Source organism: Copidosoma floridanum, unplaced genomic scaffold, assembly GCF_036245765.1.
Source record: "Copidosoma floridanum isolate Cflo_tuat_1 unplaced genomic scaffold, Cflo_Japanese_pri ptg000012l, whole genome shotgun sequence".
NCBI classification, from domain to species: domain Eukaryota; kingdom Metazoa; phylum Arthropoda; class Insecta; order Hymenoptera; family Encyrtidae; genus Copidosoma; species Copidosoma floridanum.
Window position 1 is genome coordinate 4,310,492 of NW_028321889.1, and position 122,736 is coordinate 4,433,227.

General features: G+C 40.9%; 5 protein-coding genes across 6 annotated transcripts; 2 read left to right on the forward strand and 3 right to left on the reverse strand.

Annotated features, from left to right (window-relative positions):
• Positions 1-37,095: 37,095 nt before the first annotated feature.
• Positions 37,096-41,182, forward strand: LOC106637258 (uncharacterized). Its single transcript, XM_089590480.1, has 7 exons — positions 37,096-37,477; positions 37,699-38,003; positions 39,400-39,863; positions 40,001-40,020; positions 40,391-40,645; positions 40,718-40,872; positions 40,981-41,182. The coding sequence occupies exons 2-7, from the start codon at positions 37,773-37,775 to the stop codon at positions 41,146-41,148; spliced, it is 1,293 nt and encodes a 430-aa protein (XP_089446606.1). The 5' UTR covers positions 37,096-37,477; positions 37,699-37,772; the 3' UTR covers positions 41,149-41,182.
• Positions 41,183-43,189: 2,007 nt separating this feature from the next.
• LOC106637371 (uncharacterized) lies at positions 43,190-102,986 on the forward strand. The gene is given in 15 exon segments (XM_089590263.1): positions 43,190-43,540; positions 87,846-87,914; positions 92,020-92,268; positions 94,404-94,855; positions 94,887-95,730; positions 95,813-96,307; positions 96,382-96,634; positions 97,151-97,321; positions 100,579-100,850; positions 100,943-101,185; positions 101,270-101,407; positions 101,478-101,775; positions 101,863-102,115; positions 102,200-102,359; positions 102,464-102,986. Coding segments are annotated over 13 exon segments (3,990 nt in total). The 5' UTR covers positions 43,190-43,540; positions 87,846-87,914; positions 92,020-92,103; the 3' UTR covers positions 102,710-102,986.
• On the reverse strand, positions 90,034-90,994 carry LOC106637372 (uncharacterized). Its single transcript, XM_014350139.3, has 2 exons — positions 90,487-90,994; positions 90,034-90,231 (listed from the first exon to the last, which is right to left on the reverse strand). Exons 1-2 carry the CDS (start codon positions 90,947-90,949, stop codon positions 90,167-90,169), a joined length of 528 nt encoding a protein of 175 aa, XP_014205625.2. The 5' UTR covers positions 90,950-90,994; the 3' UTR covers positions 90,034-90,166.
• A 2,146-nt stretch (positions 102,987-105,132) lies between the features above and the next one.
• Positions 105,133-107,504, reverse strand: Ing3 (inhibitor of growth family, member 3). 2 transcript variants are annotated; one of them, XM_089590252.1, is made up of 7 exons: positions 107,371-107,504; positions 106,870-106,941; positions 106,429-106,788; positions 105,901-106,357; positions 105,762-105,820; positions 105,436-105,569; positions 105,133-105,345 (listed from the first exon to the last, which is right to left on the reverse strand). In XM_089590252.1, exons 1-7 carry the CDS (start codon positions 107,396-107,398, stop codon positions 105,229-105,231), a joined length of 1,227 nt encoding a protein of 408 aa, XP_089446378.1. In that variant the 5' UTR covers positions 107,399-107,504; the 3' UTR covers positions 105,133-105,228. The 2 variants fall into 2 exon arrangements, with proteins under 2 accessions (XP_089446378.1, XP_014205569.2); XM_014350083.2 differs by having other exon boundaries at positions 105,436-105,820.
• Positions 107,505-110,933: 3,429 nt separating this feature from the next.
• Positions 110,934-119,611, reverse strand: LOC106637289 (ABC transporter G family member 23). Its single transcript, XM_014350000.3, has 12 exons — positions 119,345-119,611; positions 115,049-115,271; positions 113,914-114,184; positions 113,099-113,521; positions 112,891-112,986; positions 112,674-112,786; positions 112,155-112,540; positions 111,943-112,058; positions 111,802-111,872; positions 111,639-111,727; positions 111,379-111,555; positions 110,934-111,277 (listed from the first exon to the last, which is right to left on the reverse strand). Exons 2-12 carry the CDS (start codon positions 115,267-115,269, stop codon positions 110,976-110,978), a joined length of 2,265 nt encoding a protein of 754 aa, XP_014205486.2. The 5' UTR covers positions 115,270-115,271; positions 119,345-119,611; the 3' UTR covers positions 110,934-110,975.
• Positions 119,612-122,736: the final 3,125 nt, after the last annotated feature.

Below are 122,736 nucleotides of genomic sequence, written 5' to 3' on the forward strand. Positions count from 1 at the left end.
TCGGTTTCCTCTTCCATATTCTCCTCTTTTTTTCCCTCCGCGCAAGGGATCTTCTCGAGTTTCAGGATGCGTTGATAGAGCGAGTTTTTTTGCCCCACAAGGGTGGAGGGGGGAGGGAGGATAAGTGCCCGCGAGCTTTCTCTTTTGGTTTATTTGCGCCGGGGACTTGTGGGAAATTTTCGTATCAAGTGCACCGCGACCCGTCGACGAAATTACACCGCTTCTCTCCGCGCGTGCGTATATCTTCTTTCTCCCCCCCCCTCGAGTTTCTTATCGCCCCCCCCCCCCAGGAAAGTTGGGCTCTTACGATATACACTTTTTTTCGTTTTTTTTTTCTCTTTCGCAGTCCTCTAATTGACGCGTCAAGCGCTCTTAAAACTCGAACGATCGGCATTCCTTGGGGAAGCAGTCGCGCGTCGCGGTAAAATTAAATTTCCAAACTGGAAGAGAGGAGAGGCTCGAAAACGGGGAAGCGGGCCGGCATGCTCACGTGGGCGGGGAGAGCCCCCTCGAGGTGAAACGCGAATCCGTCTCGCGTCGCGTAAGCGCGAGAATAAACGATCCTTTCTCGTACGGTCGGAGCTTAGAGTGGCTGATGGCTCCTCTCATGCATATTTCATATCGGAGCGAGTCCGGAATCGTTTTTTCGCCCTTCCACATTTATACACGCGTCGATTTATTTATTCCCCGTCCTGCTCCACGTGACTTGATTGATCGCGCATTATATGCTCGCCGTATGGGGAAATTATCATTGGGTGTGTTTGGTGTAAAGGAACAGACCTGTGTTTTGTTGCCTAGACGCCAAATTGTCATGGCAGGACGTATTTTTTTTCGGAATTTATTGATTTATAGCGCTCTGCTCCATACAAATTCACCACTTGTCCGAGCTTTCGTGATTACCACTTTTTCTTTGGATATAAGGCGACGAAAATATGCACTCGTGTACCATTTTTTTTTTTCTTTCCGCGAGGGAATATTATCAAAAAAGTTTTTTTTTCTCATGAAAATCGTGCAAACTTTATTATAAAAAATCGTTTTTTCCCCTTCATTGTTATAGATTATTGGAAGGAATCTAAAGTACACAAGTGGTGGACAAAAAAATTGGTTTTCACTTCCGTCCAACGCTCTTCGATGATTAATTTTTCAATAAATATAATTATTCTGATAAAACCAAAGTACAAGATGAAGAAATCGCCAGAAAAGTACCGTGAAATTATAATTGTGAAAATTGGGACATGTTGCGAGGCAAGCCAGATTAATATTTCATACTTTTCTTCTGCTTTTCTCTTAAGTTAAACCTATATTCTCAAGATTCTTTGTAAAAAAATACACAAAAACTATTTTAAATGTTTGAGGTTTATTTTCGAAGATATAGCCAATTTTGTGACCTTCGCTCTATAAGAGTATAGGTGATGTTAAACTGGTGAATTTTCAGTAGCGATTTGCGAAAAAATTAAGTCGTTGACCTTAGTATTTTTTCATCGCGAATGAATTTGGAATACTTTATTTACATAATTCCAGAATGTTAGAGGTTTCGATCAAGCCGATAAAAATCGCCCAAGCCACCTTATATCTCAAAACCGAGATCTTATGTAGACCCTTATTTCCAAGCGAGGCATCCAAACGCGGACAAAAAAAAAAAAAAAAAAAAGTCTTAACAATAAAATTAAGTACTTCCACGTGCTGTGCGGCGGATCGCTATCGGTGTGTTATTTGCAGATTGAGCGATCAAAACCAAGGCGAGAGCAGTAGGTGGGAGGGGCAAAGAAAAGAAAAAAAAAAACGAAAACAACAGAAACTCGTAACTTGCTCGTAAAAGCACTGTTACACCATTCGTATATACATGCACGCACGCGTTGCCATACGGTACATATGTATATACGTAAAGCCGCGCGTCTCTAATTACAGCACAGCCGAGAATCCGAAATGTGCGCACGAAAAAAAAAAAAAAAAAAAAAAGGCAAAGGAAAGAAGGATGTGCTCGGCGAAGCGGTGACCTTGCGGGCGTTTCGCTCGAGATGGTTTACGGTGCCGGTGTGCGCAGGGGCGCGTGTATACAACCCACGTATATATATACGGTCGTTATCGCGTTAACGCTCACGCACGGCATCACCTAATTATACATATACGTATATACGTATGTGTTTCATCAAGCCGATCCTTGCCCCTTCGCCAATCAGCTGACAAACAGCTTTTTTTATGTCCTATGGTTGTAGTTAAAGCGGGGACTTTTCGAAACGCTACAAGTAATCCCTCGAGATGCAGATAGTACAGCACCACATGCCAGAGATAAAACGAAGAAAGAGGCTATGCCTCTGCGATAACTCGCCCAAACGCAACGCGAGTCGAGAACAGTTCTCCTTGTGCAGCATATGTGCTTCGGCTCGTATAAATCGGCGATAAGATCGGTAAAAAAGTGTCGGCTCCCCCCCACCCACCCCGTGTGTGTCACTTGCACCGCGTTCCGATTGTTATGCGTGCGTATACGTATTGTAGAGCTTTCTCTCCTCGAGAGAACTGGTCGGGACTCTGGATGCTAATCAGCGAAAAAGTAATTGGACGAGTGGTGCATTTTACGCGCGCAACTGTACTCGCTGGTGGGCGTGAGTGTGTGGGAGTAGCTCAGGCATGCGTGTGTATGAAAAGGAAAGTGACAACGCCCGTAATAAACAATATAACATCCAAGGGAGAAAAGAGAGAAAAAAAAAAAAAAAAAACGACCCTGATGTGACACTTGTGGGTATACACTTAGCTGTGTAAACATGCGCCAAGTGGAATTGGAGAGACTTTGTGTACAGCCATCACTTACGGCGATGATATGATCGATGAAAGCTCTTACAGTTCAGTTATCGCTGATGGTGATTAATTGACCAGTATACTTTCTGTTTTTATTTTGTTTCGACGGAGAGCCGAGAAAACGTATGGAGACGGTGCACGTGGAGACGCGACATTATAATTATTATTATTACATCGGACGTGTGCCATTTGGATTAAAAAAATCATATGCTCTTCTTGGGTCTATATATATATATGCTGTCGTTTTTCCTGAGCACCCATGAACAATAAACTTTTGTTTTGACAGATCGGAAGATCAATTGCACGTGATGTGTATATTAAATCCCTGAAGCGCTTATCCGTGTTCAAGACCTTTGTGCCGGGAGTAATGAAAACGAAGTAGCCACGCGCGCACTTTTCTCGGGCCATTGCGCGTTATACTATTTCCCCCTTCGTAATTTTTCGACTCTTTCGATGATCATTCGACAACCCTAGGACGGCTATCATTGCTTTATTTTTTTTTTTTTTTTTTATCTGTCAAAAAGATAATGGAAGAATGAGAGGAACAATCAAAAGCATATACGCACGTGGCACGCCATTTGAATCTCCTCCTCCCCGTGTATACCTATTGTATACTCACGCATCACCCACAGAGAGTTTAAAAGGCGAACGAGAAAAATGAGAAAAAAAGGAGGAGGAGGAGGAGAGGTCGGCCTCGTCTTGCCTATATATGTATACATGGTGTACGCGCACACAAGCGCGTGGAAGCGACGAGAGCGTTCGGTTAGTGGGTCACTTTTACCCCCCCCCCCCGACTTTTATACATATATACAACGCTCGCGAGTCTCGCGACGGCCGATCGGGATCGCGACGTGCTGCGCGCACGTATAGGAACGTATATTTATGGGTGTGCGTAGGTATACCCGTGTACACACGCTTGTAGTCGTAGGTATAGAGTTTACGCGTGTATAGTACAGCGACGTGTTATCGGACGATCTTATCACGGTTCGCGAGTGCATTATACAAGGGTGTATATATCGACACTACGATATTGCACCGCGTATAGTGGGTATACTTACTACGTACTTTCGTGCACAGTATATATGCCCCATTACGATACTACGAGGTGACTCTGGTATACGCGTCTTGTTGTTGTCATTTTTTTTTTTTTCTTCTTTTTTCGCGCCCTGAGATCTGCGAGTTCTTTCCCTCTTAAGTGACGAGCTATCGAGCCTCGATATGGAACTTTCTCCCTCCCTCTCTTTGTTAATATCCTACGCGCGTGTGGTTATTTGTTTCCGTTTAATTTTAATTCCATGCGTTTTGCTCCCTCCGTAAGATTTTTCATCCTTGGAAATTAAAAAACAAACAAAAAATTCAACGCCACGTAATCATATACATTTTGCGCTTATAGTTACATTGGAAACGTATACTTGATAGTCTCAAATTACACATGTATAATTATAATTATGTAGATACTCTCCCGTATATACATAACATGCTTTTACGACAGTATAGGTATATATTATCCAGTTTGGTTTTGAGAAACGTTACATTTTGGAAATGATTTACACGCTCGAATGACAATCATCAAGTTTTCCGATCGCGCGGTCTGATTCATAGTTTGCGAGACGATGGAAGAAAAAAAAAAAAAATGGTGCTCACGCGTATGCGTACATATCTTTCTACGAAATAGAAATTCAACGTTACTCGTTCCCACCCATCAGTTGTATAGTATACACGGTAAGTAAGTAAATAACGTACAAAGAAAGTTGAATGTGCACATACGTGCATGCACGTATATTATATAGATTTTGATCTTTCACTGCACTTAACTTGTATACCCACACTCGAATATTTGCAATTCATCCCTATTAACATCCTTTCGCTCGAGTTGTCATGTGTCTCTCAACTCGAATCTCTAGAACTGTCGGAAGCGTTTGAAAAAATAACGTAAGAAATTCACGAAAAAGTGTGTGACACCTTTAACCCTACATTTTTGTGAATTTTTTTTTTTATCTTTACCTGTTTGTGGTGTACCAAGCAAAAAATATAACAAATCATCGTCCCTAAAGGGTGTGTACCTCGAAAAAAAAAAGATCATTCATTAAATTTTTTTTATTTTTTTTTTTATGTCTAATTCCTCGTAAGTACTTATATAAATGAGACACGCACCAAGTTAGAAATAAGCTTACGCACACGTGGACACACGTACACAGAAAAAGTAGGTACACCTACCAATATAGATACATCAAACGTGTAAAAGTCGTTGCAATTAAAATTAATAATCTAAAATGAAATCCGCACTAATGATAGTAATTCAGTACCTACTTCTCCCTCCCCCTCTTTACCCCCCTGCACAACTGTCACATTCGTAAACACACATATGTATGCGCGACAACGCGGTTACAATTCGAAACTACTACAATTCAGAGATGCAGAGAAATTAAACAGAGCATATACAGGTAAGTGTGCAATACAAATACGCGATGACTACAGTTGAGTAAAAAAGTTTTACAATGCACTAAGTAATGTGTAGGTGTGTATATCATGTATACACGGGCGTTTGATGGATTTTAGAAAGTTTATTAATATACTTACATGCAATGTCACGTTATTTGCAAGTACAACATACATATGTATGGGTTATACGTATATTTATATATGTACATATTATTTTCACGATTCACGTATTTATTAGGATGAGTACATGTAAGTATACGCACATTCAATTATATACATGAATATCTGACCGGTTGATTATTGAGCATCGAGAGTAAAGAGGACGATGTGTGTGTATATATATATACAAGTGCACGCAAATTTCCATACAATCAAAGGAGAGCCTATAATACAGTGCTTAATTGCTCTAACTGCCGTACATTTTATTGAGCACATAATACATGTATACACTGCGGGACAATAGAGAAAAGCGATTACGGAATTTCTTCACGAGGGGCAAGAAGAAGGGTCTTCTTTTTCAAGGCCGCGGTGGTGGACGAAATTTAGATCTTTCTCTCGCTCTTTGTATCTATTTATCTGTATACAACCGCGCGAGGAGAGATGCAAAGCTCCAGTTGCGTCGAGGGAGAAAGGTATAGCTGCCATCAGGGGAAAATATCATCGGTAGCACTCGCATGTCTCTGTGTGTGTATGTGTGTCGGTGGGAACCTCTCTCTTGCCGATTGATATTACGGATACATTCATTTTCCGTCAATCCGATTGTCGGCGGCTTGTATACGATTCATCAATTTCCCGAGGATTCGAGGTGCAATTCTTCCCCCATTTTTTTCACCTTCAAATGGAAGAAAAAGACAAAAAAAAACAAAAATCTTTGTGTTTGCTCGCGACGCGTACACACCGTCGAGGAATCGTTTGGAAAAAGAAAAAACAGCGAGTCAATCAGAGCGTGGTAAAAGGAAAAAAAAAAAAAAAAACAATGAAACGAAACCATCGAGCTCCTGCGATATGCGTGCGCGTGTACACAATAAAACAGCGCCAACAAACGATCGAGGAGCTACGAGGAAGCCTCACTTTTGTGGGAAACTCGCTCATCTCTGTATCGTTTTCCTACCGTGGACCATTCGATGAGCTGTTGTATATATCTTTAACAATATCGAGCGAATATTTCAATAATCTCTCGCTGCGTATACTGAAATACTTGAATGTGCGTGCGCGTGTAATGTCCGATGTTATCACCCTGGGGAGCGTTTCAATGGTGGTACTCATATATATATGGAGATATAGATAACGCGAGTATTTCAAAATACCTATACCCGGCAACGCGATATTATTAGGCGCGCGTGTACGTGTTATCTCGCGTCGAACGGAGACCGATGAAATTTTAATGCCCCGCTTGTGTGTGTGTGCCAAGTGAAATCGCGTCGGAGACTGTACGCGGTGTTGGAAAAATCGGCAGCCGAGCCCCTCTCGCTAACTTGGATGCGTGTATGTTTGTATATATGGTTTGCACGTTTCGTTGGTTGCATCGAGCGTACGCTAATTAAGTGGAGGGAATCGAGTCCGGGTCGCGCTGATGGGAAGGGGAGAACCCCATCGTTGATTTATTTGTAACGTGTTCAATATGCTACGATGCGTTCATATCCACCTGCTCATGTGTACAAAGAGAAGCGAAAATATACCCGTTTTCCTCTCTTTTCGTCTTACCAGGGAAATTTAATATTTTACCGTGAAACAATTTGTAAGGGTCGTCAATTTTGGTGTTTATTGAGTATATTGGCTATTAAAACCGAGGGTTTTTGAAACAATTTAATCACATTTGATAAATAAACAAAAAAAAAATGATTGTAGATGTGGGTGTTTCGAGGAAAAATTATTCATTGAGTCGGTGTGAGCTTTCACATGGAATTAAGTAATTTCGTTTTGGTGCCCACAATTTGTTGGTCGGCTCGAGTGGATGAAATAATAATCATCCCTCGTCCGATTTTGCCGGCCGGAATATCCACCCGAGCCGCGGATAATTAGCTCCCGATAAAAAACGTCACCCGTTTCTTCCGAAAAATAATTGCTTTTTCCCGTACGGCTAACCACAAAAGCCCGTGATTTTTCATCCTATGTGCCTCCCGTTTCTCCTCATTTTTCTTCGTTGCTCGACAACCTTTGTAAAACTACGTCGTGTGTATATATACATATATATTCTCACTCGTGGAATCGTACAAGGGATGATGCTACGGAATTTCCACGGCCTGTGTCTAATTAATTGTGATACGTGCTCATCCCATTGAACCATTTTTGCAACCTAACGCAACATAATTCGTTAATCGAGTTTGACGAGAAATCACTTTCACCTGATGACAGTCTCTTTTTCCTCCCAAACGCAAAGCTCCGATGAGCTTTTCTAAATTCTCAAGAGCGTAAATTTGCTTTCAAAGTACAAGGGAAAAAAAACAAAACCAAATGCCCCCACTTTCGTCTAGCAGATTCTACTTGATATTACTCTCTCTCTGTCCGAGTGACAGATCCGCACAAAACGTGGCTCTAACGAGGACGCGTGTCTTTCGAAAAGCTCGTCTACGATGCCTTGGGATGAAAAAAAAAAAACAACTACGTCACCGGTCCATCTCGCGCGAAAATAAATATTCTCACGCGCCGTGCGTCAACTGTATAATCCAACTCCCGTACCACGACGCGCGACAAAAAGTCCATGTATACCGAGCACTGCGTAAATTTTGCGGTGGCGCACTGGTTTCCATTTCGCGAGCGTACGTATAGTAATATGTACACACATGACCGGTGTTTTGAAAAAAAAAAACCCTTTCTATCTCTCGCATTATCTACCCCGGGCCGCTCCCTCTCGTGGGTATAATGCCCGCACGCACCTATTTTCCTCTTTTAACTCTCATTTCGTCGATTTCGCGAATTTTCGTGCTCGCGTGTGCCATTATCGCCGCTCATCGGATTCCGGTACGAATGGACTTTTTTTATTTTATTGTTTTTCGCTTCGCGTCCAGCGACACGTTTGAGAAAATGCAAACGGACTGCGGCAGCCGCGTGTGTAATACCCATTATACATGTAGCGCTCGATGAAAGTCGGGAGCCGCGAGAAATTAAAAGAGAAATCCAGAGAAACGTCACGGAGGAGGTGCAGTGGCGAACATGTGTTACATTCATACACAGGCTCGGCTCACCTGACGTAATTATCGTCGGGTCGAAGATCCTTCGTTTGGGAATTATTTTGTTTCCAAAAGCCCCGGCCGCGCGATTAAGCCCAAAATAAGCGAGCAGCTTACCGAGTAACGGGGCAAGCACGGACACGCAAACACATCGAAGCGAGTGTGGGGTATCTTATCAAGTGCAAAGAAAGAAAGAAAACCTCGGGCATCCCCTCGTTCCCACAGCCGAGAGATGTCCGACTCTCGGAAAACTCGCCAGTCGAATGATGATAAAAAGCTGGGTTACATACGCGCGCGTCGCAATTAATTTCTCCCCTCTGATTAATCCGATCGAGCTTATAAGCACTACCTATGGGTATACATAACGTGACTATATGGCTTTTCTCCTCCGCTCGAGCTGCTACTGGCGATTTTGCGTGTACTATCGGGCCTCGGCATCTCCACTCCAGCGAATTCCAGTCCATTCTCCGCGTGTGTATACACCAATTGCCCGTACACTGCGATTTATACACGCGGGCTTTTCGCACCTGCCGGCCATTGTACGGCCTTTAGCGCGCGCACCGAAAAAAAAAAAAAAAAAAAATCAAGCCCGAGGTGCGAAGATGGAAAAAAATGGCCCCTCTATCGATGCCTCCTTCTCTCGCTTTTACATCGTATACCCGGACTTTAGCTACTTTTTAACAGAGGCTTCTTTCCCCCGCACCTTTTTTTCTCTCCGTGAGCTTTCACGAGATGGAGTGTTAATGCACGCGCGCGGGCCATTATTTTATTGCGCATTGTCTCCTTGCCCGCTGCAAGAGAAACAAGCGCATGTGCGTATAGTATCAATTTCCACGATGGAATTTGCTCATCCTCTCACATTATGTGGGTCGATAGACAGGTATTTCGTTTACACGGCAGTATTTTTTATATTTTTTTGACATATTTTTTATCTCGTGTATGTACGTTTTGATTGTCAGTGGTACATCGTTGACGGATATAGAAACCCTGCAATTCTTCATTTCACCTTGACCCACTTTAATGGGCTGATGTAAATAACAATAATAATAATAATAATAATCACTACAGTCGATGATTCAGTTCAGTGTTTATCGGGTATAACATTCAAAAACAATCAAATGATGATGACTTACGGTGTATGTGCCAAAATTCCCGTTATTTCCTTGCGAATAATCAAAGTGACGAAGCTACGCGCGTGTGTGGATCTGAAATTTGAGGTCTGTTCCCAATCCCCAAAACTTTCCTGTATTGAGGAAATGTTCCCAAAAACGCTTAAGGGGGGAGGGGAGAACTCGTCGATCTATCTGATATACGTACACTCGCAACCTTACACACCTGACAGCTAATTACGTGCTTACTTGTTAGGGGCTTATTCAGCTAAAACATGGGATTTTTGGGTCGGAATAGTTGTAAAAAAAATCAGCTGAAACGAGACATAGATGCGAGACCGCATTATCGAGCTTTCCACGATAAAAAGGAAGTGAAGTACCCTTTGCGATTACTAAAAGCAAAAAAAAAAACAATCAACGAATAGTAGAGTGTGAACAATGCAAATCACTTTTTTTTATTCTCAAATATTAATCGTACAGCGACACTGCGGAAAAGAAATTGACTACAACGGAAATTCGAGATTAAAAAATGTATGGATCATTTCAAAAACACATCAACGACTATACAAAGGCAAGAATAACTACTAACAGATAACTACATGTATATACAGGATCCGATCAAAAAACACCATTACCTCAAAACCGCGCCACTCGAGAAACGATGAGCTCCGATATACTTGTAAGGGAGTAATATCACATCGGCTCACAGTTTCTATTGTGTTCATTCGCGCGTGTTACGCAATAACTATAACAACACCCAAGCGCTCTTCTCTCGTGCAAATTCCGCTCTACATGCACTATACGGATATTCAAACAGGTGATTTCGATACAAGTGCATTTATGCATAGCCCTGTAAAAAAGAATAGAGTATCCTTATTTTTATGTAGAAAAGTATTAGTAAAATAAAATAACCTGCCTCAAACGAATGATGATGGGTACAGGTAATTAATTGAAACTCCCTGGATGCCTAAATATATTACGCGCTCGAAATCTGGAAGTTATCGTATGCATCGGACATTGTTGAAGAAATTGTTGAAAAAAAATTACACAACGGACACTAAGCGTTATCCAATTGCCTTTCGGTGTCGAGAGTCAATCTGACTATTGTGCATTTCTCGCACACCGATGACTCTTTACCTATCCTTGTTTTTTTTTTTTTCATTTATGTATACACAAAGTATACAATATAATGTCGGGGCGTGGTGCAGGTGCTCAACCGTGTGAGCACTGCACAGATGATAAATAATACGTCAACAGCATACGAGTCGCCATTATATTGTTATTGTTGATACGCATTGCAGCGTATATATAAAGATTACTCCGCGACTAATCAGCGGGTCGGCCGCGTTGTTATGGAAGCTAAACCCACGGCGTGCTAATCAGTGAAAGTGGTAGCGCCGACCCATTTCCTAAGCCCTACGGTACATTACATTGGTATTGAAGATATTACGGTATAAGTGTATAGAGAGTGACTTGGTTTACGCGCTACGCGCGTCTGTACGCATTTTTTTTTTTTTTTCCTTCTCCTTCTGTTGATGTAAGAAAGTCTCTTGGCAATTCTTATTTAATTTTTCTTTTCTTCGCCAACAGAAAAGCTCCTTGCGTGTCGTAGGATACAACAAAAAGAGACAAAGCTTTTATCTGCTGGCAGATTTTTTCAATGGTTGTTTCGCAGTTGAGGTGGCCAGTACATTTTTATACCATCCATGGTTTACTCACTGCTAGCACTTTTTTTGTTTCAGCCGAACTCAATGCCAAGCTGAGTGTTGCAAAAATTATTATTTAACAATTGCACGGAGGAGGGGCATACAGGTGTATAATATATCATAAAAAAATCAGGATTGGATCTGAATGTATATAATATACAAGTCTGTACCCTACTCTGGATAAGTCGTCAATGTAAGTACATACTATATACACATAGAAAAGGATCAATTTCGATTGAGGGAGAAAAATGTGAAAAAAAAAAGAAAAAAAAGCGTTTTCGAAATTTACGACGCCGTAGTATAGGCATGTATGTGTACGTACGCGTGTTACCTATAACGTGTATGGACGATCGAGTATCTCCCGATGTGTGTCGGAAAAAGAAAGCGGAATAACACCAGCCAGGCAGCTCCTCTTCTTCCGAGAACTAATGAAGAAAAGAGGATTGCTCCCGACAAAGAAAACAATTTCACAGTAAATCGTCTTGTGTGTATGTGTGTGTGTGTGTAATATATATAAATATATACTTACATAGCGAGCTTTCCATCGCGAAGTACGTGTAAGTATACAGTTGCCTCTTTTTTTTTTTTCTTTTTTTTTTTTTTCTCTGCGTAATGAATTTTTCAAATACATCGCAATGACGAGGGAGAAAAGAGCACTGGGAAGAGAAAAAAAATTAACACGCGAAACGACAGGAGGATCTTGGAATTTTCAAAAGTGCGTTTGTATGTGGCAACGAGCTGAACGAAGAAAAAAAAAAAAAAAAACAGGTGAAGAGATTTTTCTTTCCAATTGTATACGCTAAAAAATCACAGGGGCGCTCGGGTCCACCGAACTTTTTCTCCCGGAAGTGGCACTTTGGCCATTACGTCCCTCCCACCACACACTGTTCCATCGAGCCGATGGGTAAATGCTCTAATTGCCGTAATCCCAATTACAGAACGCGCCGCTCTCCTCTATTTATACCGTCCTCTTGACTCAATTTCAACTTATCCGCGTGCGTTTACTATACCTGCTGTGTATCGCAGTAGCCGAACTTTACCGGTTTAATTCAAAGGACAGTTGACGGGATGGTTCCCCCGAAGCGACTCGCGTACAATAATTAAGCTCCGTTTTGGCCCGTACTGGGGACAATGAGTACTTGGTGCATTGGCTCGTTTGTATATATGCACACACTGTTTTTTTTTTTTTTTCTCGTGACGTTTTGTGACGTTAACGAGCTAACATGTTAAACGGACTTTGTAGAGAAGGTGCATTGAGCTCGAGGCAATTGCGCCGAGTTTCGAGTCGACGCAGGGAGATTCTCGCTGATTAATTAAATTTCTACTCGAGAATGTTTCTTTTTTTTTTTCCTCCTTCTTTTCGCCTCCTCTCGCGCGAAAGAGTTGGGCTCTCGACAAAGGCTTATTTTAACTCGATGATACGATTTTACATTTTCACTTTCAAAGTCGATTGGGTGCCCCTCTTTTATTCGCTAGAAAAGCGAGGGTGCGTCACTAGGTATAAACACCTATACTCTTGATGGAAAACCTTTCAGGATTTCCCATTTTATTGTGCACTCTCGGGAGTCGCTTTCAATTCAAAATCTCCTCGAGAAACTAATTTGCTATTTACTTAGGCCAAAAGGCTCAGATCCATTCATTTGTGCCCCAATGCGGACCGAGATGTACTTAATAAAAATGTTAAATTAGTGCGTCACGTGAGTTTTGAAACAAAGCTCGCCGAGTCGAGAAGTGTAACGTTGGGAGCAAAAAATAAAATTCACTGGTTTCCATAATTATCGACGAAAATTCATCAACTCGAAGACTCGGGTGTTGTTGGACAAAAAAGGTGAGTCACCTGGACTTTCCAAGCTGTCCACCGAAAAAAAAAAAAAAAAAAAAAAAATTCAATTCATCGTCCAAACCGCGAAACCAAAGACTTCTCGTGAAACGTCACCCACTCAACGCAATATTGCACACCCAACCAACTATGAAAAAAAAAAAAAAAAAAACCGCTTAAATCCCAAGAAAAGAAGAAAAGTCCATCGCGACTGTAGAGACCTCCCCCCCCCCAAACGCCGCCAGGCTGTCACCCAAATGCCCATCTCCCCAAGACAGAGTGAAAATCACCGATGCACTTGCTCCCGGCAACAACTAACAACTCTCCCGTTTAGGAAGGAGCGAGGAAGTGGGTTACGTTTTCTTTTGTCTCCTCCGCGCGGCAAAGTAAGTAAGCAACCGAGCCTGTACACACCAGTCACCCACTTCTCTTTCTCACTCCCTCTCTACACGTCCACACTTTTATCGGCCACCTCTCTCTCTCTCTCTCTCTCTGTACTCGACCGAGACGCACATACTTACATACGAATGTACAAGTGCGTCTTGCATTATATATATGTTTATGCAGTAAAGTTATACGTACAGACATGATTTACAACTCGGGTGAGCGTAATGTTGTATACACATATATATACAGTGTCAAACGATCGGTGTAATCGATGGATGTCGATTGATTTTATCGCGCGTCCCTCCGTACACCGATCCACAACCGATCGCTGACCACCGATCATAATATACAAGTGCCGTGTGTTGCGCCCGCGTGTGGAGGGGTTGCTCGTTTATTTCTTCGCTGTTGCAAGTGGAAGCTCTAATTAATGGAGCGCATAACCGCGGGGTGTATGAGCGCGCGTGATATCTCCTCGATGTATACACACGTTTGATCCGATTTCACCCCACGCCGTCGACTCCTTCGCGAGCTGCACCGCGAGATATTCATATTGATCGGCATCCGTCATGGGAGGTCCGTATAATATATATACACGGTGTGCGATTATCCTTTCGTCGTTCGGAGACATTGCCGTACGTCATTCGTGAAATGAAAAAAAAAAAAAAAAAAAACAATACAATAGCAAAGATCGATAACCCGCGTGCGTGTGTGTATACTAGCGTACCGATAACGCGTCGATGCGAAACCCATGTATGCTTTTCCGGGAAATAGGTTCCGTGATCCGTATAATATACGACAGCATCAATCGATCGTTGCGTCTCGTAAAAATTAGAAATTACCAAACGGCGCTGTGTGTACCGTATACACCTCGTCGCGGTTGTTTCGTAACAGCATACGTATATAATGTGTGCATACCGTATCTGGAGCACGAGAGATCGGCCGCCGATTCGGGACGTTTCCGCTTTCCAAACGCACCTGCATTTCACACACGGGGATAAAAATTTATCCCGAGATGACAATGAACGATATATTCGTCGTCCCCTCGATAAATAAATACGCGCATTATAAATATACGTTTACCGATGCAACAACGAGATACATGTGCTCAGCGGTGGTCTATAGTATTTTTTTTTAATCCCCCCCCCCCCCGCGGGTGAGCGCATAAACGGGGTTAATAAATCGGCATCTCTAATCTATTTAGGCTCGCTGGCCATCAATAACGGCCTCACAAAAATTCATCCCGTGTGCCTTTATAATGAGACTGTCAATTATAAAGCATACACAGGTACCTACGTACGCATTGTACCTGTACAGTGCAGTGGGATACATGCATTGGATCGAAAAAGAAAAAGAAAACAAAATTATATCGCGTGCATATACTTACAATGTATATACGTATGAATGGGTATAGAAGCGCTTTTAGAAAGTATATATATGGGCGCGCGGTGAAAAATCGGCAGGCTTCCTTTTTTTTTTCTCCTCCACGCGGGCACGTGTGATGATGGTGATAAGTGGTGCTTGTCGTTGTAGGTATACGTGCGCAGCTTCGAATTATGACGAGCAAATGGGGAGCGGTGGCTCGTAAATCATCGCAATCATCACCTACCGATCTCCGCCGATGACCGCCGTGGCTGGCCACAGAGAGTCTTGTCCCTCCACCCCCTCTGGACCGTCTCAGCCCCTTATCGTCATCGGAGCGGTGGTCGTGTCGTTGCGCAGCGCGAAAACAGGTGAAACTGTCGCGAAAAAAAAAAAAAAGCTCATCAGCAAACACTCGGTTCACCACGACCTAACCGATCTATATATTATTTCAGCGAGGAGGTCGCCAATGCGTTGCAAAGCGCGTGCTGTGTTCGCGGCCGAGGGTTTCGCACTGGCGTGCCGGAAACGCGCGCACATATTATATGGACCGGCCTCCACTCATCCCCTTCTCTCGGATCGCCGCTCGCGTTTCGGAGGTCCCCGAGTATACGATATATACATATACACACGCTTCTCGATGGCTCCCCGTGGATGTCGTTCGGCTCGACCTCTTATCCGAATCTCACCCGCACATCTATCATACATATAATATCTCCCTCCTTTATGCACACTCGCTCGTCTGATTTACTTACTTTGCTCTCGACTCTCTCCACCCCTTCTGAAACCAACGGCGTGCATTAATTGTACATCCTTTTAATGCGTGCATACATACATACGTATACATATAGGTATACGGGTGACATAAGGTGAGTCGACCAAATCCTTTCGACTCGAGAAACGACTGGATGATCGATGGCGCGCCGTGCGATATTATATTATACACGCGTACATCGCGTTGGGAGGATTTCTCTCCCTCTCTCTCGGCGATAAATCCCTCGATGTTTCAATGTGCGTGCAGTTTATCTACAACGTCACTCTTGTGTTTTTTTTTTTTTTTTTGTTTTTTTTTTTTTTTTGCCTCCTGCTCCTCAATTAATTTTGGTGCGCCGGGCGTTTTTTTTACCCTATACCTTTGTTGCATTTGTCTCTTGCAGCCCAACGACAATATGTTACGGGAAGGATAGGGCGGTTTTATCGGAGCCTTTTGATTGGCGGATACGGTCCTAGTATCTTCGTGTGGCTACACTGTATACGTATAATATGTAGACACCTCCCACGAAGCGTCGCGTCAAACTTTTTTGGTTTTTACGCCAAGGGTTGATGATAATTATATACCGTTCCGAGGGAATCGGTGGAGAAGCCTCGACGTTGAAAAAAGCTCTCATTGGTACTCGTCGTGCACGATTCGCTTGAAAATCGACAATACCCGTGTAGTCGATAACGATATTACACACTGCATGACTATATGTATACTGCGTTATAATCCCCCACGCATAAACATAATTGTTGCGAATGAATTTTCATACCACCGGCCCGGTAAATCAATGTTTCGAGGTGTCCGGGCGTGTATACTCCCGTATATACTTGCGCTGTATTAATCGCGGGGTTTCATGAATCATTCACATTCTCGCGCGTTAGCGTTAAAAAAAAAAAAAAAAAAAAGAAGAAGAAAAATGTATATTAGAGTTAATTACCCCCTAATGATAATAATTGCCCGTTACTTTGTGCGTGTGTGTGTGTGTGTGTAGGCAAGTTTCGTGCCCATTGCGGCGCGAACTTTTATACGTGTAGTCTCGCGTGTGCGCTAACGGGCGTAAATAATTATGATTATTTACTTGCGCGGGGGAAAAGGGTGCTCTCAACTGTATATAAATTCGTCTCAACGAGCATCGCCATTTTTATCCACCTACGCTGCGTAACTTGATTGCGATCAATTTATATATATATTTTTTTTTCTTCTTTCTCCTTTCCAAAAAAAAAAAAAAAACCCTTTCTGAAAATCCGGGAGTATACTCCGAAATATATTTTCTGACTCCAAAGACAGAGAAGGAAAGAAACAGAAAAAAAAAAAGAAAGTGTGCTGGGCGCAACCATTAATCCTCCGCGCTCCAGGGTATATATATTTATACGAGTGTATCTCGTTGGCTGCAAATGAATTATCATTTCGCACCTGATGCGCGGAGGAGGGCTCGGCGCGGACACCCTACAGACGCGGAAGGGGGGGGGGGATATAATGGAACAAATTATTCAAGGTCCAATCGCGTCGGGTGTGACAGAGGGTGGGTTATACTTTGTGTACTGTGAAGGGTAATCATATAATAACCACTGAAAACGAGATGTGGAAGGAAAAGGGTGAATGGCGCCAAAGTGGGCCTATACGTATATACATGCGTCTGATTGCGTCGGCATTTTGCAATAGCGTACATGGCTTTACGGGCCGGTGCGTCGTGTGGCGAGACACTTGCGCCGACAAGTTGGCTCGACGACGAGGATACGCGGGCGGATACGAGGTGGAGTGTACATTTTTTTTTTTTTTTTTTTTTTTTTATGGTACCAAAGAAAAATCTAGGGAATTCACGGTGCTTGGGTGAACTCGAGGTACACTATATGTACACTACACAGTTGGCGATTCGAGGCTACGGCACTATTTGGAGCGAAAATTTTTTACGGTGGGCCTCCGTCGTTTTATTTATTTATCCTTTTTTTTTTTTTTTTTTTCTTTACGATTGCTCGCTTTATCTGCACCGTGATTCCTCGATTTGGTAAATGGAGCAGTTTTTTTAATTACTCGGTCGTACATACACACCAACGAATGTTACCCGACTCTACGGCTTTAATGAATACAACCGCAATCATCGCGATATTCTGCAGGAGATTACATTAATCGTGTGATGTTTCATCAAATCGAATAAAATTGAGAGAAATTATTGTTCTTATTTTGTTTATGCCTTGCGTAAAATTATTTCATCTTTAAATCCAAACATTTTTAAAAATCCCCCCCCTTTTTGGTTTTTTATACACAAAACAGGGTGATAATCGATACGGCAATTAACGAACGTTGAATGATCAAAGTGTAGATTTTTGAAAAAAAAAAAAAAAAAAAAAAACATCGCGCGCGAGGTAACTTGAAAAAAAAAACGACGCACGCGTTAATGAGAACAGTGGCTGAACAATATCAAAATGAAAAACTGTGTGTGGGGGGATGATTGAAAAAAAAGCTATAACCAGTCGAGCGCTGAATGTTGATCAAAGACCATGTAGCCACAATTGAAAAAAAAAAAAAAAAAAAAGACAAGAGTTTCGACGAAAAAAGGAAAAAAAAAGCATTGGTGGGGCGTGAAAGTTCAAGGTTAATAATAAGAGGAGAAGGTACACGGATGATAAATGCGAGCGCTGACAATGCCTGGGTATCAAAGTGAATAAAAGCCCTCGCTGTGTATACACACCTGAGAAGGGGCTTTTGTGGGCACATTGCGTACACCTGGAAACAACACATTATTCATACATCAAAAAGTGCAATGGTACGGAGATCATCGCACCTCTGCACACGTACATACGTATATCTATACATATACTTAGTAACTAGAGTAGCTTTGAACGATGCACGCATCCATTGGGTTATTACATTTCATCTTTTTCTGTAAAAAAAAAAAAAAAAAAAAAAAAAAAAAAAAAAAAAAAAAAAAAAAAAAAAAAAAATACCATTTAGTTAGCCTCATTTTTATACAACCCGTGGGTGGATGGTACTCTCTGATTAAAAAACTTGGCTTTATTTCCACTGTAAACATAAATACCTGTACATGTGCCGTGGAGAAAACACGCGATCCGAATCATTCCACTCTTCGCCCGCTTGAGAACAGCTCATCTTGAAAAGCAAGTACACGTACGGGCACGTAGAGAGGGAGAGGTGTATCAAAAGAAGGAAGAAAAGTAAGCTCGTTAAATCTTGGGGATTATTGTGGAAATTCGCCTAGCCGCAGACCTCGTTACGCTTACGCCGCGGCCGTGGCGAGTCATAAAAGACACATCCAGCGCGCTAGTGTTTTTTTTTTTTTTTTTTTTTTTCATTATCCTTTGCCTTCGGAAAGGAGGATGGCTCGGTTTTTTGCGTTGCCTTGCTGTTCGTACACGAAACAAAAGTGACAGCAGTACCCAAGTTGGGAAAGAGAGAAAGTTTGGGTATTTATCCAAGTACAATTCATCATCAGTGATAAATTCACGACGTGAGTTAAAGTTCCGAAATGACTTAGAAATGAAGTTTTTCTTACAAATGACTGCACCTACCCCATTATTTACGGGTGGCTGGATGTAATATGCTTCATTCGTATTACACTGCGCGCAAATAAGCGACCGGGTATATTATTACGTATATTATACCATGCACACGTGGCAAGATAAATTGCACCGCCTCGTCCCAGCCTTGAGTCTCCGTAAATTATATGTATACATGATACATGCAAGTCCACGTGTGCGCGAGAATTTATTGTATATGCTCGCAAAGTGTTCGGAGGCTTATGCGCTTACACGACGACTAACACGTACGTAATAGTATATGGTTTGCTCTTGCATTAAGAGCACACTATAAGCAATTAAGTGTCGTACCTATACACGTGCACAAAGTGTTACTCGACAATCGCGCAAACTATGATGGGTTAATCCGTGCTATTAAGACTCGCCTTTGCCGCCCAAGCAAACAAAGGTCACACGAAAAAAGAAAAATGTTGATTCGCCCTGGGTCTCGCTTTGGATGAGCGAAAAGGGACCATCTGCTTCCTGAAAAACTCGCGGGGGTGGGATAATATATAAGCGTACGCAAAATCACCGGCATCCCACGCACCGTCCAATATATCTCCCTATATTATATAGTTGTATTGACGAAAGTGAGTCTCAGCCCCCCCCCCGATCCCCTTCCACCTCCCCCCCCCCAATAGAATACTTATTTACCTAATGTTTTACCATTATAAATGTTAAAAAATACACGCAATTTAGTACCTAAGTCATACCTCATTTTTAGGGTTTTTTAAGTCACTGATCATGGGTCTCCCTTTGTCTATTTGCTTCCCCTTACTCACTATGTGTCTCTGAAGTACCATTATTTGTTTAACTTGATTGAACTTTTACATTTCAAATCTCTTTCTGGTCCATGTCTACTTTACCCAAATATAAAATTCTTGATTACTTGAGGACTTTATTAAGTAAAAGACAGAATTCAGAAGGAGGTATAATTAAATAGACAAACACAATTAAGCTTTTAAAACAATAATTCATTCTGTTAGCTTAATGTTGTGACATTTTATGTGTCATTTTAACCCATCTGTTCTTTTAAAACCCTTTCCACATTTTTCACATATTTATTTTTCATGGTTTTTATGAATTAATAAGTCTTTTTAATTTCTGATTTATTCTCGGATGCAATTCGAATAAAAATTCTTTTTGGATTCTTACATCTTGATAAAGCAACGTATAATTGTCCGTAAGAGAATAAAGGTTTTTTAATACATGATCCTAAAGAATCAAAACTCTGTTCTTCTGATTTTTTAATAAATATAGAAAATGCTAATACAAAAGGAAACTGTTTTCTATAGAAGACAAAAGGTAATGATAATAAGGTGCCAGAATTTAATGTTGTTCTAGGAATATAAACTTTGCTTTTTTTTCTTCCATAATTATTTCTGCTTCTATATTATACTTAAATAATTTTGTTATTTTTAATCTTGTGCCACTACAGAGACCGTCTGATATACTTAAAGTTCTTATTAACACTACTTTAGCATTTATTTTCAATTTTAATTCGTGTAATGGAAGACCCTCTCTAATATTATTTTAAAATACTATTGGAAAATTAATATTTATGTTTATTTAATTATGTTAAGTTAATCATATATTTTATTAACTCCTTTGTGAGTCACTTATTCTGCTGTTGTGAACTAATTTTCAGCCTGCATTGATAAATACACGAGTAACGTCGTTATTTTGTCTACTCAATCTGTTAGTGGGGGGTTGGCGCGCGGAGCGCGCAGGGGGGCGTTAGCCCCACCATTATATATATGTACACAGACGGGCACGAGAGGACAACATCATATCCCAATCCAATTTCCAAGTTGATCCCAAGGAGCGGGAGTTCGCTCCCCGGGTTACGTGTATACATGTACACAATGTACAATAATCCCGCCGTGAAGTCAAAGCCGTGGGTTATTCGTGTGTACGCGTGACATGGCACACAATCTTCTTCTACAGGAGTTCTCGACTTTGAAGTTGAAGGTGGCGTGTGTATACGTGCAATCAATTGCCGCTCTGTTGCGCGCGTAAGTTGATTTTCGAGCAATGTGTGCACACGGAGAGTCGTTACGCGAGAGCTGGAGAGATTTTTTTTTTTTTGTTACAATGGGAAATTTAAGCCATGATTTTTTGTGATTAAGACGATTTGGCGCTGCTGGCAGCTCTTTTCATCAAAATCCAAGGTATCCCTGCAGTATACAGTTCCGACTGTGCATAATTTTGATTGTCAACATATCTTACCTTCTTTCAGTTCGTTAAGCCATTGATGTGTGTAAAATGTTTAAAAAATGACATTTACACACGAGTGATTAAACTTTTCATCGGTATATAACTGTACGTACCATGGGGATGGCTGAATCTATGGACCAAAAGGCCATTTTCTAGCCAGTCTTAGATGACTCGGATTTTTGTACAAAAACCTTAAATTTCAGCAAGAGTAAGGGTGACACAAAGTAGGGACAAAAAGCTACCCATATCCAAGGGAAACGAAAAAAGAAAAAAAAAAAAAAGGAAGAGGAAAGAAAGCAAGGACGTACGTGCCGTCGCATTGGGAAACAAAAAAAAAAAAAATCTGGTACCTCCGTCGCGTGGCCATTCGCGGGACTGTAAGTGCGCAGTAGTAAAAAAGCATCCGAAAAATCAATTACTCGTATGTGTGTGCAGCCAGCCAACCAAGAGACCATTCGGAGTCTGTATACTTACCTTTTCTTTGGCCGTTTCGAGGAGAAGGACCTCTTGGCTGGCAATCAAGGTTCGTGTGCCCAGTCAGCTCCTCCTTTCTCTTCATCGGCCCTTCTCCACCTCCCCTGTTACCCGCGCCCACTTTTTTACGTGTACGCGTGCAAATGAGTACACTCGGGCTTTTTTACCTCGTTTTTTTTTTTCCTCTCCTTCCAGTCGCGTACGAAATTTTTCGGAGCCACCCCAAAGGTCACGTGCGACGGAAAGAGAGAGGACAACAAATCGGGACCCTATGGCGCCTAAAACCCACGGTTATGCGCGTCGATGCCTTTGCACTTGGGGGGGATGAAGCCAAGGAGTATAAGGGTAAGAAACAGTGAACGAGACGAATTGAATAAGTTTGAAGATTGCTGGTGGAACTCGATCGGACAAACCGCACCCGCAAGCGGACGGGTATATTCGTCAAGTTGTGACATTGTATTTCACGCGATAAAAACAACAACAACCCGGTTGGAGTGGTGCTAACGGAGGTGTAAACTCGAATGGAGTACATAATACATGCTTCAATGATATTTCTCTTTGAATTATACTACAAGTTGTCCTGTGCTTTATACAGACAGAGATCGATCGTCGCCTTGACAAACGCAACATTATCAGTGGCATCGAACTTTCCACCAACCTGACTTTGGGCACTTTCGTACAATCCAATGCAATAATCCTTTCTGAAGCTAAATCGGATGTAGAGCAGAGATTCTGACGTAAGATGGTAGGTATATATGTGAAGCTACACGTTAAAACCACGAGTTTACCTTTGCACGACTGTTATACGTGTGAAATAATGTGTAGCGCAATTGATCATCGCGTTGTTGCGTCATGAAAATTTCACCCATCGCCAAGTGAATATTATTATTACAAGTACATTATAGTACAGACGCGCTCAAATACGAAGCTTCCTAATGGACGTCTCTGCAGAAAAAACTTGGAGTGTATATTTATACTCGCTGAAAGAAAAAGAAAAAAAAAAGAAAGATTTTCAACGACGAGCAGCACAAAAGTTTCACGCCACTTTACATCCTTCCTCCGTGAACAAAGGAACAATCGTGACATTTCGCAAACGAGTCATCGTTACAGGGGAAGGCTCTTGCATATTTATATATACGCCCCTCGTACGTCATGCACTCGAAAATAATCACTTCTGTAGCGAGGAGCCCGAAAAAATCAGATCCCTGGGTGGCGGTCCCATTATATTGTGTATTTTTATACGAAATGACGGTGGACTGACGAAACATCGAAATTCAAAGCTCACCGCTGATTTCGAGGGTAAGGAAGTTACGTAACTTTGGGAGATTTCAACGTCAGTCACGCACTTGCACTCTCACAGCCATAGTATGAGATTTTACCCTTCGAGCCTAGAGTTAAAAATATCGAGCTTTCGCTGAACGACGGAAATTTTCAAAAATCTTTACCCACGACACAAAACTAACAAAAAAAAAAAAAAATAATAATAACAATAATCTCGCAAACTCACAAAATGCGCCATGTGGGCTCGCGAATCCAAGACAAATACACGCAAGTACACACACCTATACGTACAGGTGTGCGCGTGGCAAGGTCGTGTGTAGCAGCGACGCCCACGCCATTCCATTAAATTATGCGACGACGTAGGTTGTATGCGCGTCTCTTACGAAAGGGTGTGAGTACACGTGTGTGTAGCGTGTGTGCCTGTATGCGCAAAGTTCGTTTATTGTGGCCGTAATGTACTTACTCGTGGGTTATTATCGAGACGTCGGAACAATGGCTTCGCGTGTTAAACGATTTGGGGCTAAAAATATATATATATGTATAAATGTGTGTGGTCCAACTATACGCGCCGATCAAGGAAGAATCGATCGATCGATATATTTACGTCGGGTGGAGGTACTTGATGTAAAGAAAAAAAAATCTTTAATTGTATGCAGTGACACTTGTTTTGAGTGTATCTCTATAGTTTGAGCTGGTAAATCGGATGAATCAGCGTAAAGAGGGATTGAACGGTTTTTTTTAACCCACCAACAGACTGATCCGGAAAAACTTGTGTAAAAAAGAAGACGAAGGTGAAAAAACGAAAAAGCTCAGTTCGCGCGCGCACTACTCCAAACGGAGACACCCTCGAATAGCCCCAAGCTCGGGAATCCCGGGCCACGGGAGCGATTTGGGCGGATAAACTCTCTGCCGGATGTGTGGGTACTAAATCTTCCCTCTCGCGCGCGAGGATTTCCACTCTACTGACAAAACGACTCGAGTGATTCGAGGATGTTTTTTTTTTTTTTTTTTTTCCAAACTCGGGATTTTTCGAGTTGTTCTGTACTTTGATTCGTACAAGTACGCGTTGGGTGGGCATTTTCTTAATTATGTTGAAAGCGACAGGATTAGCGGAGAAAAATGTGATTCACGGCAACGGTACATTATACGTAAGTCCATCTTTAAGTCGAGCCTTGGTGCTTCCCTCTATTTTTACGGCCCTTCTCTCTCTTTTAGATGGACTTTCACGAATAAACGTGACGCGCGCGAAATTGTGAAACCAAGTGGCACAGTTGGCGTTCAGTTGTACACGCGGTGGGATGAAAATACCCCGTATATCGATTTTTAATTCACGGGCTCGCTAAATAAGTCTGACCAAAACTCAACCGATTTTAGTCGTAAATATTAAAGCCAATGCGGGTGTAATTGTACGCGCACGATGTGCGGAGCACAAGCTCGTAATCACCTCGTTACGGGCCGGTGAAATTTCAAATGAATTGCCATGCCCGGGCTTTGCGAGTCGAATGTTACGAGTAACCCATAGAAAATCGTTAAAAAAAATACCTTGCGTTTCGTTACAATCTCAAGTGCTTCGTTAGCGAGTATTTGACAATTTGAAAAACAAAGACACCCAAAAAAATGAAATTTATTGCAGAAAGGCCACGCGGACGTGAAACTTATTGTCGCAAGTCTAACATCCTTGCAGGGGACTGCACTCTTTTTTTCTTTAAACTGTAATTATCAGATCACATGACAAAACTCCACACTTTTTAGCAATTTCTACCAGTGTAACTCTAATATTATAGAGAAACCAATTAACCCGTTGCGTGATTCACATACAGTTTGTAAAACTTGCACTATATATCGTTGATTTTGTTTTTTTTTTCTTCTTTTTTTATCACTGATAAACCAATAACGAAACTCTCAATTAAGCCTTTCATCCCTTCCCTCGTGCACCCAACAACGCCTTCACCATGTACACCTATACAACTCGTATAAAGTTTCACAACGCGGCTAGCCTTAACTCCGTCGCTTCGCTCCACGTCGTCGTCTTTGTGCCCTGTAATGCAACCTCGAGCTTAATTTTATCGGTACATCCGACGACCAAGACGGCGACGCAAGGGACCTTACACACGCACACACAGCCACGATCCCGAAAGCTCAAGAGCACATAGGCTCCTCGTGGAGTTAATTTCGCAGCGATTCGCCGACACGGGGCACTAGAGAGATGTTTATCAGTGCGAATTTCGCTCCATCGTTCCTCGGGAAAGTTGTTTCTATTGTTGACCCAAAGATTTCCTCCCCGTGCGTTTTAACTTTATCCCATAGAGTCGAAAGTACACTCGATGCGTGGGTGGGATTTTTTTTTAATTTTATAGATTTACTTATAAAGTGCGCTAACTCGTCAGCGATGCGTTGTCGTTTACGTGTTGGCACGGAGCGGCGTCCGAGGGTGGCGTGCGTTTACATCCGAGAGTGCAAACTTGGCGGGAAATTTTATCCGTGGAAGGGGGAGTACGTTGCACGTCTATTTGCTCTTTGACTCGGCGGTATTTACAAACGAAGTTATAATATAGGGTTTTTTTCGTTGAACCAAGGTTTTTTCGTTCCACGTTTGTCATATAGATATGTGCCTATTTGTATGCGCGATAATCCATTTAGATTTCACTGGTATAGGAAGGTAACGCGAGAGGACGACCTTTTTCACGTAACGAAATTCTTATCTAAAGTGACGCCGTACACCGTTTTATCGTCCCTTTTTTGCGCTGCTACCGTTAAACGTTGTACATAGCACTTTATCTTCTCGTAAATTTACCTTTTTTTTTAGATATGATAAATATTTAATTTTTATTACAATACATTATTTTGTTGTGTGTTGTGTACTTTTTCGGTATTCAATTTCATGGTAGTACGATTATTGGAGAGTTTCGTTTTTATTTAATCGTTTGACGAGTAAAGTTCAATAATATTTATGTAACGAGTAATATCGGTGACGTGTAAGAAACTTGACTCCCTCATCCTACGCGCGTCTGACCAATTTTGTCTGTTTCTACTTGACAAGTAGTCCATGTCTGTTACTCGTGAACAAAATTCAGAATTCGTCTTTGGACTAACTTTTCTTTTTTTTTTTTTTTTTACATCAAAATTTTGTGCAAAACTACTTTATGTGTTTGTATAAAATTTCTTACATTATTCAATAATGACGAACAGCAATAGTATCTCGGGACAGGTTAACTTGTCTCTCTTTCCGAGAGAAACTCGCGTTTCTATCATTTTTCACTCGAGTGTTTGACGTAAAAATTATGAGACTCGCCATTTTCACGTCTCTGTATGATATTTGGACAAATTGTTCCTCGTAAAAACCCCAATTTTTCGAATACAACGAAAAACCTTGTTCCCGATCTTCCGCTGCAAAACAACGTAAATCAACAACGCGGCCTAATGCAAAAAGCTGTAAAAAAAAGAAAAAATTCATCATCCGATAAAATATATAAATGAATCCCTCCGTAAACCCCATCACGTGCTGTAAGAGATGTCAAAGTATTTTTATGCATGTATACAAACGTCTAAGCTCGAACAAAGTCGCTCGGCATACCAGGCACACGTGTATACGTATACGTGCGTTATCGTACGGGGACTAAGAGTCAAGGACGCCAGGAAGGAAGTTTGGGGGTGGACGAGAAAGGAAAAAAAAAATATATATATATATACACACACGCAAGTAAGTAGTTCGACGCACAGTGATTACGTAATGATGCACGGCTTTCCACGTCACCCAATGGGGTACCGTGCCCGGCACGCGTTCCCGTTATTTTACATGGCGGGAATCCCCAGTAGGCCTACACCATGTCCCCGCACATTTGCACCCAACTTCTTGCCTCTCTTCGACTAAATCCCTGCCTACACCGATTTTTCTCTTCCCATTATGTTTTTTTTTTCTTTTTTCTTTCTTCTCCCCTTCTTTTTCTACATTTTTCTAACACCCCAAGAAGAGGGTCAAATGTGCGAAGAATTAATACTGCATACCCAATATTTTTTGCTCTTTTTACAATTTTTCAACTTTTGTCAATCGTATGATATACTAATTCTTTCTTTGTTCACTCGTTATGATTAGATCTCGTCAATAACCTCATGTGTAAACAGATTTCTTTCGTTATTTCATCGATACATAACGAATACGTTGTAATGATAATAATCCGTCACTTGGTTTAGTCGTTTTACAAGGATTTATTTCATTTTCTTTTTCTTTTGCGTAAGAGACACACGCATGTAAATTTCATACCTTTGGTTATATATGACGCACAAATAGACCTTTGCACTCGAGCTGACGGCAAGACTCGGCCAGACGAATGAATCGAGAAACGTCGATCTCGAGGAAGACTCGCGGAAACGTGTTTTTTTTTTGTTTTTTTTTTTTTTTTTTGCGGCTATTGCGTGCGACGGCGCAAACTTCCGCAACGTACCCATACGGCGGCTCCACTACGTGGATTAATCGAACGTTATGGGCTATACCGCCGAGCCGTTTATTTACGATTATTGGCACTATTGGTTCACTTCCGAAGGCTTTTACCCTACTTCCCGGGATATTGCATGAAACACGCCTCCAACTGCAAAAGAGTCGTCCTGTAAAACAGACAATTTGGACAAAGTAACGAACACCCGACCGAGGAAGAAACGATTTTTCAATTCTTTTTCATGCCATACCCAATTTATGTTTAACACCGATACTTTTGGGGAAACCAGTGCGACCTTCAGATGGGATTTGAATTTTTTTTTTTTTTTTTCTTTGCACTTTGCGAAAAAAGCTCGATCGTTACAACGAACAACGCAAAAATAAAAAGCCACCGTCCAGCAATCACGTATCGATCGTATAGGATAAATATTTCGACAAATGTACATCCCGGAGGGCACGTATACGGCGCGTGCAACAAGTTGCGCTTAAACCGATCGGGGGGGCCTCCCTTCCGTCGGCGCCTTGATCCCCGGCCACGCGAGCTACGCCAGTGCTCACCTCGCAGTCCTACGTCACGGGGCGCACAATGTTTCACTGGGGCTCCCTGCACTCTCGATACCACTACTGACCACGAATTCACAAGATACCGGCCACTGGTCCACTGCACCCGAGGTTACAATAAAATAAACACTCTTTGCTCGCGTCACCGTATTCCCCGAGGTCGCGTCTTCGATTTAATCGTCAACGAGTCGTACATACAAACCGCCGTGTCGAAGCGATCGTATACGTAGAGCAGTTGAGGATAGACTCTTTAATTATGTCCATTTACGAGGGGGACATGGGGGGGGGGAAATGTGTTTTGGGATAATTACCACCTCGCCGATATCTCTCGGCTATACTTCTCTGACGCCGGAGGGATGACGCTGCCGGTGTACCGATCGCCGTTGACGGTCCTTCTCGCCTGGCGCCGCGGCTCACCTCCCTGCAGATCACACCAATCGTGTTATTCGCGTGAATTTTTTTTTCCCCTCCCCTCGCGCACGATGTTTCTATACGGCAAAGGTACCTCTGTGCGAGTATGTATATATGTACACTTGATGGACACGTAATGGCAAAAAGAGGAAAAAAGACCCGGAGGGTGGACAACCGGTCGAAGTAGTTGCTGGCGCGCCTCTGCCGTCCGTTGTGCCGTGGCGGGTCCGCGGCGCCGGTCCTTTTATATCCCCCGGAAATTATTGATTGCGCCTGTATACACGCATACGATCGCGCGATTGAGCGCGCAAGTGTCCGCGGGGGTGGGGGGGGGGAGCTTTTTCGCGCCGCAACCACCACCGGCCGCTCGCGCAAGCGCCCCCTCGCACTTGCCGGTCGAGTGTGTATATACCACGAAATAAAGAGGGAGGGGTGGAGGGGGGGTTGGCCTCCCGTTTGGGTGTGGGTACGTGCACTTTTGGCCGACAATTTTACGCAGGAGCTTGCAGGATTTTTCTCTGCCGCGCCTGGCAGGTGTTGCGTGGAAATGGCCAAAGTGCACCTGGAGCTCGGAAAGTTTTCAGCAAGGGGACTCGTATGGGAGTCGTTACTTTTGCACGTTTGGTTCGTTATGCAAGACTTATTTTGGTGGCCGACTGATGGAGATGACGGGTGCTTTTGGTGCCGAGTGCGGAGGGAGTTTTTTTTGCCTCTCTTGTCTTTCAAACCGATTTACATTGCGAGGGAGGACCAACCACGGTGTTGACAAAGACGGACAAGTTATTGTTTTCTAAAGATAATATTCATTTTTTTTTTTTTTTTAAATACAGCAAATTTCACCGTCTCGGTGATCGCTGTCCAAGTATTTCTGATATGTAATATACATGCCTCTTTTATTCGTGCGGCCCGTGAAGACCATATTCATTTCTATACTTTCGAGTTAATTTGCAAGTCGTGAATCAAATGGCTGTAAAAAACGAGGCAAATCATTTTTACCATTCTCTATATAACTTTTGTTTTATTTACGTATTTTTTATCCAGACAAGCCATATGCGTTTCATATTTACGAGCATTTTTGTGTTAAAAAAAAAAAAAAAAAAAAAAAAAAAAAAAAACATTTGAAAAGCTCAGAAGGTATGTGTAGCAGACGAGGGGTCTTGTATTTCCAAGCTTGCGAATGTAGCTTTGAATCGTACATTGACAACGAGAAGAATGCGCGATTTTTTTCATACTCTTTCACAAAGAGACAAATTCTTTTGTGAATTGTGTGAGCGTTTTTTTTTCTCCTACGCAGGAAAAACTGTATACGGTTGGAAACTTGGAGTTTCAACAAAAAACGTTTGCTGCCGAAGATTGGCCAAGCCCATTGCAAGACTTTGAACACGGAAGCAGCAGTGAACGAATATGAGTTTGGAAAAAAAATGTTCTCGCAAATACACAGCTCATTTTAAACCAATGCAAAAGCGTCATCTGCAAAAGCTCCGCGGCTTGTGAGTAACGCATACGGCAGAGGTGTAAATCCCACCCGAATTTCGGCCTTTCATTTCATCCGTATACGTAATAAGTATATATCTCACCCAAGCGCGATCGCAATTAACAACCACAATTGCGACCACGAAATCTCATCGTCTTTTTTTTTGGTACAAAAAAAAAAAAAAAAAAGAAAAGAAAAGAAAAGAAAATAAAAGAGCTAACGACGAGCAAACACAAAGCTTATTTGTATTTTACTTAATTAAGACCTCCCCTGCCCTCGTATAGTAACGACGCCCAATTTAGATCCCCGAGCAGGCAACAGTAATTTTTCACGGCGTTAATTAAATATCACTCCGGGACTCCAAGGGGGTGGGGTGAACCCACAGGGGCTCCGTTCGCGTTATCGCGGTTTATTTATTCCCCGAGATTGCAAGGTCTTTTTGCCAAGTACACGCGAAGCTCGGCAACGCGGGTTACGTATATACACATTAATCACAACTAACAAAAAAATTCATACTATTTAACGTAATTGAATCGATCACATATTTTGTGGTTAAGGTTATTTGATAGAGATAGCATCGCATATCGAAAGGATGTCCAATCGGCGTATTTATCGGACAGCAACATTAGCGCACGAGAGTAGGGAGGGAAGGGGGCAATCGGTGAGAATGGCCCTGGAGAAGTTTTTACCCGAGGATGAGAAAAATACACAAGCACGAGAGCCAAACTCGAGATTTCGTCCGACCGATTGGCTTCCTCGCTCTGTTTTTCCAGCGTGTACGCCCTTATACGTACCGCTCACCCCCTTTGATTACACCTGCGCCCCCCCCCTCTCCTCCACTGCCCCGTTTTTTCTTTTTCTTTCCCGCTCCACCGGTTGATTTAATTCAACGCCCACGCGCCCTTTCTTCCTATACACGTGTATGATATTTATTTCAGTCCCCGTAGCCCGAGGCGTACAGTGCTGTTGTTTTTTCGGATTAGCAGATCGTAGATTCGGGAGCACGTGCGGGCTGTTTTTTTTTTTTTTTTTTTTTTTTTTTTTTTTTTTTTTTCCACGACCCGTTGATTGGCCAAACTCTTTGCTCCCACCTTACGGCTAAACTAGGATTGATCCAGGGGTGTGTTTGGGCTCGAGTAAAATCTTGCGGGTTTAAGTGTAGGGAGATCGATTACATAGGCTGTGTCGTACCAGTATAATATAATGCACGCTCCGGTTTTTTTGTCGCGAGAGATTCAATTATCGTGAAACGCCTTTTATACCGTTTTGTGTCTATACCTGGAAGTTTTTAATGTTGCAATTTTTCATGGATTACGGCGAAATCGACAATTTTTTTCAATCGTTACCGATTTTTGTTTCATCTGTTACTTTTTTTATTTTTTTACTCTTACCGATACTTTTGTCGTATCAAACAACAGGGCGTGTGCTTACCATGTACGCTTGAAACTAAATTAAAAAGTTTATACGTTATACATGAGCAATTTTGAATCAAATTTCATTACAAAAGGTACCTACACCGGGAATGCATTTTTCATTTCGCTAAACATCAAAAGCGTTGCTGCTCTACCTTTGTAAGCAGCACGTATATAGTTCCATTTTAATGTTAATTTCAACTAACATAAACGCCGAGGTATTTCAATTGGGAGTAAAATTTATTTATTTTTTTGTTACTTTACAAAACCGAGTGGATGAGCCTAAAAAAAAAGGTTCGTGGACGCACTGTACCACTCGAGCCTCAAAAACGCCACCCACGTCTTTGCGTGACACTCATCCACCTCGAGACTCTTGCCCCACCCACCCGTCCATGTTTACGTACATGCAAACCCTCTTAAATTCATAGAAAAAAAAAACACACCCGTCAAAAACGACAGTACAAAGGAAAAAAAAAAATGATGTCCCAAAGTGTTATTCATGCGTGGGCAATGATTGTGGCGTGTGTCGTTGCAATATTAAAACACGTTAGTGTTTCGTATAAATGTATGGATCAACACGTATGAATTTTCTATAGTGTACCCACATGGGATGCGAGTAAACAGGTGAACGGTAAAAATGGGGCATGACGCACGTCCACGAGCATAACATGTCACCGATGGACTCGTGTGTATGTGTACATGTTTACTTGGGCACGTAAGGGGATGCTTGATTAGAAGGACTTTGCGTCAGTGGACGGAGAGAAGAAGGAGCGGCAGAACAAGTGCATTCAAACGGGAAAGGGAGGAGGAGGAGGAGATAATAAGCGATGGGTGCTCGAGTGAACATGTACATAATATGTGCGCCGACCCTTGCGAGCAAGTATATTTATGGCTTTGGTCTTGCGTGGAAATATCGCGAGGCGTGTAAATTTTCGTTTTATTGAGTGACAATTTGTAAAGCTTCATTTTGATATCAATCACTAGTTTTTACCAAACACGTGGGGATGCATTGAAAATATTTAATAAAGTGTAAAATTGTTAGACATGCGTTAAATAAATTTCAAATCGGAATGTACGAGAATTAAACGAGTTTGCATTAAAATTTTCGAGTGTGGATTTAAGTGGAAAACGGTACAATACTTTTTCCTTATCTTTTACCAGAAATTCTTTTAATCATGAAAAACAACCATATAACTCATACAACTTCACCTCGAGAACTTGTATTAAGAGTTGATATTTTATCAATAGAAGATACATGGTTATATTGAATAATGTTGAAAAAATTTACACAATTTTTTGACTCTCTGAGGAGTAATTTATTGTTAAAAGTTACCCAGTTTTTTCTGCATATTAACAAAATCATTAAACCTCCTCAAATGTTGGTTGTAATTTTTTTTCTAATCAAAAATCAAAGAGTAGACAACATAATAATTTATGAAGTTCGAAGTTTTTTTTTTTTTCTGTCGTCAGAGTGCGGATGAAACTTTCAAGTATTACGTACGGATTTTTTATCTCATTCACAACAAACGGTATCGTGTACCATTTTATTTGAGAACAAACATTTTTTTAGAGAATTATGATTGCAACCAAAGTAGGTTAATTATCGTGGGTAATATATATTGAAGTACTAAACTATGTATCTTGGAGGCAATTTTAAGTTAAAAGCTCAAGTGATAAATTCTTTTACTTCGACATTCAAAATATAAAAATACAAGACTTTCTTTCACAGTAGATTCGATTGAGTCCAATTCTTTTGAAAAAAGCATCCCTTATTTAATTGATCGACTTCTGGTAAATACTTAAGGGGAAAAAAAAAATCGAGTATAGAGGAAACACCGAAAAACTATTCCTTCTCCAGTGTGCTTTCAAGAAAATTTTCTAAGGTGTCTGTTAAAGTAGCAAACGGAAAAGCTCATCGTCACCATGCAAGTCATTGCTTTTCTGTACATAACATTACCCGTGAGTGCTCCCTTCGTATTACCCCACACAAGATTAAACACAAAATTTCTTGAATAATTATGGCAGCACCTACCGATACGAATAAATCATTCATCGACGGAGATGAAAAATCCTTCCACAAATTTGTTGACTAACGATTTTCCATTTCAACGTCTTCAATCAGCCCATCTTTAAATCTTACTCTTTGCCCACGTTATTGTGACCTACATTATTTACAGATACGTATAAAATAATCAATTTGATTCCGTTAATGTTACAACAGTTCAAGCTTAACTGTAAATTCTCTCCAATGCTTTAACTTAAGATCGATATAGGTTATCTAATCATCAACATAGTTATTATTTGCCCTTAAATCACATTTTTGCATCTTTAAAATTTTATAAAAAACTTCCACATTCAATGTTTGATTTTTTTAAATTTGAATAATTACGCGGTTTCAAAAATTTCAAATAGTTCCAATCAAAATCATCGATTGGTTAATTTTTCAGAACTTAATTATTGTTTGATTTTTTTTCTCAATGTACAATCTACGATATAAATCAAAAATTGATATTTTTACCGCTTACATTTGCATTATCAAACATTGATTGGGTGTGAATTTCCTTTGGTAAACAAATTTAAATTTTCGCGGGCAGCACCACCATCAATATGGCGGCTAGCGGACGTTGTTGTTTTTATGTATAGAGGGTGCTCCTGCGCTCATTGTGGGTGTACTCCGCAAATGCTGCCAGCAGTTAAGTTACGTAGGTCGTGGTAACGCCGCATGGTCGGGTAGCGCTAGCGTCAACCTGTACTAACTGTCGGTGGGTTCCGCATGTCAACAAACTTTGATATTTTTTACTGTTTTCGCTCCCATGCCATCTGATATTTCGGAGTTTGTTCAATGACAGTAAACAATGACATAATTTCAAACTTTACTTTTAACTCTTCATTTCACACGTAATTTTACAATGCAATTGATAAATTATTATTCATACAAAAGTATTAATATTCTTATAGGAGGTCGATTTTCAGGCAAAAGATTATTTGTAAACTTGCCGTAAACAGCACAGCCAATGTCAACTTTTTATTTTCTATCTACACAACTAGTTGCGGCTGGTTTTAGCGTTTCCGATTTCTAAACTAAAAAGTGGCCCTAAAATTCTGAAGGAAAGCTTTAGATATTTTAGGCCCTAGAGCCATGTTGTCAATTATAAACCAGCCGCAACTTATTTGACAGATACAAAATGGAAATTCAACATTTTCTGTGCTGTTTGCGGCAAGTTTACAATTTATCTATTACTCGAAAGTATAAATATATAGGAGGTCAATATTCGTATAAAACATACACTGCAAACTTGCCGCAAGTAGCACAAACATCGTTAATTATTTATTTTGTATCTATTTCAAGAGTTGCGGCTGGTTTATAAGTGACTAAATGGCTCTAGGGCTAAGCTGCCTAAAGCTCTCCTTCAGAATTTCAGAAGCAATTTTTGGCCAAAAAAATCACGACCGCTAGATGGCGCTGATCCTAATGATTATAACTACTTATAGTAGAGCCATTTAATCAATTATAAACCAGCCGCAACTAATTTCGTAGATACAAAATGAATAGTTAAAGATAATTGTGCTTTTTGCGGCAAGTTTGCAGTATATGTTTTATACGAATATCAACCTCATATATATTTATACTTTTGGGTAATAGATAAATTGTAAACTTGACGCAAACAGTGCAAACAACGTTAACTTTTTATTTTGTATTTATGAAATTAGTTGCGGCTGGTTTATAAGTAATTAAATGGCTCTAGGGCTAAGCTGCCTAAAGCTCTCTTTCAGAATTTTAGAAGCAATTTTTGGCCAAAAAAATCACTACCGCTAGATGGCGCTGATCCAAATGATTATTACTATACTTATACTAGAGCCATTTAATCATTTATAAACCAGCCGCAACTAATTTAGTAAATACAAAATAAAAAGATTACATTGTTTGTGTTACTTGCGGCAAGTTTGCAGTGTATGTTTTACACCAATATCGACCTCCCTTATATTTACACTTTCGGGTAATAGATAAATTGTAAACTTGCCGCAAACAGCACAAACATCGTAAATTATTTATTTTGTATCTATTTCAAGAGTTGCGGCTGGTTTATAAGTGATTTAACGGCTCTAGGGCTAAGCTGCCTAAAGCTCTCCATCAGAATTTCAGAAGCAATTTTTGGCCAAAAAAATCACTACCGCTAGATGGCGCTGATCCAAATGATTATTACTACTTGTAGTAGATCCATTTGATTAATTATAAACCAGCCGCAACTAATTTAATAAATACAAAATAAAAAGATAACATTGTTTGTGCTACTTGCGGCAAGTTTGCAGTGTATGTTTTACACCAATATCGACCTCCCTTATATTTACACTTTCGGGTAATAGATAAATTGTAAACTTGCCGCCAATAGTGCGAACAATGTTCACTTTTTATTTTGTATTTATTAAATTAGTTGCGGCTGGTTTATAAATGATTAAATGGCTCTAGTATAAGTATAGTAATAATCATTTGGATCAGCGCCATCTAGCGGTAGTGATTTTTTTGGCCAAAAATTGCTTCTAAAATTCTGAAAGAGAGCTTTAGGCAGCTTAGCCCTAGAGCCATTTAATTACTTATAAACCAGCCGCAACTAATTTCATAAATACAAAATAAAAAGTTAACGTTGTTTGCACTGTTTGCGTCAAGTTTACAATTTATCTATTACCCAAAAGTATAAATATATATGAGGTTGATATTCGTATAAAACATATACTGCAAACTTGCCGCAAAAAGCACAATTATCTTTAACTATTCATTTTGTATCTACGAAATTAGTTGCGGCTGGTTTATAATTGATTAAATGGCTCTACTATAAGTAGTTATAATCATTAGGATCAGCGCCATCTAGCGGTCGTGATTTTTTTGGCCAAAAATTGCTTCTGAAATTCTGAAGGAGAGCTTTAGGCAGCTTAGCCCTAGAGCCATTTAGTCACTTATAAACCAGCCGCAACTCTTGAAATAGATACAAAATAAATAATTAACGATGTTTGTGCTACTTGCGGCAAGTTTGCAGTGTATGTTTTATACGAATATTGACCTCCTATATATTTATACTTTCGAGTAATAGATAAATTGTAAACTTGCCGCAAACAGCACAGAAAATGTTGAATTTCCATTTTGTATCTGTCAAATAAGTTGCGGCTGGTTTATAATTGACAACATGGCTCTAGGGCCTAAAATATCTAAAGCTTTCCTTCAGAATTTTAGGGCCACTTTTTAGTTTAGAAATCGGAAACGCTAAAACCAGCCGCAACTAGTTGTGTAGATAGAAAATAAAAAGTTGACATTGGCTGTGCTGTTTACGGCAAGTTTACAAATAATCTTTTGCCTGAAAATCGACCTCCTATAAGAATATTAATACTTTTGTATGAATAATAATTTATCAATTGCATTGTAAAATTACGTGTGAAATGAAGAGTTAAAAGTAAAGTTTGAAATTATGTCATTGTTTACTGTCATTGAACAAACTCCGAAATATCAGATGGCATGGGAGCGAAAACAGTAAAAAATATCAAAGTTTGTTGACATGCGGAACCCACCGACAGTTAGTACAGGTTGACGCTAGCGCTACCCGACCATGCGGCGTTACCACGACCTACGTAACTTAACTGCTGGCAGCATTTGCGGAATACACCCTGTGTGTATATGTATATCCCTACATCTATGAGTCAATGAGTGTGGGTGCATATGTTATACTTACTATATACTTGTATCTTGTATAGTGTGTCGCAACTGCGTGTTGTGGTCGTACAACTCGTACAGCGAAGCGTCAGTAGTGTTTAGTTGAGTTGGTAGTTTGCATGGCTGTTGGGTTGGTGATGGTCAAAGGTTCGTCCCATTCAGCTTTAACGACGCTTGGCGAGCTGGAAAACAAAATTATACACTTTTGATATACGCTCGTAAAAAAGTAGACAGAAGAAACCAATGAGCCCGAGCCAGCCCCACAAGCTCCAGATAATCAACAGTGTTCGTGTAGGATTGCAACTTCACAAGACAGACCAGACGCTCTCTCAGGGTCTACGTCTACTCCACGACACGTTTACCACGAGAAGGTTTACTCGCCACCCTGATACTCCTCGCCGTCGTCGCTGTATCGATTCGGTAAATATTACAGGTAGGTTGTAAGTGTGTACAGTGAGGGGTGATTGAAGAAAAAAAAAAAAAAAAAAAAAAAAAGGAGTCAACTCGCGTCATCGTTACGCATGTATGTTATACTTATGTATTACTCACTCTAATCAGCTGTGATACATAACCGAGTCGCCTGAATATATATTGTGCAGTGTAGGGAATACTAGCTTGAGCAGTAATTAATTTAATTTTTTTTGTTCATCGCAGGTTCAAGGGGAGGAAAAGGAGACAAGTGCCGTTGAAATAAAAGACTACTCGTAGAAAAAAAAAAAAAAAAAAAGATGGACGATGCAGGAGTCGGTGGTGGTGAAAAGTACAGCTGGAGGGAGAACGGCGAGAGTCCGAGCCAGGTGGAGGCTAGAAGGCTAACCAAAGCCTCGAGGAACAAGATATGCACGGCCGTGCGTACCAAGTACCCGAAGAAGAGTATGTGCACCAAGGCTATGGTCCTTAGCGACCTCATCAGTCATTTCGCCAAGAGAAATCCCAACTCCCACAGCGCCTGTCGCGAGGTACGTTTCTGTCCTGCACTCATTGATCAATAATCCTTGTTACGTTACTGTTTTTTTTTTTTGTTCTCATTTTTTTAAAATGTTTTTGGCTCAGAGGAGCCATTCAAACGTTTTTCAACCCGACTCATTATTACTATTTAATCGGGTGGCACTCCTTTGCGTAGGTACAGCTGTGTGCAACGCAATAACACATCCGAGTAGCGAAACCAATGTATTCCACACCTTTGCCCCCCCCCCCCTTCCGTTTACTTTGTGAAAGTTTATGGATTAAAGTATTATGGAACGAGTGTGGGTGGGTTGTAGCGTGTGGGTGGTGCGTAGTGCGTGCAAGGGACACGTTGATACGCAAGATTGGTTAATCCTTTTTTTTTTCCCCAGGTGTGGGAAGGTTTTTTCAGAGGCTTAAACATTAGTTTCTTATCAAATACTGTGTAAACTTTTATCACCCAAGGCTAAGTAATGGTGAAATCGGAGATAATGAGATTATTGTTAATGAAAGTCACGTAAAAGTAAAATTACTCATTTGTACAAAGTAATTCATACCTAATACTTTTTCCAGAAATATTATTCCTCAACAATTACGTTTGTAGTGCGCTGTCGTCATACAATTTCAAAATTTTTGTTTTTGAGACACTGTTAGTCGCTTTAAATACGTATTTATTGTTAATTGTGCATACCAAACATAAAACAAATTACAATCAGAAAAGCCTATCTTGTATCTTGGCTGTCAAGTCATTCCGAGCATCCTGGAGGAAGTGTTTGTAGATAAAGTTGTAGCGTGTGTTTTTATCTCCATAAATTATCGGAAACATTTAAATAATGAGACGAGAATAAGAGGCTTTCAAATTGAAGCAGAAAATTTATACTCTCTTTTCCCACTGTTTGTTCTGACAAAACGACACATCTTTATTTGTTTGGATGTACTCACTACAATAAACAAGAAAGTGTTGTTTTTCACGAAAAGTTACTTAAAATTGTACAAACAATTGGTGTTCTCAGAAAATAACAATTTGTCCATTCTTAATGACATCAGTTACACAGTCTACAGATCCTTAGCTTGTAAGTTTAAGTTTATTGAATTATAATCTGTTATATTAATAACTAATATAATAATACTGAAAATAACTTTCGTACCATATTGTTTGAAATTTCAGGAAAACAATTGTTTACCAAGGTATTACTTGAACACTTACTCTAAGCAAAATCAAAAAGTTATTTTATTTTAATTTTATTTCCATATGAATAAGAAAGAAAAAAACCATCAAGTATGGTACTGCATATATTATTAAAAGTTATATGCATCTAAACATGCCTCTTTCATACAAATTATGAAAAAAGATTTATTTGTTTTGAAATGTAAATAATCCTAAGTGATATTCTTTTTACCCCAATCTAGGCATTGCAGAACAAAAGTCTACACATAATAAAGAAACCAAAGCTTTCGGTCGTGCCGCTGCGAGGTGAGAGTATTAAAAAAGCGGCGGCTATGCTGCTAAACAGTGCCAGTGAGAATCAAGTCTCGGAACTCGTGACAGTCATGAAATCGTCGAAATTCAAAATCACGGACCAGCGTAACGCGGGTGACTTAAGTGCCGCGCAGCAGGGCATTTCCTCGCTCAGCTGTTACGACAAAACGCCGCGCGAATTGCGGCCCGAAATCGGTGACTGTGAGCCAGTGGACTGCTATCAACCCGAGGTCACGAGAAAATTGGAGGACATTAGTATCGAGTGTGATTTCTACGATGTGAGTGGAGCGAAAACCACGACGATTGACTGCGACGAAATATGTAAGAAGGTCGAAGGTTCGAGCTTGCATACCGAGGCTTTACAGATTTGTGATTATTCGAGCCGATTTAGACCGTAAGTCGAGAGAGAGAAATATAGAGACGAATAGAGAATTAATTGTATGTGAATGCACGCGAGAGAGGATGTGTCTGTATTTAATTTTTTTTTTTTTTTTATTTAGATGAAGCGATTAGAAAAATTTTTTGTCATAGAAATTTGTATATGAGAATACGTTGTTGTTGATAATTTAAATATGACGTCGCGAAAAACGGACTCGCATGTGTACATTCTTTTTAATTTGTTTAATAATTAACGTTCTATTTTTTTTTATTTTATTTTTTTTTTTTTATTTATCGCCATAAAATGCATCCATACTGATGCATATACATACGAATCATTGAGCAATTAATTTACACGACATTTCGTATTTAATACTTTTTGTAATAACGTTTTACAATAACTGAAATAATGAAATAAATGAACTGATACAACAATTTTAATCAACTGGCTTTGTTGTCTACTTAAATCCTCAATCATCATCGTATAACCACAAGAAGCAAATAATGCACGTATACATACAGTAGGACAAAATACCTTTTAAGTGGGAGCAATATTGCAAGGACTTACGTATTCCAGGTATTGCACGAATACGATAAATCCCGAATTGAACGCTAATCTAGAGGAATTCGTGTCTGAACTGTCGAGGCTGCAGAGAAACTTGTACAAACGGGACAAATCGAAGGGGAGGTTTCGACGGCGATATTACACCGGTTTTCGGGAAATTGAAAAGCGCTTGCAGTTGAAAAAAATCAAACTCGCCATTGTAGCGCCAGACATAGATACGAACAAAAACAATGGTAATTCACGCGAAGGTGCATGTATACATGGGTATGCAATTGTATACATACTGTATGTATGTTTCGTTACAGGTGAACTGGATAAATTGGTAGGTCGGTTTAAAGACGCTTGTGGGTTGCACGAGGTGCCCTGTGTCTTTGGGCTGTCACGCCGTAAATTGGGATATTTAACGCACGGCAAGGGCTTCGTCAGCAGCATCGGCGTCGCGAATTACGAGGCTCTCGAAGTATGCCTACATTATTATTACTTTTTTTTTTTTTTTTTTTTTTTTTTTTTTTTTTTTTTTCGGTGGATCATAAAATTTGTTGAGTTTGCTGAAATTCATTGTTTGTAGGATAAGTTGGGGGCTGCTTTGGTAAAGGTTGCCGATGCCAAGAACCAGCTTAGGATATTAAAAGGCGAGCCAGACAAACAGATTAATGTGGAGGCTATTTTAGAGAACGACCTTTTGCCCTCCGAACGTGTCAAAGTTTTGTTGAAAACTTTGGCAGTGCCTTTTTAGATGCTTTACATGCAAACAGAAGTACAGCTACTTGTCTCTTGTACATCGGTATGTGATGTTGAAATATGTACAAATTTGGATTTTACTAATGTGTAATACAACTTATTTTTATAGATATTTTATAATTTTGGTTTTACTTGGAGAAAACTTTTGTAAGTATTTTTTGTATTTACTGATTTTTATTTTTATTTTACTAATAATACAAAAAAACACATGTAATTTAAATAAAATGTTTTAACTAAAAATAAAAAGACTTTTAATCAAAATGCAATTTAAATTGAAAAAATGTAGTTTCATAAAAAAATGTGAAATCCCTGGTGTAACATCAAATGATAAGAAAGATACCTTCCTCAACAATCGACCATACAAAAGAAGTTTTGACTTATCTACATTCACATGTTTAATAGTTTATTTACTTATCTTAAAACTCAATAAGATCCACAAAAAATGTATGAATTAATTATTGTGTGCAAAGTAAAACGTGCAATTCAATAAATTCTAGCATTTTTTCCATCACGCAGAGAAATAAATCGCTGTGTCATTAAAAAGCGCACGTCCTAGAATTAAAATCATCTATTTTTTACCTACAGGGTATTCATTACTCTTAACAATTATTAAAACCCTGTGAACCACGAAACTCATCACTACCCAAGCATATGATCTACTTTAATTAAAAATTTTCGAAGCAATCTTTTCCACTGATGCTAGCTCGAGGATACAAAGAAGCATGGAAAGAAGGTGGGAAGGCGAAAAATCGGGCGCATTAAAAATCCCGTCGACCTTGATTCGCGAAAGCCGCAGCGTAGCCGGGAGATAATGGAAAAGAGGAGGGCCCTGTCGATCAGTCGAAGTATAAATATATGTTTTATACGTGCAGAGGATCGACACTTCCTTGAACCCCACTTCTCGAGTTCAATCATTTTTTTTTTTTTTTTTTTTGTTCTTATGAAATCCGTACACTGTAAGATTCGCAAAAAGATCTAAGTAAAACGATCTTTCACGTACGAACGACAATGATGAAAATGATTTTATTGTATTTTTGTACGAATACATCGCAAGGACGCGTAACGGAACGCAGTTTCAATGAAAACAAAACAAAAATCGGCAGCTCGATCGGTAGTGGATTAACTCAAGTGACGTGAAAAAAAATTCATAAATACAATGAAACGACAATCCGCCCTTCGAGGGGACATAAAATTTTCTGATCTTTTGTACCCGCACTAAGACGATTAACGCGAACTGGCGCACAATGATTCACGACAAATCTACGCCGAGCAGTGGTTGTTGTTTATCGATCGAGATAAGGTCTGAATTTTGAGTTCGGGAGTAGGGGACGGTTAAAAAATTTCGGTCGCTCGTTACTATAAGTATATTATGTACCGGTTCTCCTGCAGTTGCGAGTGAATATTCTGATATTACGTACAATTGCGAATTAAATTTTCTCGAGTTGAATTGAGCGCTGCGCTCAAACACCGCACGGAGTAAGTATTATAAATGAGTGCTCGATCACTTTCTCGTATTTTAGCCTACAGCTGGGAAATTTTAAACAGGTAGTTTCGTCATCTTGTACAGTAGAAACGGCTTTATTAACGTTATCATTGTATCAGATGTAAATGAAATTCGTGACGAATGTAAGGAAACGTGTCCGAGAACCCAACATCTTAGTACTTATGTACCGATCGCAAAGTGTTCCTCGAATTCCAAAAATTCCAAAAATCAGGGAGCCGAAAGTTATCAGGCAGAAAAAGCTCCGTGCAGCCTTTCTCTCTCCCTCAAGAACATCAGCGATCGTTTATAATATGTATATGTGAATGTGTACTTACACGAGACAGTATAAATATATGCATCGGATGGTGAAAAAGAACAAGCGAAGGGAAGCCCGTCTCTCATTCGCTCACGGACACGCGATATTTATATACGTGGGTATATATGTATATATAAATGTTTGAGCGCAGCGAGAGCCGCCGAGCGCGAGAGCGCTGCGTGGAATATAGCCGGTGTGTGCCGAGAGAGTCAGTCGATACGGTACCGGTGGCCTCGACGTGCCGCGTACTGCTGCTCGTGTTTATCTGTTGTACAGCTCTACATTTTTCCTTTGATACCGATCGCCTTGTTGGTCGTTCCGTTTGTTGTTGTTTTTCGCAGCACGTAAAATTAATAACTATTTTGTTGTACCGGCGATAACAAACCTTGTACAGTGTATACTTCTGACACTCCGTTTTGTTTGGATTTTTGTATTTTGACTCGGAGTTTGTGTGTGTCTCTCTCTGATGTACACTTGCTCCAAAAGGGGTGATGAAGTGAAGGATACTACATAGCATACATCACCACAAAAGCGGAGAGGAGATAAGGACGGCGTGGACCGATTGTGCTCCGATTTCTAGAGAATCAGGTACGAAGAGGGCACGTAAATCATTGGTATATACCTACTTGTATTGATTGTATCAGGGAAAGAGAGAGTAGAAAAGTTACATGTAGCAGCGAGGTCGGCTGATGGCACGTAAAACGAGAAGAATTAAGAGAGAGGCTGCAGGCACATGCAGTGTATACATATATATATATATACATATATCACATGTGTGCCTGTGTTGTGACAGATGTTTGTAATGTACGGAGAGAAGAGGTTATAAGTATTATGTTGACGCTCCCCTGATGTGTGGACGGAAACGATATATTGTGCACCGTATCATCTATATCTTTTTTTTTTATTTTTTATTTTTTTTACAGGCAAGTTACAGCGTTCTCCACACCGTTGTGTTTTTTTTTTTCGCTGTGTCAACGCACGTGACAATGCTTGACTTTTGTTTTACTCTTCATTTTCGCCCGGGACAAGTAAATGACGTGTCATAATGATATTGTTTTCTAGTTTCGTTCGAGAAGGAAAAAGATATACTTAGGTAAATTCAATAGTCGCGTTAAAAAGTATTCGAGTCGTTACAAGATACAAGAAACTAATTAACCAATCAATTAATAAGCCATTAAGTCACTTTTCACGCCACTATAATCAGTAATCATAAAATAAAACATATAGAGGTACGCGAGCTTATACGTGTTCATATATATATAACATTATACCTTGCGCCTTTCTCTTTTGCAAATACCAACACTCGCGTGACGTTTTTTACGCCGAAACTGTAGGTGTGTATTTACACATGCAAAATGCACAGGATAACATCTTTGAACAATAATGTACGGACGGAAAAACTACTTACTCTCGCAGACTTGCGTAATTTCAAAAGTCCAGCCAATAAATTACTCTCCCCCACGCGTGAATAAAACAAAATTTTTGTACCTACTAAGTATTCATTATTTATAGAAAATAAAGATAAACATGAGAATTTTCAAAGATAGGCACTTTCTCTCTATTTCCGTAAGGCAATCGATGAGACGGAGACGATATTATTTTTAAATAATCATCAATCAACACTGAAGAGTAAAAGTACGCGGAGACACGAATACATGTGCAACATAAACATCACGCAAGTGGACTTGACATCGGATGAGTTGGTGACAGGGACTTTATTACTAACTTGTAGTAGAAAAGGTATAGGCAGTAGGTAGTTCCCGACGATGGCGGCGGATGTAAGTATGGCTCCGCGCACCACATATCGGACATTAGATTTGTTCGGGATTAAGCTTGGAGTAATAGATTCAATACATTGACTATAGAAAAAAGGAGCGCTCCGAGCTTAATCCCGAACAAATCTATTAAAATCTCCGCCTGCGCACGTGTCAAACTGAACCCACGTGTCACCAAGCCCTTGGTGCCTTTCCATTAGCAAAATTTTTTATCATTTTTTTTTCTTTCACCTCAAACTTACAAATTCTTTTGGAAAAGTGGAAGTAATTGGTTACTGTTAGATAATAATGCCATTTAAAAACACCACTGTTAGTTTTTTTTCCCGATTTGTAACGTGATTTACAGCGAAAAAGGTTGCATATATAGGGACTCTCTACGTTGTTGTGGTTTTATATATTCACTGCAAGCACAGACGTTGCGAACGACCTGCTGATAGTACACATGGCAAAAAAAAAATTATTGCTTTTCTTGCCCTGCGAGCTCGTTAAAAGGCTGACTCGGTCGATTGTGCATACATCATTCATATGTATAGACGCGTAGTTTATTCAGTGTTTCAACAGAAACTCAATCTTTGAAAAAAAAACGATTACTCACTACGTACGCTAATCATTTCTCGTTGTTGGAAAATTAATGTTTTCCGATAAAAATATACACCAATTACGATAACTATGTATTTTAAAATACTTATTTCGGTGTATTAAAAGCTCCTCCACATATTATAGTCTTACAGTTGAAGTATGCCAGTCGGTACACTAATTATTACTATTACAAGTTTACCATAAGTATACCTTGTGTATATTCCACTACTGTATAATACCTATACATACATACATCATCTACATCAACAGCCGCGAGACGCGGAACTGCGTCGGTTCGCACGCGCCTGTGGGTCCGACAAAAAAAAGGGTTAAAAAAAAACTAGACCTTCTAATATTCCATATACACACCAAAGTACTGAGCATTTTTCCCATAACGTCGCTAATAAGTCTAATGCACGTAGTAACTTTACATATGTATATTTATAGGGTATACCGCATTTGCACCAATTTCCGCGTGGCTGAAAAAAAAGTGCACATGTAGAGACTTTGCAATGCGTACGAAGTATAATATGTGTCATTTCCGTTTCCACGTGCGAGTTTTTCCGGCCGTCGTGTCTCGTGGGTTTCGTTGACCCCTCCGGGGTTGTAAGTGTTGTTCTTGCATCACGGCGTTATTCTCGATTTCTTTTTCCTTGAGCTGCTGTTCGTGTGTTGCTCGATTAATGCGCATATCGATAAGACGCGTCTCCCTATACGTTATATACTCATAGTTGTCTCGTTTTAAATACGCTTGAAATGTGTGCGTGACTCTTTGTTGAGCAGCGTGTATTTTTCCTTAGTAAGGTTTCTCGGAGTAAAATGAAACAACCTTTTCCTACCTCGGGGCGCCCAAGCGTTTAAGATTGTGGCCCTTACCGGCTGATAACGTGTGAGTAACAACATTCTTACCGATAGTTTTTTAAAAGTCACGAGTCAAATTATTATATTGTGACGTTTCAGAAGTTACTCACATATACTTACTTGCTTCCTAAATAAAAACGGCATAAGTACACCTTATATGTAAATAAGTACCGCGCGAGGGCTTATCGACGTGCCTTTTATCGCGTTTTGATGCTCTAAGACTCTGTACACCCTCCTAATTATATTTATCCGCGATCGGTATAATATTTATACTTTACCCAATCGCTATGCTTTTTTTTTTTTTTTACCCAAAATCACTTGCATTGTGCATGTAATGAAAAAAAAACCTGTTGCACGCGTGCTTTTTAATGGTCCCAAAAGAGAGAATATCGGTGTTGGGACATTACTTTTTTCAATTTTATCGGAGTTAGGTTTTTCCTGACCTTTCGTTCAATCGGAAGTGTCTCAACACTTTCTGTTTTTCCCTCCACGACGCAGCGGCAGCTCAATAAATGGAGAAACCGACGTTAGATCGGCTGAAATTCGGGTCAGTGACACGGTCCAGTGGAACCTGTCGAAATCCGATTTATCAGGCTGGCAATGGTGTACCAATACACGTTACAAACGCCATACACTGCAAAGTCCAAATTCCTCCGTTCTCCTCGTGTCACATCGACAAAGTGACAAAAATCTCTTTTTTGTCGTAACATCTTCCAAGTTACGGGTTGTACACACATAAACACTGCAAAAGTCTATAGTCGGCCGATGCGTATATTATATATACAGTCGTCGAATCGACTTCCTCTTCTCTGTCTCGGCGAAGAGGAAGAATAGGAAATAAAAGAATAATAAACCGAGACGAGGAGAAAACATTATTGTTGCGGGGGATATCACGCGCGCGAGCGATAAATGGCTTGGCGGGGCGTGTCGCGATGCGTCGCCCATGTAAATAAGATATATTGTATTTCGGCTGACGCACGGCTTCCTACAATCTTTGAGTGAAAAACAAAGCGTTTCTATTTAGAAATCGCAGATTCTGCGTTTGGGCGACCATTTCTTTTCGGAGCAGGTGCACCAATTGTTTTTTTTGTTTTTTTTTTAGTTCTCTCGACGAGCCTCACTTACCTGTGGATTGAAAGAAATCTTCATTTGGTAACCATGAATTTTTTTTCTTTAGATGCTGCACAAAACGTAACCCCCGTATCGCTCTTATTGTTGCCATACGGTTAAATTTTTAAACGCAATAACTCCACATTGAGTCATTAAGTATATAGAAGTGATAAAGAAAAGAATATGAGAGAGTCGGGCGCTAATGGTACTTATCATGCAGACAATTTCACAGCAGACCAACGGTATCCGACACGCGATTCTTGTATGTAAACCGAAGGTCGGCTATTGTCACACCCCGATATAATATTATTGCGTCCCTTATTAATTATTTTCTCAACAAACCCACCTAAAACACATATTCATCAAAAAATATACAATAAACTTTCGCGCTAGTAATGTCTATGTCTCCGCGGATATATATAATTATATTTACGTAAAAGTAGACCAGTGCTCGAGGTCGCGCACTCTCGTGTACTTAGCACACGTAATGTGTATATACCCTATACGAGCGAGCGACAGGTTGGTGGCCTCGCGCGCGCTTGTGTACAAAACATTTGCGGCGTTTTTACATGTGGTTGTACGCGCGAGAGAATATATACACCTATACTTATATTTCAATCGGCAAAAGTGAGGCCGCGCGCCGACTTTTGCAACCGGGGCTGTTGCTTGAGTGGATTTTTTTTTTTTTTTTCTTTTTATAGCTTTCCCGGTTTGTGCGATTACTCGTGATACATTGTTAAGATACACGCGTGCAGAGAATGAATGAGGATTGCAAGAAAGAGTCTTCGGTACATGTGACGAAATTCAGGAAATCAGAGATCGTCCGATAAAAAAACCGTCTTATCTCATGTACCGTTTCGCGAGCCGTTTCGCTCTATTTTTTTTCAATTCGAGTTACGCACTTTGCCGAAAAGTGATTTTCACCAGCAAACCCCAATTGTTGTTACAAAAACTACGCCATACCTTCACCAATTGGAAAATTAAACACCGGGGTTGAATATATGCCTATAAGCTCATATCCTTCAAATTTCTCAAAACTCCATACATCATAAATGTTATAGCCTAAGGCTTCGGGCATTAGCGCTCCAGTTTAAGTGGATGCTGCGGACGAGAGAGAGAGAACGGAGCCGGCTCGCTTGATTATATATTATGTGGCGTAATTGGTTTACGGGTGTATAAAATATTATACGCTCGTGCCTTCGTGTGTGCAGTGCTCGAGGGTGGGAGAATGTGAATATTTTGGATCCATTGTTTCCGTGCCCTTTATTCGAGGGGGGGGGGAGTCATGATAAATCCGTCGATACATTATAAATTTTCTCGGACGCTATACTGTGCTGCAAAATCCCAATTGTGATTATATAAGATACCCATTAGCTGTACAAATATACTAGTGAATGTATAAATATAATGCGCTGAAATTTATATTTTTCCTATTTTTCGTTCCTTAGAAGCTTATAGCCATTTTTAAATAGTAACTATTAAAAAGAAAATAAAAATTATGAACCCGACGTGTACCCTTTTTGACTGCACCGGTACAATGTGCGGTTCGCCCAAAAAATCCTATGCCGACTCCGTGAAAGCAGCTCTCCCGTAGCAGCTGACTCAGAAACTTCTCCCCGGTAGACACTCCCCGTGCCACACATGCACACACTTATATATATGCGTGATTGAGGGCTTTGTACATACATCGCTTAGTTCCTTTTATTTTCTTTCTGCGCACTAATCGCATGAAGAGAGCAAGCAAGGGAGAGCATTTTCTATTTATATCATGTTACAACAAGGATTCCTCAAAAAATTATGCGTTTTCTTGTTTTGAAGGTACATGAAAATTAAACTGATGTCTTTTTTTTATTTCATGCTATAGGTAGAAAATCACAACAATTGGAGTTGTCCTAAAATGTCCCTGTTTTTTTGGACCAAAATACGTGGTACAGGAATTGTTTGGTAAAATGTTCGAAAAAGATTTTTAAATCTCATTCTGTTACGTGTATATGATTGTTGCCCAATGTATATAGGCTTCTATTTCGGTGGCCAACCTTCCATTCAACTGTAGAATAAAAATGAGACCAGTTTTCGAAATTGTATAGGAGCAAACGATCAGTTTAACGTAAAAATGACTCTGTGTGGAATCGTTCATATTCACAATAACATAAAATGCTTAACTCTGAAAAAAGTGTAGAGACTTCACCCTTCCAGTGCAGCTGCTGCGCCCGCGTTTTTGCACTGTGAGTCCTCAACTGCCATATAATCCCTCGTTGGCTGTAGTTGGCTTGTTTATCTAAAGAGAAAAGCCGTGTACTTTCGTGCTGGACATCTACCCTCATATAACCCTCGTTTGGGGCACTCCCGAGGTTCCATCCGCGTCGGCGAGCCTCAAATAAAACTATTAATCCTCAGTCTTTGTGTATCTTCTATTTTATATTTTTACCTCAAGATATTACTTACTCAAAAACATAAAAAATAAATAGTTTTTTCAAGAGTGAGCTTAAAGCACACTCATCCGTCACACTCCAGTTCGAGCGACTCTCCACGCGACTTTTCTCATCACCTCGTAAAGCGCATAGCGATGCCGATCGAGCCTCACGCTCTCCCCCTCTCTAACATATCCATTATATTATATTGTATTGTTTGCACGGAGTTTAATTAATGTGAAATTTATGTAACCAGTGCAGCTCCAATTTTTCAATACTATTTTTAAAAGAAGAAACCTAGTTTTTTTTTAATTTATCTATTCCAAACGAATAATTCATTCTTTTACGAATGGTTGTTTATGGGAATTAGAAAAAAAAAACCTGTTGTTTTATTTTCATAGCGATACATAAATGCTGGACGTAGAGAAAATTTTCCAAAAATTTTAAACACTCTGGCACTCAGCAACAATGTAAATATTACTTAGCTTGACTCTGAATGTAAAAACGCATTATATTTACGTACAGTATAAATAAAATATTCTTGACTATACCGTGTATGGGAAAAATAATAACAATTACTTACACTTGCGTAAGCATTTTTCGTCTTTGTCAACCGCGCACAAATACCTCTCCCACAAATAAATCAATACGTCGTGTACTCAACGCCGTTAGTGTCCTCCCCCCCTTTTTTTTCTCTTCCTATATATATAAAAGCACAACGAACTCGTAAATTTACACCCGTGCAATGGATAAAAAAGAAAAAAATATACAAGCTCGCGCGTGCAGTGCTTATTGAAAAGCATTTCCGTCATAAAACTGTCCCCGAATGCCGCAGCGCGACGCCTTATAAAAATCAGAGCCCAGAGGAGTTGTGGCACGTGTGGTTTTAGCTCGTTTCAAAGTCACAGAATCTCCGGTCTCGTGAACCCCCCTGCACTGCTCTTTTGTTTGATTAGCTTCGGATGAGATTGGGTTTTCCGCGCTTCAATGCACTCGATACTTGGTGCTAACATTACTACAATTCAAGAAAATTTCTGAACTTGTTTTTTTATGTTTAATTTTGTTTGCTGCATTACTCACGTACTCTGTCACAGTTACGTCGTCAGATAATTAAAAATGTTTGAATTCACAACAAATATGTATATTTCAGTAATTTTTCTCATTAAAAAGTAAGATGATGAGAAGAAAAATTTGTGCACGTTATACTATCGCGGTACAAAACAAAAATGAACGTAAACTGATTGTATTGAAAAACGAACCACCAAATGAATTGAAATGTTGTCTCAACAAAAAAAAAAAAAAAAAAAAAAAAAAAAAAAAAAAAAAAAAAAAAAAAAAAAATGAAATAAACCGCTTCGGTTATGTTTATTGTGGAGTAGTAGAAAAAGGAGGCCTTCCTCGCGATCGAGTTTCACTTTTATAGACTGAAATTTATACCGGATGGCTGATAATGTACATAAGGAGGAGGAGCGTAATTGAAAACGATCATTAGCCGCAGCCTAAAAAGCGTCACGTCACGATTCTTCCGCGCCACGCTCTCCTCCGTGCTATATTTATACTATATGTGCACGCTCGTGATCATGTTACGCGCAAGTGAGTATGATATAAACACGTATGTGCATTTTAACCCGGTTTTCACACAAAATCGAGATTTTGATCCAAACTTTTCAAAGAGACTCGTCTTCTAGCGTCGAGGATGCGCGCGTTTTGGTACATATTTTTGGACAAAAGGAGGAGTCGTTATTGAGGCCGTACAGTACATTTTGCTTCTCATGTTAAACTATGTTTTGTCTTGTTAAACAAGTGAAATTTTTCTAACAGTATGCCACAAACGAAGAAAAAGCGAAAAAACCAATTTTCCGAAGAATTGACGCAACAACAAAAAAAAAGAAAACGTATTTGAAAATAGACCTGTTAACACCCGAGTTAACACCTATATACAATCAAAGTTCCCTATAGCCGAATAATTACTCGCCTCGCGGGGCGACGACAGTATCAAGAGCAAGTACCGGCTAATTTTTCTGCTTCACACTGCGCCAGTCAAGTAAGACTCGCTCACAAAGATCCATATATATTATGTACCTGTACCAGCGCGTTACGCAGCGCTGAAACCTCAATAGCAGGATGTGCAGTTGGCGAAAGAAAGTATCTCCCGTTACCCGTAAGGCTGCGCGCCAGTCCAGCATATACCTAATACCGATCTCTAGCCGATTTCTGGCCGTTACATCCCTTACCTCTTATCGTAACTTCATGAATTTTATGTGCTTTATTTGCATTATTGATTTATCCGCTATACCATTGTTTTGTTGTTTATAAATTTAATGAAACACCATCTAATGCCGATCTTTGTATTTGCTCGTGTTGCAGGTGAGTTACAGAAAGGACGGCGCTTGAATCTTCCGTGCAAGGTTTATATTTTCCGATGCGTAATTTTTCGTGAAGGAAACAATATTGCATTACTTTGCAAATTCACAGTGAGTTGGAAACTTAACATTATTTGCTATAAGATTGAACCTTTGGTTAGTGCCTTGGTAAATTTTCAAAAGGAAATCGATAATCGAAAATAAGTATCCTTCTGGCCTTCTCTTATAGTTTTAGTGATCCGCTGCTGATCAATTGCTTCCTCGACGGATAAATCGTCGAAATTTCAGTCACAAACTTTTCTCTTAAGGCATCATCACGTGGGATTAAAAAATTTCGAAAATAATTAATGTTTTTTTTTTCTCACTTTGAAAAAAAGTTCTCCAGTACAAGAAAAAACTAAAAAAAATCCGAATCGGAAATATAGTAACAGGGTTCAGGCTATGTTGACTCAGCGAGCTTATATTATTTTTACTACGATCACTGTTACGTGTGATACGTATACCAGCGATGCATGGTTTTCTCCCACGAGAAAGCGCGAATTTATTAGCTTGGCCGCCGATTGTAGACCCACCTGTTGCAGAGCGGCCCGGCGTCGAGATTAAGGATAATCGAAGAAGGCTGCCGCTACTTGCCGATTGTTTGGTTGCGAACCGATAAAACCGATCCTGCGAATTTTCCCACGTCTTACAAATTATGTTTCGCGCACAGCTCCACCACACGGGAATTATGTTATTGAAAGGAGAATGCGAGAGCTTTGTTGTTGTTGTTGTTGTTTTTTTTTCTCTTCTCCATTAGAGATCGAGTAAAAAAAAAAAAAAAAAAAAAAAAAAAAAAAATCGGTATGAGAAGTGCATCGCTTCGAAGCGGTACGATGTATTTCTCACGACTCGTAAACGATTGCGTTAGTATGAAGACGTGGGTTTACCGATCAATCGATTGGAATCCAAATGGGAAAGTAAACGCGATTATTTCACACCCATACCGATCCTTGGTAACCGGATTCCCCTGAATCATCAAACTTAATAATAATTCACACAGTAGTGGTTTTCATTAACCCTCCTCTTTCTATGTACAAGAAACCGAAACCATTCGCATGGTATAGCTCAGTTGCGAAGCTATATACCGATACCACAGATTGCAAAGTCATCGCGTGCCAAAATCGGCGCCTATGTACAGAAGAAAGTGCGTAGCTGTCGGTTGGCTGGTTGTTGCAGCAAGACGCATTGCGTGACGGAGAAGCATCGACGATCAGCTTTCCCGCGTACATTTTTGCACTTGCAACTCATATCTCAGCTATAAACCGTGTATCGACTAATGTGCGGGTGCGCGGGTAATTATCATCACCATCATTATTCTTGCTGCCGACGCCCATGCGCCCGGGCATAGTAGGTGCTGTTGTCGGGTCGCAGGTGAGAGTATTTCCCAATCACCGCGTTGGAACTTTGTGAAAAAAAAATAATCATTCATACATTGAATACAGGTGAAAAAAAAAAAAAAAAAATTGCGCATTTTTCGTACCGAAGCTCGCATATTGACAATTTTTATGATTTATTCGATCGATTGAAAATCGTGTGTTTGCACGCTTGGATTCTGGCGCAAATTTTTTCTCTCCAAGCCTCGCGTGGAGCAAAGAGCGGCCGTAGGTGGCTAATAGAAAGCTTACAGACACGAGCGAGCGCGCGATGTTCCAGATGCTGCGAAACTCTTCCCTCGCCTGTTCCCGGTAATGGGCCACGCTCATAAATCGTTACTGCTGCTCTATACGGTTAGCGGAATGTGGTCTTCTTTCAGGTCGCTCTTGAGAGAGATCCTTTATTTATTTATTTGGTGCAACCTTTTTTTTTTTTTTTTTTTTTTCCTTTAATGGGCTGCCATTGTCTCGTATATGCCCATTCCGTACTGATTCGCGTTATTGCGAAACAGGGACTAACGAGATCGGTACATAAATTACACCATTGTCCCTCGTTATTTTATGCAAATCATTCCGGTGAGTGTCATTCGTGCTGAAAATCATGCTCGTATCATCGAGAAAGTAGTAGATCGCTTCGTGAATCAATTAAACGTCGATCACTTTGAACTTTTTGATTTTTTTTCTCCTTCGAATAATCCAACTCGGCTCTACATTCTTCATTTAATTTGGTTAATTATATTTTTAATCTTTCACGAAAAATGTTTTATCAGTTTTCAACACGTGTACTCAATGTACGATAAAACTTGCAACTAAGAGTATCATCAACGACATCCTCGCATATAAACTTCTTGCACGATAACAAGGGGAAACGTATAAGATACTGCAGTAAAATTAGTGAAGATGTTATCGTAGTGGTGCAACATCCACAGGATACGTGTCAAAAACTAGCAACAACAACAAAAAAAAACTAAAAAAAAGTTGACAAAGTGACTCACTGTGCTCGTGTTGGAGACAAACGCGTATGTAACTAGCATTCCCGGCATTACCTCGAGTCATGTTTACCCACACTTGACACCGAGTTCCGAGAGTGAAATCGTCCCGTTTCTTGTTCTTCTTTTTTTTTTTTTTTCGCCGGTAGCGCAAAGAGCGCGCGTATACCTTGCACGCTCTCGGAGAGGGGGATATATAGATTACTTGCACAGGGTAGGGGTCCGGCTGCTGTCCCACATACCGGGGACGGATGATACCGACCGGAGGCGACTCTCAGCAAGGTTGCGTGGCATACCGTATACGATGATATACACACACATATTAGTTTCCGTGCGCGAGTACCCGGGAAATGAACCACTTCCGCCCCATTATGCGGGGTGATTTTGTCTGGGCTTTTATCATGATACGCGTATATACCGCGATCAATCCACTATACTATTGTACCTTGAGGCTCGTTGAAATTTGAGCTTTACCACGTGATTTCGAGCTATTATTTTCATTGGAAATATATTAATACGCTTGAGATCGAGGTTGCGTCTCAACTTTCCTGCATTTGATGAACAGGTATAAGGGTATCGTCCGAAGAACCTATATGCATCTTGAAGTATATATATGTATATACTTAGTTCACTTGCCATTGTTTGTCAAGTGGAGCACAAAAAAAAGAAGCAATTTCTATTCTGGCGCAAAGTTAACTACACTGGGATTAATTTAGCTTTCAATTTCAGCTCGCGTCTGAGACCTCAAATTATCCTCCGCTTCTATCCGCAGTCGTTGTTTTTTTTTAATCTTCCAAAACGCGTTGAAAGTGAATGTTTTTGTGATATTGGTATAGATTGACGTAGCAACTTGTACCCATAAAACGTCCCCCTTTTTTTCTCCCATCCACAAGTAGACGAGACGATACGACGATGGTCAGGGCAAGGTCGCGGTGTCTCGTCGATTGTTTTCTTTTTAAGTATCCATATCACGTGCGACAGGATCGTTTTATTTTAAAACACAATGAAAGCTAAGATAGCCTTTTTTATGTTTTTGTGTGATATTAAGATCATTTTTAATTTAAAGTGATGGTGCATCACAAGGGAAGACGTGTGTGTGCTGCACACAGTTCCGCAGTATATAGCGACGAGGTGCAAGAGAGAAGCGACTCTCTATGAGATCTAGGCCTCCTCCTTGGCTGCATTATATAGTACAGGTACTGTTGCGGGTAACCCATCTCCGGAGCGCAATTGCTTATTTTCACTTCTTAATTGGGCATAGATCGAGCCACCGATTAAATAACACACACGACACGTACACATACACGCGTGCTAGATAGCAAAGGGCGTCGCATTGTGTGCGTCTTGTGTATAGGATACAATACACCTACACGCGACGCTTTTGCATACATTATACACACGCGAGAGAGAAAGAGAAAGTTTGCACGCAAAGTATATAGTTACATGGGAGGAGAAGGAGGAGGAGGATAATTTATTAATCGCGCTTTCGCAGCGACTGAAAATGGATTTGGATTTTTCGATTCAGGCGTCTTGTGTACCCAATAACGAATACACAGCTAGCGATTTTTCATTTTCCCGACACGATCTCGAAAGTTTTCGTTGTTTGGGCTCGTGTACGCGCTTGTCGCTGCATTTGTTGGTGCCGTTGTTTTTCCGCGTTAGAAAGTTATTTGCTCCGATGCCGGTCTCTCAGATGGTCCTGTCGCGATGTATTACATATATGTATATGTAGGTGCTGTTTTTTTTTTTTTTTTTTTTTTTTCAACCCGCGGGTGAAATGCGTACAACTATGAAAGCTTGCCTCATGTGTACTTGTTACGTACAATCCGCGAGTTACACGGTGACATTGTACGTTTGTTCAAGATGCAACACGTGTTACCTGCAGATAAACATTATATGTACATTTATATTTCCGGTTATACGCAAGACAATAGCCACCAGTGAGTTTTGACATTTTTTTTTTTTTTTTTTTTTTTTTTTTTTTATACACCAACACCGCGAGTCGTGCACGTGGTAACGTTGACAAAAAAGAAAAAAAATTATCTTACTCTGCGTGCGAAAGAGTCACACACCTTGTACTTATCTTACCCGCGTATTTCAGAATAGCTCAACGACAACACCGCGCCTCTGCATCAGAAAAACCGACCTATTTGTTCCTTACACGAAGTGTTTTGAGCTTCCATTGCATCGTAAAAACCAAGAGCGTTAAATTCGAGACTCGCTGTCAGCGCTATAATATACCGGACGACTCGTGTATACTTGGTGTATTATCAGCTACGCGAGAAAGAAACGCTCAGACTAGCCCCTCTGTTAAGTTTGCTTTGTCTTTTTTTTTTTTTTTTTTTTTTTTTTCCTTTAATCTTTAAGGGGGGTGCGACCACAGCTGCTGCTCGTGCCCTATTGTTGTATTTGCTCTCCAGTCGTGAATCTCGTGCTACTTGCCGTACACTTTTTTTCTCTCCATTCGCGTATGATCTAATCAAACCTTTTCTCCTTTTTTTTTTTTTTTTTGTTACAAACTATAGCAAAATAATGTTCGTTGCACAGACCTCATCACAAAAATGTATAATTGTTAGCATTGTACATTGGGTAATAAACCACTGCGAGTTTTTCATCATCATCGAATTTCAAGAGCTAATCGAGGAATAATACTGTATAATTATATGTAAACAAGTGTGCACGTAGCCGCTCCTGCTGACGAAAGGAAAAGTTAATTTGCATTTCAAAGTAATCATCCTACGTATATTATACAGACATCATACATAAGTCGTTCATGTAACGCTGATGCTACTCGTTTGCTTTTCACGAAATGTCTATTGCTCGGTTTCTCGGATAAAAAAATAGACGTGTCCGAATGATTTATCTTTCGCCCAAAACACAGTGTAGATGCATACGAGGATCAACAATATTATTTTTGTACACGTTCTTAGGAGAGCTTAAAAAAAAAAGCATCTATCGCTTGTCTGTGTGGATCCGTATGTACAATCGTTCGTCCACACGTAAACATATATGGGCCAATCATTAATTAATCCAATTAACTTGGGCACGAATGCTTGGGCAAAAGAACAATTTGTTGCGTGTGTATATGCGTGTATTTTCGTTATTGTACCCACACCCAAGTAAGCGTGCAGGTATATTAAAAGCTTGGCACTTTATCGGTTACATGACCGTTCTTTTTTAGTGTATCATTGCATACCCTAAGGTCATGCAAGAACTTCGAGAGTCGAGAGAGCCTTAAGGTTTTCCACTTTTCCTCATGCATGTGAAGGTATTTGTGTATATGTACATACGCGTTCGATTGGACGCCCATATATATATATATACGTTATAAACACGTTGTGTGCAGCACGACTTGATATACGAGTTATGCGCCCCGAGCGTGGCTTAGATCCTAATCGGGGGGAAAAAAAGAACACATGATATATGATGACTTTTTGTTCATCCGCGTTCTAGAGCAGGTATGTACGATACATATACATACTACCTATGGAGATTCGGTTTGACCGTATGGTTGGGATATGCCGATGTGACCGATACCAGTTGTGATGGTTTGTGCACGTCCGGTTGATTGTTTACTACTTTTTGGAGTTTTCGTTATGTTTGTCTTGTGCCATTAATTGCAAGTATGGAGTAATAGCTTTTTTTTTTTTAAAAAGTAACAAAATTGAAAGTGATTTCGATGTATGGAAACCAGTTTGGCTGGAAACAATATTTCATCGCAAGTCAACCTAGTTGAGTGCCACTGTCATTTTTCGCTTAATAATATATCCTTACTGTTTTTGAGACTAGGATGTATAATATATCTTTAGATCACCAGTTGTTGCTGATCGGGGATATTGGAAATTCAGAATATTGCCTCTTTATTTTGCTCGTTTTTTATTTGTTTGTATATGGATATTGGTACCACTAAATCACAACACCCGTAGTGACATATAGCAATAACTAGACACAACCAGTATACTTGCTTTTCACAGTATCATCTCCCGCGTACACAAGCTTCGATCGATCACTCAATCAATAAAAAAGTGAAAAGAAAGGACAATGGTTTTCCCCCACAAAGAGTGGCCTTTATTGTCACGCATCAATATCAAACATAAAGAATGGGAAGAAAAAAAAAAATTATCGACAATTAGTCAGTAGATATGTCTATATTACTCAACGCCAACGACATACTTAACAAACAACAGTGAAATAAAGACACGCGCGCACACCTCCCCGATAATACATATATATATGTATACCATTCGGGGCGTTTTGTGTACAATAATACGACAATAATATACCGTGTGGGTCTGCAGCCCATCTAAATCCACAAATGCGTGATTCAGTTTCCGGCGAAAGACCAACGAGAAGAAGAATAATACTCAAGCCAAAAGAGAGGAGAAAGAAAGGAGGAATCAATCCACCTCTCCCGACTCTCTCGCGGCTTTGTGACTCACACGTGTGCACTTTGCGCTCGAGTGGATACCCAAACAAACACGCGTAAGTGTAATACCTCATACGCATCGCGACTCGTCGGTCTCCTCCTCCTGTCTTTTTTTACTTACAATGGTGTATATGCACACATGTTTGAGTATCTCTCGCCGCACTACGCCCCCGAAAACGTCGGGCGCCCCTATGTGTGCATTACTTACGTATGCGGCGCCGTATATATATTTTTAGTGCAAGGAGTGGTATAGAGGATAGGCTGCATTGGTGGCAGAGGAAAAAAAAGGAAGCCGGTCAAAGAGGAGAAAAAAAAGGGGACCACATGGAGCGCGCGCTCTGATGAGGCCCGGGATGATGATTCGGGTGATCCGATGGAGGCCGCAGCTCTTTGCTGCTCGTCTCTTGAATTTTATAAGGACTGAGTGGAGTTTTTTTTTTTTTTTTTTTTTTTTTTTTTTTTTTAATATGATATCAATAAAACCGAGATAATTTTCCGGTGGGTCGATTGAACGTGAAAATAATAAGGAAAAAGAAGTGCGATGGTGCAAGACCATCAGAACAGCCGAGTAGTATACAGGTCCCCGCACTCGATCTCACTCCGTAGGCACGAGAATGAATGGAAAAAGTTTACATTCAAGCATCAGTTGTCCGTAAATTATGTATACACGTATATATAAAAGCCGATTGGCACCCACGACTCGATGCTCTTGTAACGCCAAACCCTTCAACTATGCGCATTAGCCGACATTTCAACCATGTATATGTTATATTGACGAACGACAGCGACAACAATCATTACATTATCTTCACAATGACTGTGATTATCCGTGTAAAAAGTAATAATGTGTTGGTAGCAGCTTGAAAATGTGTTGTTGCTGTGGGCGCTGGTTCGACAAAAACGCTCCTCCTCCTGTGTTTCCGACGGAAATAGATTGTATGTGCCGGGAGTGTGTAAGTGCATAACACGCCTGACTGAACGCATTGCCCTCGCCAGTTGTCGAGAGCTTTTTCAACGATGAATGCCATCCTACAGCTTTTGGCATCATGAATTTATGCTCATTGGGTGGTGACGAAGGTCTTTGCCGATTGTTCTCCGAACAGCTTGAAGAAATTTATCCTCAAAAGCGAAAGGATAATCGTTTCTGTAAAAATAAAAAAAAAAAAAGCATCGGTACGATTCAATATCGCACGAAGCATCACGTAGAAAAAAGTGGTCACGAGTCTTGAAAACTCGGTGGTGAAAGAGTGGGCTATTTTTTTTTGTTTTCCCTGAAACTTGAAAATAAATTGTATCATTATTAGGTGAACGCTCGACTTGCCGCTGGCGCAACACGCGTGTAATGACAGACTCGTCGTCGTCCACAGTCATCGTGTCATTAATTAAGGACAAATTACCGATGTGTATACACTTGAAACGAAACAAAAGTGATAAAATTAGTCTTTGTTTCATTTACAAATTGAAAGGTATATAGCAACGGGACGCGTTTTGTTGCCGACGTGACATTATGTCGGTGCACGCGCCAAATATATAAAAATTACGATCGCTTTCTATACACATTATAATATATATACTTACGTAAAAAATTGTAAATTGCAAAACACATACGCGCACGCACATTATGGCCGGCGCGTCTAGTTGTAAGAAGAAGACACGTTAATTAGCTCTGAAGTAGACTATAAACGAGGGGGGCGATTCATTGCGGAAAAAATTACTGGTTGCGCGTGCGATGCGCAAACCGAGAAATCAACAGTATAAGTATACATATTTCCCGTTTTCTCCGATATTGCACGTGTCCCCGGTGCAACAACTTGATTTCGCGCGATTAGCAACAACAGATTGTACCTATTGCTTTGAAAGCAATAATTGCTGAAAAGTACGTAAATAGTATCAGTGGCGCTCTTTACCAGACTATGTGGTCGAGGAAAAAAAAAAAAAAAAAAGATTCTACGTGAGCGCACCGCAAGATCTCAACTGTATGGAGAACGGGGATAAAAAGGCGGAGGAATCTCCTTGAAACGCGAAGAAGAGTTTTATAATGCCACAGACTCGGTGAAAGGGAGGAGAGGCGCACCTCCTCTTCTGAACGGGAAATCCCTGACGCGTCGCATCCATCCATCTCCTTCGCCGAGTGCAATACTTATACGCGATCCATTTTTTCCTTTTTTTTTTTTTTTATAATTGTACTCTCGTTTGTTAAATTCTTTTTTTCCATCGGAACACCTCGTTTAACTATACGCACACTTTCTCTCACAGAACTATAAACAAAAGCTCGCTCCACTCGATCATTTGCTTTTCATACATTGCCTCGAGCACACCCACATTATATATACAAACAAACAACTACTGTGCAATTTCACATTACGGAGCATGAACTTGCGCGATACTACGCCGTGTTATGTTAACAATGTTATTCTATGTGTCCGCTTTTCCGAGTGAAGTGTAGCGTGAGAAAGTCATCGACAGGAACACAGTCTATTTCTGAATCGCTATCTCGGCGCGATTGGGTCAATTAAAACGCACTTTCCGCGTTATCCGTCTCGAGCTACAGTATAAGCTTCGTAAGCGATGTTATTATTGTTATTTTATTTTTTTTATTTTGGTTTTTCTCCAGGAATAGCGGAGACGTCTGCTCATCGCGTCGAGCAAAAATCCTATATCTGCGAAAACAAAAAAAACCCTACATTATCTCCCCCGAACGCGTATGTGACAGTATATACGCGTAAAGAGCGCGTCTCTCGTCGCTTGAGCTCGAGTTAACCGTAAAAATGATCGCTCGCCTCTTCTCTAAAAATAACCCCGAGTCCCTCCATGCGATGCGAGCGAACGAGCTCGAAGGATGTGTGCCACCGGAGAGGGAAGATAAACCGTACAGAGGCGAGAAAAACGCACGACGCCTGCAAACAAAAGGGAGCTCCGACCTGTCCTTTATTTTTCTGTATACGGAGGATGGCTCGGATGACAGCTCTTCCCCGGTGCATTTTTCCACCGTCTACGTTCCTTTCTAATTTCGTTTGCGTCTTTTGGCTCGCGTTGCGCGTATGGTCGGAGTGAAAATTCACGTCCCATCTCGGGACGATGAAGCGCAACAATGACCCTCGCTCATGTATATATATACTTTTACCCAAAGAAACAGAAAAAAAGGTCCATTCGGCTGATAAGAGAAAACCTCCGATGCGGGGTACAATGAAACATCCCCGGCGTGTGTTATTGATTAATTGAAAGAAAAAAAGTGTACTTCAAGGGAGTGAGTATATATTATATACACTGAAAAGTGTGGAAAATCGAAAGGTGAAAACGGCACCCATGCATCAACCTTCCAACAATAACAGCAGCATATAATAATAGATGCGCGGGGCGAAGGAGAACGTGAGATTGAGAAAAAAATGTGCATGTTGTAGTATATAGAAAGGATGCGGGTTTGTCTATATATGTATATATACCTACGTGTGCACATTATAATATACATTAATGTACATTGTGCTGGTACTTGAAATTTGGCGAAGGTGTATCCGTACAACGCGGCGTCGAGAAGATTGATATGGATCATATAGACTTGCATATGTGTATTTGCGATATATATGTCATAGTGACGCGTGGGAAAGCCATATAGTGAAAGTGCAATGTATATACCATACAGGTACATCCGTATGAACCGCAAGAGTGTATGTTTCAGCCGTGAAAATTTCAAGCGCAGAGGTACAATGATATAAATATGCTTTCGTAACGCGCGAGTGTCAGGGTCTTTTTCTGTGGACCGCAAAAAATCAGCCATCAGAACTTCTTCGGTGGAAGCCTCTATAACGAGTTATATATTGCAACGTCAAAAATGATGTGCTTTGTCGCCGTAACGGGTGGTGATCTTGACTTGTATGTGCATATCATCGGATAATTGATTTTATACGAGTACTAACTATTTTTCACGCATCAGATTCATCCAAAGGGCAAAATCCTCGACTCACCTCGAGCTTTTTCATAACAGTATATACAATGCATAAGTATAGTAGCTCCCCACCTGTTGTGCTCATGCACATATTATATACATATACATAGGCACGTGTATCATAAGGAGGCGCCCTAACTGTATATTGCTACAATCATCGTCGGTGTATATTACATTCTGTACACGGCAGCTATACGCATAAATTCATTGAAGAATAATCGGACGAACGGACAGGTATATATGGGTATACCTGGGGAGATAAAGCGAACCTACGCCTACCCCCTTATATTCGTGTGGAATAAATATTTATATATTACGCATTATAGACGTATACACATATACAGGTAGGTATACCTGATATAGCAAGTGTGCTATACGAAGGCTCGTATACTCTCTCGGCCAATAGGCCGTACCACCTCGAGGTATTGTATAAAATACAGTCGTACAGCTCCACTGGACACGCGCGCGCTTGGCTGTACCGTTTTTCCATCCTCGCGGTATTACATATTATAGAGCGCTTCGCTCGAGAGACGTGCGCTTTCTTCCCAACTATAATTTATCCTTTTCGCGTATAGCTTGCGATCCACGCCTCTACCCTCCCACCCTGTTTTTTTCCTTTTTTTTTATATTTGCAGGTATTCCTCCTTACTTCTGTTGAGAATTTTTACGTCTTGGCTGTTTACAAAGTGCTATTGTTTTTTTTACGCCGATCCGATTCCTCCTCGTGCAGATTTTTTGAATTTACCGTACAACAACGTTGTTCTTTTTTACTTGTTATATGTCAATTGGTTTATCATCATTGTGTGCTCGATGCTATGGTTTGTATGAATAAATGCATAAATAACCGCAAAAGGTATGCTTTTTTTTCGCGTTTCGGGATACAACTCGAAACAATTTCGTGTAATATAGGCACCGAACACTGCAACAACGGTTTCATCGGTTTTAACATTCGAAAACGATTATTCCAACTAGTCCTATGTTTGTACCTATACGTATGAGAATACCTACATAATTTATGTCAATCAAAATTCTTTATCCCGTTTACGTACTATATACGTACAGTGACGAATAGGCCATTAATCACAGGAGGCGCTCTGCAATTTTACAGTTACACGAGTGTGACACACGTCACACACTCATATTTACGATATGCACCACGACGACACACAACAGTATACTATAGTTCTAAACCGATTCTTGAAACGCATGAGACAGCTCACAACGATGGGAATTTTTTGCACTCAAAAAAAGTCTCCGAACGCCCTCTTATAGTGTTGGTTGGTGTGGGCTACAGATCGCGTGGTTGTATCGGCGCAAAAATTGTTTTTTTTTTCCTTCTCGCTAAAAGGTTACCTCCTGGAACTGCCGATTGTTCTCCTATACTGAGTCCATTCATCCATATACTGTGTGTGTGTGTTTTTTTTTTTTTTTTTTTTTTTCTTCATTGAGAAATATAGTTTTCTACTCTAGTCGATGAGTGGTTTTTTTTTCCGATTTGTTACCGATTGAACAATCGCGTTTTAAACAGTCGTTTGAATTGGCACTTTCTTTCAAAATCCTAATTCGAGATAATGAATGAAACGGAAGAATCTCTCTTGTTTGTATATCCACGCATACATGAAAATGTGTACCTGCTGAGGTAACATTAATCGGATCGTTGAGTTAACGAAGCACCCAATTAAAGAGCTTCGGAGCAGCTATTAGTTTAAAAACTCTTTAATACGCGTAAGCTGCGTCATATAAATTACTTCCATTAAAGTAACCGAGATGCACGTAATACAAATACCCACAAATGGCCGATACATGCAGTTGAGCGAAATAGTTACTAGATCAGCTGCAACCTATCTAGGGAACGTTTTACACGGGCGCGTTTAGAGAAACATCGTCAGAAATCGCCGCCGTTCCCGTGGTGAAAGTCATATATTATGCAAATGTGCAAAAAAATTGCACGTCACGAAAATTCGTGTGTGTGTGCGCGCGCGCGTGTGTGTATGTATGTAAGTAAATGTGGTCCAACAAATATTCAAATGCTGGTATACAAAAGATACTGTATACCTAGGTACATATACATGCATGCTTATTTCAGAGTGTATAGCTATATTGGAAGTCTAATGAGCCTGGAATCGTGCCTGCACTGTACATGTATATACGTAAGTAAAAAGGACGTTTGATTTAGGAGCTTGTTATGAGAATAGGCCTGAAAATTTGCTCCTACGAATTTTACGTTACTCAGTAGTCTAAAGCCTTGTTCTTCAAAAAAATCCAACAACTGCATTTTGAAAAGAATAATAGTCTCGTCTACTGCACGACTGCAGTGCGAGTTGTTTTTTTTTTTTTACTGTAGAGAAACGATCGAAATGTATTTTTTTTTAGTTTTCCAAAATCTAGTGGTTTTTGTACCCGTCAATTTGTCTCAAAAATGTCAAACAAAAAAATCACTCGAACCACCCTTGTATTAACGCCAGATTCAAAATTTCTTTCAACAATAGACGGTTTATCCGTGGTTAACATTTTTCTGGAAAAAAAGTGAAGCAATCGCGCTCTGAAATTTTAGTAGAAGTAACGTAGGTACTGTACGAAGAAGGAAAAAAAAAAAAATCTTCTACCGTGTATATTGTAAGAGCTGGAAGTACACGTCTATCGCACTTTTTGTCGAAAGAAGCATACTCAAAGTACACACACGTTTGTACATCGTATAATATACGCACATCAGTGCACCGCGACTCGATCGTCTCTATCTCGCAATAATCGCAGCCCTTTTGCCAACTTCCACTCCATCTCGTTCTTATCGAGATTTTTTTTTTCCTCGTGCCTTTATTGAACTTCGCGCGTTGATGTTTCCTCCGACCCACACGGAACGCGAGGTGGGAAGATGCCAGGAGATAAAAGGCGGATAATATTTTTCACCTTCGGCCGGTGATTGCACTATTGCCCAATAAAAAGTGCACTCGAGGATGGATTCGCCAAAATATTTAACGTCCTGGTGAGTATTCCGGGACATATTCCAACGCGTCGAGAGAAAAAGGATCGGTGATTTTAAAAATCTCGCAAAAAAAAAAAAAAAATACCCACACACGCACACGAGACGGGCAAGAAGAAGAGTCACGCAGGAGAAGAAAGAAAGAGAGGCACTGACCCCGTTGGTTCGCTCATGTACGCGGTTGGTCGTCCGTAAATTTTCGCTTTATGTACACGCCATCAGCCGGCAAAATGTTTCCGAGTAACGTATGTATACTTATAGGTGCTTATCTGTGCATTATTTGCGAGATCATTAGGAGGAGCGAAATAAGTATATGCGTTTGTCGGATCGTTTGTTTTTCCACCGCTCTTTTTGAGAGCCAATGAAATTTGATTGCGCCATTATTCGAGAGGACAAGCAACAAAACTTCAGTAGTGACGAAAGGGGAGAAAAAGTCGTAAAGATGGACAATCACTGTTAATTCTGAACGAGAGAAATTTCGGCCAAGTACGCGCTTTAGACACTTAAACACACAGAACACACAGAAAAAAATCAAGGGACTTTCACTCAACAACCGGTAAAAAAAAAAAAAAAAAAAAAAGACAACTTGTACACATGGAAAGCAAAACGTTAATTATGTATGTACGTGTAAAAACTAATAGCCCCGAGTAGGTAATCCTCGTCACGTCGGGCGCACTTAACAATATTCGCGTCATCGTAATTTTTCTCTCGATTGTCCATTCGCAGCCAAAGCCAACTTTTACCTTCGCCTCGTACCCACATCGTCAGCAACACCGAAAGAAAGTCGATGGCCATCCGAACCGTGGTAACATATACGCCTCCGGAATCCGTCGATGCGTTGAATAACGTCGTCGGCGTGAAAGTCGTGTCTGCATCGTTACAAATTTCGGGGACACGTCTCGGTTTCCTTTATTCTTCGCCAAACCTGGAGGAAGCTTTTTTTTTTCCTTTTCCCAAGAAAATTTTGCGCCCTCGGTAAAAGGGTGTATACACATCACCTTTGAGTGAAAATTCACACTTTTTGCATCACGCTTCGTCGGCATAACGCAACTTTTCTCACGGTCGCGCGTAAAAATTAAAAATTCGCCCAGTCCAGTGCTGTGCTTGCGATGTACAAGAGCCGCCGCAATCAACGCAACCTGTTGAGCGTGAACTCTCTTAATGTACATAGGGACGGCCGATCGAGCAGAAACGGAACGGTACGGAACACGGTGGATTTTCTCATGGCAGAGCCATTACCCAAGTATATCATGTATATAAGCTACGGACGAAAATGCAATATTTAAGCCGAATGGCTTTGGAGGTAAAATATATATATATCGATTACGATCTGCCGGTATGAGCCGCCGCGCGCGGGTGTCGTTATGGCGTAACTGTATCGAATTCCGAGGTGTATAGATTTACTTTGCTGCTCTCGCGAAGAGGGGGATTTATTGCTTCCTCTGCAAATGGCCTGGCATGAAAATTGAAGTGAAGTGTATATTATTGTATGTGTATACGCTTGGATGGCCCATTTTTGAATTAACGGTGTTTTATCTTATTTTATTTTTCTTTCACAGGCGAGACCGTTTTAACGATCCCAACCGATTTACAGTGAGCGCACGAGATTATTTTATTTTATTCCAGTTGTTTGGTTTATTTTATGCACCTATAAAGTTGGTGTCGGTGATGTAAGAGTTTTACTTCACTTGGAGTATGTGCATTCTCTCTCTCTCTTGTTCTCCGAATCGGTAATTATACCTGCACCTATGCAAATTCGGTTCCACGTTGTTGCGACAAGGAAAATTAGTAAATGCAGCTGTATTGGGATTATACGGGTAATATTATTAGCTGCGGTCAGGAAACACAAATATTTATGTATAACCAGAAAAAAAAAACCATCGTATGGCAGGAGCAGTGGTACGAAACACTTGAAACCCGCGTTCCGTCTCCTTGACCCAAAAGTGCAGCGGATTCGCATCCCTATCTGGCACGATTTCCCAATAAGTGCACGTATAGGAGAGGCTCCACTCGAGCGAAATCTGTCCGTCTCGACGTCCCCTCCTTTTTTCTTTTGTAGATCCGCGTATATCATACCTCGCACACTTTATTGCTAGCTCTCTTTCACTCCTTATACAGAAGAGCTGCTGAGAATATATTGACAGCTCGAGGAAAGAAAGGAGTACATTTTCTGGAGAAAAAAAAACGCTGACTTGGAAAATCTGTCAAAATTGTGTCAACAGACAAAATCTGAAAGTTCCGTCCTACTGCCAGTATGCAAATTCTTGCTTCTAGTAAGAGTATATTTTAAAAGGGCAAAAACACATTTTTCAAGGTGACACTTTAAACTCTCAACAAAGAACTACAAACTGATTCAGCAAAAAAAAATCTTATTCCCCTTAAACATAGATTTGGCGGGACTAAAATAATGTGATTTTTTTCCTGGAAATTCGGAAAATCCTACGATCTTACTTTTTTTTCAATAAAAATGCGTACTCGGACAATCAGGGCACGAATAAATAATCGTGGAAAACCCGTTAATATTATGTACGCAACAAAAACAGAGGAACAGAAATCCGCAAAACCAACACGTAACACACACACACACACATATATATATATATAATATATATCAAAGCATGCAGTAGTGTAGTTCCAATTAACGATACATCAGGCGGCGGTGGCAATAAAACGCGTCGCCGCGCGAAGGAGAAAAAGAAGCCCGACTCTCCCCCGGACTTGAATATAATTAATCGGCCGCTGAGGTAACTCGGCCGGAATATATCGAGCGAGAATTCCCCGGCTTTTTTTCCTTCCTCCCCCCCTTGCTTGCTTGAGAGGCGCGTCGCGAAATTTTCTCTTACACGGGGGGAGGTACGTAAGGACGTTGGCACCGAGACTATGCTGTGCAGACCGTGTAACACATACAGGCAATTAGAAATCGGCATACTGATGCACACTCACACACGCGCGTGTACCTATACGTATAGTCTGAAGCAGCAGCATTCCTTGGCGAGAATCTTGGTGAAATTCTTGAATTTCGTTGCATTGAAAATGCCCACTCGCGCGAACGTGCTTCGCCTTCTGCATTTTTTTTTTTTTTTTTTTTTTTTTATTTTTATTACATTTTATTGAAGAAAGAGCGATAACGGAGAAAGTTCCGCGATTGTTCTGTTGCTACGTACATGCGGCAGCATTGAAATTTCCGTATCACCCGCTATATGTATATACGTACACGAGGTTCAAGTCAACGGTACTAAATGTTACGCCGATCGACGACTCCTTTATGCGAAATAATTGCGCAATCTTTTTAATAATGAGTAAACTTTTTTCTTTTTTCTGCTAATAGCGCGAGTTTATTACACAAACGTTCGTCATTACGTGAGCGCGTAAATGCGCGGGTCTTGATAATTCACTGGTATATATTCGCAGTAAAAAAAAAAAAATGAAAATACGTGGGCTGCACCCTCGGTTGTTTACACGAAAGAAAGATGAATGTACGTTTTCTGCGGTATTATTTGCTGCGTTTTTTTTTTTAAAGAAAAATTTTGGAGTAAGCGCAAGATGTGCGATAAATCAAGCCCACGTTGCGGTGGGTCTCACTATATGAGCTACAGCTCGCGAGAGTTACATAAATTCGGTCTCTTTCCCAAGCTGTGCTACAGCCAGGGTTGCCGTGGATCACCCGGTGATTCATTTCCTGATTCATTTGCATCGATGTGGTAAATCAAATTAAACCCATTCACGTTTATTACGATTATTTTGGAATCGTGATTTTTTTCGGATTGCCATTCAGATGTAACATATTTGATTAAATATGATTATTAATGCACACGGTAAACAATATTCATCGCAAATCTGAATAATCGATGATTTATTATCATCGTGATTTGTAAATAAAAAAGCTTTATCAATATTCATCACGGACGTAAGTTGTTAGGTATATTTGTATTTTAGAATAAGCTAAAAAAAAAAAAATTTCAAGTTATAGCTTTGTCTTATAAAATCGTGAATTTTCAACTTTAAATTACAACACTTTTAAATCCGATTCATTTAGTTCTCGATAAATCTGTAATGGTAGCCGCATGTAATAATACATATTGATAGCGACAAAATCCATATAATTTCAAATGTTAAATAAAAATTTAAAAAATTATAACCGATCAATTACCTGATGCAACTCATTTTTTCTCTAAAGCGTGGGGGAGGTATGTTTCCGGATTTTCAAAAAATCTTTTGCGTAGTACATAGACATGGCCGAATAATCGGGGGTTTCAGTTATTATTACACAACTATTAGATAAAGCGTGATTTATAAGCAAGTTGTGGTTTTCAACTCAACCTCTCGATATCATTTTAACTTAATTGATGTAACCGCAACACAGACCCCCGATAACTGGGTCATATACCCTACAGGTACGTGACGTGCACGGATTTTTCCACTTGATCAACACGAGACAATGAAAACGCAAAGACACTCGGTCTAACTGTACACATGTGTACTTAGACGGTACAAAAAGTGCAAAAGGAGAAAAAAAAAAAAAAAAAAAAAAAAAGAAAAAAAAAGAGTAAAATCGTGAAAATAACGGTCCACTGCTCGTCAGCGGCGCAGCAATCCATACAGTCCGCGACCGACGGGGGCCAGGACGACGTCTCCGCGACCGTTAGCCAAACACAAAAAGGCGCACTTACCTTTATATATGTAGGTATCCTCTACGCAAATCAAATCCTCCTCTCTGTGCAGGAGTTTACCGGTACACGTACAATACACCTGGGGCATTTTAAAATTATAACTCGCAGCAGAACCAACGTTTGACGGTGGTATGCAATTCTCACGCGCCCGGCAGAAGTAACTAGTTCCGCGTTATGCTCCCAATTAAAAAGGGAAAAGTGCAACGGCTACTGAGCAACAATCAGGACGACCACGACGTCACCCTTGATGTGTATTAAAACGGCGCTCGCGACGATGTTGCTCTTCTTCCGTACCTGTAACGATTCATTTTTTTTTTTTTTTTTTTTTTTTTACATAAGTGCCGTACACAACAACAGGTTCTGGATGACAAGGTTGGGGCTTTGCCATTTTGATATTTCGACTGTATTCTTTTTTTTTCTGGTGCTACAACTCCACCCCGCACCTCTCTTTTCTTTATTGCAAAATTTTTCACACAAAGGCACCAAGACTGAAAAATTCGAAGGGCAAAAATCATACTCACACCGATCTTTCAAAGTCTTGAAATATTTATTAACACTTTGACATAAACTATATTACCTCTTGTTGTTATTTTGTTCCTTCAAATTTTCATGAATTGTTTTTACTGGAAAAAAATGTTCCCAAGCACTGCGTGTTACTAGTAGTAAACGAAATATTTTCAGCAAAAATGATGTATTACACTTTGAGAAAAAAAAAAAAAAAAAAAAATATCCATACCCAACTCTGTCCCCAATCAATGAAACATTTCCTTTTCTCCGCATGTATACCGGTAAAATACAATCCACCACCCGGCAATCGAGAGAAGAAGTGATCACGCACACTCGTATACCAGCACACATATATACCTAATTATATGGTAATTATATGGTATATGTAGATCGGTAACGGCACTTGATCTCTCTCTCTCTCTCTCTATCCTCTATTAATGTTCTTTCTCTTTTTAACACGACAAACGTACGAGTTCCTTACCTATTACTCGAGCTCGAGAAGATCGGCTATCGATCATTTGCAATTACACACCACGTGAAAGTGCCTTACATAAACGACGGACGAGTCCGGATCACTTTGCTAACTGTATCGCAACCACCAAAACTCGGGACAAGTGGCATGGCACGTCTAGACTCTACCGATTTTCTGTTACAGAGTTCGTGGTTCACTCGTGGTTAACGACATATATATATGTATATGCTTACAGTCGCGACACAAGATTAATCTTCTCGCGCATACGTGTATCGATACATGTACATGTAATGCTCCCTTACATATCCCTCAATTAAAACACGTATATACACACAGCACACGCATAGAGGATCGTCCACCACGCCTGCGTGAGCTCCGCTTTCTAAAGCTACTGCAACAACTCTCGTGTGTTGTATACGATTGCTCTCTGACACTTGAATCGGTACGTATATATACATAGATAAGTATATGTACTAGCTTCCGCATCGTTTTCGTGCGCGCACCGCGGACAAGAGAGCGGTATATACATGATGTATGTGTGTACGATGTAGACGCAGCGAGAGAAGGAGATGAGAAAAGTGAAAGGATCTCCTTCGCCTCCTCGATCTTCTTATTCTCCTTTTTTATCTGCTCTCGGCTTTTTGTGACGGTGAATTGGATATCCCCACCTTTTTTTTTTTTTTTTTTTTCCCCCTCGGAGTTTCAGGACGCGGAAATTCAATTTGTTGGTGAAACTAAATCGAGAGAGTTCCGTTCTGTGCGCCGTAATTGGAAATTCGATGATTGCGCTTTTAATTGTACGCTACGTTTATCGTAGAAGATACGCGCGGATTAAATTTTGAACGATCGAACGATCGAATTAACTTTTTTCCCCTTTTTTTTCGTTCAGTTTCAAACGTACAATTAATTAGAGAAAAAAAGCGTTGTAACGAAGGCTCCCCCGTGGAGATAAGAAGCAACGAATTTCTATACATGTCGTTCGTGGAGAGTTCCGATTTCGTTGAGCTCTGCAGTGATATAAATTAATTAATTGCTCGAGCAAGCGAATAAAAATTGTGCTTTATCTCATCGATCAACTATCCGGTCGTGTATGTGACTATTACTCCGATTTGGTTTTTAATTGATCTCTACTCGCCAAAGTATAAGTATATCCAATAATCTCGATCTCGCTCGGCAGTCTTCGGACCCGAGGTCAAAAGGTCTCTCGTGCCTCACCCTCCCCTTCACTCTAATTAAATTTTCATCTATAAAAAATAAGTTTGCGAAAGTTGTTCCGAAATCGATACCAATAATTTATATGTTTTATTACAACATGTCGTGAAAGTAAATCATTATCGATGCCATCATACGTGTGTATGGGAATCGATGGAAAGTACCTCCGCGTTATCATACATCATAATAATATGTATAATACACGTGATTTGATATTGTCGAGTGCACCAAGATTTACAAGCTCCCACGCGCGTCGAGTCATTTGGAAGAAGCCGTAAATAACCGATATCCACGTAAGCTCCCCTGAGAAACGCGATAGGTTCGAGGAGCCAGCTGGGTGATTATGACGAGAACGGTTTTGCGAAAGGTGAAAATATTCTCGAAACTGTCGATCGATTCGCACACTTGCTCGACTAAATTTTCTTTTTTTTTTCATCCTTCGTGGCCTACATTTTCACCCATACAGGAGAAGCTATAATTAATGTATGCGCGCTTTATTAGGCGCCTTTTCTTTCCACGTGAGAGGAAAACCACCTGAAATATGAACTCGGCTAATAAAACCATGTAAATCTATCTTGGGTGGTAAAACAATGCGCTAGCTTTTTTTTGTTTAGTTAACGAATAATTCATCATCCATAATTCAAGACTTTGGGTTTACGCGAAATGACAGGCCATCAGTTACACATAGTTGATGAACATACGTATATGTTTGATTATTTTTTTGTAACCTCCAATACTAACTGTCAAATACTTGATTCATTGACTGGTAACAATTTGACACTTGCTTATTTCGTTGGAAGTTGGTGACTGTGGCTCAAATATAACTAATCCTTTCTATCAGTGCAGGGAAGCAGTTCTGGTTTCAAAAACATATAGTTACCCTCGTTCTCATAAGTGGTATGCGTATAAGCGAGCTAATCCCATTATGGGCGTTACAAGTGTACTTTACACTCGTACAAATGAAGTAGGTGTGTTTAAATTATGGTGATCGGGCTAGTAAAAAGTAATAAAGTGACATCGAATGATGTTGTCCGTGTAATCGTGTAGTGCGTTGTTTATGCCATATTCCTTCTCCGAATAGCCAATAAAATACACACGTCTTGCTGTAATTTCTCTTGCTTTCGCAATGAAAAAGAAAACAAGAAAAAAACACAAATTTTTTTTTCCACAATATTCAACACGCAACCAATAAAACACCCACTAACTCGTAAAACAGAGAAAAAAAAAGCACTACAATTTTTACTTCGAGAGAAGCACGTACACCTTTTATGCACACCTCGATATTCATATAATCACAATGAGCTGTGCAACAACACGTGCTCGTGCAGTTATCTATATACGAGGATCGTTCATGCCCCTCCTGATGTGATGTTTTTAGCAAAGAAATTACGCAACCCAAACACACACACACACACACACATATATTTAAAAAAACTGTATCTGCTCGTAATAAATGGCGCACACGGGAGTAATGAGCCGCGTCCGAGGTCCGTGTTTCTTCTTCCTGTCCTTGTTATCTCTTTGTTTGATGCTGCTGTCATTAGTATATAGCGTCTACGGTTGTACATGACAAGTAAACGCATTGCGCACAACCACGGGAAGGGTTGTGTTGCCGGTGCATCGAGTGCGTGTAGTGACACTGCGGGAATTATTTCTTTGCGCTTTATACAGCGAGGGATTATTTTTCCTTTCTTTTTCCATAATTGATAGGGATGCACGGTGGTTTCATGCTACACGAGTACAGGGGGTTTTTTCTTTTTTGGTCTTGTTCATTGCAGGTGCAGGCAAGCATCGTTTGTAATATTGATAGAACGTAGGACTGTTGGATTAATTTTAGAGATGCATATCTCTTCTTCTATTTTCTCCAGTGCAAAGGAGTACTAATTTATTGTTTCTCGTTTAATCGACTCTGGGGGGGGGGGGGCGAAATGCCAACGATGTATACTAATCAAGGCACAACCACAAAAATCACCGTAATTATATGCCGTGACCAAATGTATATAGGAAATTGCGTACCAATGGATATGCGGCTATTGTTACAGCCACTGGTTGCGTATCGAAGACTCTAATCCTACGCCTGTCCGTGTTGCAGCTGTCGTTGTTGGAAAATCAGTGTCATCGTCTTGCGCGCATGAAAAGCTCGGCGTGAAATTCCACTCGCGATTACCTGGCATTTTACATTGTGAGATGACGTTTATTCCGCTAAAACTGTATATATACAAGACATCCCTTTGCTGCAACGACAACAGTGTACCCGATCGAGCACTACATCAACACAAACTTGTAATGTAAAGGTGTACTTTGTAACGCAATTGAAAAAAGAATCACCGGATATGAAACGGCACTCGTCGAAAAAGAGGCTTTACGTAATCGAGAATTAAGTTAGAGTTCGGGAGGTGCGACTCGATAGTTTGCGCCCAACTGCAGAACACGAAAGGGGTGTACCGTAGGGATGAGGGCAGTTTAATTAAGATTCGGCTTTTGGATAACTTCATCCACGGTATTACGAGGCTCTTTGTTGAAAGCAGATATACGTTTACTTATGGGCTCGCGCGCAATCGCCGATCCCGTATAGGAAAATCGAATCGTGCGCTACCCCCCCCCCCCCCATTAGTTGTACACGGCTCAGAGATTTGTTTGGGCGATGATTAATGTGTGGAGTTGATTTCATGCACAAGATATAGCACGCGTGCGGTAACAAATTGTGGTATGGAACCTCGAGCTCCGCCCGTTGTCCAGCAGCAGCTGTAATGTATAGCTTTTAGTACCCAATGTCGTGTACAAGTACAAGTAAGAAACGCATATCCGGAGTTTCGGTAAAATTTTTTGGACCTTTGCTTGCACGTTTCCTTCCAACTCCCATTCGTGTGAAAGACCGACTTCGAGTGCTTCGTCCGGCGAAAGTTCTTAAACGCCCACTTGGCACCTCGTCTGCCTCCCGGGAAGTCCGAGTGTCGAATAAAGCACCAGCCACGCTCCGTGCAGGTATATTTACATTGTGCGCCTTTTACATGTGAAAAAACGGTAGCAGGGGACACACGAGGCGTCGAATGAAAATGCAACAATGCAGGGTGTGTGACTGCTTTCGCGTGATTATATTCAGGCGTTGCGTCGCGAAAACGGGTTGCGCAACTCCGGCCGACGGTGAAAACTCGATCCCGGGGGAAAAAGTTTCACTTTTAACGCGAGCCTTTAAATAAAACCCATATGGTCTCTGTTGGTCAAAAAGAATTTTTCGATCGGAGGAGAAGGGACAAGAAATCAAAACAATTAAACCCGCGGGCAATTAAAATTTACATTTAATAACAGAGACTGATCGCTCGCGAAGCTAAAACTCGTTTCTTGCGCGCCGTAGAGTCCATATATGCAGTTTTGTTACTTGTGTCGTGGATGGTTGTATTGTTTCTCGAAGAATTTTTTTTTTTTTTTAGTTTCCTTTCTTACTTCAAAAGACATAAATATGCATAGATGTAGTAATCGATTGCGCGCATCGGGCAGACGCTGCTGCTCACATGTTGCATTGTATGGATTTACATATTGTATGGATTTAGATGCAGCAAAAGCAGCAGTTCACAAAAGTCTTGTGTCACGTGTCTATTTTTTTTCTTTTTTTTTTTTTTTTTCCTCTCTGCTGCAATGCATGGCGCATTCCTTTGTGCATCTATTATACACGCCGCTGAGTCGGCAAAATACACACAGGCTCATTGCCAACGAGTCCCCCTATATATGCACTCATGCGGTGTAGACACGGTGAGATTTCCTGAGTAATTTTATGTGAAGTAATACCTCTGTAGTCTTTTTTTTTTTTTCTTTCTTTTAATCCCCGCTACCCCACTCGCGCGTGAAAGCCGAGAGATTTAAGTTGTTCGCTGGAATAATCCAAAAACGCGTCGTGACTGTGGCCGATGGGCCTTTCAAATTTCTCCGAGTATACCCGGGTAATGTTCTAAAATTAGCGTATAATTTAATTGCCTCCGTAGAAAGGTTCTTTCTTCTTACCCTCTGTGCCGCACACCAACAATCGGCAATGACACAGCCAACCGCTGTTGCAAAAACCAAAAGTATAACGTTGCTTTTCTCTAATGGACTCATCAAAGTAGTCTCGTGAAACGCCGATTTTTATCTCCAACTCGATTCCAAGAAATCCGATTATCACGTATGAAATATGGAGTTTTAAACGAACCAACGGCCTCGGATGAGTGACAAAAGTTGTTTTGAAAGTGTTGTGGGACAAGGTAAAAAAAAAAAACCCCCCGATCAACGTCAGGAACAACCGGCTTACCCTTTTCGCCAACTTGAATCCTTTGCTAATCGAATCACATTCAAAGTACGCACGCTCTACATCTTGTAAGTGTTGTACATTCACGAGAAGCACCTCGGGAAGAGGAAAAAAGAAAGAAAGAGAGGTGTGGTCACAGCTTCTTTCTCTCTGGCCTCGTTTTTAAGGAGTGCCTGCTCCTTGACTCTTGTACACATATGTATATTATACGCGCGTACGATCACATGCGCTCAGCGAATCCTTTATCTCGTCCATGTCTATACGGTCGCTCGGTTTATACCACATTCGTACACCATACATATATATACGTACTTGGAGTAAAAAAAGGCACAAGTATACTTTGGCGATGGGGGTGGAAAAAAAAAATCGTATTCACATATAAGTTATCATTCGAGAATGAAAATGATGGTACAACATAACTCCTTTGCCGCAGGTGGTACGCCATACGCGGGCATCAGTTATTCCTGCTTGGTGGCAGTTACACCCCGGCTGATTTCATTTTTGCGAATCAGTTGTGCACAATTTTTATCCCTCTATTGATTCCCCCCTCCCCTCCCCTTCTCTTGCGTATAGTTACCGTAAAATATGATATCAGATAATTACCGCGATCGTATTGGATCTTTTGTTTGAAAGACCAACCGATACAGCGTCTATGGAAGAGAAAAGCGTAGGTATACAAAAAATAGGGACAGCTCCCGATGTTTGCCCATATACTGTGTTACATATATATACATACGTGTAAGAAGGCGTAGTGTGAGTGGATAAGTGTCCGAGACTCGAGAAACTAGTTTTCGTTCATCTCGTATTGGCTATAGTCATTTGTCATCGCCCTTGTGCATGTGTAATGAATATATATATATATATATTTTTATACACGTGTAGCGCAGAGCGCACGCAATATATAAGTTCTATCAATATATAAGGCTTGCCGATGCTGGGCGAGACACGCGCTAATTCCAAGCTGACGAGTGTTACCCGATGGCTGAGCCGTCGTCGACTTAGCTCTTTACTGTTTTTATGATATCGTGGGGGGCTTTTTTCTTCTAAAAAAAAAAAAAAAAATCCTGCAAAACGCCGTGGGCAACATTTTCTCGAGTTTAATCTCTCGATAAAGATTTATCGAAACCATTAAGGCGTGCATACAGAGTGTCTATACCGTACGCCTTTTTTTTTATTTGTTTTCCCGTGAATCTAAAAATAATATTCAAATAAGGAGTATAAAGTAGAATTTTATCCCCGAGCTCTTACTTACGTGCACACAGAGGCACTTTTTGTGATTCGATTAGTCATTAATAGCTCGATTCTAATTGAACCATCAACGTAACTACTACTTACACTACATATGCACGCAAGTATAAGCATGGAAAGAAAATGAAGAAGAGCATGCGATGTATTAACTGTATGCTAATCGGTGCGCGTGTATCGTGTGTTTATTTTTATGGAAAGTCATTGGCGTGTTTTCGGCGTCATCGGTACTCGCAAGTATGAAGGAAAAAAAAAAAAAAAAAAAAAAAAAAAAAAAAAACAGCCTGGATTGCATCGAATCGACCCGTAAGAGATGCTTTTTTATAATCACTTCCTGGCCTGCTGCTGTTTTGGCTTGAAATGTCCTCTCAAAGTGTTTATTATCTCTTTAAGGCGTTCGAGGAAAACGTCGGACGCGAAGAAAAAAAAAAAGAGACGTAATTCTGCGCACCGGTACACGTCAGTCGGATACTTTAAGAGTGAATGGCTGCGCTGCTGACAAATCAGTTTATCTCTAAAGATTCGTGTTCAAGATGAATTTGTAATAACGTTTGTGCTTTTGGTGAGTGCACCTTTAAATTGAAAAAAAAAAAAAAAAAAAAAAAAAAAAGAATCCTGAGCTGACCCTCAGAAAAAAAAAAATCAAACTGAACACAGTGCGAAACCTCATTGATAGGCATTAATTTTTCGTCCATAGCAAGCCAAAGAAAATAAAATTCCTAACAATTGACGAGCCAATTACAAATGTTTGTGGTGCGGTGCAATCATCATTATAACCCTTTTTTAAAGGAAACATAAAATTGATTTTCAATGAGGCTACTTAAAGAGCAGTCTTTAATTATCTTAAAACAAATTTTACCTCCTGCTTTTATCATTTTGATAGGTAATAATAGGCTGTCCAACTTTAACATGTCGCTTTGTACAGTTTCTTAATAATAATAAAAATTTTTTTCCCCTGAGCCTTTGAAACAGTTTGAAAACTCTTGATGTTGATGTCGATACCATTAGGTACGCGTGCTGTTTTAGATTTTCAAATATATACTGTTTGAGTTAGATTACCCCGAGATACCTCTGATAAAAAGTAATCTGTTTGAACATTGATTCACACACTTCCTCGTCAATATTTAACCTTTTTTTTTTGTTCTTACTCTTTGTATACATTCCAAAGAAAAAATCCAAGTCAAGTCACGTTCTCGATTGTTGATGCACACATTATCACTGCTCTCTCTCTCTCTTTTTACGCCGACAAGTCATGCAACTATTTCCCCTAAAAACTGAGATAAAAAAAAAAAGAGATGTGCACGAGAATAACAATCGGCACCCCAGTTCGGTAATTGTGCATTAATTGTATACATCTGCAGTGCATCTACACATAGACGGACGAGCCGCCAGTGAGCGGAGTGTATAGGAAATAATGATGTTTTCACCTTGAACGTAAATTGTAGCCGCTGCGCAGGTGATGAACCGGCCGTTACATTTGAATTCGTGTCATAAGCCGCACGAGCGAAGCCGCATCGTCAGATATATACACATACGTATATGTCCCATTGTCGTGATACTCGACCGCGCAAATAACACCACACCAGTGCCATTATCGTCATCAGCCTCGTCGTTGTCTCGTTATTATCGCCGTCTCTCTCGAGGTATCAACCCGCCAAACGACGATGAGCCGCGAATATTCACGCGATAATGATACACGCTCCATTTGCCAGGATAATATATACGCTTGTATACGATTCACCGACTGTGTATAGACGCACCAGACGTAAGCGCAAGAGCCTTGAGCTTGAGCTTCGCTGACGAGGCTTTAAAAATAGACTCGTTGACGGGGTTTGGGCATATAATTTATTGCTTCCACAGATTGAAATGACATGGCTCGCGCGTCGTTACATTGACCAAAGTACTCTCAGCCGATGGAATCGTCAGAAGTCACACAGAATCTGAATGGGTCAGGAAGATAATGAGAATGAGAAGTCATTTTTTTTTTTTTTTTTTTTTTTTTTTTCATGCAGTATGCGCTCTACTGTTGCATTGCGCGTGGGAAATTTAACGGGTGTATTTATATTTTATTTAATTCCAGTGGTAGTATGGAAAAGCTTGCCTGAAATTAATATCCCGATACACTGTGTGAGAAAATGAAAAATCTCACTCGCGTGCCTTCGACGGATGTATACGTAAATCGCGTTTCTTCGATCGGGTAGAAATCCGTAAAATCCTAGAACTCCACCGATACCCCTATGTATCGTAGGACTCGCGTACGTGCACTCGAATGAAGCGAGTCTTTGAAAACGTACAAACAATTTGACGCACGCAAAGTACACGCGCTTATCGCCATCGTCGTCGTCGATGTCTTTGTCGCCGATCTTGGGAATTTTTCGCGCAGTAGGTATATACACATAAGGCGTGGGGTGGAAGGTTAAAGTCACCGCTGCCATAAAACAAGAGAGAGAGAGAGAGTTCAATTGCCCCGTGTGTGGATGGTGTCGCCAATTCCGCTTCTTGTGTGTACGGTATCTCCTTGAAGTCATCACTCCTTGCACTTCACGACCCTCTTTCTTTGTAATTCTTCTCTTTTAGATCCTTTCTCTTGGTATGCTCGCTTACTCTTTTTTTTTTTACGCAAATTTAAATATGCTCTGCCAAACGCTTTGTGTCTACAATCGAAGATACACAAATCAGAGGTATAAAGTCACGGACAGAAATTAAGGGTTTTTGAGACTCTGAACTTTGTGACTCTCGATGCATAGCCTTGGAAAGACCAGTATCATATACTGTACAAAAAAAATGTGTAAAAATTGCACTTTTTAAATATATATGAATTCTACATACATCTAGGCGTGTAATTTTATTTTTATGTGTTGAACAACATAAAACGTGTTATTTTAAATGTAAAGTTTTTGTTTTCCGAAATTTTTTCCTAGTACGAATTGAAATTCGTTACCTGAAAATGATGGAAACTTTCATCCTGGGGTTGAAACACTTCGAAATTAAATAAATTTAGAATCATCCTTGGCTTATTATTATTTTACTTTTTTTTTTTTTATATAATATTTTAAACTTCTAACTCGTAATACATAGCATGTGCATAGCGGTACATTCCAGCATACCCCCTGGTACTTCACATGAACTCAATTAATTTCAAAAGACACGTACTCACGTACGGAAGAGCGCAACGGTTTCGCAAAATGCCCACAGCCGCATCATTCTCGCATTTTACATTTTGCAAGGGGCTTTAATAATTATCCTATCTTCACGCGGAAGGATATACATGGGACACGTGTCTAGTTTTTTTTCCACCCACGAAGACTAGTACAGTTTCTCTGTCTCTCTCTCTTTTTTTACTGCGTTCCTAAAAGAGGACACGCTTGAGTTTTTTTTTTTTTTTCACGTTATGCCTGAACTTTGCAGCACGTAGTTTCTTCCAGAGGATGTTCCATTTCAACTCGTGCTCGATTAGTTACAGAAACCACGTGTCGCTGTTATATTGCCCAACGGAGCGACGTCAAGCCATACACACATGGGTTTAGTGCCTCGAGGATTTGCGAGCTGGGTCGCACGTGTCGTCGAGATGAGGTTGAATCATCGTCTTGATGAAATGATTTCGAAGCGAATCGACACTTTTTAAAATTAACAGACAATAGTAGGCCCATAGTTCCTCCAGGAAATAAAGCGCGTAACAGCAATAAAAAAAAAAAAAAGTTTAAAACAGTAGCGGAAAAAAGGTGCGGCGCGTCGAAGGGGAACTTGGTCGTGTTGATTGGAAGTGGATTTACGATGAGAAACCAACTCGATGTACCAACAAAAGGGCCTTATCTCGATGAACTCTGGTGTAGAGTTTATCGACGGGTGCGTACGATGACGGGGGCAATTATACGCGTCGAGAAGAAAACGATACAGCCGATGGGAGAGGCCTTGGGAGCAGAGATGAAACCTATGGCGGATGTGTCGCTGCTGTTGGAACGGCTCTCGAGTAATTACCGGCAATTGGCTGGACTAATGTAGAAGGGCGAGGGGGATAAGGAGGTTCAAAGTTCAAGTGAGAGGGAAGGAGGGGAATAAATATGCAATGAACGAGCTGTTGTACTTATACATCTTTGTTGTGGGAAGGGGCGAAAAAAAGTCGATAGCCGGTGAGTTTTATCGTTGGGTTTGTCGCCCTCCGATTGTATATACAATTATCACTGTGTGCTCTAAGTTACATCTTTAAGTGACGAATAATACTTGACGGCTTTTTCTTTCTTTATCACCTTCATGCTTGCACATAAAATTTCATACAAAAGACTGAATTTATTTAACATTGCAGTGTAAGTATATACAAGTGCGATATTCTACAAAACATAATTCGTATATTTTTGTACTCAATTTAAGTGATTTATTCTCATATATGAAATAAAACACGTATCAAACCATTATTTTACGTGGTACTATTATGATGTCCAGAGTATTTGAAAAATTTTTGCACTTTAGTGCTTAAATCTTTATTATGAAGCGTGAATTTTGCCAAAAAATGTCCTTGAATGGTGTACAGTGCTTATCCGAATGCAACCCGCAACATTTTTAAACAGGAAACCATTCAAAACTAGAGTTAAATTATTCAGACCACGCGTACTTCAATTTGTTACACCGACTAAAGATACACATTTTGTGCGAGTGGTTGTACTTATTTTGCTCCGACTAAAGCACAAGGCACTCCCATGGAGCAGTCGAGCCTAAAAACCACAGAATAGATATCCAGTTTCGCGTCCTTCACAGACGACTGCTCGCCCTTACCATTCTCAAATACATGTATGTGTATACCATACATCGCATGCTTTAAATCATCAATGTTCTTCGCCACACTCGACGCGAGGAGTCTAGTATTATTATGCGAAAGAATCGCGTCTCTGCGATGACACTCCCATGTATAGATACGCACACGTATATGTGTATAATATACACTCGCGCCTTCTTTCCATTGCCGTGGGAATAAAGTGATGCTCCGCTGTGCCTCTCAATTACACCTTTCGTATACATTTACACACAGACAAACACGCGGAGATACGAGACAAGCACAGAATGAAAAAAAAAAAAAAAAAAAAAAAAAAATCATACGCTTATGCGTTACACAAGCTGGTAATTGTCGCGCTTTGATGTAAAAAAAAAAGCAAATGGGGTTTTGAGATCTCGAGGTTTTTTACGCGGGAAGCGAGTGATTATGCGAGGTGAGTATGTATTTTTATCCATGTATGTACGTGCAAGTGTAAGTTATGTACCCCCTTTTTTTTCATTTAGTTGGTATGGAGAACACCGTAGAGGTTGCTGTATTTTTTTTTTTTTTTTTTTTTTTTCTCTGTTATATTATACTTGTGAGAAAAAAAAGTGGGTTCGTCAGCACTGCTTTTCCTGATACATTGTTTTTATGAGTGATGTAGTTAAGAGGTTCTTTACGATAAGAAGAAATATTTTTTTTCCGTGACCCCAGGAATATTGGGGAAGATTTTTTCATACAAATTATTCAACGTTATTTACCTATTTTAGACAAAAAAAAACACAATTCCATCAGCAATTAAAGTTGAAAAGGTTTTAACGACCATTTTAACGTAAGTATCATTTAATTGTTAATTAATGTTTGGTTTTCAAATAAACTAGACATTTTATGACGAATTAAATTTTTAATTATCATTTAATAGAACGTCAATCAAGAAAGAAAGTTTACTCATGAAATAAAGTATCAATGAAAAAATAAAAAATTTAACCGTTGATCGAATTAACGTGTAATTAAGAAGAATCAAATTATAATTATTAATATAGTAAATAAATTTTGTAAAAACCCAAAAGCTCAGAGTTAGTGGTTGAAACATGATTTTTAAACTAACAATGTCATTTACCGCATGCATATTTTTTTTTTTTTTTGTAGAAACGCTCACACGCGCGTACTTGATTCTCATTTTTTTCCTCCAACCACCATCAAGTAATCGATCGATCGACCGATACAACGAATCCCTTTTCGTCTCCATCATTTCTCGTTCTCAAGTATGTAATCACGTCCCCCCCTGCATCTGCATCGAATTGAATATGTACAGGGGAACGCCGACCAAGAAACATCTCGACTCCTCCCTCAGGTGTATCGCGTTCCTCTCGTTATCACGATTTAATTCTCTCCTCTCCGAGCGTTTCAATCGCGCACTGTACACACGTTTTACTCCTTGGCTGTATATATATACATACGCACGTTGCATTGTTTCTTTTATTGCGCGCGCGAGTTTTATTTATCGCGTGCGACACACATTTTCCCTCTATCTCCTCTTGGTCGCTAGTTGCTTTGTGCTGGTGTATCTTTTTTTTTTTTTCTTTCTTTCTTTCTTTTAAACGTAGAGAGAGAGAGAACAGTACGACGCGTATACGTGAGTCCGCGAGTCACGATAAAAGTTTTATTTTACTTTCAACAACAATAACTCTGCATATTGTGTAAAACGTAGAGTTTTGGAGGAGAAAAAACCTCTACTGTTCCTTTCAACGAATAAAGTTTTCCTCCACAGGGGCGCACAAGCTCCGCGTGAGCTTTTTTTATTTTTATTTTCATAGCAACTGCGTCTTATACCTTATGGTAATGCACAAAAGTATTATATGCATACTCCGCAGCTGTGAAGAGAGTGTATGTGTGTATTTATGTGTATGGTCATCGACGTGGAATGCAATCGGCGCGCGACATCGTAAGAGATCGAGAGGAGGCCTTGGTCGCAAGAGTCTTCTTTTACTTTGGCCTCCGCGCATGGATATAACATATGGATATACATAGCTTACCCGAGGCATCGGTTGTGTTTGTTTTTATCTCAATTTCGTGTAAGTTCATACGTGTATGGGTATCGATGTTCAATTTGCATCTCACGGTTTTTCACTTTGGGACTGTGTGAATTGTTACAGGGATTTCATTTTTTTTTATCCCCCCAAAACACTCCAAAAATGATGGAATCGACATTAATTTTGCACAAAAAAAACTAAACAACCACTCCGACACACGGCAATCTTTTGGCAAGTACAGTTTTTGATTTTTCATTTTTTTTTTTTTTTTTTTTAAGCATTGAAACACAAGTGAGCAACTTTTTCAGAATTCAAGAATTTAATGTAAACAAAGTTAAAATTCCTGAAGTAAAAAAAAAAAAAAAAAAAAAAAAACAATAATAATAGTGATCCGCGTACACCTTAACTAATAATTTCTTATAGGCATATATATCATAATACACCTCTGTTGTGTGTTCACGTACACATTATGTGAATGCACAGTATAGTTATACATTGTAATAATGGCAGCCTCTATATTTGCGATTTTTATTTTTCTCCGCTTCTACACATGCATACGTTACAATGCGTGTTCGAATTTTCTTAACCCTTTTTCACGGCCGTTCCTCAGCATCTTTCGCGTCCCAAGGTCCACGAGCGAGAGACCCTGGACGCGCAGCAGGCGCGAAAAGTGAGGCGAAGCTCTTTGTTTCGTAAAACTGATGTGGAGCTCGAGGGGGAGGTTTACTCTTTTCAGGCCTTGCCCGAGGGCTTCGACGGGTTTATGGGTGTTGTTAAACCGATGGTTTTGTCCAACGGAAGGAATGTCGGAAATAATGGCCACGTCTTCGGAAGGAAGGAACGTGACGCGCGACGCTGCAATATTTTTCAAAGACAATGAAGCCTCACTGGTTACAAGGAGACATCAGAAGCGCCGAATATTTCTTGTTGCGTGAAACACAAATAAATATTTAGTTTTTTTCTCTTCAATATTAAAATGATCAGAATAATCAAAACTACTTTAACCTCGACTTTAACCGTTTTGGTGGTGACGATCAACCCTATACCTTTTCTTTAGAGTTACCACCTTGACTCTGTTGATAAATGCATGTCTCATTCGACGAAAAACTCTTTTAAACTCCTCCTCAAACTTCCTTTAATATCTCCTATACCTTCGTAAAGTACATTGTATTGCATAGGAAGCTAATGGTAGAAACAGTTTTGTTTTTTTTTTTTTTTTTTTTTTTTTTTCTTGCGTGTGTTATAAACATGCAACTGAATAAATTATCAAACACAATGTGCATATAATTTGAGTATAAGCACTTTTTGAAAAAGATTACATCTTCCACACGTCACCGTCACAGCTTACAACTAAACGTATAATAGAATCCTATCAAGCGAAAGGTAGCATAATATATACGAAACTCATGAAGACTCTCTTTTTCTCGGATAATAGACGCTCATTTTTTCTCCCTCCCTCTTTCCGCACGCGATCCCGAAGCGGATGGTATTCAAAGGTATGCTTCACATCTACGTTGCTACTGAAAGCTCGGAGGAATCGGCGGATTATACACTTACATCTGTCAGCCCGAAACTTCATTGCTCACGTGTAGACTTGCAAAATGCACTCCGTCAGACTCCGGGGTGATGTGATGAGCGGGAAAAGAAAGTGGAAGGGTGGCAGAGAGAGAGAGAGAGTTACCGATCACGAGTCGAGGCCAGAATTTCGATCGGCTCTCTTTCGGTCGCTGAACCCATCACGTTACACTCCCCGTTGGTTATACATGCAAGAAAAAGGGGACCACTTCTCGTCTTCTTCGCGTTACATGTACATACACACTTAGCCGCGACCCGCTGGAATGCGGCTCCTTACCGATCTCTCCCTCATCTGGAATTTCCAAAGCCGAGGTCGTCCCCTTATTCCCTCCCGATTTCTTTGTCCGAGGCGACGATTTTTCCTCGTACAAGAAAGCCTCGCTCTCCTCGGTACCCGGTACAATTTCAGGGCTTCCGCTCTCATTTTGTATCGATATCTCTCACAACGCACGACGACCGTCCGATCTAGATTTTCCAATTACTTGCTTCTCCCAGCAAACGAAGCACCTTGGAAAAGAAAAAAAAAATAAAAAAAAAGAATCGCAAGTTAAGCCTTACCTGCCACCCTGCCACCCATTACAAACACGCGTATTACCCATACACCGCCGGCACTTACGCAATATCCCCGGTCGTCGCACAGATCCGATCGATCAGAGGGGGCGATCCTCCCTCCTCGTTGGATAGAAAAAAGCCCCCTCCCTCTTTACATTGCAGAGCAAAACGACGCGTCCAATTGGCCTTTTCTTCCGCGCGATGTAGACGTCTGGAGAGCGCGGCGGTGCTTTGAAACAGCCGATCCGCGAGATTGCGAGTACATAGCCTTCTCTCGTGGAAACGAGCGTAATTCAAAGGGGAAAAGTGGCTGATGCGGGAGCTGATGTTTATGGGGTGCGCTGTACGGGCGGAGGGAAACAAAGAGCCGTGTATCGGGTTAAATGCGAAGTGGGAATAAGCTGCGGGGGGTTATTTTTTCTTTTTTTGTTCACTGCACCGGTGATGAATGGAGGAAAGAGGAGGGCCGCGCGGTAAGTTATTGCTGCTGTGTATATACGTATAGACTTTGTCGTGGAAACGACTGACTGGCTTTGGCTCATGTGGATCTATTTTTAGCTGTCTGCAACTGGTCATTTTCTTGGTAAAAAAAAAAAAAATGTAAATCTATCATTTCCAATCGACACTGAAACAAGTTGTGTCCATGCAAAAACATAACTAACATACCCAAAAACTTGCGTAGATATTATCCATAAAATGAATTTCACATTATTCCTCAAATAATGATTTTCGTCCGTTTGTGTTTGTTTCAGGTGTGAACTTGCGGTGTAGAGCTTGATAAATCGTGCAAACCCTCAAACCCGCGGAACTTTGCTACACACGTATGTAATTAACAGTTGTTACCTATACGATAAACAATACATATATCCACATGCACATTTTAAATGTCTTTTTTAAATAATGTAAAAATCTTGTGTAATTTAGCTCTATACGTAAACTATTATCGCACAGTAATTTTTTGTGTTTGTTAATATTACTTAAAGTATAGAAAATACCCGAAATTCATGTAATTACTGTCATTTCATTTGTGCAATTTAGTAAATTGTACAAGCATATATTACAAATGTATATTAATATAGGTATGGTTACAGTAAAACGCACTGACCTCCCAACACAAAATTCAAGAGACCACCTTTTTTTGCGCGTACATATTTCTGGATTAATTTCAACTGCACGTGAAAAAGAAAAAATCAGCCTACTGGAACTGAAAAAAAAAAATAAAAAGACCCTCTTTACGGGTATCGATTTACATTCCAAAAGTGGCACCAACACCCCTGGAGTCCACGCCCCCCTTCCATCGATACATGCATGTAGACGCGCACTCTGTACGAGGTATGTATAAGAAACCTTGTACGTACAAGAGATCACGATATCTCAGCCTCCTCTTTGCTCTTCTCGGGCTGCTAATCGCGTTTCGAGTATCGCCAACCCGATCTCCTTACGCCCTCCCCCCCATTTTTTTATTCAATCCCACCGATTCCCCACCCTTTTTTTTTTACTTACGCTTCACCGAACGACTTTATCGATCACAAAAGGTGAAACACGTACAGTGTTGTCTCCCTCTTACGGAACAGACGTTGGGTGCACACGACGGTCGCATTATTGATCGATCTATGGAGGGCAGTTGTAAGGATCGTTCGTGTCTCTGGATATAACGGACCATTTGAGAGGGATTGGAAAAACGGCGCGTCAGTGCGTGTACCGTTCCTGGCGACGACGATGCCTATACGCACACTGCATCTAATCTCCGTCCGATACCGATTTGCGGACTTGTTGCAGTAAAGTTTCGGGCTTTGCTCGAAATAAGTGGCTCAAGTATTATAGTTGCAAAGCGTACTGATTTATCCACGCGATAAGCAATTTCTCGCAAGTAAACTCGTGCGGCGTATGATAAAATGACGTATGTGTATACATAATAACTCAAGATGTCGTTTCTCGTATATCTACATACTTTACCGCTGCTTTGACGTTTAATCTCAAGGTCGTGCTCTTCAACGATTGATAAATAAAGCCCCCGGACGTGCTGCACGACAACTGAAAAACCACAAAAATGTCAAACCAAACAAATCCCGTTTGTCCGTGGATTATAAATTTCCTACTCAAGCTATATGACTTTACAGCGTCGTTTCAGAAAAACCACGACCTTGCGACCATAGAGTTACAACAGTCGCCGTCTCCGATGTGTTATTCTTTCATCGCAAGTTAGTGTGCGCGTAAAAGTTGTAGGTATATACGGTGCGTAGGAGATCGTGTACGCGGATATGCATGTGTTGACCATACGTTTTGGGGTACAAAATGGCCCTTAGCTCAAGATATTAAAACCACCTCGCCCTTTCAATCCAACGATAACCAACCAATCACTGTTGTCGTGTTTACGACTCTCGATAAGCTTTTGGTACGCAAGAGTTGTACCGTTGATCAATCAAAGGTGACGACTGAATTTAAACGTTTGTTTCTTTTATTTTTGAAGTACCATTTTATTAAAAAAAAAGAAAAAACAAAACAAAAAAAAAACATTATAATAATAAGACTCGTTCAACACGTACATTGTATATATATTCGAAAATTTGCATGCCTTACAATAACAATAGCAACAACAATTTTATTCAATGTATTATCGACCGTCGAGAGGATTCATCGAGCAATAACTTTAACTTTAACTTCAACAAAAATATTCTCGCTGTACAATACATGGGCTCCTCTTTCGATACGAGGATCGTTACCTTTGCCATTATAAATACTAAATCTTGACTGTGTGATCAATACAAGTGCCAACGAATTCATAGATACATGTATACATGCATACATATAATATTTAACAACAAAAACTGTATGTATGTATAAATATGGGTAACACACGAAAGTCTTTGAAACAATATGGCAACACTTTGTAATATAAATATATATATATGCGTATAAAAATATAACAACAACAACAACAACAACAACAACAACAACATAATATTATTATCATCGCTTTGAGCGAATTTCTTAGAACTAACGTATATAACTGCTTTCTCCATATCGCGGCGTGTGGCGATCGACGCGTGCACCCGTAGTGGTTTCCGACGCATCAGTGTTGCTTGTACCGATTTTGCCACCACCAGCGGGACAGGTGACGACGATTGGTGTGGCACTCTGTGCAATCGTCGTGTGGATAGTCAAAAAGAGAAAAAAAAAAAAAAAATAAGCAATCGAATTAAAAATTTGCCTCCAAAAAGGCCCTCGGACGGTATTAAACTGAGTCTCGCGGCACCATCGAGCAACAAATCCCACTTTTTAACTAAATTGGGAAGGTATACCCTGGTTGGGCCACCGCCAAGGTATAGGATTTGTTGTTCGACAACACTGCAATTTCCAGTCAAGTGTACTCGTATATATATATATACGTACTCGAGCAGAAACTCCAGTCGTAGACGCTGTGGCTGCACCTCGTCCTCCCCGAGGGTAGCCTCCTCGTGCGCAGCGTCTCCTCCGACGACACGGACATCATCTCCAGGGCGTCCCCTCCAGTGACCGGTCTCGCTTGTCCCTGATGGTTCGCGGCTCTCCTCCTTGTTCTCCTGCGCCTCGGCTGGTCCATCAGCTCGAGAACGACGTGGAGCCTCCGCGTGACGGCCGCCTCGTTCGGCGGACCGACCAGCCGCTGGAGGGCCGCGTCGACCCGCGCGAACATCCGGTTCAACGACCTGTCGTCCTGGTGTGCCGCCGCGACGCCTGTGGTTCGGTTGTTGGTGGTGGTGCGACCCCCATTGTTGTTGGTGGTGGTGCGACCGCGAGTTTGACGCCGGCTTTGGGACACCTGCTGCTGGTGGTTGTTACTCGCGGGGCGAGTGCGGCTGGATCGGGATGACATTTTCCGCGCTTAGAGAGATAGATATAGGTAAAGAGGTGTTTAGTGCTCGAGACGCGCAAACTGACTGCTTATATATTTACGTATAGGTGTACCTTTCGGCCGATTTTCGCGAAATCCCGCCCACGAGGATTATTCATACAAGTGTGGGTATATTGTTGTACGTGTACGTGTATATATATATATATGCGTGGGTACACACGATCCCTCTGTACATTTGTTTTCTCCCTGATGTATGCGAGTCTCCTTGAGACGCGGTGCGATGTTTGTGTTTCGCTGTTCTGACCGAGTGTGCGCATCAGGTACGTTGTTGGCCCCTTTCACCCTTCGACATGGATTCCACAAAGTAACAAAGTTTGAGGGAGGAGAGGGGGGGGTAAAAAACTTCCCCCAGAACTTGAACACCAGAAAAGCAACTAACGAAAAATCTTTCGCTTCGTTGGCGCTTGCCGTAATTATTTCCAATCCGAGGTCTCGCAAGAGCATGCATGTATCAATACATTACATAATATATTCACGTGGATCAACTCCAATTCAACGTCGAGAGTTACCGATCTATGGACGTCCGTGTGTATATCTATTCTATAGTAACGATATAGGGTTGGTTTGTGCGTATGGGTTGGGTGTATGTAAATTACCAGTATTACCAATGGAAAGGATACTTTTTGTTCACGGTATAGTCTTGGAAAAAAGAAAAAGAAAGAAAGAAAATCGTTAGTGATGATCGTTCGGTGTAAAACGACAATAAAGATCACCATCGGCTCCTCTCCCTCTCTATACAATGCACGTACACTCGACGCGAAAGTGTGCGTACACCTTTTCTAACAACAATATACATACATATAACCGTTTCCCCAAAGCACCTCGACCAATGTCGCTCTCTATACCGTGTATACATGTATTTATACCTACAAGTGAAAAAACCTACACATATCTAGTGCGAAACTCACACACACACACACACACACACACACACACACACACACACACACAAATACGTGGAGTAAAGTAGCCGCAAATATATGTACCACTCGGACTCGTTTCCCAATGGACTTTTATCCGTGTGATTGCAGAGGCAGCGAGAGTACACGCAGTGGCGATGAAGAAGCTATAACGGGACAACCCCGTAGGAGGAGAGCGGTGCACAAGGTGCGACCATGTCGAAGATGCAGTGCCGGCAATTCGTGCAGAATGCCTGGAAGAAGGACCTGTGCTCAAATTGCTTCAAGTCCCGGGAGGAGCACCTCGCGACCCAAGACCTCGTCAGGCCCGTCGTCGTCAAAACGGCCCTCAGCGTCAAGAGGGTCGTGCACAAAGTGCAGGTACGCCTTGGAAGCTTTCTCTCTCTCTCTCTCTCTCTCTCGATATGTTCTATCATAGATTGACGATCGTTACTTTTTCGATGCGGTTTTTTTCGATCGATCGTTGTATACACTGTATAAAGTCTTTTTAATCTTTCGTGGGTGGAAGTTTATTTTACGTATATTTTGAGACCCTTTGGCAATGAGAAAAAAGGAGTCTTGGGTTGTTGAAGGAAAAAAAGTCCAGTACCAGCGTGACCTTAGCCTTCCTCCGCCACGAGGTTGTCGACCTTGGCGGTACACGGTCGCGCGCGCAGATATCGCTTCGAGATATACATCGCATCCGCGTGTACATGCTGTACTTATACACATATATATACACAGCGAATGCTCGCGGCGACGAGCGAAATCTGGGTTATCCTCCTCCTCCTCCTCCTCCTCCTTCTATTCGCGATAAGCACGCGGAAGCGCGTCCAGAAATGAGGTCGACGTCGCGCGCAGAGTCCGAGGTATGTGTATATGGTAAAATATACTTGCCAAGGAAACAATCATATGCGATTGATAGTTGCTAAAAAATTTGGTATAAGCTGCCTCCAATGGTAGTACTAATCGTCAACTCAACGCGAGAAGGTCCGCTGCATAATTTGACTGAAAGAGCTGCTGGACACTGTCTTTTTTTTTCTCTACTCGGGTTTTACCGAAAGTTGCGTATACTTTTTTCTTTTTTTTTTTAGTAAAAAATAAAATTGATTTGTTCAAACTTACTTTGTTAATTGCAAGGCTGAAACCTGAATCGAAACAAATGGCATAACGAAGCAGAGTAGTATTTTTTTTTTTTTTTCTTTTTTCCACTCGCGATAATTATACATCCGTGCACGGCGTTCATTTCACTCTTGCAATTTTTACGATACACTATACTCTCGAACAAAACCACTTTTCTCTCACCCATACGCGCACAAGTATATATTATAACATATACGTACAATTATAGTACGTGATAAATCACGTCTAATTACACGCACGGCTCGTGATTCGCGCATCGCGTGCCCTGCAACTTGCCGTACAACGTGCGCAGTCGTCGATTATATTTTACCATTAACAAACAATAACAGGAGCGAAAGCGCTTACTTGATAAAACAAGTGCATATTACGCGCCAGAGGGGACACATCTAAGAAGCTTTCCCCTTTTACACGGGACGTACGGTGTAGAGGAAAGGAAAAGAAGAAGAAAAAAAAAATACACCACTGATTCGAGCCGGTAGATAAGAGAACCGAACAAATAACAACCGCGGGAAAGCGCGCGATTGTGTTGCGCTCTCGCGTGTATATTATATATATATATGTAAACTTGGAGTGTTCGGGGCGCGAAAAACGAAGAAGGAGATAAGTGAGTTATTATTCGGGCAGCAGCTCTGATGGCCGTAAACTAATTGGGAAATGAGAAGTTTTGCACGGCGCACGAGAGTAGCCGGGAAAGTTGTCAAAGTAACTCTCTGTTATCTATACGGTCTAATCGGTACGCGATGTTACTTTTTTTTTTTTTTTTTTTTTTTTTTTTTTTTTTTTTTTTTTTTTTTTTGTACGGCTAATTTATGGTCAAAGCACCTTTGTCACTGTTGTGGATACTGTCATTTTTTACTCTGCATAGATCAAGAATTTGCATATTGTACTACCGAGACGTGTTAAAACCTTTTTTTTCATTGCATCTCATAATTGATTTTATAAAGTCATCGGGGAAAAACATTAATAACTTCAAATCAATCAGAAGCAAAACGATATACTGAGAGAAAAAAAATTACTGCGCTAGAATGGTCATCTGATAGTGTTTGGTCGTCTAAAGCAGTAGTTTTTGTTGTAAGTATACCACTGATTTTTTTACTGTTTGTACAATAGAAATTACTGTCCAGCAATGAAATGGTAAAAATTAGGTAGGCCAAAGTAAAAAGTCCCTATAAGACGGCGAAATGACACCAGATCACACCATTCTGGCAGAGTAAGTTTTTTTTTTTCTCCCCGTGAATACACTTTGACATCGAAAAAATGAAAAAAATGCCCTCGACGAGAAAACGTGACGATTACGCAAGCAAGCGTCGATACATCGCGACTGTATATTTTTCATCCAATGAACCCGTTGGCTCTCTCTACCCCACCTATAGGGCATCCTGCGCCCAACGAAAGAACCCAACAACAGCACAAACCAAACGCGCCCAAAGCGCAAGACGGTCGCCTTCCCGGACTCGCTGACCGAAATAATCGGCTACGACGGAGGCGACGACTTCGACACCGAGGACTCAAGCCCCCGCCCCGCCGACCAGGACGACCCGGACCATTGCGCCGACACCAGCCTCGAGCCGGACGACCTGCCCGACAGCGAGGAGGAGCGCGCCCTCGGCAACCTCACCCGAGCCAACACGAACTTCAACACGATCACGGCCAACCTCACGGCGCCCCCCCTCGGCCCCGCCCTCATGCTCGGCAGAGCCCCCAAGCCCACCGGCAACAAGCCCACCCTCCTCGTGACCATCACTCCCTTCGGCAGCGACGACGGCACCGTCCCCACGGCCAGGTACGTCGCACACTGCACCCCCTTTTTCCTTCCTCCCCCCAAGCTACAACTGTTCTGGCTCCGTTGACAGGAGGCCGGTCGACAGGAAGCCAGCCGAGCCCGCGGAGCCCACCGCCAACAAGAGCCGCGTCCACGGGGGCGAGACGAGCGCAGCCCCGAGTCTCGGGAAAATCGTCGACATGCCGCTGATCGCGTCGAATCTGATCGCGGTCGGACCGGCCGAGCCAAAGCCAACGCGGCCGAGTGTCACCAGGTCGCCGGCCATCAAGAAGCCGGACAACGAAAAGCCAAGGATCACCGCGAGCGCGGCCACCAAGAGCCTCGGGGGCGTCGAGCTGAAGCTCGCTCCGATCGGCAGGACCGAGGCAAAGGCGCAGGTACGTTGTGTTTCTTTTTTGTTTTGACGAATCAAGTCGCAAAGGTTAAAATTGTTATCGCAGGAGACGGCGTCGAGGTGCCTCGCCGATCTGGCCGAGCGCAAGGTGGAGGGCGAGGCGGCGCAGGAGAAGAGAATGTGCTCGGAGAGCCGGGAGTCGGCCGGCGAGCCCGACGGCAAAGCCGACGAGGAAGTCGTGGCTGAGCCCCCAGCCCTGCCCAAGAGCCCGCCGCCGGTGCTACCCGACGCCCCTGCGGCTCAGCCGTCGTTTTTGTACAGCGCCAAGCCCGCCGTGCCCCAGAAACCGGCCACGCTGCCCGCCAAGGCCGTTGGCTCGAGCTTGGCCTCGCTCCTCAGTGAGAACCGAGCTTACGAGTACAAGCTCAGCCAGGCCGCCGCAGGTGAGGCTGGGCCCCTCGCCCACTCGCGCAGCGAGAGTCAGCTTCTGGCAGCGGTCGATCGGACCAGTCCCAAGAGACCTGGGGACGCTGACCTACTCTTCAAGGCCAGTGTCGTCAAAACTATACTGAAGGACGAACAGGTGATGGCTGGTATAGAGAGAAGGAGGAGGAGGAAGCAAACAAAAGGGGGGAGTGATCGAATGTGGTCGTGCGTTGTTTTAGGCCGAAGCGGAGGACGCGGAAGAGGACGAGGGGGAGAGTAGCGAGGCTTCGTCGTCGTCGATGGGTGAGCAGCAGCAGCGGCAGCAGAGGTCGAGCAAGCGGCGCCAGGCCCCGTTGCCGCCCCACTCGCCGGGCTCCCCTGGGCCAGGGGACACCTCGGGCTCGAGTCTGTTCGCCCGGAATCCCAACCTGAGCCCGAGCAACGGAGGCGCCAAGCCCGACTGCCCCGTCGTGCGGGAGAAGGAGAAGCGCGAGCGCGCCTCCAGCTGCAGTCCCAAGTTCCGTGGACAGCCCGCCGGGGTCTGCGACACCCCCGATCCGGTTGCGCCCGAGCCCGCGCCGAGGAGGAACGTGTCGCTGTCGCAGGACAGCCTGGCTGCGGCGACGGTCACGGTTGCTGCGGCCGTCGCTGGCTACGAGAGGGCGGAGGAGAAGCAGAAGAAGGTCCGCTCCAAGTTCTCCCTGAAAAAGTTCCTCGGCCTGGGATCCAGAAAGGTACGCGTTCCGCGAGCGTGTTTTGGGGTTCATTGATCCACGGGTGATTGGTGATGGTGTGTTTTGGCTCGCAGGACGTGGACATGACGTGCGGAAGCTTGAGTCTGCGCAGCGACGAGATCCCGTCGACGCCCCAGCCGAAACCGAGGCTGGAGATCATTCATCCGCTCGAGTTGGACGGCGCGGCCGTGCAGGTTGTGCGAAACGACCAGATAAACAGCACCGGCAGCGAAAACGCGTCAGTGACTACGACGGCGGATTCCAGGAGGGAACATCAGAGCGTTAGTCCAATTGGCGGAGTCAGCCATGCCGGGCAGCACGTTGCGAGTGAGTTTTTTCTCTATGGATTTTTTTTTTTTTTTTTTGTTTTTTTTTTTTTTATTGATCGATAGATTGTTGAGGGTTTTTTTTTATTAAAGGTATTATTTTAGCAATAATAAAAAGTGGTATGGTATTTCTTTGTCTGACCAGTACAAACAATTCTGGTACATCTCTGTTGTGTCGGCGACGATTATCGGAAAAGATTAACTTACGTGGCGAATTGACCCATTAGTTTTGTAGCTGAGATTTGGATGGAGATTTTGATCGGAAATAAAAAAAATGATCTTAGAAGCGGACAAGCTCAGGCAATCTTCCAAATGACTTGTCCAGTTGGACTCGCACTCGCGGAAAACAAGATCACTCGATGACAATAAAATTATTGAGCTCCTTGCGTTGGCCATGTTTCCAACTGTGCGTGCAATGTTGGTCGATCGATGCAAAAAAACTACATACATGTATTCGTGATCGGTATAGTTGCAAAACGAATAAAAAAAAAAAAAAAAAAAAAACATTATGTTCCAGCACGACCGGGTAAGCCACCACCACCACCGCAAGCTCAATCCTTGGACGAATCGTTGCGATCCCACCAGGTACCGCCAAAAACACAGCAGTCCAGCGGCAAGTCGCTCGTAAGCAAGAGCTGGCAGCCGAACAGCGGCTCCTCGGCCTCAGACTCGATTTACGCGAACTTGGGTAAGTTCCGGCCCATTCAGTGCAACTAATCTTACCCACGATTTCTCTTTCGACGTAATGTCTTTCTTTTTCTTTTTTTACTTAGACACTATTATCATTATTATATAACGTAGGTATAGGCCATACGCCATATGTCTTTTTTTTGTTTTTTTTTTTTTGTTTTTTTTTGGTCAATGCACTATTTTATTGATAAACACTTTGAAAAAAAAAGAAAAAAAAAAAAAAAAGAATATTACAGTTGAACTTGTTCTGCCCCTTTATAAATAAAAAAATCTTAGATTTGGACGTAGAATTTGTTATTTTATTCTGCATATTATACGTATGCTTACCATGTCTATTTTTTATGTTATGTAACAGCCATACTCACACGATACTCGCACCTGCTTTTCTTACTATTATCATAATAATCATCATCCTTATTATAATAATTATTTATAAAGATTATTGTGCAAGTTGTAGTTGTAACTCGTTGTATATCGACAGAAAAAATCGCAAACTACTCTCTGTGTGTATGTGTTTTTTTTTTTTAAATCTCATTTATTTTTACAGCACATTGTTGTTGCTTTGTCATTTAAATGAATGATTTTCTTATTTGTAGTAATCGTATGACGATATAAAGCCTTCCATTAGTGCATCATTGTAAGTATTTAGTAAGTGTATACAAGTAGAGTTTTGATTATTCATCTATTTATCTCAAATCCATACTTTTTAAATACATCAACCACAACGGTATCGCATCCTTGAAATTGTTGATCTATGTGATACATTGCAAATTCGGAAGTCGTTACAATGGATCCTAAAATTTTACTTCCAGAAGCAGAGAGTTTCGAAACTGATTTCGGGAGATTGATTTGACATTGTGTCTCTGGTTGAGAACGCCGTCACACTCATGGATTTTTTCTTTCGATGTACTTGTGCGAATGGGAATAAAAGCAGGTCGAATTGCAAATATCTACGTGAAATATTTTAATGTATGTTAACAAGATTATAACCCTAATGATGGGTGTGATGATCCTTTTCTTTTTGTACTTTGTTAGTTAAACAATTGCTCGTATCTGATGAAACAAAGTTGAAAAACTATATGTTATTACAAAGTAAGTATAGTTAATGTAACAATATTGACTTGTACAGGTGAAAATGTGTTTGTACAACGGTAGAACTATGGTTTATGTGAATTTTATACATGCAAGGTCTCGAACAACAACAGCAACGAGCAATAAATAAAATTTAAAAAAAGAAAAAAAGAAAAATTGATGTTAAGTTGTAAAAAGATCGTAATGCGAAATGAGAAGAAAAAAGTTCTGATTTTATCATATAATTTTCGTACTCGTCATTGAAACGTGGTCTCGTACAACGTGTGCTAAACAAGCTATTTGCAACAAGTCTTATTTCTCCTCGTTTTCGTAATTATAATTATAGATCTTTTTTTTTGTTTAGCGATTCGTGAATTCGTGAAACGTAGATTACAATTTTATTTATTTATTTATTTTTTTTTTTTTACGATATTCACCATTGCCTTGTTCTTTCCCTTTGAACCTTTCACGAGTCTCGAAGATTAACGATATATCCTGTGATACATTTATTACTTTCATATGTTACTATATAATATTATTTAATTTTATGTTGGTAAAATTATTATTTAGCAGTATTTCGTAATTTTTTTTTTCTTTTTCTAAATGAACATGTTACTCAATTTTAGTGACAAACAAAAGAAGAGAGAAAAAAAAATATGACGATTGTATTTGAAGGCGTGATAAGTAAAAAAAAAAAAAAAAAAAAAAAAAAAAACAGTTTGAGAATGGCTGAATAGACAAAGAAAAAGTTGAGAAGATTTGTTAAGTATATTTCTCGAGAAGCTCTAAGTATATAAAAATATGAAGCGAGTGAAAATTCCTTTTGTAATCGATCAACAGCTGATATAAATAATATATATACATACATCCATATACCTACTTGTGTTTTTTTGAAATAAACGTTTTTTTCTAACCGAATCCAAGTTCTATTTCTTGCACACACGCCTTCATCGTATAATACTTTGGTAATTATTTACATTGTGTTTTTTGTGTTGTCTATCATTTTTGTGTTTTTTTTCTTTTCGTTTGCTTCTTTTTGTTATCCGTACATTAACTCTTATCTAGGCCTCAAAATGGTAAGATGAACAACCGCAACAGTTGTTTGATAATATTGTTTTTTGCCCTACATTAATCTACGCGATTCAATTATTTTTTTACATCTTTTTTTTTTTTTTTTTTACCAATTTTATACACTTTTACTTGTTACAGTATTCAAAATTTGATCCATCCCTTTGACCACACATTCTACCTGTTTGCGCCCATAAAATTTTTTTTTCTTTTTTTTTTTTTAATGCCCCACGATAGTCTCCGCCACCGACATAAATAAACGTAAATTCACAAATTGTCTTGTAAATAAAAACAAAAGACAAAAGGAAAAGGGTACCACTGCGCTCGCGCCCTCGCAACCATTACAATATGTGCATTCATTCAACAAAATATTATATAATGTTATACTTAAATTTATCCACTCTCACGCGTGTGAAGAGAGAGAGGCCGTGTAAATGCGTCTGCTTGAAAAAAAAAAAAAAAAAAAAAAAAAAGTATCACTATACACGTATTTCAAATCATCGAGTTGCCTTGCTTGCCTGCATTTAACTTGAAAATTCTGCATGTACGTACCTACTTATATACTTGCATCTCGAGGGCTTAAAATAATCGCTCGATCGACTACTCACCCACTCGCAATACACTTGCTTCGATTGTTTCATTTAAAACAAACAAATCCATGCACAGTTTGTTAAATCAAACATTTTTCATCACAAGTGAGTATAGTCAGAATTTTGTCTCCGGCATCGCAACGGCGCCTCGCACACATATATATGTTACGCTAACGCACGTCAGCAGCATGGCTCATACACTCACATAAATTTATACATGTATTACACTCGATTCCCATACCCTCGATATCTTGCCTTCGTCTCTGATGAAATCCTTTTGTTTGATATATATATATATATATATGAGTACTATGTAGCGTCCGCATCGCTGCAAAACCGATTTTTCAACCATCAACCAACGACCGATCCCCCCAAAAAATCCAAATCCAAAAACCATAAACGAGAATGAACTAAACAAAACATAAGCATCCGCGGCTATTGTCTTGCGACTGCATATGAAAATAATATTACTAACACCCCCGGTCTGGCGCGCTCGGGCGTGTGTTTGGCGTTGATCGGCGTGAAGGGCCCGCAGCAGTAGCAGCGGAGGATGTTGCAGGTGTCGGGCGGAGCGGCCTGGCGCCGATCAAGCCGAGGCGCACCTCAAGCATGCGCGACCAATTGAACAGCAGCACCTCGAGCATCGTGTCCTCATCCTCGTCGTTATCCGTCGACTCGAGCCTCAACGCGCCGAGGACACCGATCGCCGTGCCGATCTCGCAGCACCAATCGACCCTGGGTACGCTCATCCCGCCCTTCCACACTCGCCGGCACCAGCAAGCAACGTCGGACCTGTTGGTGAGAGATCGGCAAATAAATCGGTTCGACGATCTTATATATTTTTCACGTGTAATTGAGTGGGGTTGGGGGGATCTGTTGTTGCGGTGTAGGTGTCGAGCGACGGCTTTTCAAAGAAAGACGACAACGGCAACGTGGGTGTCTACTGCAACGGCTTGAGTATCGAGCTGCGCCAGGGCGGTACCAATTACCCGATCGCCAAGCGGCAATCGGACAGCGGTGCCCTCGAGTCCAACGGCAACTCGAGCGAGTTCAAGTTCCAGCCGAGCTTTGCGCGCTCGAGTTCTCTTCCCTACTGCGCTGGCGAGACCGACGCTGACATCTATCCCTTGGAGGTTTGATTCTTTTATTCCTTTTTTTTTTTTTTTTTTTTTTTCGAAATATAAGGGGGAAATATAAATAATCGTCTTGTAACGCAGGGCTCCGAGGACGGCTCGCGGATCGGTAGATTGAGGCACAATCGGCGAGGTCGTAGCATAGTGCACCGCACTTTCGAGGACAACTACGGCGCCGTGGTGGTGGCCAATCACAAGGCCCTCGCGCAATTTTTGGATCAGGTACCTATCCATCGAATTCCCACAGTCATCTCCTTTTATACATATACTCATGTGGACTTTTTCAACGCAGATGAACCAAGGACCGGCAATGCCGGCGTGCCTGCGAGCTCTCAAATCGGCAAACTTGCAGATGCAGGACTTGACGATCGACCAGAACTCCGCGCTGAAGACGGACCGACGGGTCTTCTTTTCGGGGATGTGGAACGATCAGAGCGTCACCGTGTGCGTGGCCTACGAGCACCCGAGCTCGTTGCACGTGCTGTCGAGCAACAACGAGTTTTGTCTCGTGCCGATCGTCGAATTCGTCGACACTGTACCCAAGGACGTGGCGGACGCAGCTCCGATCGCCTACAAAAAGTGCTCGGAAGGTACGCGTCTACATAGGTGTTTGCCGATCATTCGTTGCGTACGATGTCAATTATATTAATCATCACGATGATTGTCATTATCCGCAGCGACGATCTCGATCTTTCCACGGCTGCAAGTCAACACCGTCAAGTCCTTTGCCGAAGCGATGCGTCTGGAGAGCAGTTGCGGTAAGGACGAGCAAGCGACCAGGGAATCTCTGTTTGTGCTGCTGCAGCTTGTAAGTGCTTTGAAGAGCTTGCAAGCTCGTGGAATCGAGGAGGCGCCGAAAACGCTGAGCAACTTTGTCCTCTGCCGAGAGGACAAGGATGCCTACCATCGGCTGTACTTGCTGTTCCAAGGGTGAGTGGTTGCTTTGCGATGCTTGCAGTTGGTATAGTGTTTCTAACGAATGGCTGAAACCGGTGATTTTCTGTGTTTGAGCAGCAGCGGTACTCTGAGCATCGACAACTGCGAGAACAACGAGGAGGTGTGCGTGTCGCTGTGCCAGTGTGCGCTCAGCGCCTACGAGGAGTTTGATCTCGCGAAAAAGTTGCCCATCATCCAGGAACTGCTCATGCGAGAAAAAGCAGATACGCTCTCTCAGGTGAGTGACTGGATGGTAGTACCTACATTAGCACGAAATTCGACCCATAGTTGAGAGAGAAGTTTAGCAAAAACATTCTTGAACGCGATAATTTATGCCAAAAGGTGAAAGCTGTCCTGGAGTTTAGTCTGTGGGGCCCGGCAGACGTAGCACTGGGAGGACAACGTGAGCGGGAATTGGCGCTCCAACGCTGGTTGGATCTGGAGCGAGCGACGGTGTTGCATGCCTTGGTGCGAGCGCGCGCCCAGTTGAGCGTGGCCGACGAGTACCAGCTGCTGTTTCTCGTCCTCACGAGCGCGAAGGTGATGAGCGAGGCGTCGCTGTTGCTCAACAAGCAGAGCTGCACGTGATTTGGACAGTTTTTCATGGACCCGGTGATATTCGAGCTTTCAACGCAACAGAAACGAGCTTATCAAGTTGACGTGTTGTTATGATGCTGCAAATGTTTACGAGTGATTTTTCACCATGACTAATTTTTATTTGTTTTTGTAACTCATTGTCACACACTGTACGTGCGAATAATCGAGTTTCAAACGATTCTGTTTCAAGAGTACCAGTAGCTTTATAAGTTGTACATGCAAAGGAATTATACACATATATTTTTATACGTAATTATTAATTAATACTCAATAAAAATGATAGTCACTTTACCTTACTACTTTATAAGTTATTACGGAAAGTAAGACTACTGTTATACATTTTTAATAAAATTGTGATTCATCATGTAGACGAATAATTTTTATTATCTCACAGTTCAGCCGCATGGATAACAATAGCGTTTAAAGCTTCGTCTTGGATGGGTATAAACGCAGATATATTTACTTTCAATGGCATGTTAATCTCTGAGGCCGCTTCCAATTTTCTTTTGTTCCGTCAAATACATTTTAGGAATTTTGGAGACTTCGAGCTTCACACTTTCAAAGTAGTCGGGAAACAAACAGACTTTGGATAAAAATGCATCTTTCTTTGCGGGATCTCTGTAACTCTCCCTGTAAACACTCGAATCTCCATGGAAAGGTACTTTAAAGAAAAATTTCGGCTCAATGTAATAAAATTTCTTCTCGGGTATATTTTTATCCTGTACTCTGCATTTAGCGTCGCCTCTCGTGATACCATTTACAAGCGATTTAGTCAGGTTTTGAAAATGCGACTTTGTCGTGCTGATGTATGGGTAAACAAATTCAAAGTAATTATCATGACAAGATGAGCTTTCTTCTTTCCGTGAAATTTCTCGGTTAAAATCATCCTCAAGCTTAGTTTCTACTGCCTTTCGTGGATCATCGTAGAACACACCTGTTTCAAATATTCAAGATTTTTTTTATACGGAAAATAAGACGAATGGTACGCAAACATGTGACATAAATGTGTACTGCAAACCTGATGATGTTACATCGTGTTTTAATGTTCCAATTGGCTTGCTATGAAAATCATTGTATATATTTTTGTAAGAAGACTTTGAAACGAAATTGTACTTCCCATAATGTTCGGGAGATCTTTGAGATGATTTTGTTGCACCGTAATGCTTTTCATAAGTTGAGCGTTTCTCGTTGATTATTGGATCATACACATATAAGTCGGGTCGAACTTTTGACTTGTTTTGTGAACATTTGTTGGGTTTTTTATCATCGATAACGTTTTCGAAATAATGTGCACGCTGGTAGGATGTTTTCAAGTTTTCAATACTATCAGTTGTTTTAGCTTTTTTACACATGATTCAAAAAGATTGTTGATTCAATTTAAATTTAACATCAACAAAGTGAAGCTGGAAAGACATGGTAAATGTTATTAGGTACGTGAAAATATGTAAAAATAAATGAACCACGCAACGTTTGTGCTGCAGCTTCTTTCATCATATTCTTTCAAAAGTATTTCAAATTGCCAACAATGAAAAAGGGAACAAAATTTTTTATCTTTACTTGAAGATTTTATTGTTTCATTACACGTACTTTTGATACAAAAGTTTAATTTCCTTTGAATATTCTTAAACATCTTGACAAATATTTCTGAATATTCTCTTTAAATTTTAGCATCCGTTCTTAAATAAATCTAGTAGTCTGGTTTACAACATGAATGATGAATTGTTCATGATAAATTTTGCCACTGGTATTTTGTTTATTAAAAATTGAACTTAACAATAAGATTTTGATAATACAAATAATTTAAAGTCTCGCTTATGCCTAATGTTTAATAGGTCCTATTAGACCTCCAACAAATCGGTAGTTTAAAACAACATTTTATACAAGCAACACTAGAGAACAATACAAAAGTATTGCTGATACCATCAGTTTTTATTATCTTACACACGGTTTCAAAATATTAAATTCTTTCGTCAACGAACTATTTTTTTTACGACTTATAACGTTACTTTACACGATAAATCTCACTATAATAAGTTTCCTCCTCTCCACAGAAGCGTAAAGTACAATTATCTTATTTCCTAATCCTTAATTTTTATTATGTTCAAGACATAAGCGTTAATCTTTTGTTTAAATATTTTTTATTTACTCACCGGCATACATTTGCGCACGATGCCACAATATTACAGAAATTTAGAAAAAAAAAAAAAAAAAGAAGACAGGTATTTTCCTTTATTATCGCGTTGATATCTTACTGTACAGTATAACAGGATTTGAACTGCATCCATCCTTCCTTCGTTGTTCAAATTCATTAAGTGTTAACTAACTTTAGTTTAGAATAGAGCACGACTTCGAAACGTCTACAACATGCGAGACGCAACTATGAAGAAAAAAAAAAAAAAAAAAAAAAAAAAAAAAAAAAATCGAACGACTTTCGAATGGCGTTGGATCACAAACGACGAATAACGGGGAAAGAAATATAGTCGCAATTACAAGAAAACATGTAAAGTTGTCTAATTCTTTCGATTGCTCTTTCTTTTCATCAGTGGAGCACATTGTGGACAGAACCACTCGCCCTCCGGTGGCGCAGTGATGTTGACACAGGGATAGTGGAACCATTCATAAGGACACTGCAACGTCAAAAAAATCATCAAGGAACAAAATTCAAAACGATTTTTATAGAATAAAGAACTAATAGATTGATATTGAAAAATACTTACATTTGTGTTGTCACATGCGACCATATCTCCATAGGACACCTGGTTGCATATACAGTACCTAGGCTCATTAGGATCGACTGGCCAGTCTGTATCAGCAACCACTGATACTTGGTCCATAGACGCTGCAGCTGCAGCCGCAGCAGCAGCAGCAGCAGCAGCAGCAGCCGCTGTTACTTTGGTGTTATTAACTTGAGCTAAGGCGTTAGCTGAAGCTTGAGCTGATTGAACAATCTGGTGGTGCTGGTGCTGCTGATTTGTCTGCTGTTGGTGTTGCACTTGATGATGATGATGATGATGATGTGCCTGTTGTTGCTGTTGCTGCTGTTGCTGCTGCACTTGTTGTTGAGTCATCACGTTGGCGTTTGGCACTGCTGAGCTCACCTTTCTGTGATTTTAAATCAGTTTGTAAGTACTATGTGTAAAAGGGCAGACCGGAAATTGTGAAAAAAAAGAAAGAAATCGCACTTTTTCTTTTTCTTCGAGGATTCTTGAATCGCAGCAATGGCGGTCTGAGCTGCGCCAGCTAACTCTCGGCTGAATTCAGCAGCGTGGACGCCTCCGGTGTTGATAGCTTCGTAACTGGCTTTCAAACTCGCCGTCCGTCTGCCTTGCTGCATGTGCTGGGTGGCTGCGATGGCCTGTGAAGCAGCAGCCGCTATGGCATTACCACCCGCGCCTATGTGACCTAGAGTGTAGCCAACTGAACCTACTGAGTTGGCTAAACTAGTGGATGGTGTCGTCGTTCCACTTGCCATCACGACGGACTGACCCATTAATTGGCCCGAGTTTGCTGAGTTCGGCCTTGTATCTTGTACATTGTTAACATTTGAAGTTACAGGTGCACTCGGGACCTTATCCAACATTTGTCGTTTCTCTGCTGATGTGGACGAGGCATTTGAATCTCTTCTTTTTTCGCCTCGTGCTGTACATTGATAAAAATTTTTATTTTAAAAAATCGTAGGGAAGGATTAGTAATAGAAAAAAGACTCTTACAGTGACTGTGATTATCTCTCGACCTACTAGATGAAAGACTGTAACGATTTTCTTTCTGACTGCTGTTTATCGACTTTTGATCCAGCTCCAAAGATCTCTTTTCCAAGAGATCTGTGATGCCCTTGTTATCGTCTTCTAACTCTTTTTTAAACGTCGCAATATCTTGGTCCAATTTTTTGAGATATTGTTTCACCAATTCAGACATTTCATTAGCAAAGGACACCTTCTCATCTGCACATTTCAACGTCAGGTCAAACTGTTTCATTATCGCTTGGTGCTCATTTTCCCTTTCGTTGGCTTTCATTTTTTTGGCATTAGCAAAGAATGTGTTTATCCTTTTGTCTATATCATCTACACCATCTGATTGATAAAAAAAAGTTATTATTTAGTTTTTTTTGCATAGTTTAGCTATTTTATTGCAAGTAAATGATAAATACTCACTTTGCACACACAAGTCTTGCTCTCTCATGTCAGTAAACCTATCCCTCAGTCTTTGTGGGAGTGTTTCAATTACTAAACACAGTAATAATTCAGTTTAAAAACCGAAAACAAGTTTTACAAATAATTGTAAGTAAAAAATGAAGTTCTGTAAAACCTAATATTTTCAAAAATATATTGTTTTACGATTTAAACCAGTTAGTATTTTCTTAAATAAGCATGTCAATAAAATTGATCAGATCAAGTGCTTTATTGTCTCTTTTACTGGAACAACATAGAAGAACCTAACCTCAAAATATATCGAAAATAATGACTAAAACCATCTTTGATTGACTTTGAAATGACAAAAACTGAGTTTAAATCACGCAATTTTTGTCAAAAACATCAAAATATTGTATTTTAACTTTAGATAGCAAATATAACATCAGCGTCATTGACATAATCTCGTGGAAGGCGTCGAATCTCAAAAGGTTAACTTAGACATGCATTCAACAACTGACTTACGCTCAATATAGTCCTCCAGGTATAACATTTTCGGTTTATTTGTTGTCCACTATTTACACGATAAAATATAAACAATTAAACGCCTGTCGTTGAAGAAAAAAACTCGCACAAATATGACACAAACTGACCGCGTGTGTGTTGTCGTCAGTACTGAGTAAGTAAACAAAGGTATCTTACGCCGACGCCGTGTCGTTCATAAATATTTGACAGGTCATTAATGAAACAGTAATAATCAAGTCCAAAGAAAGCTTATAAAAATCTAATTTATTTATATGAGAAATCATAGCTTTTAAAGTATAAGTATGATCAAATTCAAATAGAAAAAAAAATTTGAAGAGTAAATCATTTTAAACGAATAAATGTAATTGTAACTGTATCTAGATACCTATTGTAGCTGTTTAATGTTAATATATGTATGTTCAGTTCTCAAGTAAATACATTTTCTCAAGATTTTCGGAGGTACAATTCTCCTAACATGTCTTTCGGATGGAAAAAAAGTCTACAAAATATCTAAAAGAAATCTTGAGAAAATGTATTTACAGTTTACAGGATCGATTATCAGTTTCAATTTTATGTATATGTAACGTATATATTTAATAATGTTTTACAGTGTGATGTTTAATTTTAATTTTTTTAAATCTAGCGAGGCTGATTTCGAACTAAAAAGTACCCTCTTTTTCGTTTTCAAGAAATTCACTAGAAAAAATTTATTACTAGAGCAGGCTAGTGATTTTACTAGTGACTTTTTGGAAAAACAAAAAAACGGTACTTTTTAGTTTGAAATCAGATACGCTAGATGGCGCTGATTGAAAACTGAAAAAAAATTAAAATTAAATATCACACATTGTAAAACATGATTCAACATATACTTATTTACGTATACTTGAGATCTCTCATTTGAAGAGTGAGGCAACAGTTCACAGCAATTGCCAAAGTACGTACAATTCTTTCGCAAGTATCAACAATAAAGTCATTTCAGCAGAACAGCGTCAATCATCTGAAGACAGTCATAATTTCGATTATTCAAAGTTGTGTTTGATTTGCGCCTTCGATGCTGAATCTGATGATTACATAAAAAGAAAGTATCGAAAATCCCCAAAAACAAATTCAGGAGTTAGCACAGTGTCTTTGGTAAGTTTTAAAGACAATTTAACCAAGAAAATAAGTTCGAGACAGATCATAATTTAATCATAATTTTTTTTTTTTTTTTTTTTTCATAAAAAATCTGTGAAATACATGAATGACAAATGATGTAAACGTATGTAAATAAAAAAAAATTATAAAACATCTACCTTTTTGTATATATACGAATATAGGTATTTTTTTACTGTTGTAAAAAATAAAAATATCATTTGAGTCAAGAAATGTGGATGAAACTGTGATGACAGCTTTACAATAGCAACTATACTAGCGAAATGACTTGAGAAACCACAATTTTAACCATCGCTCTTCTTTTGCCGGATTTCTAACGTGATGTGTATATATTTTTTTTTCTTTAAAATTCTTCTAGTTATGTTCTTCTCATTTATAAAATTGTTAGCCACCAAATGGATGGATCCATGAAGATGTAAGTTGTGTCGCGTTGCGGAAGATATGCGTTTGCACACCACACAAACGCAAGCAAAGCATACATTTTTTTTCCTTCAATCACATAAGCATGATAGTGCAAAAGGATATTACTAGGATCATGTACTTTAATTTCTTTTTTATTTCCAATGTAATTCGTAAAATCATACAAATACGTTGAATTTTCGTAATCATAAGGAATACAAAACAATCAACTTTTAGTGGTGCCAACTTTTTTTTTAACTCGTAAAAATAAAGCATCGAATGGGCATTTCTTCGTTACACCTGCCTAAATCGCCGAGGAGTGTAAACAAATCTGCAACCGCAAAAGCCTCCTTCGCATACAGTGATCAAGTTGGATACACACTGTTTGCAATTTTCCATCGTTTTACATTCAGCTGAAAATACAAATTGCATTAATCTCAATGAAAAAGTGTAATACAGCTAGATAGATAGTGTATGCTCAGTTTTATCATTCTTCTAAGATCCAACATTTAAGACAGAAAGTTAAAATAAATGAAAACCTGTCGAGCTCTGTGAGAGAGTCTTGGGTAACTGTTGGTACACAATATTACTCAAGCACAAAGGAGCCATTCATCAATCCAACTCTTTTTACAACTCACCCCTCGTTCCTTTGATTGCCACACCTCAGTACTTATTATCATCACACGTTTGCATGGCTTTTAATCATTATAAAGTACGCTTTTGATTTTAAGTTTCACAGGATAGGTACTTACCCTGCCACTTTGCCAAACTTTTCGGAAAATAAATGTCCTGTGCCAAAATGAACGGGAGGACCATCAATAGTACAACAACACATGCTCTTCCACAGGAAGCGTCCATCCTGGCTGGAGCTTTGTAAGACTTTGTACCCATGGAGCACATCTACCGATTTCTTCGCGAGCCTTGAGCTGAATGACTTTAGTTGCTCGTTCGCTCGATTTGTTTGAGAAGAAACGCGCGTGTGAAACGTAAAGCGTACACGCGTTGCAGAATCAACGTGTACCAGCGTTTTTCGCACAGAAAAAAAGCATTCCGTAGCCTTGGGCCTTTTCTTCGGTCTTGTGGTTTCGATGCGCTCGAGGGAAGTACCATCGCGTTAATTGGATGGGAAAGATATTTCTGTTCAAGACGAGGCGAACGTAAAAGCCAGTGTTTTATGTCAATTTATTAAAAATCATCCACAAACGATTATACGATAATTACATTACATGAACTGTACAAGACTTAAGTATAACTAAAGAAACACGTATACATATAGGACCCGCCTTATGAAATATACATTAAAACTTGTATTTTTATTTTTTTCCCCTCAACAGAACCCCGATTTATTGTAATTTTTTTTCTATACTTTAGCCAAAAGTGCATAGTTCTACGTATAGGTACGATAGGAATCCCGCAATATAACAACGTACCGTTATTTGAATTCACAAATTCTGGATATATATATGCTGTATAGATCTACATTTACACTTACATTTATACTGTACAGGTACTTTTTTTTTTTTTTTTTTTTTTCAACTGCTACTCTGATTTCATCTTCAGAAGCAGAGTAAAAAAAATTAAAAAAAAAACGAATAAATAAACATAATACTACGTATGGATCGCATACAGCTACTGAATAATGTTCGACATACACAGGAAACGCGTCTAGAAGCAGAGAAACAGCACCAGTTGGAGAATAAATTACGTACACGAGTCACTTGTCATGCAAACTAGGAATCTTTAAAGTTTACAAAAGTTGTTAAAAAAAAAAAAAACACCCCAGCGTGAAAGTCGCCCGAGACGCGAAACACCATAAAAACATTTATTCAACGTCAAAGTCAAAATGGAAGAAAAAAAAAAATCCTCGATCCACACTCAACAACACAATTATCATCGTCACGATCAATTTCCTCCAAGAGAACGGTAAAAATGATAAACAACCACCGTTAAATCGGTAAAAAAAAAAAGAAAAAAAAAAACATACAGACATACACGTTCCGCGTGCTTCCTCTGAAAAAAAAAAAAAAAAAAAAAAAAACATATAAACAGTCCGCTCAGCCTTTCTTGAACTTGAGGAGTAGTATGGCGATCGTGAGGAAGACCATGATCCAGATGAAAGTGGCGATGAAGCCGTCGTAGACAACGGGCTCCTCCATGGTCCAGCCACGAGCGAGCATGGCTCGGAAGGACTCTGTGCTCTTGGTCAGCGGCAGCAGGAAGCTTATGTACCTCAGCACCGGGTGCATACCCTCGATCGGCCAGATGATCCCGCACAGCATGACGATCGGCAAAAATGAGCCCATCGCCATGTAAGTCGCGCTGCGCTCGTTGTCGCACGAGCACGCCACCACGAAACCTGCAACCGAACAACCAAATCGTTACATTTGAGAAAGAGAGAGAGAGAGAGGGGGGTGGGGTGGAAATAAAAATAAAATAAAAAATAACGATGCAACGTACCGAAACACATGCCGCAGAGTCCGGTGAGCATCGTGAGGATAAAGACCCAGACGACGTTTCCCTCGCACGTGACGTCGAACACGCCGAAAGCCACCACGAGGACCATCAATGTTTGGCCCGTCATGACGCAGTACTGGGTGACCACTTGGCCAAAGAGGATCTCGGTACCGGTGACACCTGACGACCAAATGTGTCTTATGTAATACCACGCACTGTGTAAGGGCGAGTGGATTCCTTTGTCATTGGAGCATAAGACTTACCACCGACCAAACTCCTCTCGAGCAGACCCTCGTTTCTCTCAAGCAGCATGGCACCAGACGTCAGCGCGACGGACAGGAAAAAGATGATCCTACGGAGAGAAGCCAACGAGTTTGTCACACATGATTTTGTTGTTGTATTTTTTAAAATATAGCAAAAACTCACGTCAATATGACCCCGGGGGCGGCGAAATCGGTAAAGTTGGGCTCCAGTGGTCCGTAAATCGGCTCCCGAAACTGCAAGCACACAGTCAAGGTAAGCGCAAAACTTCCTAACGTCGAACTTAATACCTATAAATAAACTCACCGAAACAGGGATGTCGGCCACCTTCTCGCTGTAGTTGCACGAAGTCGTGATGTCCCTGGCAAAGTCCCGGAACGAGTAGTACAGGTCGCGCTGGAGCAGCTGGCCGATCTGCTGATCTGAGCAACAACAAGCGAATCATCGTGTACTAACACCGATTGCAGATATCAGATCGACGACCAATAAAAAAAAGAGAAAAAAAGAGAAAAACCCACTGGACATGTCCATGACGACGCTCATGTCGGCGTAGTCGACGCTAAACTCGTCCGCGTCCTTTCCCTCCTCGATCCTCTGGCTGAGGGCGCTCGAGTAGTTACTCGGGAACGTGATGGCACCCCAGGCCCAGCCCTTGGTGACCGCGTGTCTCGCCTCCTCGTCCGTGTCGTAGGGCAGGTAAACGACGGTGCGCTTCTCGAGGTGTTTAAGGTAACGGCAGCTCAGCATTTGCATGTCGCAACCCACGCTCGGCGCGCACGGCTCGGCGCTCGAGTTCAGCTCGTTGTTGACGATCGCCAGTCGCAAGCCCATCGGGTCCTTGCCGATCGACAGGCAAAACAAGATTATCTGGACCACCGGCAGTCCGATTATGAAGAGCATGATGCTGGGGGGAGGGGACAAAAAAAACGCACGGAACGATAATAATATACATAATACATACATACATACATATATATATATATGTATCGTTAGCGTCGTTGGCCCATGTGTCCACGTGTACATTCGATCGAACTTACCCAACGTTCCGCCACATCCAGAGAAAGTTCTTCCATATGAGGGCTTTCATGTGCTTGGGGTTGAGCATCTGGAACTTGCTCGACCCTTCCTCCTCCGGTGGAAGATCGCTGAGCTACGCATCAAACGGGGGTACAAAAGTATGTATAATATATTTCAACAAAAAAAAAAAAAAAAAAAACAAAAAAGAAAACCATGAAAATGTATAATTGTACCGACCTCGTCATCGGTCGTCGTGACCGCGACGATGCTCTTCCTTCGACTAGATATGCTCACGTTGTCCCCAAACTCCCCGCTCATTTCGTCGTCGGCGTCCTGGAACACGTGTATCATATATGTTTGAGAGAAAGTGATCACCACGTGAGGATGTATTCGCAATAAATGTAGGTATATATATATATATATGTGTGTGTGTGTAAATGCTCACAGGCTCGGGTGGTACACCGATCACGCTGCTGAGTATGCTGCTGCGCCTCCTGAGTCCCATGTTCTGTCTGCGGCTGAGTTTCAAAAAGACCTCCTCGAGGGTGTCGAGCCGGTGGATCTCCATGAGCTTCCTCGGGGATTCCTCCGCGAGGAAGCGGCCTCCACGCATCAGGCCGATTATGTCGGCTTGGCGGGTCTCCTCGATGTAATGGGTCGTTATGATGATGGTGGTCTTGCGGTCCTTGGTTATGTGGACCAAGTGGTCCCAGATGCTTTGGCGCAGGACCGGGTCGACTCCCACCGTTGGCTCGTCCAGGATCAGGAGCTCCGGCTCGGCCAGGAGGGAAGCCGCCAGGGAGACTCGGCGCTGCTGCCCGCCCGACAGGTTCTTCACGAAACGGTTCTCCGAGGGGAGTTGCAGGAACTGCCATTGAGCATTTTTTTTTTTATTTTCCCCTTTAGTCTACATTACAGGTCATTTCTCCTACTTGCTGCTGTTTTTTCCCAATATCTTTGATTAATTTTGACGTATCCTTTCCTTCCTCAAATGTTCTTGTTAATAACTTTGCAATTCGCCACGAGGACTCGAAAGCAAATCCTGGATCACAACCAGCGCGATCGAGAAAAGCCTAAACTTAACTTACACGCGAAATTTCATGTGGGCAGTCAGTGCACTTGTCTTTCGCGATTAAAAACTTTGTATTTATAAACCAAGGCGCAAAAACGTTTCCCACGAGGAAAAGGATACGCCAACATGCATTCCTTTAACCATATATACACATTGGTAATATAAAGTGGAAAACAAAGACAGCTCACCTTGATCAAAAACTCGAGTTTCTTCTCGACCCGCTCGGTCTCCATGCCGGCGCACCAGCCGAAGAATATAAAAGTCTCGCGGATCGAGAACTCGCCGTACAGCGCGATCTCCTGGGGCATGTAGCCGACCCGCGGCCCCGGGACTCCGGAGCCTTTCGAGCCCGGTCTCCCGCCGAGCACCCAAATCTCGCCAGAGTTCAGTCTCCGACGGCCCACTATGCACGACAGCAGCGTCGTCTTGCCACAGCCGCTCGCCCCCAACAGTCCGTAGCTGTAAGAGTTTACTTGCTTGTTACCTTTTTTTTTTTTTTCTTAGTTTAGCCTCAACCAATTTCGTTTGGAAAACAACATTTGCGAGGAATACTTTTAGATCCGCTGGATGGGATGTACGCAAGTTTACCGGAAATAAAAGTACGACGACAAGAGAAAAAAAACAACATTTGCAGTGTATAATATTATAATATATTATATGTACTGCACGCGTATGTGAGCTCGAATCATCCGTCATTTGAGTTGTCAGAGTGGCTGGGGATCAAAAAAAAAAAAAGGAAAGAGAGAAAAAAAAATTTCTTTTTCTCTCGCGACGTGCAATTTTTTACGCGGTGCCATTGTGCGTGTTCGAAAAAAAAAAAAGGTACGTATGTTCGCTGAATTATACATGCGACAGGACGCATCTTCGCACCAGTGGTTTTTAACGCGTCCGCGCAAAAAAAGTTCAAGATTTATGTTGATCGTCGTTGCTTCTTTTGACGTCTCGTGATTGACGAACAAAGGACCCTGCCAAGACTCGTCGAGAAAGACAAAGAGTAGAGGATGCTTGAATTTTTCCACTCCAATAGTGCCATTTTTTCGAAGATGTAATAATAAAAATTTAGTCGATCACTGTGCTGTGATGATCTTACATGATCATAGCAAAGAAGAAAAAGAGCGCGAATATTTTGCAAACGAAACAAAGGTAAAACGGCTACGTACATCCTATCCAATGAACGAGCATCCAATTGAAAGAAAGAAAAAAGAAAAAATCGTTTAATTTATGTTTTTACCGATTTGTACCGATAACCCTCGATCGGAAGCCAAAATTTAATTCCATCCCACGGATATACCAATAAAAACCAAAGAATGAAAAAGCACTAACATTGCGCCCTTGGGTACGGTCATGTTGAGGCCGTCGAGGATGACGTTGGGATTGCTCTTGTTCCCGTACTTTTTGTACGCCCGGCGCACGCAGACGGCCTGGCTCCGTCGGGTCGCGACCGTCGAGGCTTGGGGCTGGAACTGGGCCCTCCGGGTCTTCAGCTCCATCGAGGTCGCCGGTAACGTAGCTGCCGATGACGATGCGCTCGCCCCCGGCTCCATGACTGCAAACACACACATACACATACCGATATTACCGATCGCTTTGTTCACGCGTCCTTAAAATTAAGTGTATTCCCGTCTGTGTATGGAGTAACATCGATCGTTAAATATACACAAACAAAAATTATTTTTAACATCGGTTGCACTCGGTGGACAAATGATTGCCGATTTTTCTGTGTGCGGTGCATCCCGACGCGTCAATCCACGGATCCTCCCAAAACACCTATCGACTAATATTAAATAAAAACTATACAATTGTATACAACCACTTTGGTAAGTATACAAGTACCGATCGCTATACGCTCTCGTGTATACCCACCGATTCACGTGAATCGCTAAGTTAATGCACTCTGGTGTATACGCATGCATGTATCCGTAAACACACATGCGTAAGATATAACACGCGAGAAATGTCTGTCGTAATCGAGCGATTTCATAATATATTATATACATGTATATGTATACATGTGGACCCCCGCTCCGTGTAGCCCCTTTGGCTCTTTCACTTTATTCTTTTATAAGTACGGCCGAACGAAAGGGAAAAGGAGTTTCACCAGGTTGGCGAGCTCTCGTGTCTGTATGCGCGCACTCGCACGTGTGTACACCATAATATTATATACTGTACCACCACGGTACGGCCATTAGCACACATACATGTGATAGTGTCATCATTGGAGATCGGCACCAACTGAAAGGGAATGTACCGAGTAAAGTCGAACTTCTAAATATATATATTGATCCTTCGATAGATCATCGGGTAAATGAACGCATTAACAAAAATTACATATGATAAGGAACGAGCATCGTTCCAGTAGTCCATATGTAAACACGATATTGTTGTTGTTGTTGTTGTTGTTTTTTTTTTTTTATTCTCTCACGATTAACCTCAGACTATTGTTGCTCATTAGCACCGTGAAACTCGAGATATAAAGCCAAGCAGTTAGTGTGTACACTGGCCTCTTTCGCGCCGTCCAGAGACCATATTTATATTGCATGTAGATACGAGGAGGAGGGGTGGGGAGTAAAAAGGGATGTATAAACTTTTAATTTTGTTCTCGACAACGGCGTGCTATTCAATCGTAAATGAATAGGTGCGCAATGAAAGTATATACATTACGCTAAAGAGGTTGTTTACAAGGGATCTTTTTTTTTTTTTTTTTTTTTACTTAACGAGAAGAGGATGCTGAGGGTTTGGGAGCCTTATTACCGATCTGTACTGACGGTATAATATCAATTTTGTATAGCTTGATATTATAGCCTCAACATAACAGTGTAAAAACAAAGAAAGTTGGCAAATTCCGTTTAAGCACACTATGCCTATAACGTATACCTACTCTGCATCGGAGAAAGTAAAACCGGACGCTCGCAAGTAAGTATACCTGCAGGTGGTGTGCACCGACGATGAGGTAACGGCTATCTATACATAGGCACAGGATTGGCCTTTTGGTCATTTTGTTTTTGTTGTTTGTTCTTATTATCTCTTTTTTGGCGGACAGCTGGTAATACCCGATCGAGTGTCGTAACGATGTTATACCTGTGTCCCAGGCTCTCGAGGAGGAAAAGGAAGATGGACCGGCGTACGCTCTCTTTTCTCGGCAAAGCTGTCCGACCCTCCACTCGAGTTTAACTTGGCGGATGAAAGCATTACGCATTACCAAACTATCGGACGTGTGTATATTTCATCCGCACGAAAGTTACAAAACCAAAAACTGCTTGTTGCGCAACGCCGGTGTGTTTCATTCATTAATAATGAGATTGATCTTTTATATGATCCAAGTCCCAGCTGCTTTTTTCTGTTCGAGCTTCATCGTGAAATCGTGCGTTGCGCAATCGTCTATGAATTCCCATCCGCTTTCATGGAGCACATCGGTGCCTAACGACGCTTCGTGTGTCCAATATCTGTCTCGTTACCGCATGCAAAACTAATTCCAGTTTTTCTTTTCGATACAGGTTGTACATATTATAAGTCATTCCCGGTAAAATGAGGATGAAGTTGCGTGTGGCAATCGCGGGTCGCCGGAAAAAAACAAATCAGGTCCGCTGGTACGGTGTTTCATCGGAAGGCTGACGCGGAATCGATTAACGCCATCAGCCGCTACAGATCGGTCATGATGTAACGCGAAAACTGGGCCTTTCCCAACAACCGAGTCGCCCGAGTTTTCTTGCATCGCCGGTGAATGGAACTTTGTGTTTCGGTGAAATGGCCGCGTATACGCGGCAGATTCGACTTGTTTTTCGTTGAGTCGGCGAGCGATCGGTAACATTTTTAGGTCAGAAAAGGGATATAAGTCCGTAGTTGGGCATTTTTTTATCCGTTGTAAATGATATCGGTGATCTGTAGCGTTGAAAAATGATCTCTATCTTGTTATTTTTTTGCGCGTCACGCCAGCCGATTTCCATAACGATCTCGAGATCGGAAAAATTTTTCTCTACGCTCGCGAGCACGTCAATGTCGTGATTTTCGTACGGCTAATGATGCGATTCGTGTCGTTGCAGTTGCCAAGGTCGCAGCCTCGGTCTTTCTTGTCTTCCGCGTGTGCCGTTCGATGATAAACCGATGACGATCGGCATTAAAATTTCCATGCGCGAAAAATCACTCTGATAAAAACGCAATTCGATTGTACAGTCGTTTCTTCAGAAAACTATCTTTTCCATTTGCGTCTCGAGAGAAACTCGTGAAAAATGACCTCGACTTTTCAAGCTCGTGTGGCAACCGATTTCTCAAGGCGCGAGCTGACTCGATATCCCGGATTATTCTGTTTTTTTTTTCTCTTCACTTTTCATAAGTCCATTCCCACTGATGCAACCTGGATTCTTTACACGATTTGTGACACAAAATTGTTTAATAAATCGCCGGTTATTGACTTGGCACTTGAAAAAACGGCCACTCGGCGATTATGCTGTGTATTTATATGTACATATATTTATGTTATTGTAAGCAGAAAATGCGGCCTTTTTCCATCAAATACCTGCTTCGTTGCTATAATCATGATGCAATAATTTACTTTTTTTTTCTTTTTACATAATCGGTAACACGCGTTTGCGAGAATTCAAAGTGAAAACAAGGACATGGCTATTAAAGCTTGCCGATCGAAGAAATTACGTCCCGGAGAAAATTGATCGCAGCGCCGTGATGTAATGTCACGCGGCCGCAATATTGTAATTATTCAAATCGGCATACGTGATGAACTAAAATGTCAAATATTGTACAAAAAAAAAAGAAAAATCGGGTCTTTTGTTCAAACGATCGACAAAGATGGACAAGACGTTTTCAAATGAGTTGAGCAAACAGCGTTTCCTAGTACATGTATATAGCTCAGTGAAGCGAGTGTTTTTCAAGTGCGACAAGTAGCGATTTAAAATTCAAAAATCGCCTTCGGAGGCGGCGTTTGTTCTGCTAATTGCACACGTGGAGTTAGTCAGAGCAAAGCGAATTCCGTGGCAGTCATCGATGCGAAAGGTACGTTTCTTTGTTGGGGAATCACAGAATCCAGCGCTTGATCTGTTGTTTCTGTCACTGTACGATAAAACGAGAAATGCCCCAATAGACGCACGATCGGTGGGGAACAATGCAATTATTTTTCTCGATCCCGATACTTTCGTTTAAAATCGATATAAGCCCACGCGCGAGTATTTTTTTAAATCTCATTTATATTTGGCCCAGTGGGGTTTCACAGAGTGTCCACAGTATTTTTTTTCTTCTTCTTCGATTACCCAAAGTGAGGATTGTTTGCAAACATTCAGTGCTAATCGTTATTGTGTAAATTCGCTCAAACTGCCGATCTGCACGTATCTACAAGGAGGTACGTAACTGCGCATTTTTCCGAGTAAACATCACGTAGTACCGATCAAAACAATTATACGAACGACAAAGCAGATCCAACCGTCAAAACCATTCGTGTCCCGTCAAACTCGCGATAAAAAAGAAAATAAATAAATATAATCATTGCCCCTCTTGGTATACGGATATCACATTTCTCCACCGGCACCACCGAAACTTCACAATCACTTGTCCAGAAGCGGGCCACTCGACCCTACCACGCACAACAAAATTATTGCGCCTAATTGCACCAACCTTTGGAAAAGGAAAAAAAAAAAAAAAAACAAAGTCCACTGGAACAGTCAACCGCAACGGCACTCAAACAAATTGCAAAGAGAAGCAAAAACACGGGAGCAGCGGATCCACGTCGAATCGCCGCATAACAAAACAATAAACTCGAGTGTCTCGTTGGAAGGTAACGTGAAAATCGTCGATCGTAGGTGTCGGGTGGGCGCACCAACGAGAGACAGTAAAAGTTAGTGCGGTCGAAGGTAGAGTGGCTCGCGCGCGAAGCCACCGACAACTGGCCTCCCTCTCGATATCTCGCGGTCTGCCTGCCCGGGTAGAGGGAGATCTCTCTCTCTCCCGGCTTTTGCGCCGTACGTATATACAATGTGTACCCGTGTTTTGGCCGAGTCAGGCGGGGTGCCCTTCTTTCGGGCCTTTTTTCTACGATTATCCCGATGGACCGACTCGAACTTGTACGAAGCTGTTCAAGAGGAAACTGGTGGCGCAATTACTTATCGCGACGAATTTTTATGTGGGTTGCGCAAGGGATTTTTTAATTAAATAAATAATAATAAACATCAACGAAGAACGTATTCATAAGTATGTGTATCTCTCATTTGGATATAGTTTTTCTCTTTTTTTCAACTCTGAACGTTTACCGAGCCCTCGACTACTTTCACGAAAATCTCGACGTGATCTGTCGTCTACCAGAGCCCATTGATATCCCTTAACATAATATCAATCGATAGAAGCCATTGTTTGTAAAAAAAAAAAAAATATATGAGATGTATAACTCAGCAGCCGCATTGTAACGAGAGAGAGAGAGGGAAAAAATGTGTTGGTGCATATATATATATATCAGAGTAAAAAACCCACAAACGCCAACGTCATCTTTGCCATCGCGAATGTGCTTGCATAAACGTGACAAAATCACTCGATTCGCGTGTACACTCGGTGCTTCGGATCCATCACAAATTTGAGAGCCAGTGCTACGCGTTTCACGTATGTTTACGAGTCCTCGCCGTGTTGTTCGCGGTTCCCGAGGAAGCCCCGAGGTTCAAGAGCCATACTCCTTTTTCCCAAGGCCGACCGAGACCTTAAACGTATGGTTTCTTTCGAAGCTGTACAAGCAGGAGAAAGGGACATTTCGATGCTTTTTTTTTTCAAGCTTACTTAATACGCTTCGAAAAAATTTCGTCATTCGTAACTTTCGATCCGTTGTGCTTTTTTTCCGGAGATTCATCCGCGGATGGCAATTACAAACAATACCTTTCGTCCAACTAATGCAAAACTACTCTTTACACGACACCGTCTTCGCTTTTTCTTTTTTTTATTTTTTATTTATTCACCACCTAATAATAAATACCATGATAATCGTAATAAACCACTCGATTACATTTTATAAGTATCACATAAGATCAGTACAAAAGAATCTAATGATTTTGCATGCGAGTCTTTTTTTTTTCGCCTTTTTGGTGCGAGAAATAAACTATATAGGCCGATCTCGAGCATGAATCACGATTTTCATCCCAATTTTCGTCAAAGATGTACCACATTCTATCTTCCCAGTGTATTTTTACGCGTTGCAAAAGTTTTACCACAGCGATTTTTTTTTTTTTCAACCCTTTTGCTTGGGAATCCCCCGACTGCGTTTGTCGATGACGCGGTGGACTGGCGTTTCCACGAAAATGCGTGTGCACGTATGACGTCAACCTTTGACGCAAAGTATTTCGGAACGTACATCCTTTGAAATGTTGGACTTTTCGAAAAAGGTTTCACAGTTTGCTATGAAACACCACATTTTTTCCAAATCCTCTCGTTAAAATCAGGGCTCCAGGTTAAACATGAAATTAGAGAAAAGTTGCGGATAAAGAAGGGGGGGAATTATCGCGTGCGACCAAAGTCGGTAAAACTCGTTTAAGAAAGCAAAAATTTCGAATCCATGAGGTACTTATTGTTACACAAGCCGGTGCACACACATAACGCCGCGCCGGAGGGGGGGAACAGGTTTTCGTTAATTTGTTCACACTCCGTGTGTGCGTGTGTGTATATAGGTGTGCGTGTACATTAACTCAAACGAAGAGATAAATCTGCCAAAGAGCGCATACCAATTGCGCAAGCAGTTCTCCCTCGAGGGAGAATTTTTCTGTGACTCTGTGACGCGCAACACGAGAGAAAAACCTCGTAAATACACAAATATGTCCTGCGAATTTGAGGAAAAAAAAAAAAAAGCATAAATTCGCATTTTCGGCGACATAAGAAAAACAGGAACCATATGATTGTCTCGGGCCTTGAAAGCTCAGTCCAAAGAGTTTCTAGAAGGAACAGCTGCAGCGACGCATTCGCCTTTTTGTTTGTTCCTCTCGTGCTCACTGACAACAAGATAGATAAGGACGGAGAGCTGATGGACCGGTTCTTTGCTTGGTTGTGGAATTTCTCCAAAACACGACCTCCGGACCCTCCCTGCCACTCTCTCTTTTTTTTTTTTTTTTTTTTTTTTTTCATCCAGTGTACTCAACTATATACTGCACTCTCATTTGCACACGTAAAAACTTAATGATGTCACGTAGCATACTCACCTACTGCACTCTGTCTGCCCTTATAATTATCATCATCCAGCTATTGCAACTTCCCGTGATGTATATTGACCAACTTAGTCCGAATCACTTGTATTTATTATTCTCCAACCCAATGTACATCTACATAAAAAATTTTATTTTTATGATACTTTTCCCATTTACACGAAAGAAAAAAAAAAAAAAAAAAAAAAAAAAAAATCCAAATCAATAGCTGCGCATGAGATTTACGACGACTGTTCTCCGTATACCCTCATCTCAAACCTTTTGTTTCGTCTCCCACTCACTATGGTACCTATCAAAATTTAAAAAAAAATATCGTACAATTATTCATATCGTTGGGTTCACTTGTCTTGGGTATTAAAACAATCGGAAGAAGACATGGACAACACCATCGAGACATCGGACGCCAGGGTATAATATATATATGATGATGCATGTGCGTTGCTGTCGTGCGCGCGACCTTGCTCGCCAGTACACCTTACACGAAATTGTGTGTACACTTACCTTACCGGTATATATATATGCACACCCGCGAAACCGATACGGCCACTCGGTCTCCCTTTGTTGAGAAACGCGGCGTTGTGTTGCAAATGCGGAGATATATCTCGTTCGTGCGCACAAATTTTTTTTTTTTAAGTATACACGCGCGTAAGTGCTTTATTCCTTCCTCTAATTATGAGGTGGTTGCGATCCGCGTCACTTCATGGGAGAGAAATGCACAAAGCGAAGGTGCAATACTTATGTGTGTTTTATTTTACTGATGGCGTGATCGCGTTGTCTTGTTTTATTGGAAAATGTTTTTTTTTTTTTTTTTTCCTGAGTGGAACTATAGTTATTTTG

Bases quoted from the DNA above. Each gene is read 5' to 3' on its own strand.
- LOC106637289 (XM_014350000.3), bottom strand. From the start codon at position 115,269: ATGGAGCCGGGGGCGAGCGCATCGTCATCGGCAGCTACGTTACCGGCG. The intron at 112,987-113,098 runs GTGAGCATTTAC...CACGTGTTCCAG, and splicing joins TCGGTGTACCACCCGAGCCT to GACGCCGACGACGAAATGAG. The intron at 111,556-111,638 runs GTAAGTCTTATG...TTTGGTCGTCAG, and splicing joins CGAGAGGAGTTTGGTCGGTG to GTGTCACCGGTACCGAGATC.
- LOC106637372 (XM_014350139.3), bottom strand. From the start codon at position 90,949: ATGTCATCCCGATCCAGCCGCACTCGCCCCGCGAGTAACAACCACCAG. The intron at 90,232-90,486 runs GTACGTATATAT...ACGATTGCACAG, and splicing joins CGACTGGAGTTTCTGCTCGA to AGTGCCACACCAATCGTCGT.
- LOC106637258 (XM_089590480.1), top strand. From the start codon at position 37,773: ATGGACGATGCAGGAGTCGGTGGTGGTGAAAAGTACAGCTGGAGGGAG. The intron at 38,004-39,399 runs GTACGTTTCTGT...ACCCCAATCTAG, and splicing joins CCCACAGCGCCTGTCGCGAG to GCATTGCAGAACAAAAGTCT. The intron at 39,864-40,000 runs GTAAGTCGAGAG...TTTTTGTCATAG, and splicing joins TATTCGAGCCGATTTAGACC to AAATTTGTATATGAGAATAC.
- Ing3 (XM_014350083.2), bottom strand. From the start codon at position 107,398: ATGTTATACCTGGAGGACTATATTGAGC. The intron at 106,789-106,869 runs GTGAGTATTTAT...TTTATCAATCAG, and splicing joins GCAAGACTTGTGTGTGCAAA to ATGGTGTAGATGATATAGAC. The intron at 105,821-105,900 runs GTGCGATTTCTT...TTAAAATCACAG, and splicing joins TCCTCGAAGAAAAAGAAAAA to AAAGGTGAGCTCAGCAGTGC.